The following is a 111,348-nucleotide window of genomic DNA, read 5'->3' on the forward strand; positions in this document are numbered from 1 at the left end:
CAAGTGAGAATGTGACTACAACAGATTAAGAGGAAATCCAAGAGAAATGCTGCTTTTCTTCACTCTGAGGCTTAATGATGATTTTAAAACCAGCTCTGAATGTGAAGATATTTGGTAAAAGTAACAGAAGAGCTGCACAATGTTTGAATCCCAATCGTCATCACAATATACTCTTTTTTTTTTTCCCCCCAATAATCGGAATCTCAAATTTTGGCAAGTTGTGATGAAAATTAAAAGCTTAAATCAGTTTGCTTCTGTGATTTTTCTAAAGCTGCCAATCAAAGAGGTATTACATCCCATTAGTGTCTTTTCAAAATATGTAACATACTGCGTTGTACCGGAAAATGTTGTATATGTTTCATTTCTGTTGCAGACTTACATTTCTATAGAGACGTGAAGCCAGGGGGTAAGTATTTGCTTCAATCAAATGTAAAACCAGCATCTTAAATTGAGATTTCTATTCATTTTCAGATGCTTTTAATACCAATGAGTGGTATTTACACATGCATTTAACACTGTGTGCAAATCAAGTTTGAAGAGTTGCTGATAAGAACTAACAGCATTGCAAACACCATTCAAAAACCTATTTTCAGAATCAACAACCAATGTTCTCTTTAGGGAACCAAAACAATACATTTTGGCCCATCCTGGTCATAATGGAGTGATGGAGAATATGCTGTGGCAGCTTTAAAGAGAAAAAACTGTTCAAAAATGTCTAAAAGCAAAGTTGTTACTTGCCCAGCAACAGAAGCTGGTCAAAAGCAATTGATAATATAAATCAACCGTGTCAAATAGTGCAATTCAATCTTCCTGGGCTGGGATAAGTGCTTTTAAAACAGAAAGTTTGTTTTGAGACGGGCACTGAGTTTCTTTCATCCTAGTGTTAAATGATGGTGCTGCTAGAACTCTCCATTCCAGTATTACCCCATTTCATTAGCTCCCAGACAATTGTGGGCTTGACATATTGAGAGGTCGAGCGAGGACTGCGCTTGGGGAAATAGATGTGAAGCTAATGCACTTTGCTAATGTATTATTTAGTAAGTGGCCTTGCTAATTGAGTTTTAATGTCAGTGGCCGCTCTGAGACACGCATTCGAGGGAGTAAAGTTTAGATCTTGATAGATTACAGCGGGGCACTTGTGGCAGCTCTAAAGGTCACGGCCAACGCAAAAGCAACCGCCACCACCACAACCTCGGCTGCGTTGGAGGAAGCCTGACCACGGCCGTCCTCACTTTGAAAGCGCGCTGAAAAAGCACCCAAAAGAGATGAAACCAAATGTGACATGAAAAAATATTTTCCACATGTTGAGCGCTACAGCAAGGCTTTTCTTTTATTTTCTTTTTTTTACAAGTGGGGCAGAGGAGTTCAAGATGGAGACGTGGTCAAGTGATGGGAGGCAGAGAAAGAGCGAAATGAAAAGTGATTTGTGGGAGCGTGAAATGCAAAAAGTTGAGAAACTATGACTGATATAGAACAAACAAACAAAGCAATCATGATCCCTCAGCAGAACAGAGAATGGAACTGAACTAAAATGTATTCATACTGAGAACAGTTCAAGGTTGGTATGCTGGAAACCTGAACAAACAAGGAGAAATTAGCATTTTAAACAGCAACACATTATCCACCGCAGCTTTGCGGAAGTCATTAGTTACACCCTTCCTTGCAATTAGTTTGCAACTTCAACCCACATATTGCATATGATAGGAAGACACGGAGGAAGACTCTAGTCTTTATGAGAATCACTCACCCACAGCATGAGATAAAACACAGCAATAACTTATTTCAAAAATCCCAACCGGCTAATTAACATTGTGAATTCAACCAGAAAGTCACTATTCCTTTGATGAGTTTAATTGTACTGATGTGTGAGCTCCAATTTAGCAACTCAAATTGAGAGCTGCTTTGGCTCCAATAAATTACAGTATTTTCTCACCTTAAAGACAGAACTTTTTTTTTTTTCTTTTCTTTTTGTCGGCTTAATAGGGTTTAGCTTTACCTGAGCTCGTTTGGTGATCTAACGCTCTTAAATGAGTTTTTCTCGCAAGGTTAATCATGAAGCTCTGAATTAAATTTGCCTCAGTGGTGATTGCTTGTTTAGAAAAACGTCTTCGGCTCTACAAAGAGGTAATGGGGTTCAGTCTGGTCATTTCATGAATGGACCGAACCCCATCTGAAACCTGTTTTTGCATTTAGGTTTCCAAATGATTTTGAAGAGTTGCTGAAAACCAACGCCCAGGAAGACGGGAGCCATCAATCCAGCAAGCAAAAGCTGAATTTCTCATCTCGCCACTTATGTGTTAAAACAGGACGTAGTCGAGCCGTCTCTGAAATAGCAGCAGGAGATGTGCTTTTTATGATTGCTAAAGTCCAATTAGTTTGTCCACCAAATACAAGACAGTTTGAGGCATTTACAGGAAGAGGGGCATCTGGGTAGGACCTGAGAAACAGCAGCTCTTGAACTGCAGATGAGAATGGTGCATGGCTGTCAGTTTGTTAAAAAACTACTAATGAATGCACATAAGCTAGCATTTTATAGTAGCATTTCCCAAGGTTTCTGTGGATCAGGTTAATGAAATGAGTGATTACATTTTTCAACCAACGCGCGACACAGCATTGTCCTTCACGATGGTGGGCAACATTAGATAGCAACCGATATTGAGCATTTCTAAATGGTGTCTGTTTAATATTTTCTCCAGCAAATTTATTTCTAACCTCAGTCACAAGAGGTGAATTTTATTTTATTTTTTTAAGCAGAAAAAGAGAAATAACAATAAACCCAGGAGGAGACGCCCGTGTTTAAGGCACTTTACGGTTGAATCTGTGTGTTGTCCTGAAAATGGGATGTGAAAGAAATTAACCATCTTTACATTGAACACTGTATTTAAAATATCTGTCAACCCTTTTTCTGTTACTACTCTGTCCAAAACAATATAGGTTTTGCAATTTTCTTATGATCCATCAAACTGCGTTTACGTCTTTGATGGATCATCATCAAAGACGATCGGCTCCACAGATCATCTCTACTAGACACCCAGGAGCCGCTGTGCTGACTTCCTCTCACACATCCTCTGTGACTGCTTCGTCTGGTAGCTCAGAGGTACAGAAACTTCAACCTCTTATGCCAAGCCAAGGTTGTCCAAGGCTTGACTTGCAGTAAGAAGTTTTTGTATCCAGGTCCACATGCTGCAAAGAGATCACATGTCACTCGAAACATGTTTAGGGGGTCCAACACAATGACCGAGCCTCTCTGCTGCAGCTTATCCAATTCCTCTTGTACCTTGTCACCTGCATTAATAATTTTAGGCAAATCTGTGATCAAAAACAACAAAAAGTGACCAGACACAACCCAATTGAAACCATGCTTATCTTCAATCTCCCAGTATAACACCAACTCCTCACAGGTTCAGGACTGTTCAAAGGGAATCATCGTCAATTTCTCATCATTATCCCCAAGTCTTCACCCATGAACAACCTGCGATTACCCTCATCATCCTTATGGACACCCTGACATTCATAAGTGAATCTATTGACAATTACAATTACGGAGAGTGATTGAGCTCATCCCTTAAGTTCCAGCACCTGCTCCTGAAACATGCAGGGTCCGTAAATGGAACAATTAAGATAATTGACTGTACAAGCCCCATTAATAAAGCCTGCTCTGCAGCTTGGAGCGGCGATTTGATTAATTCTCTAATGGAGAAGCCCGCGTCCCTCCATTGTTCTTCATTTGCCCTCTTTATTCCATCTGACGGTGATTTCCTGTGAGAAGGGTTTCGTTTTGGACAGCAATTACGGTGTTTGAATGGACAAAGACTGAACGGCAAACAGTCAGTGTCCAGGTGACAGACAATCAATATTCATGCAGTGACTAAGTGCAAGTTAAACGGGTGGCTTCTTAAACAGAACGCTACTGACATTTTCACATTCAGAAACAGGAATGAAATAAAAAGGAAGTAAAAAAGGATGGTGCAAAAATGTTGGTATTGCCAGGGATACAAAACAAAAATAATTTACATAAAAACAGGATGGATGGATGGATGGATGGATGGATGGATGGATGGATGGATGGATGGATGGATGGATGGATGGATGGATGGATGGATGGATGGATGGATGGATGGATGGATGGATGGATGGATGGATGGATGGATGGATGGATGGATGGATGGATGGATGGATGGATGGATGGATGGATTACAGACCTAGCTTTTTATAGACGTGTTGTGCAATGTAGCAAAGCTAAAATTGAACTGCTTGGACATAATAACAGTGATCACAAATTAAAAGTCTTACATATTATAAAAACAAATTTCTTATCAGGTTAAAGTCCTTTTTGTCTTCATATGTAATTGAATAATATTAGTGTTCAAATTTTAGTTGCCAAGATGCTGCAGTGCTTTGACCAGACATGTTCAAATAAGAATAAGTGTCATTTACATAATTTACATAAAAACAGGATGGATGGATGGATGGATGGATGTTTAGGGGGTCCAACACAATGCTCTACAGTCGACAGATTCATCAAACCAGGAACTTGAAATGACAGCGACATTTTAGGAGAGGCCAGATACTGGGAAAGTAGAGACTTTTCAGACAAACTTAAAAGGTGTAATCAGGAGTTACCATTATTCCCTAAAAGATCAAATCTGACCGCCTGCTCTGTGGAAAGCTAAATGGTATTTTGTTAGCACAGAACAATACAAGTGGTTTAAATGTAGTTTTTGTCTGTGAGCGCTGAATCTAGAGTTTGCACATATGAAGGGAGAACTTGTCAAGATGTTGGCTAAATGCAAACCAGAAAGTTTGAATTGCTTCTGCCTGAAAACCCGCGGTGTTGCACCACATTATTATCACAAATGTTAACACAAGCGCAAACTCCTCATCTTGTTTGCCTTATGTTACTGTGAATCCCCTGAAATATTTATAATGATTCACATTAGCAGCAAAGGCGTAGCAATAAAAACTGTTTATATCTGTGAGTTTCCTTCACTAGTTCTTTGCCATGCAGTAAAAAAAAGTGTTTCAATAAATAAGGTAGCTAACATATGCATCTATGGAGCTCCGTGTTAGTCCACTTTCACTGGTAGTGTATATATATTTTTTCCTTTCAGGGACTCTGCAGGTTTTAGAGGCTCCTTTGCTCCAGCACATATAATTAAATGGTGGGATTACGTCTTCAGAATGTCGTCGAGCTCTGCATGAGTCCGACAGTCGTTTGTTGATTCAACGGATGAGTGCTACCCCAGTAAATATTTAAAATATGCAGAACACCTGCTCTCAAGAATCGGACACTAATGACCTCCACCAACCTGTATGATTGCCACGGTCTACCCTTTCATGAGCAGGAAACATGGATACTTAACTAAGGCTTATGCTTTTGGGGGTTTCTCTCCATTTCACTTCACAGAAACGCCTGGCTTTCTGTCTTGCGGCCTGTCTAATTCATTTAAGAATTACGTGTGTTCTTCAGCTGCTTCCTAATAAAACAAGTGTGCACAGCTGCTCCTGGTTTGCATGAATCTGGCGATTTGCTTTAAGGGCCTCTTCATGGTATCTGTAATAGAAGACAAATACCCTCTGGGTCAACAAAACCAAGGTTCTGCTTTTCCATCCCTCCGAGGAAAAAAAATAAACATGAGTTGCTCTAGGTAATCATGGCTAAACCACGAAAGAATTTCAAATTATCCTGAATTTATTTTCCATTAGGTCTGTGTTGAAATCAAAAAGGCCAGTTTCGCTTGGACAGAAAAAGATATTACGTGAATGTTTTCAGGGAAGCTCGTCATATCTGGAAGGAAATAACTTCCCTGCCTTCAAGTGCGTGTACATTTACACTCCAACAATAAAAACCTGAAGACATTCAGCTATGCTGGAAGCAGAGACACAAGCTAACAGCTTCTCTTTTAGACACACTCCAAGAGTTTTGGAGCGATCACCAAAAGAATGTGTTTATTTGTCCCATGCAAATTTTAGGACAACAACATTTCCCCCCCTTTGTACGAAGGTGAAAAGGGCAACAAACTACTGGCTTACGGGACAAAAAAGTAGCTAAATATCATTAACAAGCCATCATTTACAAGATCACAAACAAACCCAGAAGAAAATATGCGCTAAGTAGTTTCCAGGCTTTTTTTATTCTTCCCCAACAGAAATGCCTCTCATGAGGTTTCAGGCAGCCTGCCAGCCAAATCTAATATGGATTTATATACAAAGAAAGTGCTCAGTTTAACATAATGAATATTTAATCATGCATGGACCCGGTAAAGCAATTTTGCTGAAATAATTGAAAGCAGACCATGACTGTAGGCTGGGGGAACAGCAACAGCTAAACTGTTGACCCAAAGGAGCCCAAAAATCTCATGCTAGATTACTGCTGGCACACACTCTGATAAATGAGGTTAGGAATCTGGGCTGGAATCAGTGGGTGTTAAATCTGGTGATTCTATCAGGGCACAAACACACACACACACACACACACACACACACACACACACACACACACACACACACACACACACACAGAAATGTCTGCCGAGACAAGGCATATGCTCTTGTTAGACAGCTCTATCCTTCAACGGTATCATCCTGTAAATAAGCACCAAGTCAAGTCTAAATCATTAGAACAACACAGCATCTGTAGCAAAGCTGTCAATGTATGCATCAAATTTGGTTAGCATGTACAAAACTATTTGGTCCAACACAAAACTTTCATTAAATAATCAAATAAAATCTACCAGTTCTCCAGAAACTCCTCTTTAAAACTGAAAAACAGAATGAAGAAAGATTCATATCATGGTTCTGCTTTACGTTTTGTACAAGTGCCATGTGAAATTGACCCTTTTCCTTCTTCTTATTACAGCACAGAATAAGAATATACAGAGAACAATGTTTGACAACATTGTGAAGCAGCAATTCACAGCAAAATACCAGAAAAGCTGCACTTCAATGAGAGAAGACGGCTCCAACTCTTATTTATAGAAGGAAGAGAGGCCGTAAGCGGATTTGAGGAAAAGTGTTCACTTATGCAAAATAAAACAGGTTATCTGGTCTATTTGGTGATTCCCCAGCACCCTTAATAAATCAGCTTAGGGTGCAGCCTAACGGCTTCATTCACCCTACAAATCTCTGCACTTCAATAACATGCACCAGCGAGCACAGATTAATTTAATAACTCCTTAATATTCTCCATGAAAAAGAACAGGAGACCAGCGACTCAGGAGCATTCGGGGAGGGCAGTGAAGGGGGCTATCTGTGGAGTAGGATATTGCTGCAGCAACAGATTGAATATTACGTAATGATGTCATTTATATTCGACTGGAAGTGTTTAGCTCCCCAGACTGGGGACTCAGACAGATCTAGAGATTTGTCTGTGATGGAGACCAGTAATGAGAGGAAGATTTGGTGGCTATAGTAGTTGTGGAAAAAGGGTAAAGGTGAACAGATTGTGTTAATTTGTAAATACTGTCAGTGAACGTGTAAATGAGTGTTTCATTTGAATAATGTGCAATTGATTCCTAACCCTAACCTAACCCTAACCCTAACACCTTTATATGAAGAAACTTATTCTATTGAGTCATTGTAAGCCACTCAGATGGCTTACAAATCTTTTTTTAATGATTTCTTTACATGTTTTGTGTTTCAAAAAGAACAAAAGGAAACTTTAGTAATATTGACATGACTTTCTGCAGGCAAGTGAAAGTCTGCATAAATGACTGAATGTAGTGCTTTGGTGCTCTCTAAACTTGTACAGGCAATTTACCATATAACAAGCTTTCTTAAATAGCAAACTAAAAGAACAAAGATTCATTAACTGCATTTATGTTTTAAAGTCTAAAAAGACTCGCTCACCAAAGGTTTAGCTTTAAAACGCATACAGGAAGGTCAAGTTAATATACTGAAGGTTGGTAAAAACTGCTTTGCGTTTTCAACTCATTTTCTGCCACAAATATTGAACCTTTATTTCCAGATAAACTATTTTGCGAATCCCCCTTAATTTCCTCAGCTATTAGCAACATCGGTTCAGTATTTCCACTTTGTTTTTACTTTTCTAAACATTACTATAGACGTATGAGCTCGAAGACGATTGATAATATTTGCATACTGATGCTTAACACACAATGATCAATGCCTATTTTCTTATTTTTCAATCAAACTAATAGATATGGTGCAATAAGTGAAACGTCCACACTGGAAACCAGTACAGTGAGCTCCAAGTGGCACACAGGGGCAGAGAAGCTTGGAAAGGAGAAACAGAGCTCTCAGTCAGTGACTATATATATATATATATATATATATATATATATATATATATATATATATATATATATATATATATATATATATATATATACTTATATATATATATATATATATATATATATATATATATATATATATATATATATATATATATACTATATATATATATATATATATATACATATATACATATATATATATATACATATATATATATAAGTATATATATATATATATATATATATATATATATATATATATATATATATATATATATATATATATATATATATATATACATATATATACACATATATATATATATATACATATATTTTTTTTTTTTTTTTTTTTTTTTTTTTTTTGCAAAGTAGCCAATGGCAAAGATCTTCCATCTGCTTCCTACTGGAGAGTGAATAGGAGGGTAGGGTGAATCCAAACAATTAGTGGAGTAGAGTGACACCTTGTGGCAGACGTTCACAAGTTCACACAGACTTTTAACAAAAGTTGTCATACTGGTAAATGGGGAGCTTCTCATTTAAATTGCATCAGTACAAGTGATAATGAAGACTTAAGGCACCAGAATGCCTTAAGTTGGCCTTTTGCCATTTTAGACATAATTTTGATGATATATTTCAGTTGATACACACAATAAATGTTTCAAAATATAAGCAAATATTTTATTATAGAATACATTTGTCATTTTACCAAATGTAAATTCACTCATGCCTTTCGATCAGAAAATGGGAGATACATTCAAACCCTAAACGTAAATAAGATGACTTATATGCAGCCTTCACAGTGGGATAATATTTTTATTTCCACAAAATATAGGTTTTACTTCACAAAAAAAAAAATCTGGTTAAATATTTAAATTAACTGAGGAGGGAACAATCCTTGCCTGGTCCCTTATTCATTCTCAAAGGAACATGGGAATCGACTGACAGTGACTAAAGATTTGTTTGCATATCAAGTGACTGTCGTTTGTGCAGGTAGATTAAACACTAAGGTCAATGTTGAACCTGCAAAAGCACTCGACAAAGAATGGCATTACAGTTGTTATTAATGTGTTTGTTTTAACTTGGCACACACTCTCTGCGAGGTGATGTGAGAGGCTTTTAGCAAGATCAACAGGCAAAGTGGGTAAACAGGCTTCCCAGTGGCCATCACCTGTGGAGGATGTTATAGCTTTACCCAGCACACAGAGCCTGCCTTTAGCTTTTAAACTGTGAAAACAAGACATTGTGGGGCCTTTCACAGGCCTCATAAAGCCTTATCTCACCACTGTTGCCTGCATGGTGTGCTTTCCAAGCATGAGCCCAAATGGATTTATTCTGTCTTCCCATAGTGATATAAAACCATTTGAACACACAAATCAACCGTAGTAACGTTCTCAGTGGTTACTGAAATGCGCCGGAACCATCACTGCGAATCCACACCTTCACCATGATAAAACAATCTGTACTGCTGGTTAAGTTGCAAATGGATTTTGACAATGACGGAGGTTGGACACATCGCTAACACCGAACTGAGTTTGATGACCAAATATGTAAAACTTTGATTTAAGGGACATGACCGTCACATCCTGTAGAGAAAAAAAAATACAAGACAGACAATAGTGGCATTTAAAAATGCACTCTATTATCGCTATGATTAATATTAGTCTGGCCCTGTGGCCCAGACTAATATTAATTTTTCAATAAATGAATGTCTAGATAATGCCTTCATTTGACCAATTACCAAACAGTTTGAGACCATCTGAGGAGACCTGCTGTAATTCATTCCATTATTAGTCTACTCTAGTTGGGTCATGTTTTATATTTGTAACTAAACTTTGACTAGTTTTCTCCAGGACCTGATGCTCCAAACTGTGTTCATTCTATTTTGGATCCTATGAATGTCTTTGTGTGCAAGCAACATGTGAATTTATTTACAAAGACTCTGTTAAACACATTTTTTAATTATTATTATTGCAGATGTCAAATTCATCTCTTTCTCAAACTCATAGAAAACCTATTACTAAGCCCAACAAGGGACTGGATCTGCAAATCAACTGCAGCTTATCTACTGGACAACAGTTGTTTTGTAACACTGAATGTGTTTTCCTGATGACTGAACTCAATATGCTGTAACTTTGAGACGTGTCTCTCCTCCAACACGCCTGAGCCAAATGAATGGCTCATCAGCACTGATTTACATGCTGATGAGGGGATTCAGCCTTTTGATTCAGGTGTGTCAAGAGAAGATTTCCATCTAAAAGTTGAAAGACAGTAGCGCTTAAAGCTGGACCCAATCAGCTTTAGATGGAGCCAATCTTATAGTCAACAATTATCTTTAAACTAAGACGGCCTCTTGTCCTGCATGGTTTAGATGTTCTCCTGCACACCTGGCTTAAATGAATGGGTGATTAACAGGCTTCTGCAGTGGTTGGAGATAAAGCTTCAAACCCTCATGGCTCTCTTAATCAATCGCTTATAACTAATTTCTACTTCAGATAGTGAATATAAAATGAAGCTATCAACTCGTATTGTCACTAGAAGAGATTTTATTGTGAGGCATCAGCCACGGCTAGAGAGTCGAGTGTTTATGAACTTAATGCTCTGGGATCCCAACAGTGTTTGGTTGGTGGAAAGCATCTTGTGTGGTTTGCTGACCTGCTGAATCGGTGAACGTTACCACGCTCAAACAGGGCAGTGTCTAATCTGCAGGTTTAATTTATTTTCATGAAAACATCAAGTCTGTGTAGACCACAGTTTATCACACTCAAAGCGTGAAAACAGAAATTTGACAAGTTTTAGCAGAAGTTCACCACTGATTTTTGTAACCGCTGTTTTGTGTTGGTCATGGATTTATGATCAAGTCAAGATGAAATGTGTTTTTGTCCTTTTGGTGACTAAACAGTGATTTGGACAGATAAACTGCGTACCAACTGTGCAGTCATCTGTCTGCTTGTTTTGACAAAGCAGACGTAGCGTTGGCTTTGAATTCTGTGAAATTCCCAAAGGAATATTGGAATGTGGTTCCATTACTAAAACCTGGAATACCTTCCCTTGGGTGAGTGAAGTTGGCCGACTTCGTGCTAAACAAAGGCAAAGCAGTTCTCACAAGTTATACAACTAAATATTAGATCAGTGGTTCAAGGAAAAGCTGAGCTATGGAAACATAAGCTGCTCTAACAACTTTACTCACCGGCAATGTATTTTTAAAAAGTATTTTGGACCTAAGTACGTAACTTTAACATAAAATGACCTAAAACGTATGCTAGCATGGTGCTGAAAGCACCAGGGCGGGTTTTTACCTCTATTTACGTTCTCCCTCATGCTACGTTTGACTGGATCTGGTAGTTTTTCTCGTCCGCCATATTTCTAAAAGTTGTGAAAGTATTCTGGAGCCAGTTTGAAGGAAATGCTTATTCCTTCAAAAGGACCATCATTTCAAGCAGTTCTTAAAATGCCAGAATCAAGACGTAACATGCTGAACAAATGTACACTTATTAATGGGGCTACACCTATAATTCGGACTCTTTCCTTCCAAATTTGTGCATCAATTTTTTTAGCAATCCCTCAAAAGAGAATAACGGTGTTAAAAAATAAACATTTGAAAAAGTGCGTTGTCATTTCATACCCTTGAGTATGTAAACTTGTAAGCTCTGCAGTGGAAATAAAATTACCCGAGCTGCAAACATGAAACGCTTTCTTCTCACAGCTGTGCACAAGATAGGTGACCAATGTGTTACAACCTACCAAAGCAAACACAGCGAGTCCACAATGTGTAAGAGGAGCTGTGTTTACAAAGCCATTAGCAAGTATTTGAGCCAGAGAAGCCATTTAGTGTTGCATGCTGGCATGGAGTATTTACCCTGACAATGCTTAAAGACTGACTGGTTACACAGGCAGGGGAGGAAACGTCAATATTTTGAGAAGGCCGAGGGCTGCCGGTAGCCGTTTCCCCACATTCAGACCACTTCCAACCGCTCTGCAAAGTGGACGGCCCACCAAACAGAATCCACGGCACCGCTGCGGCAAGAGAGGACAGAGCAGTTTGGGAAAATATACTTCAGTTCATTGTTTCACACAGAAAAACTCAGTGGCAGTGGAAAAGAATAGAACCCAACATACTGTAATAGAAAAATGATAAGAGTCCATACAAAACTAAACTAAATGATTGGAAGAAAAAAAATAATTGAGCAGTAGAAAGGCCTTTTGTTGTCAGTTTCCACATTAGACCTCATACTTTTCAGCTTCATTTGCTGTGCAGTGAAATGGCTGCGATTTCAGACTTCGGGACACGTAAATGACGGCCTATTTTACAGGCAGAAATGTAACACGCCAACTCAGTGACCCCATCAGCCAGGTTGTCCAGGCATTCAGTGAAATGATATCAGACACGGCAGGAGGAGGAAACGGCTGCCGGTTAATAGCCAGGCGGAAAATTCACTATTGCCTCAGCTCAGGCCTACAGTAACGCCAGGCTGAAGGTTTCACAGGTTACAAGAATTACAGCGAAGATCAGATGTGGAGCACGGTCATGTACTAAAGAAGTTTTGGGTTGGCAGGTATGTAGCACCATCTGCTGTTCAGAGGCTAACAAACGACTCAATCCAACATTATTCTGAGCAGTAGTAAGGCCATGTCCACACCTTCACCCCATCATGTGATTCCATTTGACCTTTCTTCCCCGCTGAGACAAAAACATGCACAAGCTGAATAAACAACTGTGCACTTGTCAGTAAGGCAAACTGTGCACTGAACCTGAAAGGGGCCCGCAGATCAAAAACATGGAAGGAAATGAGTTTGACCTCGACTTTGTCAGCTTCTCCCAGTGGAGAAACCAGTTAGTCCTTTCCAGGTTAATGATGTGAAAACTTCATGTTTTCTTTTATCACTTTTTCTAGGGTATGTTGTACTGATACACAGCTCTCAAAGAAAAGACAACTGAAATTGATGAGTTTCTTTGATTGTACTTTTTTTTTACAAGTATCTGTTTGGGAATAGACATTGTTCATATATTATATACTGACATGTCTCTGAAATCCCAAGCAAAACTTTTGTATTTACTTGCAGAAATAACAAAAAAGATGCAGCTCTTTCAGACCTCAAATAATGCAAAAAAATAAGATTCATTTAGTAACAATACTAAGGTTTTAACTAGGAAAGAGTTCAGATATCAATATTTGGTGGAATAACCAAATGGGGTTCAGTGCAGTGGTTTTCCAGAGCTGTATAATGAGCAGAACTAACATGGAATAACAGTCCATTCAGCCTCTACGCCTACATTTTGGGAGACTCATTACTACAGGAAAAATAATTTAAAAGTAGAACAATAGAAAACCAATAGACAATACAGATGCTGCTGATTCTGTGTAAATGAATCGACTAAAAGAGGCACAATGTAGCAGTGTGGACTCCAGTGAGCTCGTTCACTCTGAGGAGGAAAAACAAGTTTCAGACAGGTGAGCCTGATTTAAAGATTGAGGCAGTGGATTCTGCTCAAGCTGGAAGTGGGGAAGTCTTTAAATCTGAACGTGGTTTAGAATGAAAGACAAATGCAGAAAGCCATGAAAGAAAACAGGAAACTGCTGTAAGATGAGTCAAAGTGGCAACAAGTCCTCATCCTGAAACACTCATGGATGAGTTTAACATCTTGAAAAGAAGTCATGCTGTTTTCTTCTGAAAAATCAAGATTAGTGCCATTAAAAAAAAAAAAAAAAAAAACATTCATCTTTCACAATTTGAAAAAAAACTTTTAATTTTGATTCGTAGTTAATTTTGCAATATTTCCAATACATTTGCATGTACAGATATGACTGAGCTTTACTCAACTTTACTTTCAGACCTGAAACTATTCCAAACAACGTTAAAACAAATGCCAACCAAGCTCGGAACGGTTCCAGGTTCGAAAATAAAACAAAAATCACTCTTTGTGGACAAAATGGCAATTACAACATGGTGTCCAAATAAGTTTAATGCCGTCAAAAGTTGTTTAGAAAAGATAAAAAGGCTATTTACAGGGGGGTCAGCCGCACTGCGTGACAGCACAGCACTTTTATATCTGCAGGTCCACGTGCTGAAAATCCTAAAAATTATTTTTTTGCAGTCAGATGTGTGCACCAACACCTCGACATTTAATACATCAAAAGACGGCAAGAAAAAAAATAAGCAAAGACAAAAAAAAAAATACACACAAAAATAAAAACATTTCCACAGCACACATACTTTGGGTGGCAGCATGAAGCAGACAAAAGACACCAGGTACAATCAGTCAGCATGTTACTGGTCATTAACCACCTCTCAGTCTACTAGCAGAAGGGATTCCAGCATTCAAAGAGCAATATAAAAAGCACTTATTTGTAGGAAAAATCCAACAAACAAGACTTTATATATCATTAAGTAATGATTAAATTATAATTGCACCATAGTAAAGTTTAATATAATCAGGAATAGCAGAAATGTTCTGCAGCTGTCAGATGCAGTTTCCTCTTCACTGATTTGACAGGCAACAGTTTGAGTGTTTAGGGAAAAGAAAATCTCTGCAGCACCTTAAGGTCTTCTCCGTCTAGAAGAAGAACAACATTAATAAAACTGATTTTGACCTTAAATGATAAACCAGACATACAATCGACACATTGTTTTGCTTACTTTTGATTCCCATGGCTTGCACTGACGTTTGCCACTGGAGGCTTTAACAGAAAAAAAAAAAAAAACAGAGTTATTCTAACAATATGCAAAGAACAGCATTATGTACTAAATATGTACAAAAACAAAAGTCAGTAAGCTCAAACATTTATTTGAGCTTACCCTGTTTTCAATGTCATCTGTTTGAGTCGGTCCCTCTCTGGAGCCGGATCGCCTTTTGCGACTAAAGTTAAATAAAACACAAAGTGTCTCTATTAGTAACTTGGACAAAGCAAAACTCAACAGTTTCCAAATACTGTTCTATTCTGGAACAATTAGGTGGATGTTGAACATGTCTCCATGTCCCACATCATAAAGACATGTTAAACATAAATGCAGCCACTAAAACCGGCACAGCGTTTGGTCAAAGACTTTACCTCGGTGCTGTCGGGTCTTCTTGCTTTAGCGTCTCGATATCAGTGAACTCCACTGCTTGTCCTCCACCTCTGGTCTTAAAAACATTACCCTGTTTGTGTAAAATGGAAAAAAAAAAAAAAAAAAAGAATCAATATGAGTACCAGTCAGTCGGAAAAAGTAGTAAGACAGCCCGATTATTAATCAAATCAAGACTCCGATGAGGAAGGTTTCACCAGATGTGAATAGGTTGAATTGTCAAATCCATGCACAAAAATGTCAAGTTAAGCAAATCAAGTAGTTTTACCTTTATCAATTTGGTCTCGAGCTCCCCGTCAGAGGCAAGCTCTTGGTGTCTAAGCACATATTTGTGGCATTTAGACAGAGCTTTCTCGTTCGGGGTCGACACCTTGATCGCATTGGGTATGATTGGCTGCATTACAGTGTCTAGATCCAAATTAGAGGCCGGTTTGTGGTCTACCCATTTCTCCCCACCCGCAGAGTGTGAGCGCCTGTGCATTGGGTGAACCGGAGGAACCGTCTGGTGATCCCAAAGTGAGAAACAAAAATCAGTTATTTACATGTGGTCCATTTTAAAAAGGTGTGCAGTGGTCAGCAGGAAGCTCGATCATGAAAGGGGGTCAACTTCTTGTGAAAAGAACAGTATTGCTGGAAGTAGAATAAGGCGTCAGTAGATGGATTTTGTTGCATTTGGGTGAAAATCATTCCAATTGCATTTCCAGAAAAGACGAATCAGCAATACCTTCCTCTAATCACAGGACATTTCCCCAAGAGTGAGATTCAGCATGCAAAGATCAGTAAACTACAGGCTGGTTAGCATGCAAAGGAACAAGCCAAAATTATTTATTCCACGAGCAAATGACTCAGAATTTTGCATGCGTTGCAAGAGATTCATGATGTGGTGCAAAGCAATTTTTCAACAATTACTCTGTGCACTGAAGAGACAACTTTCGGAAAAGTGCGTGTCAGATTACAAATGGTGCGAAACTGAGCACATCATACTAAAAAAACCCACAAAAACCAGGGAGGGGTTTGAAGTGGCCTAGTCAAAGACTACCCTTAAATATTTTTCAAATGCTGTGGAATTATTTTAACCAGGCTTTTCAAATCTGAATGAATTAAATGATTCAGCAGTCACTGCCAACTCTTGCAAATGCTGTATTGGAGAGACAAGCTGCTCTGGACAGATTTAGTCCTTAACAAAATTTTAATTTAAAAACTACATTTCCTATATATCCAAGTTATTGTTTTAAAATATGTTTGATGATAAACAACAAGTGTGACAAAAAGGAAATAAATCGACTTTCCCAGGACTGTAACGGTCATGTTACTCAAAATTCAACCTCGACAAAATCTCTGGTTCGAAGTGTTGATGCTTTGCTTCTGGATGTGATCACTACACAGTCTGGTCTGAAAACATCACGCAAATGTTGCCGTTTATTTTAAAAACCCTGTAGTGTTATCTATTTGGACTAAACTTTTTACAGAAAATTCTGAGCGAAAGCAGACATGTCATTTTATTGATAGTATTATCAACCATCTTTGCCATCACTCAGGTGGGACTGAACAATCTCGAGCTGCACAACACTAGAAGTCATCCAATCCAACAGTCTAAATATATTATTTGCATGCAAAGTGTTAATTCATGATACCTGAAATGTAATATCCAAGACTGTATTTTTCAGCTTCCATCCAAAATCTTTACTTTTCCAAATTCCTTAACAGAGTTAAAGCTGAAGCTACAGAGGTTATCATCTACACTCCATTTTTGAATTATCCGTTTTACAAAAATGATAAGAATGTATGTTGTACACTTGCAAGGAGCTCTGGTGATGCTGCTATTGCTACTTACCAGAAAGATGTTTGTTTTATTAAATACACATTCTCAAGTCAAGAGTGCAACATTAAAAAGGAAACTACTCTGGGATGCAGCATGCGGGAACAGCAAAGTAGCTAGCAGTCGTAAAGGGAAAGACGACGCAAATAAAAGCTTCAAAGATCTACTTCTCTAAGAGCAGAAAGCAGGAATTGAAGTCTACTCCAATGTTTCTACTAAACAAGCACACTCCACGGTAGCTGCTTTACACCAAGACAAAGCCGACACTACAGGCTTGAAGCGAAGAGTTGAACACTTTTTCAGGACGGCTACTAACACACTAACCCTTGTTCCTGCCTCTTTGTTTAGCTCATAGACAGAAGCTACATGAGGGGCCTCAGTCTCTGGGGCCCAGCGCTGGCCTCTCCTGCGACCCACGCTGCTGGCGCCATGGCATGGGGTGGGAGTCCTGCTGCCAAACTGGGGCGTTCCCGGTTGTCTAGACTGGCTGCCTGAGTCTAAAGGGAACCTCTGCTCCCAATCTGAAATGCAGGAGGCAACCGAGGGAAAGGAGGACGAGGAGGAAGAGGAGGATGAGGAGGGACTGGAGGTGGGGACGGGGTCCTGAACTCCCCTAACATTGGCTCGGTTTTGGCTGAGAGGCGTTTGGCCTAAATCCTGCAAAGTCGGGGAATGAGGCAAGGTGTGGTGAGTGTTATGAATTAAAGGAAAGCAGAAATACACAATCGACAAAACAGAAACAGCTGGTGTGGACAGCAGCATATCCCAGTTAACTGGATCACAATAATTATTAGTGGCATGCAAAATCTCCACATTGTGTCACATTAATAGAGATTAGTGGAGTCCCACTGGTGGAACAGGCTGCCGTGTGAAGTAATGGACTCACAGAGAGAGGTGTAGGAGAAGCTGAGCGCTTCTGAGCAACGTTTCTATCCCTCTCTCTGGAGGGTCTCTCAGGCTTCCGCGGCGGCTCTGCGGGACCGCCGCTGGCGCCGCCGTTCTCCGTCACGATGGCTTTTAACTGCTTCAGCTTCTCGTCCTTCACCCACAACTTGTTCTGCAGCTCCAGCTGCTTGGCGTTCACTCGCCTCTCCTAAAAAGAAAAAAAAAAACATATCGGGACATGATTAATTATCATTTTCAAGAAGCACTTCATACCCGTCTAACCATTAAATCTTAGATTGGCGGTAAGTCAGAGTGAATCAATAACCGTAAGTTTCAATACTGATGAGGAAATCATACTCAAATCGCCCAACCTCGTAACTGGAGATGCGTCAATCAATAGCCTGAAACCCACACTTTCTACTGAACTGGATTTAATCAGCAATTAAGCTTATCAACATTAAGACATTTCACAGTTATCAGTCTAAAGGTCAGGGATCTGCTTTAATGCCTGCAAAAACATCCTTTTTTATTTCTTGCCATCTACTTATGTTGAGTATCTAATGGTCGCAAGTAAGGGAAAAGACAGATTGACTTTTTTATAATCATTGACTGAAAACGTAGTGGTACTGAAATAATTGGTGAAATGTCACTTTGAGAAAACTATTCTACCAGATTTCGACCGTTTTTAATACCGTGTAGTTTTTCTTAACCCGTTAAACAGAGTTTGCTCTTTTCTCTGAATGTCGACAAACAAAACGTCACAATTGTTGAAAACACCGCCGTTCTCACACAAGCTAGACCCTGTTTTACAGCGCCATCAACTTATGATAGCATTGCCATAGCAACAGCAATCTCACAATGAAAGTTTAGAAAGTTTAACCTTTAAAGTTTCCCCTCATTCTGTGGAAATAAATACCCTGTTCCAATGAAATTAATCTGCTTTCATTTAAGTAACTTTTTTGTTCTTTTTTTAAAGTGAACTAGTAACATCTAAATTTTTAAGCTTTTCAAAATGGAAAAAAAAAATGTTTTTATCTTTATACAGAAATACAAAAAAAAAAAAACCCAATTTCAATAGTTTGGCAGATATACTCATAAGTATATCCATGTTGTCCATGTGCGTCCATGTTGTTCTACTTACACACTCCCTCTCCCATTTGAGCTTGGTGTCGGTCACCATGCCCTGCATCCGCTGCTCCATGCGCCTCCTTTCTGCCAACTCCTTCTGCAGCCTCTGCTCTCTGCTCTCCAGCTCCTGCTGAAGGGAGCGTTTGTCCTGCTCGTACATCTCCGTCGTTTTCTGCAGGATGTCAATCTGCAGAGGAGAATCGGGAGTGAGGACAAAGTCGACCTCGCTTACAAATGTCAAATCACTTCAACAAAATGTAGAAAGCTGAAGACCTTGTATTCTAAAGTCTTGGATTTTTTTTCCAGTCGTTCAATCTCCGTCCTTTGGTTTGCAATGACTTTGTCTTTCTCCCCCAGTTTGCTTTGCTGATCATGCAGTACATTTTCCTTAGAACTGAACTGACTCTCAAACTGCTGAAACGTGGATTTCATACTATTTGCTGGGAAAAAAAAAGATTCATATAATTCATCTTGACATTTCCTGCTTAGATTTTTTGTGTAGTTATTTATGGCCAAAAACACTTTTATAACAATCAGTCGGTTCAGAATAAAAATCCTACCAGTCTGGTTGAACTGTTCGGCCATCTTCTGACGGATACGGTACCGTCTTTCCAGAACCTCCATCAGACGGGGCAACGTCTGATCATCAGACGGATCTGAGAGCTCGCAGGGAGGCAGTGGAGGGAGGCTTTCAATGAGCTGGTTCAGCTGAACTGGATCTTTACAGGACATGGCATTAAATCATGAGAAAGAGTTTTACTGTTTGTCTTATAAGGAGTAAGATGGTCTAAAACAACAACACGGTCCACATGATTTTAAGTAATAAGGCTTTAATCTGCAGAGAAGTACAAATTTGAGGTGTGGTTTACCTCCATTAACTGGACCTCCTCTTTCTTCCAGTCGGCGTGACAGCTCGTCTTTGAAAGCCTGGTTCCTCTGCCTGCGTCCCGGTGTCAGGCCACAGATCGGACGGTCCACCGGCCGAGCCACCTCCACTTCCTGGGTCATCTCAGCAAAGCGCATTACCAGCTGCAGCGCACACAGTGCAACAATTATGTGAAACTGAACTGCAAGGTTGCAAATGGAGGCCAAATTAAATCCAAAAATGTTTTAAAAATAGCAATATTAACTTGTGTATGCTACCTAGGCAACTAACATTTTGCCAAATACAGAAAAGACCCCAAAGTTAAGCAGGAGTTGTACAAAACGGAGACAGTTACCAAGGTTTCTTCATAATCCTCAGCTTTGGGATTAACACAGACAACCATCCTGACTTTTCCTTCTCCATCAAAGTAGTTTTTAAACAAATGTGTGACTTTAGAGTCTCGGTAGGGCACCATCTGAAGAAAACATGAAGGGTATGAGAGAGTGAATAAGAAAATTAAAGAAAGTTGAAACAATAAAGGTTGCAGAGCAAGGTCGCGAACCAGAAACAGAGAAGGAAATGGTTCAATGTTGAGATACAAACCCTATTAGTTCCCCACATCTGGTTTTCACGCAGGACCTCCATACATGTCCGCAGGGTCATCAAGGATTGGTTAATATTACCTGTAAATTATACGTAGGGAAAAAAAAACAAAAAACAACAACATCTCTGAATCTTTGAATTGTGAAAATGTTTGAGAAATGTAAAAAAAATTCATTTATTTATTTCAAACATTCAAAAGTAAAAGCAAGAAAAAAAAAAGGAAAATTAAAAACTTATGCCCAATTGACATGCAATTTTATATTGTCTGTTCAAAAAGGTGCAGGTAGAAGACAACATCTCATCAGGTCCAAACCCTTTCATACTAATCAACTTATAAACAATTAAATTTCCAAAACACCAGATAAACTTAAATCATTTCCACTTTACATGACATTTAAATCCCACATTCTCATCTTTATATGTACAATTACTTAAACATTTTTTATATCATCAACAGCACAACCCTCTCTGTCACAAAACATTTTTGTATATTGTGTGGAAGTTCTATTTTTACGATTGGAAACGAGCTGAATCAATTTAAACAGACCTGCTTCTCGAAGGCGACTTCCCTCTGCTCTGGTTCTGTTGGTGCGTTCGCTGCCCGCCAGGTCAACCAGGCACAGCTGGCTCACATTCACCTGGCTTTTGTCCTGTTTGAGCAGCAAAGACTGTATAAGTTCTACTTTTTACAGTTTAAGAAAAATAGAAGTTATCCTTTAGGATCTGACATCATCAAGTCTTAAATTAACGTCCTCACTTGTGTAAGAAATGCACATTACAGGTAAGTAACTGCTCTCCTGCTTAATAGTGTGTTCTTTTAATTGTAAAGCTTTTTCTCAATATACGTTTTTAAGTATAAGAAATTAAAATAGACAACGTTAGCAGCCAGTCACCTGCAGCACATGGTCCCCATCAGCATCTAGAGGTGCCTGGGCCAGCTTCACTGTGAACACACTGTGGGAGCGACTGGACTCTCGGTTGAGCTCAGTATTCGCTATCCGTCTCTTCTTTTGTCCTGAACAAATAAAAAACAGAAATACAGAGTTGCAATATGAATCATTAAAAAGTCTATTCACTTTGGCAAGAAGAATTTAAACATTAAAAAGAAACAGTGATGTTTTAAATGCTTCAATTTGCTACAAACTAGTCTATTTCTGAGGAAAGGAAAATGTATAAAATTACTGATGCAGAAAACCTTCACTGACCTTTCCAGAAGACTTCAAAAGCCTCTTCTGTGGATTTGACTTCAACTTCTGTGCAGCCGGCCACATACATATTATGATTCTGATCTTCACGCAGAATCTTTGACTGAGGTGGCCTGAAACGTTGTGGTAAATAAACGACAAAAAGAAAAACAATGTGTTATAATAATCCTCTGCTTTCATAAAACAAGCTGCAAAACTGAATACCAAACATTTTATGGGGTGTTAGAACAAAAGATCTATGGAGACAAATTCATTCACAGGGAACAAGCACGCCAGGTATGCACAGCAGCATCCAAGCCATTCAGAGGCATCTTCTGTGTCCTCATCAGTAATAATGAGGAGCAAAGATAACAAGACAACAGCCACAGACATCTCACAGAGCTAGTAGGGAGTCATCGCTGTTAAGATCAGGCAATGAGTTAAAGGGATGGAAACAGACTAACAACATATGCAACCAATCAGCTACAGCCAGGGTTCCTGTAAGAACAAATAGTAATGGGGGTTGGAAGGGAGCAACTAAAGAGCTAATCTGCATTACTGGCCCACATACACAAACTCTTTGTTCCGTACTGGTGTGTTTCCATCGAGCCACCTATCGAAAGCGGGGATGGGTCATTTGTCAAATTTAGATTTTATAGGTTTATTTAAAAAAAAAAACAACAATAACTCATCTGTAAAGAAGAAAAACATCAACTGAGTTTAAACACTCTTACTTTGGTCTGATTGGATCAAACGGAGCATCTTCAAGGAGGTCATAGATATAGTTGTTGTAGATCTCAATGTAGGACACGAATACGCTGTAGCAGCAGTCTTCGTCGACGCCCTCAAATTTACACGCTTGGTCTGGGTTGATCATATCCGCAAACTCCGGATCCGCCCGCTGCCTACACACGATTTATTCAAAAATAAAAAGAAAAGCTTAATAAGCCAGAAACTATAATGCCGAAAAATGAGGATAGTATTCCAGAACAAACTCAGATACCTGGAAGACGGCGTTTTGGGAACCGACAGCTGACTGTCTCTCTTCTGTCTCTCGAGCAGAGAGTCAACATAGCTCTGAACCTCGATTCCATTTTTCTCATCAGGTTTAAACACCTAAAGTGACACTTGCATGTCAATAAATCTGCCTCAAACGTTTTGAGAGATCAAACATATTAAACCATATTTATCTTACAAATCTTTTGGCCTGAAAAGACCCGATGCTGTTGAAGAGCATGTCTAGAGAACGAGGAAGGAGTCCACCTTCTCCAGGCGAGCCAGTCATAGTGTACGTTTTACCACTTCCTGTCACGCCGTATGTAAACAGCAAACCTGCCAACATAGTCACACATTTCATAAACAAGAATGTTGGCCAAGTCAAATCAAAACAAAAATCACATCTGCTGTTAACTTAATCTTGAGCAGGAGAAAATATAATTACCAAGCAGAAAACTATAAAAACTCTATTTTAGAATGCTTAAGAAATACACTCAACTCACTTTTTGGGCAATTGTAATCTACCTTTTTTATATATACTACAGCTGAATGACCGGATTTATAACAGAAGTGTTTTGTCCCTTATAGGAAAAATATTACTGGCTCAAATGTTGACAAAGAGCAAACATTTGACTTTATACATAACTGAATGACTGTTATCTGTTAAAAAATGCTACGAAGTCCCAGTTCACCTACCGTTTTTACAGTGAATGAGGTCCTCAATGAGTGGCTTGGCGACATCTTCAAACAGCTCAATTTGAGTTGTTTTAATACCAAACACCTTCTTAAAGCAGTACTGTGTCTATAGGAGAGACAAATTGAAAATCAAAGTAATCTAATAATCACTCAGAAAATAACCCCGTTACATTTGTTACAGTGGAGAGAGTTGCTGATGTTTGGTCATATAACTCATTAGCTGTGCACACTTTTTTTTCCCGTGTGTTTATTTAGCCCTGGGTGGTGTGGCACTAGAAAAGCATTCAGTCATAAAATTACTGAAATGTCAGAAAATAAACCTAATTTTATCACAATATTCTGTCCTATACCATTGACTTTAGCGCGTCTTTATATGTCATCTTTTTTTTTTTCCATTAATGTATAGAACTTGAAAAATCAGACAGCCCTTTCAAATGTGATATTGCACTCCTTGTCACAGTGACTGTAATTTCACGTCTATGTCAAATTAAGCCATTTTTGGTCAAATAATGACAAGTGTTAGATAATTTACTTCATACGTAACATACATACCTCCTTGTATTCGCCATTGCGGTTTGCCTTCAGTCCATCAGGAGCATGAAGCTGAATGGTGGAGCTGCTGATCATCTCAACACAGCATTCCTCATCTTCTCCACCAAGTGGACGTATGCGGCAATAAACCTGGAATAAATACATTTAAAAAAACAATATATACTATTTATATATATTCTATGTTACCTTAATGAAATTCGAAATATTCCAATATACATTACATATCACTATTTTTAAAACAATCAACTACTAAGGTAAAATGTAGAGAACAATTCCCAATGTCAAATATAAATCGCAATCATCTGAATGTGTAGCTAAAAGAATACATGTGTTTTCTGGTAGTTCAGCTCTTTTTGGAAAAATACACTATGTAAATATATGTTTATTTGTCACACACACTAATAACTATACATTGTATTTTTGAAGACGAATATATTTTATGATTATTAAGAATGCTTTATGCCACATAAACTGTTACAGTGTTGGTAAAATGCCATAAATCAGAATTTTGAATACATTAATGTCGATTTATTTGACTTTAGGTGCAACTCTTCTAAAGATGAAGATTTTGATACATGATCAGCAACTTAAGAAAAGCTGGAACAGAAAACCAGCAGCCAGTTGGTAAAGCGGCGCTTTGTTTCAACTCTGCTCCGTGTAATCACCCAGTTTTCAGCTGAACGTCACATACCCCCACTGGATCTTTCTCTATGTTGCTTGGCTTTTTGGGCCGTCGAGGAGTCCTCCATTTCCTGCGACAAAGTAACCCAGTTAACATCAAACAAAAGCTCCTGCAATCCATTGCATTCATGTGGACCATCGAACAGATACAGAAACACATTTCAGGGAGTCCTAAGAGAGATATATGACTGAATCACAGCTAACTTTTTGTCATTCTGACCGTAAGCGCGTGTGCAGCCTGCTATCGATAAACACAAATATGACGTTAAATTTACGCTCGCCAGCTGAGCATAGCTTACAATATCTTTGTTCAAAACAGTGTTAAACATCAGACTGTTAGAGAATGGGTCCTGGGCCCACAGAAGAAGGTTGGCAGTTTACCAACCGTAATTGTAGCTAACGACTTGTAGCTAATCCCTCATTTACCATAAGCAGGTAAGACATTTTCTGGGGGAAAAAAAATCCTAAACTTAAAATAAGCTCCAAATGTAATTCTAACTCTGGTCATAATTTATGAGAACATGTTCTATTCTTCAAAAAAGTATGTGTAATACTGACCCAGCTCGCTGCATTGTTTGTATGATGAAATTCCTCTCAGCTGCTGAGAAGCGCCTCTTGTTCACGATTTGAAATGTTCCCTCTTATGAAACGTTTTTCCGGTGGTCGTGGACGTCGACCAATCAGACGCAGAGCACAGGCGGAAGTCCCGCCCCCGCCTAAAAAAACCGTTTACAGTGCTTTTTGTTGAGTATCAGGTAGACTTGAGTGATTAAACGCGATGAAAAACAACTTTCACGGGCTTTTTTTTTCTTTTTGTCTATCAAAAAGCTACAAAATCTTTATGCGGAGCATAAAGTTTCAATAAGAATTTTTATTTACAAATGTACAATGTTGCTTAGTTATTTTTGCTTAATTTTCTCATAATTTACTACCAAGAAATCAAATTTACTTCCAATAAAATGTTTAATAAATAATTAAAATAAAGTAAAAAATAATCATTGCTTTGCAAATTGTTAATAATTTTTAATCACAATTGATTATTCTTTTCATTTTCCAATGAAAGCAGGTACAGCTGCAGTGATATGGAATAAGTCTTAAGTCTATATTTTCTCTCATGCAAAGATATATATCTTTCTATATTCTTTGACAATGTGGCACATTTTAGAAAACTAAATGCTGCCCTGTTGGTAAGGTTGGGCAAAGTATTATGAGAAGAGTGATCAAGCATTTTGGCACTTGGTTTCTGTGGGTTATCTTACAGGTATTAAACTATTGGTGACGGATGAATGGACAAGACAGCAATGCAAAAACAAAACAAAATTTACACTTGGTTTTATTTGGAAAAATTATAAATAGATTTGAACTTAAATACCTTCTTTTTACATATTTTACAAAACAAGGCAAAAAAAAAAAAAAGAACTATGTTAGCAGCGACTTGCAAGTAGACAGAAACATGAATCTTATGACAAAATCCCTGGTCAATATAACACCTTGAGTAATTTGTGAAGCCATCTCTATGTCGATCGTAACAAACCCTTCAAAAGTGCCCTCTAAAAGATCTGAGAGTTATGAACGTGAAAACTGAAAGTGACAATATCAGCCTGCAAATTCAAAATTAAAAAGTGAATTTTGAACTTGACATCATTTTTGTTCCCTGTGGTCTCTTCATTCACCACATGTATGACACTCAGAGAAGAGTAAAAAAAAAAAAAAGACGTACAAACATACAAAACACCAATGCATAATACAGCAAACCAGCTGCTCTGTAAAAGAATAAGTTTCATTAGAAACACCTACATTTATGAAAACGTTCATTGCATCTAAGAGTATTGTGAAACCCGTCCCCAGATTTTCAGCTCAGCTCTTGAATACTTTAACAGCAGCTATCACAGCTGAATGCTTGTATACTGTTTCTTTTCACGCACCTATAAAAACCCGGGTTAAGATATTTAGTAGCAGGAGCAGAGTCTGGGTGCCGCTTTCGTTTTATTTTTCCCCTGTTTGCTTTTCTGCCACGCCGGGCCAGAAAGGAGAGGTAGACTGAAGAGGCAGATGAGGATCAAATTCACCGCCACGCAAAGCAGTGCCGGACCCAGGGAGTTGGCAAACGAGACGGGCATGGAGTGAGCAGCGAGCCAGGCGCGCCGCGTCACCATGTCCCGCTCGACGGCCAGCATTTGGAAGTGGGTGCCCAGGATGCCGCACACGTGGAAGAGCTGGTGGCTGTGACCTGCAGGGGAAGCAGTCGAGTCACGCTTGAGTCAAAGCTTCTCACCTTCACCGCACAGCAAATGATTCACTGGCTGTCCAGCAGTGGTTGTGCATTAACGCTTCCTCACAATGTTTAACACAAAAACGTACGGGAAGAAAGAGAAAAATGTGTGAATGTTTCACAATCAAATCAAACTGGTACACTGACTCATTAACGTTTTCCCTTCTGAAGCTCCTGTATACCCAGGATTGTTTCATGCAGCTGTGATTAACACGTGTGCAGCATCCATCTTTATCCTTTGTCAGAAATATTGTAATTTACTTGATTTTTTTTTTTTATGTTAGTGCATTTTCTTGACAGTTATGAGTCCATTAAGTTTGTTCAAACTGTATTATCTTTGCTCAACCAATTGTTCATTTTTGAGACACTGTCACAATTATGAACGATTATAAACACGGGTCATCTAAACACTGCACAAGTATTTGTTTGAAACATACAAATATTGTATCAATGCTGGTGTCTTGCATGATTTGTACTTTATTTCTTTGTTTGGTCGGTTGTTCATTAAGCTTCAATCAACTTGCACAACAACAGATTTACCTGCGGTGACCTGACCTGAATGATGAGAGCCCGGAAACAACGACTGCGCCTCAGAGGAGGACTCTCACCTATGAAGTCGAAGCTGCCGGGAGCCAGGCGCTCAGGTAAGCGGGTGGCAAACAGGAAGCCAGTGAGGACAGCCAAGGCGATGTGTTTGCAGTGGAGGATGTTGGTGTCGTCGTCAGTGCAGCCGTCCCCCGTGCACAGAAACACCTGGGAACACGACGCAAACGTGACCTCAGCGAAAAACAGGAAACCGTCAAGCATGCTGAGCATGCGAACGTCTCTTGATGAGGCTTAAACTGAAGCACTGCTCAGATGTAAGTCATAAATACACGCCTGCCATTCGAGCCTCTGAATGAAAAGTCCAAAATAAAAGAAAGATTCCACCTCAAAAGAAGAGTGAGGAAGGTTTCCATCTATTTTGTAACAGACTACTAGTCTTATGTTGTGTAAACCTACCTGCATTTGTACATTTCTCGCCCTATTAAACACAAAATGTCTAAATCAAATCAAGCTTTGTTAGAGCATACAGTGTCCTACTGCACAAGGTGAGCCGAGTGCAAAGAGGCAGGTGTACAGTGTAAATAGGATCTAAGCAGTCGTACCCTGTAGAAGAGAGGAATGTTGTCAAACAGGTACGGGTAGCCGAAGGCAAGGATGCGAAAGAATTTGCTGAAACTGGGACTCCCAGGTAATCTGGAAAAAGGTAAAAATGTACATATTTTTAAATGACTGCACAGTAAAAACACACAGACTAACAATTCATCATGGTCAAATAGCCCTGATGAGGATCCATTTAGAGTCTGGTTGACATCTGTAATGTATAACAGACGGAAACCGGGTTACGCATTGCTTTTCTTACAGCAGGGTGATTGTTACTCAACACAGTCAGCTGCTCTTTGTTTGACTTAGCCATGTGAAACTACACGGATCAGATTAGGGCTGGTCCCTATAATCACTGCCAACCAACACCCATAGCACATTGCTCAATAGTTCCTCCAAATATGCAACAAGTGTCTGTCGTGGCTGGCGCATGACAAATCGCCAGAAGAGTCTAGAAGGCGGCTGCATTTTGGTTTTCCGACTCTTCTTGAGACACAGTGTGAAAATGTTGTGGAAGATGATAAAGGCAGAAAAAAAAAGTTTTTATTTTCCTGTTTGCAGTCTCTTTACCTTTTCACAAAGTCACAATTATATTGCAGGAACGGAAAGCCAAGCCTGAGTGAGAGAGAGATGAAATGAAAGGTTAGGAATTAGCTGACGATGACATAAAAGTGTCAGTAAGACGATCTTCACTTGGCTCAAGAACAAAACTCCACTCTACATACTTCTACTAGAAGTAGTACCGGAACGTTTCCTTGTCATACCTGGAGTAGCAGGCCAGGACGGTGCAGATGAGAGTGTTGGCCATGGCGATGGGGATGTACCACTGATGAAAGGAGCTGTTCACCCACTTGTCGGGGAAAGCGTAAAATGAATAAACGACGGCAGTCCCTGCAGCAACGCACATCAACCGCTCAAAGTTATTTAAAATCAGGAAAATAGATCTTTGTCAATGAAAAATAACACTCTAACAAAATAAATGCTTCCACATTGAGAGCAAATGCAAAATGTTCTGATATTTTGCAACCACATTGTGCAATTCAAAGCAAATATTGGTGTTAAGCACATTTCGAAAGGGTAGCTAGATTGTCTGAGGACACTGACACAAGCTACTAAACGTTCACGACTCTGGGTTAGAGAGGATGCGCTCACCCAGGCTGTAGAAGCTGAGCGCGCCGTAGTCGAAGAAGAAGCAGATGTGGCGCGCCCGCGGCGACATGGTGCTGAAGGTGTGGGCACAGCTGGACGCCAACGGATAAATGCAGCAGGAGAGGAGGAAGACCATCAGAGGCCAGGTGAAGGAGTCCTGCCATCCCTGCTGCATCAGCACCACCGTCACCAGTTTCCACAGAAAGTACCTGCCCAAAGAGAAGAAGAAGAAGAAAACTTTTTTTTTTATTTTCTGCCTGATAGAAAGAAAAAAGCTTTGGTAATAGCCAGAGTCAATTGCAGTGATTATCCACAACACAAAAGTAGCAAGAATGATTTTTCTGCAGAGGCTGAAGAGTGAAAAATGCCATAACTGCATCAACAGCTGAAAGAACCATTTTGTACGTATAAGAGTGTAAACTGAAAATTATTTTCACAATGTTGAGAATTAAAAAGTGTGTCCTTCAAAGTGTTCTGATCTGTATTGTTAAAAAAAAATCTTACCTTGGCACTGCTTAATGTAAATTTTCTCCTTATTGTCACTGTCTACGCCCCATGAGTGTATTTCTCTCAGAAATACACAGAAATGCTACTAAATTGCCCTCTAATTTAGATGAGAGCCAAGAGACACAAATATGTTAAATAACAATTTCAGGTTTTTGTTTATTTTTTGTAAGGCCTGTCAAAGCGATGTACAAACTTAACGGAGAAGAAGAAGATCTGAAATGAACCCCGAAACACAAGACTTCCCGAATAAAACCTTCAAGAGAAAAAAATACAACATCTCATACGATCAAACAACAGTGTCAGGAAAAGTCACATTTATTATTTTGCGTCAGAGGAGGAAACAAAGGGGCACATCAACACTTAGTGTCTCACATTTTGCATGTTGGACTCCAAATTCATTGAGTTCAGCAGAAACAGACTTCGTCCGTCCAGACTACAGCACCGACGTGGGGAAACTTTTCATTTAGTACTACAATATATTATTTGTTCACTTCTGTTTGCACAGGCGTTAAATAACACTTTTATAGCAGGTGAGTCATAAACGTTCACGAGAGCTGGTCATATTAGAAAGAAAACAGCACAATTATTCAACAATAAGTAGACGCCGCTCCTTCAGAAAACACAATCTCTGTATGCAATCATGAATTATTATCCCTCAAATAAACCCGTTTGTTTTTTTTCCCCCCAGGACCAGTCAGTTACCTAACAGCTAAGAGCGCTACACAAACAACCTGATCTGATCAGCTGTAGTGTGCGTTGTGTGTTGCCGTCAGTGTTTTCCTGTCACTGAGCAGTTAGCTAATTGTGGCAATACGCATGAAAGCCCAAAGCGCAGGCCTGCTCATTAGTGCCAGGCCTTTAGGTCCACCTGTCCCCCTTGACACAAGCACTCGTGTGTATTCCAAACAGACCCACACACACAGGTTTGATGAACGCACTCCCCCCTTGCCTATTGGACAGTGCAGCCAAAACAGCCGACGTCTCGTTTGGGAGGAAGTGAAGCGAGGCCATGAGGGGCACTGATCTCAGCAGCCACTTTAACATATTCACACAAACACACACACACACACTGGGTTTTTGGGGGTAAAACAAACATAGGATAGTTTTGCTAAACAGTTTCAAAATGAGGCGATTTCCCCTTTCAAAGATCTGATCAGATTTCCTATTAACTACTGAAGACATGCTTGTGATTCCACAGCGGAGGAATGTCGAGGTGAAATCCTCGTATTTCCCAGGATGAATGAAGGAAGACAAGGTGATGAAAACACACAACGCATGTGTCTGGTTAATTGAAATTAAAATTCCACCCGAATAGGGTCACTGACCCTTTACCTGCTCCCTGTCAGGTGTGGCTGAAAAACACATCACTGATGTAACACTGGTGGCGTTGTTTTGCCGTCTTGCCTCAGTGATGACATAAAATGCTTCCGTTCTGCTCACGCACATTTGTTGGGTTTCCATGTTTTCCGTTCTTCTGTTCAGAACCCAAGTGGCAAATCTGGCAAGATCTGGAGTCCGTTTGGAAATATTTGTCTAAGTTCGGTTTGCACTGGAAATACTCCTGCCCGTTATTTAAGCCATAAATATTTGCTGACTGCTCGTCCCGGCAAGAAGAACGTTTCTGTTCTTTCTCCCTTTTCGCTTCTTCTATGTTTCTGTTTGTGGGAATCATGAGTCTTGGGATTCAGGTCGCAATGGCCACATAACGTTTTTAAATGTAGTTGTAAAATCCACTTATGTAACAGTTCATTTACGGCTGGGCATGTTCAGGAATCTAAAGAATCTATGAGTGCTTACTGCCTGGTTCTGTCGCATTTCTTTCTCTCTCTCTCTTTTTAAGAAGATCTCTTTCTTCTTGGGTGGGAGGGCTTTTGTTGTTGGAACTACATTTCATGATGAAATGCTAGATTGGCTTTCGGCGACAACCGTTCTGTTGAAAAATGTGATTTGACGCACATCAGACGAACTGATGTTTTCTCAAGGAGACAATCTAAAGATTCTCTCCTCTCCCCGCGTCGTTGACAAGCCGTCATTGTTTGGCGCTATGGATAACTCCCATTATGTCTCTTCATCTTGTCAGATGAACCTAATCTACTCCATGCTTATGAAAAAAAAACTCAACAGGCAAATCAATTTAACAATGAATAACATGGTTGCTGGGATGGATGGGGACTTGAAAACAAAACCTGTCAGCACAGTCACTCTGTCTCAAGTCACGCAGGTGAAAGACTGGGAAAACTATATGCCTGTGGAAATCTAATCTAATCCCGGCCTTGTTTACCTGGATAGTAAACAAGATTTCACTAGAAGATGAAAATGGAATCGTGAGAATCTAACAATGTTCCTGTGGTTCAAGAAAAAAAGCTCATATTATGTAAGAAACATCTGGAAAAGTCTTTGTCCTGCAGGTTTTGCAGGATGTGTGTGACTCCCTTCTCGTGACGTGGGCACACGTTTCTTGGGTGTTTTGTATTGTTATGTAATAGCTTCACCTCTTCAATTCAGGTACGTGGTATCCGGTCAAATCGAGGTCACTGACACAAACATTTAGCAGAATAACAGAAGCTTAATCGAAGGGTGAAATCAGAGAAAGTTTCCCTGCTTTGAGGGGGAGCATGTTACCTTTTAGAAAGCTGAATGCAAATTCTGTCAGGTGCCTCGTTTTGTTTTTATTTTAGCACACATAGCACAAAAAAAAAACAAAAAAACAACCAAACTAAAATGCTTCAACCTTGTCAGCTTACCAGGTGGGTAGAAAGTGGGTCCAGATGTTGAGCGTCTCATTGGTCATCTGGAAGACGCTGAGGATGCAGTCAGTGGCGGAGCTCCTGGGGTGGCGGTACCCAGAAATGATGCTGTCCTCATGGTAAACCTCCAAACAGACAAAAATAAAACAGCAACAACATTGTTTTTGGCTTTCACTTTTAAGCAAAATCTGAGAAACTTGTTCCTTCACTTCTGTTGTGCGGGCAAAGCAAAATGGATTTCCATGTGAGACGGAGAAACTGTTACCCCAGGAAACGTTTAGTGTAGGAGGTACAAATGAGTCGGGAGGCAAAGATTTATTGGCAATAAAGTCGAGTCAAAGTGAAGACGTTCCTTCTGAACTGCTGGACGACAACATGAAAGTAAAGTTCGGAGCAAGTTAAGAACAGGAATCTTTAAAAAGTTATTCTTTAACACATAAATCTTCTTCACTCCCAATGAATGAAAGTTCTCCTCGTTCCTTCGCCACCCCTGCCTCTGACTCAGGTCAGTCAAAAGAGGTCAAATCAGTTCATCTTTCTTTTTTTTTTTTTGTCAATGTGCAGTAAAGACGGACTTACTTTGGGCACCTGATCGATGCTGAAGACTCGTGGAAATTTGATGAGATTGAGCATGACTGCGGGACGCCGGCGCCGTGAGAGGGGAGAGCTGAACTGAGGCCACGGGCGGGGCGTGCCTTTATTAAGGTGTGTGTTGTCATGCCGCCTGCAGGGTTCCTCCCCTTCCGACTGCTTCCTCTTCAAACCCGGCAGGAATATCCAGTGCAGTGAGCCGCTCCTCCTTCGTGTCTCTGCGGAGGCCGCGTACGCACAACAGGTGTACGCTCACAAACAAGTGTTTCCCCACAAGAAGAGGGACAAATATTCACCTGATTCTCATTGGCTTTTGCAGGAGGAGGGACGTTTTGAGGACCAGCTGCTAACATTTTATAACTATGACACAAATGCTAGCTCTTCTTCTAAATGCAAAATCTTGACCCTGCAAAACAATGGAGCTGACATCTTAAAATTTCACCCAGTGACAAAGAAACAATGCCACTGGAGTAAATAATTTCGCCCACTTTCTGCAAAAAAAGAAAAAAAAGCAAGAGAAAGAATCTGGATGTCACCTGAGTTTTGGGTGGGTTCAGACCAGGCAAGGCTGGCGAATGAAGGGTGTGAATCAGTCTGTCAGCACAGCAAACAGAGCTTTTCTGCGTGACGTCTGATCTCAGTGCAGGGATGGGCCAGAGGATCTTATCTTGTTCAAACTTCGCAGCGATGAAGACAAACAAGATGCCAGTATTAGGAAGTGAGACGCGCTGTTGTTTGCTCCAACTGGAAATAAATATGTTGCTGGTGACAGCAGCTCACCCCCAGTAATGGTCGCTCTGCCAGGCTCAGTTCAAACACGAGAGTGAGATAATGCTTCGTTTCAAAGCATTAAATCAAATAAAACTCACAGGATTCAGAAGCTTCTGTGTTTAATTACACTTAATCAAGGAAACTCTTAAATTTATAGTTTAAGAACAGTCCAATCCCTGAGTAATGCATTTTTTTTGTCTTAGAACCACCCTCAATGATCCATCCTGTGGAAAATCCCAGTGAACTGATGAGACGCTTCAGTGCAGCAACACAACGTTAAAGTAAAGACAGGCAGTCAACAGCCAATACTTGTGTGCGTGCGTGTGTGTGTGCGTGTGTGTGTGTGTGTGTGTGTGCGTGTGTGTGTGTGTGTGTGTGTGTCTCAGTGTGAGTGACTGAGAGCCGAGTTGCACTGGCACAGATTCAGTTTCTACTGCTGTGATCTGTGTTAATGAGTACTTCTTTCAAATTTACCCTTCAAACAATGTCAAGCACCAGAGCAATAACCTGGGAAAACACGATCGTCCGTTGAAAGAATGTTGCCGTCGAGGACCTGAGACTTTGTTTAGGTTTTCATTTTTATTTTCTAGACTAAACAAATGTATTAAGCGATCCTTATTTTCTTTATCTACTTCCAAACTCTTGTAATCTTTCAAAGACTTTCCAAAGGTTTGAACTGGATACTTCCTCTGAATTCGTTTAAACTACTATTCTTAGTTCCAGGTGTTGTTTTAGACCATGACAGCAAAATGTGCATAATTTGCTGAACACCTTAATCCTTACATTTATCAAAAAGAAAAATCTGTTACATTTGAAACCAGAAGTTTAGACACACCAAGTAAAAAGACTGGTAGGCTACATCTTTTTTTGTCATTGTCTGATTTGATGCTGCAGTATGTATCTTCTGTAAACAATATAATGTGTTTGTTTTTCTACATATTTGTTAAAAATATCACTATGTTGTGACAGCATTGTATAAGGCAAATAATCTGACAAAATCAAGCGACTCTGCCTCGTCCCTTTGGTCCTACTGCCATCTGCAGAAACACACTGAAACAACCAATCAGAGCCAGGAGGACGCGCTTAGCAATGGCTTGAAGACGTTGTGATTTTTAAATTTTTTCATAATGTTTCTAAACATTGTGAAAACTGAAACTCTGGAAAGCTGAGTGCGTAAAGTGGCACTTTCAACAATCTGACGGCTGAGTAACAAAAATAAAACAATGGCTAAAAACAATAAATATCTGATCAGTCTACTTAATCAATAATTCAGTAGTAAAAGGGGTTTATGAATTGAAAATGTTCATTTTGCCATTGATGTCTTTATTTTTTATTCAAATTTGCTAAATATAAACAGATTATGAGCAAGAACTTGTTTCTGAACTCACGTGTTAATTTAACAGTTTAGGTGAAAAAAAAAAAAAACGGTTATAAATGATAAATGGTTATTTTGTAGATTAAACATCATTCATTTCGATTAATCCCAGACCTTGGAATCGATTTGATTAAAAAAATTTGATCAAAACCCCAGAGTCCTCACTTATCCTCAGTATAAGTGAGGATACATAAGATGCTAAAAGTTCATTGTTGTTTTCCCGAGACGCTGAACTCTTGTTTTGTTTTGTTTTTTACATGCAGTATCCAGTCCTGCCACTAGATGTCAGTGTTCTCTCAGGGAAGCTTCCCAGTCAGCAGCTGCTGGCAGGTTCCTGCAGATCTCAGGAAACAGTTTCACATGTGTATCACTGGGTTTGACTGACAGACATTTAACTCTCCATATGTAGGCGATTTGTTTCTAATCTATGTTATTTGCAGTTTTCTCCCTCCTCTGTTCTGTGAACTCTCCTTTCGGTGAAAAAAATACAGTGCATTGAAAGAAAAATAATTGGCAAACAAAAAACTAACAACCCAAAAAATTTGCCAGGTAAGCTGTTTTGCGTTTTTAATGGTGTGTGCGTGTGTTTGTGTGTGTGTGTGTGTGTGTGTGTGTGTGTGTGTGTGTGTGTGTGTGTGTGTGTGTGTGTGTGTGGTGGGGCTTTTAAATGTTTGTGTAACATCAGCACAATGTAGAAGCGTTTCACATTAAGTATTTATTGAGGTGTTGCAGATGTTGTTTTCTGTGCAGAGGTTTTGTTTTGCTGCACAAATGACCACTTAGGATGCTGCAACACCCCCATGCATGCATTTTACATGTAGGTGTGTGTGTGTGTGTGTGTGTGTGTGTGTGTGTGTGTGTGTGTGTGTGTGTGTGTGTGTGTGTGTGTGTGTGTGTGTGCGTGTGTGTGTGCGTGTGGTGTGTGTGTGTGTGCCTTCCACACACAGACTTATGATTTTATGCAGAATCTTTCTGAGCAGAGTAGTTCGCTTTTCGAGGCAAGAAAACGCGCTGGAATGGTGTTGGAAGGAAAATCTTCACACTGTAGCAAAGCAAACGTATTAACATCTGAAAAAAGAGAATATGTTTACTTTCTAGCAAACACACATTCAAAATTTAGAAACGCTTAAAAAGGAACAGCAATTCATCTTTGATATTTATGAACTATTGATGAATTGAAATAATACAGAAAAGAAGTATGGAAAACAGAAGAGTATAATTGCAAAATGCATAAAAATAAAAGTATTTAACATAAATTGAATAGAAATCAGGTTCCCGATTAATCACAAGAGACTATGTGACAATGATGACACAGAAAATAATAAAAAACTCTTTTGCAAACCCTGAAATATGAGATGCTAGATGATGCCGTCTCTCATCCCAGTGACGACCCGCCGACTTGCATGTGTGTTTGTGGGGCCAGCCAGGCCGCCCTGCTGCAGCTGCTCAAAGCCTTTGTGGCTCCCTGGTGTTTTAGATGATGAGGTGTAGTTGGTGTCTTCAGATGAGGAGCAAGTGTGGTAGTCGCCCCCCTGATACATTATTAATAGTTGCTAGACTCCAGGCACTGCTGCTTTTTCCTCCTCTGAATTTCAGTCTTTCACGGCTCCTTCTTTTTCAACCCCTGCTCTCATTTGCAAACACCTCCGCCACAGACTTGCTTTGTCTCCCGTACCGCTCTGTTTTATGTTTTTCTTTTCTTCTTCTCCCTCCCCCCCATGTTTACTCGAACCCCTACTGCTGCTCAGTCTCCTCATTGTTTTCCTGCAGCACCATCATCATCATACCTGGTTTTGTGATTAGGGTGACTGGTGAAGACTTTCTCTCCTTCCCGTGCTGTAAAATGTGCCAGCTGCTGCTCATAAATGAACAAAAAAACCCTGCTGTGGAAAACTGGAACAATAAATCACTGACACCGTCTTTAATTTTAGTGCAGAGATTGTTTCGCCGTCTCTGGCGTTCATTCAGAGGGAAGAATGAGGCCCGCTTGAATGTGACAGGTGTGTCTGCTCAACAGCACAAAGGAAGACAGAATGAGCAGGAAGAAAAAAACCTTTAACGTTTGTACGATTGCTGTCCTGTTGGACCACTAATGTTCACCATTCCACCATTTTCATTGACAGCAAAATGACTCCTCTCCACGATGCTGCCACCACCGTCTTTCTGATAGTTATGACCAAAGAACTCAATCTTTATTTTCTATAGGAAGGACTTCAGCTTGTTCACTTGAGCAGCGCTTCTGTCTGATGGGGACTGAGAAACGTGGTGTAAATGTACCTTTAATACTGTTACACGGCTAATGTGACATTCATGCCTGTGAACTCATGACTGGCACTGATACATCCAGTACCACGTCTAAAAGCTGCATTAGCAAGTCAGGTTGTCTGTAAATGTCACAAAAACAAAAACATTTTAATCCCTTGCAGAAGGGCAAATCATTTTATTTTGTTTAATAAAAATATAGCAAAAATCACACAAAATATTTGAGAAAGCTCGACTATAGCAGCCCACATGTACTAGTCCATATTTTGAACACGGATGAGATTCTGATGCTCTGTCATAAAATAAAACATTAAACTTCTATCAGACCAGAGTCACTCTTTGGACTTTGTATTCGTGCAGATATTTTACTTCTAATAACTCGATTACTAGCACTATTTAATGGCAATATTCGGAATTGATAATTGAGTGAAATATGTTTTCACAGGTTTTCCTGTCACAGTTGTGAACTCTGTGACGTTCTCGATGAAGGAGGACGTTTAGTGAATATGGCTTTTAGTGATGCAGAAACTCCCTGAACTTCTATGGTCCTTTAAACCCACTCGTTAAGCTTCAGTTCGTTAGGGTCGATCAGTTCGGACTCGTTCCGTCTCCAATCCTCCGTGGCAAAAATGGTATTTTTCCTTATCACTTCTGCACTCCAGTGATGCGAAAAGTAATGTGATCCCCCAAAATAACATCCCCAATGACTGCTCTCAATTAATATTTTTGTATTTAATCCCGTTAATGCTTCCAGCCTAAAGTCCTGCTGGAAACTTTGATCTCCAAGGCTTTTTAAACAGTTTAGGTATGAATTAAAATCTTCATTTGAACGCAGACTTACTGAAATTTTCTGTTTTTATGCAACGATTTATTTGACAATAAGAAACATGTAGATATTCAAAAACTTATGATGCAGCCTAGTGACACATTTTACATGTTTACATGGATGAGTTGCTTAAGATTTACAGTGACCATCTTGGGCTTAAGGTTAAACGCTCCACACACAGTATGAGAGCGCCCTCAAGTGGTCAAATTATTGCTGAGCGGATGGAGAAGAGAAGTCCAACTCTCACCAGCAACATACAGGAACATACAAGTTATGGCTGACACGGTGAGGGAACCTTCAGTATGTTTTTCTTTTCTTCTTCTCCAGAGCGTCCAGAAGCATGACATTAGGTAGCGTTGTCAACATGTCACCAAATCTATGGCAGCCTGCGTCTGCATATGTTCATAAGCCATCAAAAGGTGAATGAGCACGAGGGTGACGGCGGTAAAAGAGAGTTTTAGACAATGGCGAGGGAACAAATATGATCATCAGAGTTCAGCAGCTTGATGCTTTCCACACCCTCTGACACTCAATGGGCTTCAACAACCTGCATTTTTTGGCAAGTTTGACATTTATAAGAAAGATAAAAGTGTTTATACACAAGACCGAGGTTGTACTGTCGCCTCGGTGCAGCTATCTGAAAGGCATCTGAGCGGAGTCAGAGGAAGCCGAGCTTATCAGGGATAATTACAGAACCCAGAGAGACGCCCGTTGTCAGGAAAGGCAGTTACATCATTAAGAAAATTCGAGGAATGTGGTGTGTGTGTGTGTGTGTGGGTGTGTGTGTGTGTGTGTGTGTGTGTGTGTGTGTGTGTGTGTGTGTGTGTGTGTGTGTGTGTGTGTGTGTGGGTGTGTGGGTGTGTGTGTGTGTGTGTGTGCGTGTGTGTGTGTGTGTGTGTGTGTGTGGCAAAAGAAATTATTGCTGGATGGTAATAATGCCAGAAGGTAATGGAAAAAACAAAAAACAAACCCAAGCTTGTGGCAGCAGATAGAGTCCTTCTCAGATGTCCATGCCCTTCACTGGATCAGAATAGCCTAATTAGGATAAATTATTTATCAGGATGTCTTTTCTCCTCAGCAGTTTTTGCAAAGAGAGCGTTCACTGCAAATAAAGCATCTGCCTGCCTCCCAGTCAGAGCTGCTCAGCGATGGGTGGGAACATTTGTCACCAAAACTAATTCTAAAGTGAATCAGTCTAAGCAGATTCATGAAGCAGCAGCTGCCAGTTGAAAGGTTAGAGAGATTTTCTGTGAGTTGTTCGTATCTGGGGAGTCTTCATCATGACTGACTGACTGACTGACTGAGGCTGGCAGATATTATAGCTCTTTGCCCGTAATGGCAGGAAATATTTTTGGAAGTGTCGTCGTAAGGATTTCAAAACAAAGGAGACTGGACCGATTGTCAACTTCACTTCACTTCAAATCAAGAGCTGAAAATTGTCTGGGACAAAGGCGATCCGAAACGAACAAAAACTGGATCTGGGGTGGAGAAATGACTTTCATGAAAGACACATTTTTGTAAAACGACGACAAAAAAGTGGTTACGCTTAAAAGTCAGGAAAGTCACCAATATAGCTAAACCGTCAAATCCGAAGAATAAAAGCCATAACTGAGAAAAATGCTGTCTAATTCATTTGGACAAAAATGAACATCAGCTAGCGTGAGAGTACCTAAACAAAAGCCGAAGGTCTGGCAGTTTTGTCCTGGAAATAAAAATACTGGTCATTTATTTAATCCATCTCTAGGGTTTAAGAGCAACATGCGTCTGCTTTGATGTGATTTCCTGAGCCAGAAACGTCAACAGAAAACAGAGACATATTCTGCAGACAAAATGAATGAGGATGTCAAATAAACCGATTTAAATCTCGAACAGGAGTTCAGAGTGCCAAATGAAATATCAGCTAATGCGTAAACTCTCAAGACCGCAGAGGAGATGAAGTCTCGAATCAAATATTTCCGAACAGAGTAAACCCAGCTGTGTGTGTGTGTGTGAGAGAGAGAGTGTGTGTGATGAGCAGGAAGTCTAAATATTTGAAGGAGCTGCGATTAAAGATCAGACAAAGTGACTCCATCAGAACAGAGACCTGAATGATAAAGCAAATGAAAACATAAGACATTAATCCAGTCAAAACTCTCATATTCAGTTTCCTTCAATGATGCAAATAGTGTGAGCTGACACAATGTGTATCGTACGGCTAAAGCAACATGTTTATATGCACTAACTACATTTAGAAAAAAAAACAATCCTCACTGTTTAACGTTAAATCATTAAACGTTTCCTGTTTTGTGTTGGTCGTGGAAGTATTTCTTTTTGCTAAATGTCAGATTAATGAAAGTAAAGATGGTTTTTGGGTATTTACTCTAAAGACTCAACTTTTTTTTTTTTTTTTTTTTTTACATTTCTTTTGCATTTGGTAGAATTGCATTTTGAACGGCGTGACTTCGGGGGGACAAACATTTCTGGGATCTTTCCACAAGTTATCTCACAAGCGTTTGGTGGAATTTGGTTCGTTTCACCTGACAGAACTGGTCAGCACTTTGCTCACGCACGTCTCTTTAGCTCAGACAACAAATGTCCTGTTGGACTGCGATCTGTGATGGCCTCTTAAACATTGACCTTTGGCTGCTTGATCACCCACCAGTGACCGAGCTTCAACTTCCTGGCGGATCTCTCGATGAGCTGCTCCAGCATTTCCACCTAATGTTCTTCATGATATAATCTGTGTTGTGGAGTGAGCCAGTCCCTCCTGGGTCATGAATCCTCAGAAAACCACGCTGCCATGTCACACTTCACTACTGAGATGGTGTTCTCAGGGTTGTAAGACTTCTTCTTTGGTCTTTATGGTCAAAGAGTTCATTTTTAAGTTCAATCAGAAAATAGGACATGTCCTAAAATTAAGCTCTTGGCTTCTTCCTCTCTGAGTGGACTTTCAGGCTTACCTGCTCCAGGCAGCATTTTCAGTGTATCGCTTTTACTTTATAGTGCTTTATGCAAAAACACGTTCATCTCAGCGGCGTAGGACTAGTCTCCTCTCTGAAGACATTCACGTGGTGTTCAAAATGAAAGCTAATCTTTCAGTCAGCTGGAAATTGCATGTTTGGATGAATCTGACTTGTGGAGACCCGACATTCTCTTCCTACCTAATTTCTGTTTTCCATGTGAGAGGAAGCAGCTGATTTAAGGTGTTGTCTTGAGATACAGTCACAGGTGTGTCTCTGATTAATCTATTTTCTGCTTACAAAGCTGACGCCTGCATCTGGACTTTATAAAATTGTTTAAATGCATGTTAATGTTATGCAGCCTCCCCCCGTAACTTACTAAACAAATCCTTTCATTCTGGCGTTAAGCAAATAGAAATCATTTCGTTAATCCTGCCTGTCTGATCTAAACTAAGAATAGCTCAGTCTGATTTATCAGTGAGAAAAAACTTGTACAGCGTATGTGAACTTCTGCTTTCAGCTTTAATGAAGTGGTGAAATACTCCATGCTTTTAATTCCCAGCAAAAATCCCAGGAATATCGATTTTATTTATCCATATTTTAGAGCAAATGAAGCTGAAATCTGTCTTAAAGTATTAGAAACAGTTTCTAAACTTGCTGCTGAACGAAGAACTGACACAAAAAACCTCAATAGTGACAACAGATGAGTTCCAGTCAGAGATACGGAGAAACACAGAAGTTTAAGAAAAATGATTTTATTAATAACTTTTTGTTTTGTTTTACACTTTTAGAAAGCAACATCTTAAAGCACAAAGATTTACTCTGTATATAAACACCTCTTACTTGGACTAAAAAAAATGGGAGCATTTGCACATTGTGCTTAGATTGCAAACTCTATACAACCACTCTGGGTCTGTGGTGGAGTCACCAGTCCCAGTAAACATCTTATTGCATAAATCACACTGACCTCAAAAGGCCGCTTTGTTGAAGAATTCTGTTAAATCAGAGATTCTACTGAAGTGAGAAGAAAACAAGCTCTCATACCCAATTTTACACAGTGAACAACAATAGCAGCTCAGTGAAGCTGTTGCACATGATCCTAAAACAAGAAAACTCAAGAGGAAATGCAACAAATCAGATGACGAAAACCTGCAGTTGTGCTTAACCGACAATCCTGGAAAAGAGGACGCTTGCAGCTCTCGGTTCGTTTCCCTCTCAATCAGCAGCAGACTAAACTAACCACGGGCTGCACAAATCTCCTTTTTCATATAAGCAAGCTTAACATGAGTTGGTCTTTTTTTATTATTATTCATTTTTCTTTTGCTATAATCTACCCATTCTACACCTAAAATCAAAAAGGCAGTGTTTCTCCATAAAGTGTCTGTGGAGACCTAACGCCAAATGCTCAATGGAAGTCAGTTTGCACAAATATATACAAATAAACTTACCCACTAAGTGGCTTTGGTATAAACAACATAGAAACTTGTATCAAAACACAAAACGTCCAGTTGTCAATGTTCCTTTTTCGAAGACGTACTTTTGCTCATGTGCTCAATTTGGTGAGGAGCAAAATAGAGAAAATATGATTCATATGCTTCTTGGTTTTTAAGGAAAGTAAATTGTGTAATAAAGACGAAACACAGAGCGAGTAAAAGGTTCCATTTCCAGGATAAACCCAACAGAATGAGATGTCTCAGCTTTAAAAGGATTAACTCAATCCAACACTGCTTCAAAATAAATCACAGGGTCCTTCGATTTTGTCCGCTTAGCGCGCATTAAAACTTGAAAGCTGACTGTGTGGGAATACGATCTGATCTCCGATTACACAATTTTTCTAAATGAAAATCCCCACCCGCTCCCCCAGAAAGGATGAATCACCCCGAATCTCCTGGTGTTAATCTATAAAGCGGATCGATCAGAGCTCCATTGATGCCGAGGAGGAGCTCCACTTTGTTTGGAGAGGGCGCTGACTCATCCGCAGCCAGCGAGTTGGAACCGCGCGCGGCCTCTCCACCCTATTAGCCGGGTGAGTTGTGAGCGTCCTCCGCGCGGCTCGGATTAAAAACGGTTCGGTTCACGCTCTCAGAGGAGGTGAGAGGGAGCAACAGGAGTCTGCAGGGACCGGCAGCGTCCGTGTTTTGAGAATTTACCTCCAGCCGCTGCTGGCATTGTCTGGATCTAAACGCTTTGAACCGACGTGACAGCTGCGGCGCCGCTGCCCACATGCGACACCACCCACACTCGTTTCTGGGAATAATCAGGGCTAGAGTGCGACAGAAGAAAGGCGTTTAAGATGGAAACGTTCACAAAGAAAATGAGCAAGAGTGGTTTAATTGTTTGACAGTTAAATTAGGAGTGATCTAGTGGATTATTTTGTTGTTGTGTAACACGGCAAACAAAAGCCTTGATAAGTGAGGCGACAACTATTTCCAGCTGCAGTCGTGTTGCCAACACGTCTTTAAGAAAGGTGAACATGTTGGCTTCAATCTGTTCTTTTCCTGAGTCACAAACTTAACGCTCCACGTTTGTAGGTTCCCCTAGTTATAAAAAACAAAACAACCTAAACTAAATCCATTCTTTATTGCAATACCAATACCAGAGGAAGAAAAATCTAACTCTTTTCATGTGCACTTTTGGCGTCCAATAAATGTGGAGGAAGCTGCTAATTTTTCCTTCTCCTGATTTGTGATTAGCTGCAATCACCTTGGCTCTCATGCCGGTTCAGAAAAGGTCTCACAGTCGACATGTTAACTTTCCCAGGTGAACCCAAAGAGAAACAGAGGTTTTGCTTTTGCCTGGCCTGGTTTGCTTTTTTAGTGTCCAGTTAAAAACAGAGCAAAGCAGCTAAGAGGAGTTTGTTGATAGCAGCAGTGTTCACAACCGTTAAAGATTAAAGCTTGATGGGTTTATCTCATCTGCTACCTCCATTACTTATCCTTCAGAGCTGACTTCAAACAGCTTATTAGACGTCTATTGAATATTTTTGGACGAATTAACAGATGAAAAAACTGAGAAAGAAGAAGAAAAACAGATATTCCTTCACTGTCGTTATTACATCTGCAAAATGTAACAAATTATCAATGAGAGAAATATAAACTGGAGAAATGTAAACTGTTAAACTATCTTTTGATAATATTAACTTCTCTTGGCAACATTTAAAACGCCCTCCGATTTTCACAGCTTACTTCAGTAAACCTCTGAAATCTGATTTAAAGTAGAAAACGTATAAGAGAAATCTTGATGCATTAAAGAAAGTCAAAAATGTTCCAATGTGTATTTTCTTTTTCTATGTAGTTTTTTTTTTGTTTGTTTTTTTTAAACAAAACACACACAATAGTTCTTCATGAATGCAAACACTCACACGCTGAAGCTCGGTCTGTGTTATTACAAACACTAGCTCCAGGGACACAAACTGAGCTACAGTCAACGTAGCAGAAAATGTCAAACCCGCAACATTGCCCACAAAGTTAAAGTATCGCAACTCGTCTTTCAGGCTATTAACCAGAAGAGACTCACTCACATACACACACGCACACACACACACGTCTCTATAAAATCTTCTGCTTTGCTCTTACAGCCTAAACATTGATTCTTTTCTAAACTCAGTGGTAAAATATGCTGAGTTTGACTAGTTGTGCTTGGCACGAATCCCTTTTAAGTAGTTCTTCCAGCGCTTCACCACATCCCTGAAGATGGGAGCGTTGTCTATGGATGCCAGCAGCTGCAGCTGGTTAATGTGCGTTGTATGATAGTCCCATCGGGCCAGGTTGGGCGCCGTGCCCAGCATGAAATGACGCAGGTCATAGATGCTCCCGGACCCCGTGTCGAAGAGGGGCAGCATGGCCTTGAGGGACTCCATGCCACGGCTGAACAGCTGCCCCGCCTCTCTGCCCAGGATCTCTCCGGCCGTGTCAGCAACGTCGTAAAGTCCCAGCAGAGAGTAGATGAAGCCGTTGAGCACAAACGAGCTGGGCGTGGTGGGGTACTCTTCATACCAGTCGTACTTGTTCATGAACACCGCTTTGACCCCGTGCTGCGCTGAAGGCACCTTGTACGGCCCCACCGCCTTCAGGGCAGCGTTGAGGTAAGCCTGGGTCTTGGTGAGGAGGTAGGCTCTCACCAGGGTGGACATAGCCTGGCCCTGAGCCATAGCCGAGTACCAGCCGGGCTCCAGCGGCCGGAAGCCCTCGCCGAGTTTTCGGGTGACCATGATGGGCCATCCCCCTCGCTCGTCCTGGTTGCGCACCAGCCAGTCGCTGGCGGCGAAGAAGGCGGCCATGTGGGCAGTGGTGGAGATGGTGATGTTGTCAACGAAGCCACGTCCGTGCAGGACTAGCCGCACAACCCGTCTGGGCATGATCTGGGCAGAAACGCAGACAAGATTAGAAAGAATTATCCATACATTTTAAACTTTAATTTTGTGGTTTGTAAAGAATGAAAAATATATTCAAAAACTTTTTTGGGGAAAAAAAAAAAGATTACTGGTACTGTAAAGAATAACCCCTTAAATAAAGTTTCCATAAGTTTTATCCACATGGATTTGGATTTGAACCAACCTTTGTGGCTTTGACGGCCTTCGTGTTCGACAACCCGACTCCCTTCCTGAGGTCGGTCAGCAGGTCTCTGGTCAACGTGCTCCAGGAGGATCGAGGCCCGATGCCGTAGGTGACGTCGCGCTCTTTGAAGGCAATGAGCTGCGTGTTGGTGACGTAGTGGATGGTGAAGGGAGGCCCCTTCTCTGTGGTTTCTAGGACCACCGACACGCTGCCGTTGGAGGAGAACTTTAAGTCCAAGCTGAGGATGAAGTCTTTTGAGTTGCCCAGCTGCAGGGATACGCCCTCTGAGGAGTCTGTGAGGGGGCGGTGGGAAGTAGAGGAGGGAAAACGTGAAAGATGAGTAGAATTAGCTGAGATTTTACAGCGGCGTACTTGATCAAAAGAAAGAAAGAAAAAAAAAAAAGAAAGGCTCCAACCTCACTTGACTTATATAAAATGGCTTCTGATAAATTCTGGATGACCTTTTCCAGCAGGTTGACTAGGAGCCTTTTTATCTGCATCTTTTAATGCACTCTCCTTTCTTGGTTTATTTATGTGAGCTTTCTTCTAGTGCAGAAAATACTTTCCCACTTTCAAATGCTCCAAAAAAAAAAAAATAAAATAAAATAAAAAATTGCAAGCTTTGAAATAATTCAAAACCTTTTTCCTCTTACCAGCAAGCGTCTTGTATTGTTATCAGTCGTGTGAAGTGCCCTGCTGTATGTGTGACAGATAAATGGAAGACATGCAGAGTGCTCACACACCCAGACAAACCTCTCATGGGATGCGCACTGCAGATGTGTCACTGCACACTGAGATTAATTAGGAGTATGTGAGGAAAAAGGGGCCTTGTAGCGACAAGAAGCAGATGAAAACATTGGGTAGAAAGTGATGCGGTGCTGCAACTTTTTTCATCTGCTTTCCCACATTTCTTCCCTGCAAAGCTCAGAGTTAGAAAGTTCAGCTTTTCACCCTTCTCCTCCAGCTCAGCACTGAGAGAGTTGCTTTAATGTCGGTTTAGTTCAGGCAGTTAAGTTGGTGCCAACTTCGCCTCGAGCCCCCAAAGCACCAACTTCTTCAAGAGTCAGCTCTCTCTGTCGGCCAGGCTCCCTTGGTCTTCAAGGAGAAAATGAAAAAAAGATTTTTTTTTTTCTAATCAGGGCTTTCCAGAGGATAAAAGATGAGGGGATATAAGTCAAGGAGAAAAAAAGGGTAATGCAATGATGGGTCGCACAAATGCTCCCAAAGCCAGCTGGAGAGAGTGAAAATGAGGCAACAAGGAGCAGACAATTGGGAATGAGAAGACAGAGAGATCTCACATGACAGGAGCTAGGAAAGCAGAAGCAGATGAGTCCGACTGAGACACAAAGACAGTCGATCAGGGAGAGAATGAGCAGAGAGACAGTCTGGCAGGGGCCTCTGGATAACTACGGCTCTTTAATGCACTCATAAATCCATTACTTAAGGCAAAGCAGAGGGTAAGTGGATTTGTACTCTGGCCCTGTGATTACTCTGCCATCAATAAAGGATGGGCAGGGAATACAGACGAGATTCCACCTCCACCGCTCGGCTCTGCGGCTGTTTAGCAATCAGCCGGGAAACAGAAATGACACGCTGCTGGAAATATATCAGCGCAAACCGAGCTCGGGCAAGAGAGATGAGCGCTTGAAAACATATGCACAGTTAGGACCTGCAGTGCACAACACGGCACAGGAACATGTGACAAATGACGGGGCGACAGCGAAACGCGCGTGTGATTATTCATTCACAATCTCTGCATGTTTTATCCACGCCAGATTTTTCACTGTCGTCAGAGAGCACATCCAAAAAGGATGGGTCTTTGTTGTCTGTTTTGTTTTTTACGTTTCAGTCTGCATGTGATTTAATCCATTATTTCCAAGGAGGTAATTCCGGTTTTCTACAGATAGCAGTCTTAAAACCCTTAGTCATTTAATTTTCTCTCATCTAGGAGTGCACCGATAGCAGTTTTCTAGCTGATAAATGGTCTTTAGTAGCCAAATTCTGCTTTTGGCAGAAACCGATTGGACCTGAAATGTCAGAAAAATATTGTGACAAAACTGCGAAGTTGGGAAAAGAGAGGCGATTATTATTTATTATACACATACAGACATGACCTGGTTGGCAGGTGACTCAGCGTTCTCACAGCAGAGCAAAAGGGGACGGCAGTTGATTTTCAGACCTTTGCAGAGGTAGATGAGATTGGTGGAAAAGATCGGTTTCTTATGGATGATTGCAGATCTCAAAACATTAAGAAAACTCAGGTGGCTGGTTTATTTGTCGCCCAAAGTTTTGTTGTACCCCCGAGTCATAAAGACTATGTTTAATAATACTACACATACATTTTAAATTGGTTGCAATTTGACTGTGACCTTTATAATACCTCTGCCGTTTGCCCTCTGATCACTGGTGGGAGGTACAGTGAATGATTGAGTGTAAGCTGCTATTTTTTTTTTTTTATATAATTAATAAAAAAAACTTGCTTTTTTTTTGGTGGAACTTAAAATAATCTTTGGTGATCTATAGTTATTGATGGACACCTGGTTCTAGACGATAAGCAGCTAAATGTGTGATCTCACCACATGAGGATGCAGAGAACGCGGTACGGTTGGGGATGGGAGCTTAAAAGCAGAAGTGCATAAAAACCACTGCACCACTACTTTCTACCAAAGTTCATTTCCAGACTGACAGGATGGATTATTTACAGCTGCAAGTGCAAACACAGCATGTCTACCTGGAAAGAAGAAACTGCTGTGTTCTTGACTCGTTCTGAGCGCTGCATCACTGAATCCAGCTGGGAGCAAACATCCCACTGTGCCTTCAGCAAACTGGGGGTTCTCTGTCACATAAATGTTTTGTCCTGGATTTGTGGAGCATATCTGAACTTAATTCCAAGCAATAATTGAAGTAATGGGGAACCCACCTCCCATCAGTGAGTGATAGTTACCATAAAAACTCCGGATCCAAGCAGTTGGAGAGACCCTGTTGACCATTTCTTGACCGATCCCCCTCAATTCAGCTAAAGAAGTCAGGCTCTTATCATTTTTTTGTCATGTCAAGTGAAAAAGAAAGGACTGTAGTAATCTAAATCAAACGGAGAGATTTTGTCAGTGGAGCTTTGGATTAAATCCCCTCATGTGTTCCTATTTAGGGCCAAGATCTGGGCCCAGTCACCAGAGATCTTTTTCCATTTTGGCAAATAAACACAAATCTTACTCCGTTTCTCCCCTTTATGGTCTTTATTTTTCCCACAGTGATGCAATGTTTATTGGTAGAGGCAGCTTAGACTATTCCTGTGCTGGATTCAGATTGCCTAATGATGCACAGGGGACTCGTCGCACGCATGTAACCCAGTATTACAGTTTTTGATGTCATCTTCACTGTAAACTGTTCACTCTCCTACAGCGCTGTCAGGAGCTGCGGAAAAGATACTGCCAACAGTTTCTACTGCTGTCGTCTCACATTCAAACATCCACCAAGTGAGGCAGAGGAGGAATGGCCTGTACTGAGAATCACAGGAACATAGAAAAACTTGGTGATGGTCATGCCTAATGGAGTCTTTTTTTTAATCCTGATAAGAACTGGAATATATTCTGAAGGAACATGCAAGAATATAATTGGCATTGGCTTCATGAGATCTGCAAAAGCATGATTAAATACAAGTTTTGCATGATATTTAGTGCTCCAACTGTAAATGGTGTGCAGAAGTAGATTGTTTTAATAACTGTATAGTTTTTGGGACTAATATAGAGTGGCAGGCCTTTTAACTATTACCAGAAACTGCTTCAAAGACCATTTATTGTCAAATTTATCACTGCAAATACACAACACAAACATCACACAAAATTAAGCTCCTACCCCATTTCATTCCCACAAATTAAAATATTTCTAAAATACAACACAAAAGGATTGGGAACTAATGCTTTGAAGGATGCAGCCCCTGAATCAGGACACCTAAAGTATCCATCTTTTCATTTCACAGTAAGCCCAAAACATCATGACTTACTCAAACGCAGACTTTAGTGTACCAATTTAAGACACTTGGCAAAGTACAGCAAGCATTTTAGAGAAAGAGTGACCCATATCCTGTTCTTAAGGCTGAGAAAAAAAAACTTATTTTCTAGACTAAGAAATTGAAAGCTAAATATTTAGGACACGGTAAATCCTAAGTGCTTCAAATGGAAGGCAGCTGAATCTCTTCAGCACTTTAACAAGAAAAATGTGCTTATGTTTCAGATCCTTACTGATTAAGAAATCATGTTCAGAAAAGGCTCTCTTGTTCATTTTATTACAATACTGAATGTTTAATGTATTGTTAAAAAGGCCAGAAAAAAAATCAAATATATACAATATAAATTTATATATAAAACCAGTCAATTTGAAAAATAAATGAGGTTGCCCATTATTATTCCTACATCAACCTTAAAGCTTTACTCATGTAAAATAGGGCAAAACCAACCAATCTCAAGCTCTAAAGCCGATGTCATAAGAACCTAATCTTTTTCCACCCATCCATTTTCTTACACCCTTGTCCCTAGGGAGAGACCAATTAACCAGGCAGTCATGTTTGTGGACTATGGGAGGACGCTGGAGGACCTGGAGGGAACCCATGCATGCACAGGGAGAACATGCAAACTTCATGCAGAATGGACTTTTGGGTCAGGAATCGAACCAGGACTTTCTTACTTCACGGCAACAAGTACGCCACTGTGCAGCCCTTGAACTTTTTATTATGCAAAAACTGTATTCAAGTTAGAACACACAACCGCTCTGATAAGCAGGTTCATTTTAATCATTTTTCTATGTGAGGCTGTATGGTCGAGGAATAAACCTGGGATGATTTCAGACTGTGGGGCTGAAGTGGTGTTGAGTGTGTGCAGCTATACACCACCGAATAACTGGGCCACATTAGCTAAAGCCGTTGGTTGATGAGCAGCACATTTAACCAATCACACTGTTACTCTAAAGACCTGGATGCTGCAGCTGTTTTCTGGGACTTTATTCGGCCTAGAGCAGATTTTCACACATTTCAGAAAGAGGTGAACAGTCAGGCAATATCTGCACAGCACCATGGACACCCAGGCAGAGTAGTCAGACATGTCACACACACACACACATATATATATATGTATATAAAGAATGGGTAAAAGCAGTTTTTCTTGAATACATCTTATCAGGATCGGATTCTGAAGCATCAAGAAACCATACTGGGACTGAGAAAATAAAGGTGCTCAATGGTAGAAAGCCTTCGTGAAGGAATGTGTGGATGGTAGATGGCAGGTTATTATCAGGGGACAGACAATTGATCCACTTGTCAGAGTCTTTGAGAGATTGTTCAACACCCGTGTCCTAGATACAGCGAGGAGGGAAGAAAAAAAGAAAAGAAAAAAAAAAACTCAAATTGGAAAGAGAGGGAGGTGGAAGGACAGAAAGAGAAACTGACAGCAGAGGAAGAAAACAAGAAAGTTTTGACGAGGGAGCAGAAAGGGGCATTAGAACGAATCAGGAAACTATGACGGCAATGTCGAGGAAGCGCAAGAGTGCAGAGGGATGGTAAGTGGGTGGAAATGAGTAAACAGCAGTGGAAGACTGACAGATTTCTGGGGTAGACAGAGAAGATTAATGACGAAAAGAGGAGAAGGAGAGGAAAAGGGGAGGGGAAGTGATGAAAGCATGATGATCTTGAGGAAAGAATGCCATGAGGACGACTTGACCCGAGAGAGAAGAGATGGGACAGGGGGTGCAGAGTGGTGAAATGAAAAGAAAAGTGGTGATGATGAGCAGCTGAAAACTGGAGAATAAGGAGGAGGGAATATAATAGAGACAGCAGCTCAACAGAGAAAGGGAGAGAAGGAGAGAATGTGTGTGTGTGTGTGTCCTGGAAATATCAGCATGAGATAAGAGGAGAATAAAGCCCGCTCACAGTCAGCTCTGGGTAAAAAGATTTCGACTTTCTCCCACTTCCAGAAATAACTCTGTCATCTGTCTCATGGCTTTGGTCCTGATACAGCTGTAAACCTAAGCTACATGCCGAATCTCAATGGTAAATACAAAGTCAAGTCCCATTTATTGATGGCAAACCCACCAAGAGACATTGCATGTCTTCTGTTTGACAGCATAATAACTGAATAGTCTGTGACTGGAGGCAAAATTTCTATTTAGATTTAAACCAAGAGAAGTTAAAAGAAGCTTGAAGGGATTTGCAAATTATGTTAGTCGAACTTTTAGCTTTTAGTCTAAAACGAACAATTAAGAGCACAAAATATTGATATTTCATAATATAATGTTACACTAAAATGGTGTTTCATGAGATGCTCAATAGCTACTGCTTTAAATGATTACCACTGACTAATCAAGATTAATGGATTTGTTTCTAATCTGTAGCATTTTGATAATTAAAATGTGAGGGAGTAAGGGTGTTTTTTTTTAGCTATTACCTATTATCAAAGTAACATGAGACAACCATTGGAAAAAAAAAGATTTCTAAAGTTTTTTTTTTCCAAGAACCTACATTTCTTTTTAAGAAAATATCTGTTACTAAAAAATATTGCGACAATTACTTCAAAAGTGTTCAGCTGAGGTTTTTTATGACGGCTGTGCCAACACAGCTTGGTCACTTCTGATGTGATTCTATTACCGCAGCTTTGAGTGTTGGCCGAAACCGATATTGACCCGATCTGATATCATACATACTTTTATTACTTATTTTGAAGTGTGTATTCTTAGAAAAGGCCTGATCAAGTGATAGTACTCAAAGAACAATAGTCAACAACAATAGACCTGAGAACAATAAAGCCATTTATTATCAACCAATGGATCTACATGGGGGACATACGCGCTGCTGAACAGAAATGCTGGGACGGACTAAATGCTGGAGTTTGATAGGGAAGATTTTAGATGCAGGCCAATGTAATCCGATACTTGTTCTTCGGCTGATATATGAAATCAATATTGGATCAGAATACTGCAAGTTTTTTTGATCAAGTTTGAAAGACAAAGAACCAATAACGAAAGTAACATTACCCAAATCCGCTTAACAATCCTGACATTAAGTGAAAATGTAAAATAACCTCTTTAAAGCAGCAGCAATACTTGGATTACCAACCTGGATTTGTAACTGTGATATTTTGGTGTAAACCTCAATCAGTCTGGTCCAAACTCCTAAAAGCCAAGCTTTTTTTCAGTTTTGAAGTTGCTCTGCATTTTTCCCAGCACAGCTTTGTAAATCAATGTTTGAACGTGAGAGAAGACTGCACACAACAAATGAAAGTAGACTCTGCCAGAGGCTTAGTGCCCAGTGTCCTCAGTTCCACATGAGCCCTGATATGAAGAAAAGCAGCCGAATTAAATTAGATTCCTCAGGGTTGAAACACACTGAAATGGCACCAAGGATGGCGCTACGCCCCAGTCAGTTTTATTACAAGAAATGAAACTTCGCTTCATCTGAAGACCTATTACTGCTGTACTTAAGGAGACACACGGTTATATACTTTTTAATATTCATTGGTCTGGAAGAATTCTTAAAGCTCAAGCAAGAGTAGTCAAAGGGTTTATTTATAACCACTGTCTGCATGAAAGAGGCATTTGGAGCACAAAACCTGGGCTTCATAACAAGAGATGTTGTTTGATGTGAAAAACACCCCAGTATTTTTAAAGACAAAGATGTCAACTGTTTGCCAAAAACTGTTGTGATACAACAGGAGTCAACAACTTAAATTTAGTTTTTTCTATCTACTTAACTGTTATAAACATTAACACAATGCTTTCTATAAGTGCTGAGGGTATATGGATTGGGTATTGGCATGGTATAGGTAGGTTTTCGATCTAGATGAAAATATTAGTGCAACACAGAGCTAAAAAAACATATAGAAAAATCTCAGACATGCATCTTTGGTTTCACATTCCCAGCTGAACCTTCTGAAAGCCCACACAGTCTGTCATTTTATCGGTTCAACTCGTACGATGTGCAAGACAAGAATGATCCGTAAAGGTTCATTCATGGTTTTGTTTGCTTAAGGGCTGAAACAATTCATTGAATTAATCAATTATCCAAATAATTGCCAATTTAGAAAACGATTCATCATTAACTGGCGTATACAGACTCAAAACAGGTAATTGACGATATAGAAGGCATTTAAGATAAAACACCTTTATCTATAAATAGGTTTTCAAGCCAAAACTCCCTAAGTGGCCTAGTTTTAGCTTCACTTGGTTCAGACTTATTGCATTTTACCAATGAAATATTTTATTTAAAAAGAAGTTTAATTTTACATTAATTTTCACCTTTGAATGTATTCCTAATATTGTACGAAAAATAAAAAAAAATCTGTAGAATGTCATTTTTTTAAACGATTAAGTGATTAATCATCAGATAATCAAAAGCTTAATTAATTACTAAAACAATAATCAGTTCCAGTCCTTGTTTACTGTGGAACAACAATCTTAGTGAGCTATAGATTAAGCAAATTTGCTTAACTATTTAAATTTGTATATTGCTAAAATTTTGTGATGATCATACAGATTCATACCTTTCAACAATGTTAAATGTCAAATGCAGCATTGTTTTCATAAGATGGCAGAAATTTACTCATCTCCCCCTGGAGTCTTATTTCCAGCCACTTATATTCATATATTCATGTTCACACTGAACAATGTTAACCAGAGGTATTCCTCTCTGTCCCATCAGGTGGAAATTTCCCACTGATTAAGCAAACAAAGCATGATTAAAGATCCAACGCTGAGCCTACTGATTATTAAATCATTCAAGTTTCTAGGAATGTCATTATGCAGCATGTCTTCTGTCAACCACAACAGGCAGAATCCTCCCACTGTGGCTGTGACTCACTGCAGAGCATCATGCTGTCCTGAGGGTGCAGTCGCATATCGAGCCGGCTGAAGCCACAGTTAAGAGATAAGCAGCTTGCCCCGAGGCCATCTGGACGGATAGGAGGGGAGACGTACCTGCAGCGCTGAACGAACGCACAGAGGTAGATCTGGTCTTGTCATGGACACGACTCAGGCTGCAACCTTTCGGCACACTCCAGGACGCGGTGCTGACCCTGCTGTCCTTCTCCTCGGCTGTGTCGTAGACCTCGACGTGGGGAGCGCGCTCAGTCAGGTTCTTGCTGTAATGGCTCAAACCGTACTGGGCGATCTGGATGGCATAGAAGTAACCCTGAGGGCCCCATTGGGTGGAGAGAGGCACGCCTGAGCGGAAGAGAAAAAGCTAGATTCCAAATATTTCTCAATTTAGATTCAACTTACACAAACAGAGAGAGAAAAAAAAAGAAAAGAAATCTACCCCAATACTATATCGTCAAATTTTGACAACAAAAAGGTCACGTTAAATAGCAAGACAGAAAAAAAAAAGCAATGAAATAACACCAGTGAGAGCAAACTAGCAAAAAATGCTGGGAAATTTTAGCTAATCTGCTGCATTTCACTGCAGGCTGTCCCCAGCAGACAGAAATAGCTCAGGCAGGAGAATTACTGATGAACAGATAGCTCACTTTGAGACCTTGTGACAAGCTGGATGCATGTGCCACAGAAGCCCATCCATTTAAGAAGAGGGTCATAAACTTCAATTTGGGATGGAAATGTTTCACCCCCTTCATGACAAACAGACATTGGTGTTCCTCCTTCAGTTTCCTTTGTGGCACATTTTGAAAGAAACCACATTTCACAAGCATCTCACAATGTTCATGTTTTCATAAAAAAAGAAAAAAAATCACTTCTGGTTTTCAGGTTAATGGTGACAAAAGCTCTTAAACCAATCAAATTAAACTTGGGAACATTCTGTTTAGATGATGCTCGTGCAGATTACAAAAAAACACAAAACCATGACAACAAGCTGCAAATTATATCCAGTTTACAGTAAAAACAGATCATTTTATGGACTATAGGGCGAAACATTAGTGTGAGAGGTTGTGCAGAATCAATTCCAAACTCCAGACCGTCAGCAGCATTTAATAGTAGCAGCAGATGATTACACACCATTTTCTGCTACTCTCTGCGATGTTTTTGTTGCACAACTCCATTTACATTTCCTCCAATCCAAATCACCAATTATGTGCAAGAGAAGGATTTTTTCCCCTCACAATGACACAGACATTTCTATCAGTCTGTTATGTGAGCTGTACCTCATCAGATCAGGTTTTTTTCTTTTTTTTGCAGCACTCAGTTGTCATTCCTAGCTGCTAACTCATCTGTATTTATTATATTATGAGAAAAATTATATAATTATAATTTACCTGAATGCCACATCTATACGTTTTCATTTGTGATCTTGGTTACATGGAGTTAATAGATTTTGAGCTTTCGCTTAGACGCACAAATGCACATCAGGGACCGATGGAACGCAGCTATAGTGAGATTATCTCAAACCTGACTATTTATTTGTGTGATTGATGTTGACAGGAAAGAGCATCAGCACATATGCATGCAGATTCACATCGCACTTAGTTCCATCCCCATGGCAGACTTTCCTCTCTGTCTGTCTTGGCATCTCCCTCAACAACTTAAGTCAAATGGCTGTCAAATCCTAACACAGCAGCATGAAGCTGCACTGAAGAGAAGTAATCTGTGTGAAATTGACTGTTAAAAATGAGCACATATTTTTTGCGACTTTCCTGAAAATCTGAGTACTATTTTTCAGGATACTAATCCAGACATTTTGCAGGTGCGTCTCGATGACTTTGAAAAAATTGTCCAAAAAAAATCTACTTATTTAAGAAAAAAAACAAAAAACAAACAAACAAAAAACAAAACAACGTGATGCACACCAGTTATGCAAAAATGCAGTTTCTCAAAAAATTAAAACACGACAGAGAACAATGAAGCATAAGTAGTCCGTCAGCACCTATATGAGGCATTATGATGAGGACTGCTGACTCAACAGTAGTCCAGAAAATGGCCATCAAATGCTGTATTCAAACACAGTAATAGAAAGTTGAATGGACAAAAAAAGTGTGGAACAAAATGGTGTTCAAGTAGCAGGGATCTTATCTGAGCAATGAATAAAAGCTTAAAGGTTTTTCTCTGTAATCCATATAAAAAATAAATGCTTTTCGTTTTCACATAAAGAGTCTAAAGAAGCCCAGAATCCACTTCTTGTGACATGTGCAGTTTCAGCAGTCTGTGATTATTTGAGGAACCAGGTCAACTAAGCACCACAGCAGAGGCATAGCCCAATTACCTCCATAGCACATCACACTGATGCAATAACTAATGCGAAAGAAGCTCAGATCAAGAATTAAGTGCAATTCTTGTGCAGTCAGTGGCCATACTTTCAGTGACATTTCTAAAGTGACAATCCTTTATTGGGTCTTAAAATGTCACTTTGTCAAGAAAGCGATTGTATCCAAATGACACTTTTGTTATGAGAGATGGTTACCAGGTGAATTTTCTTCATATACACATGCCTTCGTTTTCATGGTTCATCAGTAAACAAGCTATACAGCGTTTCAAAGAGTGATGACAATATAAAATTCTAAAACATTTTTTCTTACACTTACATTTATGTGATATGATTTTTTTTCTAATTGGATGCTTAAGCTTGAAATAACTGTACCATCTGGGAGAATATCCAGTGCCAGATGCTGACTGGTCATTACAACAATTAACATGTCTGGCTGAGGGTCTTGTTAAATAACTTTTCAGTAGGCTGTGATGCACACTGGGAGGAAAATACCCCCATGACCTTCATTAAACCCTGTGGTACCTCTGTGACAAGTTAATTAATAGACTGCTGCTTCCACTTCTGAAATTAAACCAAGTTAAGAAGAAGTGTGTATGTTTGCACATGTGAATGTTGAATAGCAAAGTGGCCTTGGGCAATATTGATAGATCTTTTAAAATGGTCGTATAGAAATGTAAATGTGCCTTATCTATTCCAAATGGTAGAAGTAGAAAACAAGAATCAATGTTGAGCCCGGAGGTTTACTTTAATTATTTTATGACTCATTTCCACAATGTACACACATGTTCACAGCAAGTGCTCTTATTGCAGCACAGGAAGGGTTGTGTAAATTGTCCCTGTGCATCAGACATAAATGTAATATAAATTGTGATGTGCGAGATCTACAGACTAAATTATTGAAGTTCATGTGTTTGTACTTTTTACTGAAAAAGTACAAACACATGACCCAAATATAAGATTTAATGCTATTATATTTAAAGCTAAAACCTTACTTACAGCTGCAGTATGTAACTTTTATAAAAATATTATTTTACATATTTGCTGAAACTGTCACTATGTCGTGACAGTATGGTATGAGACAGATAATCTGTGGGAAAATTTTTTAAATAAATAAAGCTCTTCTGTTTTCTCTTGCTGCTCCCAATATAGCCAGGAGGAGTGTCCTAACGCTGCCAATCATGCCCGCGTGTAAACCTTTGTTGTTGAGTTAGGCACTAAACTGCATTATCTTTGAGCTTCATGAGGTAACTTCCATCTAGCAAAAATATCTGCAGAAGCTAGCTAGTACATCCATATAAGCCAATATGCTGGGAAATATGTTAAAAAAATATAGATGTATGAAGTGAACATTGAAATCGTTTATATGATCAGATTGAACTGATTGTTTTTTCCTGAATCAACTCCACGTATTTATTTTGTAATGTCCAACTCGTATAGCCATTTAATTCAATGCAAATTCAATGCACTTTTAAAGGGGTATACCCCTTTAAACAAAGGGGTATGCATAAATAAAGATTAGTAAGTGCTGCTATGGAACCGCATAAATAGCTAAATAATATTTGGTAATACTTTGTGCTAAGCTAACAGCATCTTACATGGTATCAAAGTCTTGACTTGTACCTTCTCTTATGTAGCAACTAGTATCTTATATCCTGTTTCAAGATTCAAATTTTCCTACTTCTAATTCTATACTAACATTGAAAAGTTTATAATGGTATGGATGAAACAAATATCAATCTATAGATCGATAATCCACATAATTGAATCATGTAAATTACAAAAAAATTATATAAACGTCTAAGAAACTAGTTTAACTACTTCTTTACTTTCTGGCTGTTCATCATACACTGTTGGTCAGAGGTCAACACGCTGTCCTAGTTTTTTAACCAGTGTTTGTGTCCATAAAGGACATATTTATAAGCATGTTTATAACCTTGATGTGGTTATAAAAAACATGTTGGCAGGACATGGTGTAATATGGCCTAATTGAAGTCTACCATTGTTTAATTTTATCCCCGTTTGCAAAACCTTATAAAAAGGTTCTTACTTTTTCATATGGCTTCAGTGTTAACTGTGTTCTTTAATTAGCCAAAGTGAAACCAAGCAAAATGAATAATGCTTCTCAGCAAAATTAAAACCCATTTGTTAATGTTGCTTTTCTTTTACAAACGCTGAAAATACCTCGGTATATCGCAAAGGTCTGAAATTTACACACAGACACACAAACACACAAAAACAAAACAAACAGAAAAAAACAATGCAAACATTAAGTCACAAAATTGTAAGATATTCAAGACTATGGTGCAATGGTATGCCTTATTGGTAGCTGTAGCCATTTTGTGATAAGAGAAAAATAATGAATATCTATTCTGCAATTTCAGCTAAGTGTACCGAGCCACTTCTTCATGCAAGCAAGAAGCAGAACTATATTGATGACCGTGTGGTTTCAACTAATAGCCTTTTAAAATGAGCTATTGATCCTTCCTGGCAATTATTTTAAAAGGAACCAAAAAAAGAAAAAGAAAAAAAAAAAAACCCACACAACTGATAAGAAACAGAGTGGACTCTTAGACTTATATACCCAGGTGTCTGTCAGAAGATAAACCATGACATAGTCTCGATAAGAAAAGCAAACATTTTTAATGGAATTTAAAACGTTTCCATTTGGTAGTTACTTAAATTTGTGGGTCACTTTTTCAGTAAGAACAGACTCTTGATATTAACATAGAAACCAGACATTTCCTGTGGAAAACAGGGCAACTATTTGACCTTTACAAGTATTCAAAAGGACAGACACAAATTTAGGGTAGTTTAAGGTCTTTCACAAACTTTAAAAATGTTGCTGTGGACCATGTAATTAAAATCTCCTTACCCTCAACTCCACTGATGCATTTAACACGATCGCGGACCTCCACATTGTAACCCTCAAAGGACATGAATACTCCTTCGGGGTGGTAGGGCTCACGCTGGGCGTAGACCTTGGAGTAGCTGTGCTGGAACTCGAAGCGATCATAGCCATCATATTGCACCACTTTACCGTACACTTCAAAGTATTTTTCCACCCAACTGAAGGGCAGGTAGATCTCCCCTCCCTCTTGCCTGCCTTTGATAGTGGACTCATCGTTGATGAGGCAGTCAATTTCTTCATATTTGATCCCACCAACAACGCCAACAACAGGTGGAGGCTCGGGGGGCTGTGGAGGTTGCTGCTGGCTGCTGCTGATCTTTGCACTTGGAACCACAAAGGCGGCCCGGGGAAGGAAACGGATGGAGATGTCACTGGAGCAGCGGTTCCATAGCAGCACCGTTATGAGTGTGAAGAGGGCGCATATAACTATGAGCGTCTTGTAGTTCACCCGTGCAGCCAGGCAGCGCATGGTCACAACCTGCCCCCATAAAACAAACACAAGTAAAGGGTCAAAAGCAAGCACAAATGATAGTGTTCACTTTGCACTGGGCTAAATAAACTTTCTTGTGACCTACTTTGAAAAATCAGAAGGTCATCTGTTTGATAAAAGACAGCCTTCTGTTTTACCTCATTGCAAAAAGATGGACGAAACATAAATTTTGCAACTGTCAAATTAGCTAATTTGAAGTTATTTACATCTCAACATCAATATAAAAGCTCAAAGTAGGTATAACATTCATACCAATAGATGTATCCAACATCTGACTGGTGCTGTATACATAATTACAGTATAGAGGAGTTGGTTAAAATGGCAGCTATGTATGTGACACATTGTTGATGAGGCAGTTAATTTCTTCACATTTCCTAAAAATGTCTTGGTTTTCATCCAGATGTTTCTTGCCTAATGTAAAATGACTCTTCTTTTTAAAATCAGTGGAACTCATAAATAGGATTATTCTCCAGTCTCTTCTTACTGGATCACGAACACTGACCTCAAAGTCTTTTTGGTTTATGAGATGTTTTCATCTTCCAATTGGTGGGTTACCGGTTTGATTCCCAGCTGCATTAAATCAAGTTGATTTTTGTTTGATTTTAGAATTAGTTTGATCTGAAAAAAAGTTGCAAAAGCAGAAGAAATAATAGCAATTACTTTTTAATGGCACTTTGAACTGCTGTGGTATTTTGTAAAAGTGTTTGGGGAAAATCTGCCATACATGTGTGTCAGGAACACACAAGGACTCAATTAGACCACACGTACCGCGAGTAAAATTGTGCATTCTGTGGTTCTGACGGTCCTTTGTCGCAAACAAGAACTTCTGGTTTGTGCTTTGATTTCCAGCATCTGAAAGCCTCTTATTAACTTTGACAAAAGCACTAAGGAAGCTGACATCTGTGACAGCTTTTCATGCATATCTTTGTGTTTCAATCACTGCTGTTCCTGACAGTGAGTAACAATTTACAAAGACTAATGTACATTTTAAAGTCGAGTTTTCTACATTCCTGCTTTCCTTCAGCTGGAGCTACAAAAGATCAAACCATGATGAGAGGGGTGTAATGAGGAGGGGGTCTCAAGATTTGTCAACCAGAACATTTCAATCTCGTTAATTGGGATTTCCAGCTCAAAACATGGAGTATTTCTTTATCGGTCAGCTAGCAAACCATAAGAGCTTCAAAAGTATGCATAATAAATATAGAAAACTATCCACACATTGTAATGCAGAATGCTGTATTTGAAACCATTTTTAGCAGTTATAGCAATTGAAAACAAAGTGTTAGTTTAGAGGAGTTGATCTGAATATTTCCTGAATCTAACTAATTACATCCAATTCAAAATGTAATGTATAATTTACAGCAAGTAGGGACAACACTACCCTTAAACTAAAAAAACTGCTCCCCTTAGAGAGTTTACTTTTATGGTTAAGACTATAATGCAAATTTCCAGAATCTGGACTCGGATGCTAAGTGATGGTTTTGTTTGTTATTTTAATGTTGCTGCCATTAAACTTTAGGACACCAAGTCTCTGACCTGGTCAGTCAATATTCTGTCTGCAGATCAAACTGAGTCTAAACCCTATTACCCTTTCTAAAAAGGTTTACACCATCACTCATGTTTTACATTGACATTTCTGAAACAATTCTTGAAATTTTTTTATTATTTTTAAATAAGCCTGCTTTATGTCACCACCACCGTGTTATCATTTACGTTCCACATTGGTCATCCATTCCCAAATAAATACACTATGCGATTAGAAATTGTGATTAATCAGTGTGTTAATATTTGGTATTGAAAGAGCTCTAATTGCAGCACACAAAGCAGACATGTTCCGAGCCCTATTGTGAGTCAGGATTCATGTTTCTCTTTGACATTTTCACCAAGCAAACAAGAAATCAATGCACAACCTTTAGCTTCCTCCTCCACACTAATTACAGCTTACTGCCCACAGAATTTACTGTTGAAGTGATGACCGAGGAGGGAGAGGGTGAAATCATTACTATCCAAGTTCATTCCACTGCCTCATCTTAAATGGGACACTGCTGAAAGTGGGTGTGATTAATGTACAATAATTCTGGCAATAGTAATCTACTTTTACAATGCAAAGTCAAATCACTGTGCAAGAGGTACCTGGAACAATGTTAATTTATGGAGTGGCTCCAATCAACAAGGGAGGTGTACACAGTGCTTTGAATAGCAAACACTGTCAGAATATAAATTCAACAAAGCATAATGCACAAGTCATATCAAATTATAATTGCACCTTCTGCAGCCCTGAACAAACACTTCTCATCCTGATCAATTACTGAAACATATATTGTTGACATATGGGGACGATACAGCTCAGTGTAGTAATGAAAAGCAAAACCGATTGGAGCTCCAACACTAGCAGAAAAATGCAAGTTAAGAAAATAAATAAATACACAGACTGCACACTGAAAGATAAGTAGGACTGGTCTTGACAAGCAACTTTCTATAAATGATAGTCTCTTTTTATAGCCCTCTGCTGCTGGTGTTGAGCTCACACTCCCAGTTTGAAATACACAGGGTTAGGTACAGAAGCATAAAAAGTATCCCATCGCCTTTCTCTTTGTGGCCACAAATCAAAAACAATGTCCTGTTTCAGAGATGCAAATTAGATGTTTTCTTTTGTAAATGGAAAAAGTAAGGGGAAAGAGACAGCTCAACTTAAAACTCCTGCTAATGCTATGCATTATTAAAATAACAAAAATAAAATACATATTCCAATTTCACCTTAGAAACCACATCTTCAAATTCTTCCAAAATGCATTAAATTTCAAAATCAATATTGCTCTTTTTAGATAACACAATGAGGTATAAAACTCTGTAGTTGCATTGAACAAAGAGTCCAGCAACTCACCAGCCACCTGGCCGATCAGGCTGAAGAAACTGTTGAACATTTGTCAGTAAGTTGTTGGTGTCTAGAGCTCAGAGACAAATTCAAGGTGAGGACAGCAACTACAGGACTATGAAGAAAAACCTAAAGTCAGAGATCCCAGAGGTTCTTTTTGGAAAGATTAAATGAAAGAGAAACTTGACTGAGTAGATGGATGAGCCTGTGCCGGGCCACCAACAGATAAAAGGAGCAAATCGAGCTAGAGATGTGTGGGTTGAGGTGCTGGTGTGAGCCGGTGTTGTCAAGAGATCAGCCAGACCTTTTTAAAGCAGATGATGAGCAGGAAACTATTTCCTTGACCTGTTTCTAAAAGCAAGCGCGATAAAGGTGCATTGTAAATTTTAAAAGGTCTAATATGTCTGGGAAGTTCTTTCTTTGCACTGTGGTAAACAGTCTTTACAACAACACCGCAAGAGAAGGACATTTAGAGGGCGCTTCATTTGAATATGTTATGGATTCAGAACATTTAGTCTGACCAACATCACAGACCGACAGCATCTAAATTGCTGGTTATTATGCTCAGGCAGCTTTCAAGGGTTAAATTGTTATTTTACTGTCAGAATGACTTTTTGTTTGTACCATTTGGAATCTGATTAAAGAAGTGATTTTTAATAGTCAAAAATGTTTGTTTTTCAGCCAGAGAAAAAATTTCCTCAGAGCCTCACCATTAATGTTCTGTCCACAGAAGGCCGTGATATTTTGCAAAGCATATTGTTTCAGTCCATTTGTACCTTCAGTCCACACAAAAAGAGTAAACCTTGTTTTAAAAAAATATGAGCTGCAATTGTTTTGGGAGAGCTGTTAGCCTTCAGCTGCTGTGCGTATTTGTATCTTCCCTTAAATTGGGGTGTAGTCGATAGAGGAAAGGATTGTTTGCATTTCAATATTGTTTTGTGGCTAGTTGATTCCAAGTGTCATGAATTTCGGTTTTGCATATTAAAAGAAGATTTTTTTCTAGGGTAGATGTTCAGAGATAGCTGGTTCAAAAGTACTGAATGTCCTAGAGAGAGTTGTACACATGTCAGAGGAAAAAAAATTATTGCAATTAATATAGCCAGTGAAATATTTAATATCACAATTGCATGATTTACTAATGCCGTAAACTTGACTGAGTTTACGGCAATTGGAAGTTTCTCCTTGCAATTAAATTTTCCATCAAATAAAACAGAGAATGTGTCCAAGACATACCACATTAGAGGATTAGACATTTGCAGTGATGCAATGAAAGATAGAGATGAGATGGTTTTACTGGACCAATCTGTGCTTCCGCTATTGAAACAAAATCATTTTATTATTTGGAAGGTAAAATCCATTTGTATTTGGGATAATTGACCAAAACATGACTGGCACACTAAATGGTGTCATCTCTGAGAACATTACCGGCCTCAATAATTTGGCACCTTACCCCACATATTCATCCGTGACTCAAACTGATCAGTCTCGATCTGAATAATGTTAAAAAAATAAATAAAGCTATCTCCAGTATTGCTGTTACTTAATCCATGCCTAAAGAAAAAATATTTACCAAATAACTTAAGAAGAGTACTATCATTTACTTTTACATCATACATGAAATGAAATGTTACTTGATTACTATCCTTTACATTCCATTTGCACAAATTGAGTCATTTGTAAATCATATTTGCTGCTAAGCAAAGTTAATTTCAAAGCAAACAGCATTTCTGCAGCTTCTTACATAGAGTGCTGCATTGTCCCTGAAGCATTTTGACCCAGATTTATGTGATTCTTTTGGGAGGATGTTCTCGTCCGAAAAACAAGAGCCTTGGCGGTTTCCTGAAAGGCTCAGAATGATTTGTGTTTGTCTTCAAAACTAGAAAATAAATGACTGTCCTTGATCTGCAGAAAGGACAGCAGTGGTGCATTATTGTCATTTTGGGGAGGAAGTCAGAGATCCCATAGAATACAGATTAAACAAATTCAGCCGTTTACAGAACATCCTGTACCAAGGGCAAAATAATTTCTAATAAATACACTACCACAATCTTACTAATCTTTACTTATTTGTTTTAGCTTGTAGGGCATGTCAACTCTAATGAACAATCAGAAAAAGTTTAGAAAGTTTTATCACTGACATTTGTTTTTTAGGTTTAGAAAGTTTGAAAATGAAGGTTTGTTGGTATAATTGAGATCTTTGTGCAATCCAGCAATTATTAGACAAGCTCAGCTGGTTTTATCCCTCTGATGATAATGTGAGATGAAATTTATACATTTAAAAAAAACTGCACAAAGCTGGCCAGAAGATGAGAGGCAATCCTTTTGGAGGATAACCTCCCTCACCCCTCTACCAGTGCTGGATGGGATTAACACAAAAAAACATCCCACTCAAAAATCAAAGCAGCTTTTCAGATTATATTGTCCCATCAGGAACAATTGGAAAGAAGTACAGAAAATTCACTTTACTCAGGACCTGCACTTAATGTCAGCATAGGGAAAATTTACCTCAGTTCAAGTTGATCAATTCAGAAGACTACATTGCCAAGTTCTAGGTTGTTAGTAAAGCAAACACCACTCAAGAACACGCTTATGTGGTTATTTTCACTTCAAGTTACTTTATGACAAAAAATAAAGAAAAGTTTACATAGGATAGCATTGCCATAACCCTTGATTACATTTTTGTCTTGTTGACAGAAGATCTGTCTGATATGTCCAGAGGGTTTTTTGAACAAAGAAAGCAACAGGATTACAGTGTAATGATTCTGCTGACCACTCAGTTAACCCCGTCGGCCTGATGTGTGGCCCTCCATTTAGTGCTGCTCTGTTCAATCCTCAAAGCTCCCTGCAGGGGACAAATGCGTTTTCTGAGCCCCTTTGTCAACATTAACAATATTATTTGATCTAAATCCAGTTGATGAAAATTAATGCCACATATTTTCAAGAAATGCATGTTTTCAGACAGGAATAAAAAAAAGTTAATGACACTTTTCCTCTTAACCAACTGATGGTATTAATGTCTTATGTCAAGAGCTCTCCACATTTAGTAATTACACTACTTACTGATTAAGCTTCAATAAGCTTTATGTTTAAGAATAAAATTTGAGGGAGCTTCACGAGGAGTGGACTGAGGATGCAGTATATAATGATAATAAATGTAGCATATTTTGAAAAAAAATAGCCCATTGTGTTATGGAAAGACTGTCCACCCACTTGATACAAGAGAAAATGTTTGTTTTTAAGGAAATGGCTATCACTTAATCGTTAGTCGACCAATGAGAACAATCAACTTTATTAATAGATAACTTGCATCCCTGAACCAGTTTTTGGTACCTTTTACTGTCCATGGTGTCCCTGTTCTCGACTGGCCAGCAAACTTCCCTAACCTGATACAACAGACTCAATACTCCAGATGATCTGAAGGCTGATCTCAAACCCAAACGGGCCTTCCACCATCCCCCAGCAGAACCACACTCTGATCGCCTCCATGACACACCACACTGTTACAAGAATTCATGCAAAAGGAGCTACCAGTATTGAGTGCATGTAAGGAAACATGCTTTTCAGAAGCATGACAATTCTGTTCTATTTATACTTTTCTTACTGATGTTACATAAAAATCAAATTTTATGAAACTGAGTTGAGAGCTCTAAGCCCAAATCCCCAAATGACAAGGAATAAAGTTTTCAATGTTGTCACACTGTGTGTGCGTGTGTGTGTGTGTGTAATGAATCATTATGATCTGAATTTTATAAACAAATATGGAGTCATTTTGTTTGTTTTTGAGAGGAACTTGTATATGCTTTATAGCTTAAAAGGTGTAACAAAAATAATATCCTACCCCTCTGCAATGGCTTATGAAAAGAATGTGAGGCCTTGGATGTTTCATTGTTTGGGAATGAACCCCCCGACTCAAAATAAACAAAAATTATTTTTCAGTCTGGCAAGAATACCTAACTTTGCTAAAGTTAACGCTGACAAGTTCACACTGCAGCAGAAACAGGAAACACCTTTGCCTTTAGATCTTTGCTGTTATCTCAGAACATCAGGCACGTTAAAATGATTGTGAACAGATGTTTGCTGCTGTGATTATAGAAAGGATCTCTTAATACCCTGATGCAGCACACCTTTAATATTAACGGGCCCCTATATGGAGATGGTCATCCAGCAAAGATTAGGTTATCTGAACAAGACTAAGTAAAGTTGCCATACAACAACCACAGATTGCTTATACAAAATAGGGAACCTGTAAGTCTTAAAAAATGTAGTAAATAGCTAGTATATATATCAAATTAGTTACTGATTTATTACTTTAAACACCAAATACTGTAGCAGTAATCTAGTAAATTTTGTTTAGGCAGCTGGGACATAATGGAGATCTGACTAAATAAAATCTATAATTTAGCAAGGAGCTCTGACTGTGTAATGAACAAGATGCCAGAGAACCCTCTTCACTTAAATACAGCAAAGGCAGCAGCAGCTCAGCTAAACAAACCCAAATCTTAAAATCCATTTACACTGCATTTAAAATACATTAATGCTATGCAAAGTGAATTATGAACAGTGCCGGCTCCTTATCTAATCTTGAGTCAAAATGTCTTTTCCAACAAACCTCTTTAGACCATGTTAAATAGACTAATCCTTGAAACTATACAAAGTACATTTTCTTCCATACTCTGGGCAAACAAACTTTATGGAGGCTTTGCTATAAACTCTGGTTACATACTATAATCCACAGCACACTAGCTGGCAGGCCCTGAAATTAGACATTTAGGTGAAGGCAGCTGATGGAGATGGATGAGGATAGGATGGAGAAACTCCAGGGTGAAATGAGCTGTGAAACCACAGACTTGTAACTACGATCTCAATGATTGGCACGCTATGGGTTAATGAGAATGTACTGAAGCACTTTCTGCTGCGTGCTGGTTTGGGCGCTAGTGTCATTTATCTTAGATGCACATTTTATCATTTGTAAAGGAGTGTGGGTTGGAGACAATGCAGGTGTGTTGTTAGAGGCATCGACTGCCAAAGTGAAATGTGAAGAAGGCAATGATCTTAAAGATGCGTGCCATGAGTTTTTTTTTTTTCTTTTTTCCCCCCTAAATTCATGTGCAGTCAGCATTAAATTGTCAAGTGCTTGTGAAGTACTCTTGGGCTGGAATTGGAACAGATGAAAGTTTAGGGGTTTTGTCTCTTTAGCAAATTTTCCAGGCATTTCAGTGCGCTCCTCCACTGGAGAAGTAAGGCACCAATCTGTGACAGCCAGTAAGTAATCAGCTTATTCTGCAGCTGAGAGGCATTTCAGCTCATTTAAAGATTGCGTGTGTGAATAAGTAGGTATTATGCGTTTCTGTTTAGTTTTACAGTCTGATTAGAACACCGAGAGTCCTTAAGGGTGTATCCAAGGCAGCTTGTAACTTTATCACAAAACTACATCAAAAATTCTGTTTCCTTTTTTTCACTTTATCGTGACAGAATAACATGAGACAGATAATCCTCTGTCTCTTTCCTGAGGTCCTCCCGGGTCCATACACTACTCAGTCAGAAACAACCAATCAGAGCAAGGACTGGAGGGTCTTAGCGCCATCAATGAGGCTCATGTACACGCTACCTCTGTGTTAATGGCAGAAAAACAACTTACATTACAGGAAAATTGGCTTATTGTCTTTCATCAGTGGCTATGGTAACTAGTATCCACAGCAGGCTGCTGGTTACCATAGCATCCTGATGTGATGCTAAAAGGAGCTGTAGTGTAGCAGAGAGCAAAGGGAAGAGCGTGAGTAGTGCACACATCAGGATGATTGACAGCACTAAGGCCCTCCTCCTATCTCTGAGTGATTGCCGCTGATTGATCTGTGCATTTTTGCAGATGGGACTAGGAGCACAAAGGCAAAGGAGCTTGATTCTGTTTCAGATTATCAGTCGCATACTGTCCCAACACAATGACAATGTTAAATACATAAGAAAACATTTTTGATAAAAGTTGCCTACAGCAGCTTGAAGAACAATTTTTGATTTATTTTTTACTGCCTGGTTTATCCAGTTTCTATCCTTCAATATGAACATTTCTAATAATCTCTGGGTATTTGTTTCAATTTGGTTCTGTTCTGGAATTCCCCTGCTGAGAGACAATCTATCTATTCTGCTCTGGCAACAGGAAATTAAGTATTCGATTCGAGCTGAAGTTGTTTTTCTGTCATTTACACATATTCTACTACTTAATCTGTAGCAAACTTAATACCTAGCTGTCTGTTGTTTTATTCTGCGAGATATGTATGGCTCTTGTCCGGAGAATAAAACATGTTAGCTGCTATGTCATCAAAAAAGGTGCAGTTACAGCGACATAAGATTTCACGGGCATTGCTTTTCTGTACGGCACATGTCAAAGCTGTTTTACCTTCTTGTGATTCTGCTGCTTTATTCTGGGCTCTCTATTATGTGTGTGAGTCTGCAATTTGATAAAAAAAATAAAATAAAAAAAGTAACTCAAAGAGACTGCTCCTTTTTTTTCCTTTTTTTTTTTTCAAAAGAGCTGCAGGCTATGTGTTGATTTAGTGAGAGAGACAAGCAAGCATATTAAATGGTTAATTATAAAAACAGCAATAGTACCTCTATTGTTTGCCAAGACTCAAAAGACAAGTATAAAACTGGAGGCAGAAGAAACAATTGCAACGTGTCACTCAGAATTTATAATGAGCTTACATCTTCAGTATGTTTTGCTAAGAGATGGAAAAACTACAGGTGAAAATCATAATAAGTTGGAATATTTAGGGTCTAATATTTGGATAGTAAGCAAAACATTTTGTTACCTTAAAAGATTCCTGTGTCTGACAGACTCAAAGCTAATTACCTACATTAGTGGCTGTTCAATGATCAGAGGTGGTTAGAGTATTCAAAACTTTTACTCAAGCATCAAGTAAACGTACTCACGTAAAAAATGTAACTGAGTAAATGTAACTAGTTACTAACCAGCCCTGCCATTAGCAGTTACCGGTACCACAGGTGAATAAAAAGAAATGAATACCAAAAAAATAAAAAAAATAAATAAAAAATTGTTCAGTGCTTTAGAAGCATTGAATCCTAGCAAAACTTTACCAAGAATAAAAATTTTAAAAAATTAAAAAAACAACTTTAAATTGTTTTTATTCTAAATTACTTAAAGGGAAGATTGCAAAATTAGAAGGACCTTTAAGAAATAGTCACACAGACACAAATCTGAATCGTAAACAACAATCATGCTTTGTTCAGAAGCAGCCGGTAAGTGAGTAAACTGCTTTGAGCTTAATTCGTGAGTGTGTTTTACTGAAGAGGATTAGGCAAGGCATTACCACAAAGCTTATAGCTGAAGTCTGCAGGGGGATTAAGACAGCCATGACTCAAACGAAGGGGTTATAAAAGAAAAATCACAGGATTGTTTGAGAGGGAGGTCAAGCAAAGTGCTTGTCCTACCAGCACAAAGCGAGCCTGGAAAATGTTGAGAAAGCAGGGATGTAAATGCTCTCTAAAGTAGAGGCAAGATTTAGTGCTCACAGATATATTTACTGTCAATAGGAGCCTCGGCTTGAACTGTCGAAACAAACAAGACCAAATGACACAGACTGTGAGAATGACTGTTCTCATGAGTCCACTTACGAGATCAAAACTGATCAAAAAAACTTTTGTATTGTCAAAAATGTTGTGACTCAATGACCAACATAGACCATAAGTCTGCATTTCTACAAGGTCACATATTGTAAAAAATGGCTAAAATGGAGGGCCATTTGGAGAAATCAGCTTTTATGACCTTGAAGTAGTCCATTTTGAGTGTGTTTGGTTGTTTTAGGTGAATTTTTCTTTACACTAAACTACATTGCTTCTTTTTACTGTCTGTGTCCTCTCTGCATATATCCTCCAATACAGGAAATAAACAAGTTAAACAATAAACAAAGTCAAAAATCAGAACTAGCAGAGGGAAAATTTGTAGTTTAATTTCAGCTGCAAACGATAACCATTTTATTGTTCATTTTATCAAATAGAAACCTCTCATTCTGTAAAATGAGATGTTTTACCATGTCAAATGGTCAGAGCTAAAACAGAGGGATAAAACAAAACAGTATGGAAAACTTAACAGCTATATTGAAGATATACAGACCAACCTTAAACAGTCCTTCAGAAATCATCAGTGGTGGGAAATTATGTTTGACTGCATAAAAGGTAGGACGTGTTTCGGGCTTCTCCAGTGAGACAATTATCTGTGTATAAAAGGTAATGAACCCATGTGAAAGACTAGGTCACTTTCATAGTTCACATGCAGTTAGAGGATGCTAGAGATAATTTGGCTAATGAAGTCAAGAGGATATTTGCATGCCGAGGAGTAGATAAGGTGTGTTGCAAAACAGTCAATGTCAGATCAAGGTCGTAGTCAAGAGGCTTGCTTCAAAGACGTCTAACAAATAAGATTCTCTCTGTGTACTTTTTTGAGCTTGACGGCAACAGAGACCCTGATTTGTGACAAAGACAACTGAATGGTGACTGACCTCCTCAGATCTTTCACAAAGAAATAAACAGCTGGGTCGACATCCCGTCCACCTTCACCACAGTCTGCACTCCGCTCGATCTTCTGCTGCCTGCAGCTGCTTCAGCACCTACACATGACGGGAGGAAATATAAACTCCATTATTATGAGTTGAAAAGTGGACAGCGTTCAAATGTGAATCATAGATGATAAGCAAGGGTGTCTGTATATATATATAAAGAAAATCCTTTATCAGCTATAATATATCACATTTCCCACCAGCAAGGAAGGCAAAAGCACTGCTGGGCTAAAGATTTAAGGAATTCTTCCAAATCTATTGGAACCATGTTTTCTTTGGCACAGAAATGACAAAAATGTCTCAGCTGTTGTTGAGGTTGTATTTTTTTTCCACATTTAATACAACAGAAAAAATTTTATGAAAGAAAATGTTTCCGTCCAAATAATATGTCTAATAATTCATGACCAATTACAACGTAACAATATTTTTACTGTATCAATTAGGTATAAGCCGTTATGCAATATTCTGTTGCTTTCCTTTATATTAAAACAGTAGACAAGGTAAAAGTTGAAGGTGTTTATAGGTTTTAGAAAAGTATATATCTTGAATTCAGTGATTACATTAATCGGAAAACAAACATTTCTAAAGGGCTGAAAAAGACCTGAACCATGCAAAAGTTAAAGTGGTACACTCAGATTGAGAGAAATAGATCTAGAAAGGTTTGCAGTAATTGCACCTCAAATTGAAATCATTTGAGTAAGCTGCGAAAAACATGACCTTGATCATTTTTGACAATTTTTTTCCCCCACAAGTATTTTCCACGAAAAGTAAACAAGAAACCTTAGCTATTAGCATAGGGTCACATTTTTTTGTTCAACTGCAAGGTCTACTGTATTCAGACGATAACAGATTTTATTAACAATTTACTATCACACATAGAGTCGAACGAAAATGGTGTTTAGTCAGTGGTTTGGCCCTAGATTACAGTTATAATTGCTTATGTGGCCATTTGTGAAAATTAATTGCCCGACCCTGTCAGAGAGCGTCATGATTTAGGCTGGCTGTATGTACGTAAAAGAAATCAATATAGATTCTTTTGGACCATTGATCTAAAGCAGCTTTACAATTCAGTTAATAAACAAATGTAATTATCAGCTGTAATACTGGACTTTTGGATTTGGACACTGATGCACTATAAATTAATAACCCAACGCAAATGCACATTTCTAATTTCTGCCATGATTAATTTATAGGCTTTTCAATAGCAGAGTCATTAATGTACAGCCAATCCATCAGTGTGTATGTGGAGAGTGTGACATGGATGGTTTCCTCTGCAATTTATGTAACCGAGTCGTTTCCATCCCCAGTGGAAACATGTTATTAAATTAAAGACGGTGCTAAATTGCTAGATCAAAGAAAGCATATTGATCATTTCATAAAATGTGGTCATTTGCAAAGCACTTTAATTAGATGTTGGAGCAAAGAAACCAGCTGGACACCCTTCTGTCACTGCATGGTCCATTGCAATTTTCGACAATATTTGAAGAGGAAAACAGATCTGAAGCCTTTTTAAATCCAACATCTTGTGTATTTTTCCCCATGTAGTTATTGTGCCAAGATGAAACACACTCCATAGCTGTATTAATTACACAAGCAGGTAAAACACAAAAACAAAACAGACTTTCCTGTGGAAAAAGTCTTTTTAAAATATGTAGGAATGATAAAAGCGGATGCTGGATTTTGGGTGGAAACTTGTGCATACTACGCAGTACAGAGAATAATCTGAAATTAAAAACAGTTGATTTTTTTCAACAAAACATAAGTCTGAAGAGATAAAAACAATAGTAGTCTATGTGAAGGCTGAAAAGAGAGCATCACCATCCAGCATGAGTATACAGGAACTAGAAATGTCAGCAGCAATGTTAATCAATAATCCCTGGCTACCGTGTAACAGCACTAATGCTCTCTGAGGCAGGTGTACTGCAGGAAGAAGGTAAATTTGTAAAGAAAAAGTAAATGTCTGCCAAGTGCGGTTCTCTCTTCCTGAGGCTTATCCTGCAACTCTTCTGGTGTCATTTCAAGGCATGAGCATGTGCCATTTGAACGCAGGGGGAGACGCAGGACCTCCTGCTGAGATTGTTAAGCATTAAACTTTCTTTTGCGTTCTTGGGGATTTTTTTGTGCACTACTTTGCTTCTTCCCTACATCACTTTTGGGAGAAGTCGTGTTCAGTCACATCAAAACCGAGCCAGGCATAATGCGATGAAAAGAACACACTAAGCGCTACAAAATATTCTGCAATGTTTTAATATAAAATTTGTTTTCTCTTCTCTTTAAATCATCTCCCCTTGCAGACTTAACAGATTGCAAATTTTATGTCCCTAAAGCAGTCAGATTGTCATGCTTCTGATGATGTGGTCTAATTTGTGGCTTCATTTACTTGCTGCAAGGTACGCAGGAATGTGCAACATCTGTTTTTATTGAGCTTAGGTTTGCTTATGCTATGATGACCCTAATCCCGCCGAGAAAACAACAAAAAAAGTGACCATCAAAACATCTAGTGATGACAGAAAAGCCAGGGTTTAAATAGGACAGTAGAACTGATTCTCTCAATTCAAGTTCATACTTTGTTCTCTTTAGAGAAGCTAATTATCAGACTGAAACACATGGAGAGCGATAACTAGCACATGGCATCAGTGCCAGAAAACTAAAGACAGCGGACGAAACCCACAACCTTCCTAAACTCATCAAGATTCAAGGACGAGAGTCGGCGTCACACGGTGAAGGTCACTTGTGTAATAACTGAGTGAAATGATTAATACACTTACAATGACATGATGTGCACAGTGATCAAGAGCTCCAGTGATGGATTACAAAGTGCGGCAACCAATTTCCTGTAAATAATACGGAATTGGGAAAGACCTTTTAAAACAACTTGACAAATGAAGTTAACATATCAATACCCTTTCTTCCCTTCTATGTATTTCATCTTTCAGACAATGCTGTAAACATAGAAAGTATCACAGACCCAATTAAGAGAAAGATACACATCATAGAACTAGCACAGCACAGAAGATGCTTTCCTCACTATGCCGAAGACGGTGTAAGAATAATTTTAAACTCAATGTTAAGAGGTGATTTCCATGGCATTTTTCAAGGAATAAGTTTTTAAAATCATCTTTCAAAGTGTCATCAAAGGAAATGAAGGTCAAACAGCTTAGCCTCTCTTCAAGGTTACATTAGCATATCAATTAGCACTGGGCTGATACACATTACTGCCTTTACATACTGTCCAATTCTACTGACCTGTCTGAAGGAAGAGGTTGACGCCTCACGCATGAGTCATCGAGACCAACTTTATGGCTCTCTCCAGTGAAAACGTTTTAAACATTAGCCTCAGGATGCGTCTTCCAACAGTTTGACTGGGACAGATATTCTCTCATTAATTATTATAGTTGCTCCACATCTGCTGCCCCCAGACACATGCAGCCATCTATAACAACTAGTAGTCAGGGTAAGAAAATGAGGGCCGAAGACCCATCTGTTGGCCATTCATAATGCATTCATTTTCCCTTAGGAGTGAGTGGCTGGCAAAACATTTAATGATCGCACCACTGATACCACGACGGAGCCAGCCATCAGCGGCCATCTGATGCCCGCAGAATTATCAGAGCTCAGAGCGTGCCGAGCATAGAGCGAAATTAGCAGAGATCCAAGATGTGGAGCCGGAGCGACCTGATTAAGTGGAAATCTCTTCTCCAAACTAAAGTTAAACTAGCTAAACTGGTAAAGACATGTTTTTTTTTATGTCACTGAAGTTAATAACAAATATTAAAAATGTATTTCAACATTTTATGGTTTCATAAAGCTTCAATGTCATTTACACACAACAGTAAACATATTCAAAATTTTAAACTGGGAGATGTCTCTCTTTCCCAAGTTTCTTGAGATTCAGGGTGTTTTCAGACCTGATAGTCTGGTAAACTCTGTTCGATTGGGGACCAAAACTACAATATTTGTTATATTTTTAAATGGTGTGGCTCGCTTTCACACTGCACTGTGTCAAACAATCCAAACTAATTGAAAACCAAGAACTACTGAAGGAAACAACACAAAAATGACCAAAGACGACATGAGCGCAACTTCCTTCTTCTCAAAATGTACACAAAACAGTGGCATCAGACTCCTTTGAAGGATTTCTCTTTGTCTTTGTTGAAAAACCATGAGCCATTTTTGCCCTCTAGTGTTAGACTCATGTGTTTCTTTTGGTTCTATTGACACAGAAAGCCCTGGGCTATACTCCCCGTCCTGGTTTGGAGTCATCTCTGGTCCACTTGCATCCACATAGGAATTCAAACTTTGCCAGAGTTCACTTCAACCAACCGAGACCAAGGCTTTTAGTTTGCTGTTTTGGTTCGCATCAAAGTTCGATTGTACATTCACACTTCCCCAAACGAACCAGTCTTTATACACAAAGTTTTTGTATATAAAATTTTAATCAAATTTAGTTTGACTAAAATAGAGCCTAATAGAGTTAAATCAAATCAAACTAATAAAACAAGAATTTTATTAAAAGTGAACTAAACAGGCGAGTGTGAATGCACAGTCAGTGCAAAGTTTGTCTGAATTGCTTTGAGGAGTCAATTCATCTTCCACTGTTGGTCCATTATGCTCCATCAAGTCCAAATCTACTGAAGCTGTCCATGAGTAAACTTTAGAGAACTTCATGCTGCCTCATCAGACAAGCTTTAACGAGATGCTGCTTTCATTTTCCAGCAAAACTTGGCATTGGTCCATACAGCCTAAAGGAACCTATAACCGCGCTAAAGAACTTGATTGTCCAACAAATTTCCATCACCCCCATAAAGAATCGATGGACTATTGTCAAGAGGAATACGAAAGACACCGGAGTCAGCAATGCAGATGAGCTCGGGGTCATTATTTAAGTAACCCCGGCTTCCCAAACACCCCGACAAAACAACAAGCAGATCGCCTCTATGCAGCATTTCATGCAAAAGGACCCATGAACAGGTAGGAAGTGTATATATTGTACATAGCAATATGCTAATTAATACTTAACTTTAAAAGGCCCATTTGTATGCACATTTTTATTTATTTATTTATTGGTTCTTCTGTTCTCCAGTTTTTTGAGAAATTGAATTTTCCGTTTTTCAAAAAAATGGAAATTACTGGAATAAATTTGGCTTTCATGTTAAATTCACTTGTATGTCTTTTAAGTATTTTAGGTTATCCTATGTTATATTAATGACATATTTCCTTTCACAATTGTCAGCAAAATGGGGGGAAAAAATTACATTCTTTAGCTTGAAAGCAAACTGAAGAAATGTTCAGTAGTGAACGTCTTAATATTTAGGACTCAGGCTTCATGTATACCACAATGTAAAAACTACAAACTTGATATCCCAAACCAATTTGTTGTCCTTGGGATATCCTCCCACAGCACCATTCCCATGCAACCTCCTCCAGCTCTCGAAACATTAGGGCAATTTTCACAGTGGATTAAGCAAAACAAAGAGTGTTTCAGTGGGTATGGGTCACATGCTGTGAGAAACAGTGTGGCTGTCACAAGCATTTAGGAATATAGATAGTAAATCTGATGGTATTTAGAGGGCCGTTGCTTGCATCCAGGGGTACGATTGCTGCCTCTTAGGGGCGGGTCTGATGCTACATTTGGTTCATACTAAACTTGTTTTTAAAAAACAGTGTTTACAACCTCTCAGACCAAGCTTGCTGACTGAGGAACAAGTCACAAGACCAAGCATGCGCTGTAGCAGCAGGTGGAGTTGGTATATGACAAGAACTGAAAAAAACAAGAAACTTGGAAGCCAAAATGTTCTAGGGAAGATATGTTTTAGACCAAGAACCGCCACATACAAGCTGCATGAGAAAACTAAGTTCAAGGTAAATAAGAAGGAAAGATTTGGAAGCTGAGCAAATACCCATGGTGCCTGTCAACACTCTGTGGTACTTTCTGTGCTGAACTCTTTCAAGCTTGTAGGCAGAAGCTGGCACTTACAATCATGCTATAAGTCACCGAATGAGAAAATAGGTTAAGACTAACTACATTTAGCAACAGAAATAAATTAGTAAAAAGCCTAGGGCTCATTAAGCCTCATTAAGCTTGTAAGACGTTTCAAACTGCAGCTACATAGGCACAAATGATAAAGTTGTGTGTGTTTATGGAGTTGTTTAAAAATAGGGCAGACTACAATTTGGTCGTTTTTACAACTTTTGATTTTTCATTTGAAATTCATGTCACTCATGGGTCACCTCCGGCAGGCAATAAAACGTCACTGAACTGATTGTCAAATAGTGGAACAATGTCTTACTGAACAAATGTTTAGTTTAGAAAACAGATAATAATTTTGTGCACACAATGTTCATTTAAAAAAGTTATTTGGGTATTTATTCACCATTTTTTTAGCAGATATATTATTTTCCACTACTTTTGTGAAGCCAAGACTTCTGCAAGTTCGTTTCAAACACATTGTAAACATTGTAAATATAAGTGCTTAAAAAGGGTCAATGCAAATACCACAGAGGATTTTATGTGCTGCTAAAGCTGAAGCTTCATATTTTGACAAAACTGATTGTGATTTACCCTACAATCCACATTTTTTCTTACTCCACCTTGAAACAATGTGCCTGTATTTTTTGCCGAGATCTGATGTCTCAGATATACACAATAAATAAGCACCTAATGCAGCCATTAAGGTCAGTTGAGCTCCATCCAGCTGGCCAAATGTATCATCTATATGTAAATTGTGAACAAAAGATAGCTGCATCATAGGATCCTCATAACAATTGTGTACAAGAAGTCATTTGTGATTTCAATATTACATACACTGATATTAAAATGTAAATTGAATTCAATATATTGCTCAACTCTAATCATAACAATTGCGTGTATGCAAACGTGCAAACTATGCCAGGCAAAGACTGGATTAAAATACTGTATTTGCTTCTTTGATTAATGTTTGCATTTAATAACTCTTACAACCCTTGCATTTAATTACATGCTGAACTGGCTCAAGAGTCAACACAATGGTTGTCATTCTAATTACTAAATTAATAATGTGGAATTAAAGCAAAGCTAATAAATATGTTTAAAAAGACACACAACTAACTGTGAAATTTTAATTTGACAAATTTTCACTAGAAATATTAAACAATATCCAATAAAAATATAAATAACATAAGCAACTTCCCACTTGCTTTTGTGTCTGAGAGCAGCTCTGAACTTGTTAGCAGCACAGACACTGCGGCATGAGCTCCACAAAAAAAAAAAAAAAAAAGAAGAAGAAGAGGGCTGTGCCCCAGCTGTCTTTCACATGGAGACAAGACTTGCATCTTCAGAACCTTGTTAGTTCTGTAAAAAGGCCACAGACTGCTAAGGAATATTAAGCAGCTGAATCTGTTGAAAATAAAAAGGATTTTGGAAGAGAGTGGGAAGGCTCTGAAAGGCTTTGATGGTACATATCGCTCAATCTACAGCAGATATGATGGAATGAAAAAATAAAGGCAGCTGAACAAAGAAGCTCTGGGGACAGACGAGAGGTAAGGGGTTATTCTTCTCCCCTCTGTTCTGCATATGCATTTATCATTATCTGTCAATCAGAAAGGCTTCGTCCTGAAATGTCATAAATTCGGACTGAAAAGCAATCCAGCCGGCCAGAAATAGAAACAACTAGTGAGAAGTAGAGCATCGCAGTGTTTAGGGGCTGTTTTTTTCCCTCCCCAACTCGGACACGCTCACTACTAGATATTTGCAATGTAAAAACATTTGAAAAAAAAAAAAAAAAAAAAAAAAACCCCTGAAAACTATTAATAAGAGTCCAAACCTACATCGCTTCCCATAACTCATCAGAGGGTTGTTAAAGGAGGAAGCCTGAGATTTGAACTGTGGTTTAACGTTGTAATGTAAAGATGCAAAAGTTTTGAAAACAACCTGATCTGTACTTCCTTCCCCGACCTGGAAACAGAAATGAGGAAGCAGGTCGACTAAATAGGCAGGTAATTTTCCCTGGATGTTACATTTCCACTGAAAAGCTTTGAATTTTTTCTGCTTTGATTTTGTACACAACAGCAGAAGATGAGTCCTCATTGTTTCATAGCTCAACCACTTGAGCTGCACATGCACCACAACTGTCTGTACTCACACTAGCAAAAGGCAGCTTTGGAAAACAAGCTTAAAATTATCTAACATTGAACTAAAAAAATTCATAGTAGCAATGAAACATAAAAAAGTATCCTGAAAGTATCCACTTATTCATATTACAAATTTCAAATAGCACAGAATTTTTGTATTGCATTTTTCTTAAAAAATAAATAAATAAATAAATAAATAAATCAAGTGTGAAAGAACACAACTACTTTATTTTATTGCTTGATCAGAGTCATATTAGTCGGTCTTATAAAATGATCCTAAGTACAGAATGCTAAACAAATCTGAATAAGTGATTGCCATGTAGCTCACATTCAAATCCCACAGTCACCGCATCAAAAAAAAAAAAAAACAAGAATTAATTTGAGGAGTATGCACAGCTGTGTTAGCGGAGCCAACGAGTCAGAGCCTGAAAAGCCTTTTTGTTTAAAAGAAATGGAGGAAATAAGCACGTTTTGATATCGGCTTTTGTTGTGTTTTAGTTTCTTCGTGCATCTCTTACATAAACAAGCTGACTTATTAACGGCACTCTTGTTGAGACCGCTAAATTTAGCCTTATTTTGCATGTCCTACTCCAATCACACTTCAGCTCGACAACCCTGCCCCCACTTCTACAACACCTGCTGTTTTCCAAAAGGGTCACTTCAGTCTTCAGGGAAGAAAAAAGAAAAAACACCCACAATTTTTGAGAAAGTTAAGGTTAGAAGAAGAAGGAGGCCACAGTGAGATTTCATGTAAAGCACTCTGACACACCCAGCTAAAGAATTCAGGAGAAATGTCAAGAGTCTGTAGGCCATTTGGTAACAAGGCTGAACATGTGAGGCCAAGGAGAAGAGAGCTGTTGAGAGGAAGAGCCCTGAAGTGATTTTTGCCTCTTTCAAAACTGACCTTGTCTCTACTTTATTCTGCAACTTTTCCTGGCCTCTTCAAGTAAATTATATCTCCCACCACGGCATCGCTGTACTGCCAATCTGTGGACATCTCTCCTGAATGTAATTGCCGTTTGTCTTTCTGCAGATTGCGAGCTATCTCCATTTCCTTCACTTTGCCTCACATGAAAGGCGAAAATAAAGCAGCATGTCATTGCTGCTTTATTTTTGCAGCAATGACATGCTTTGGCAACAAACACATCGTACTATGGATTGGTTCTGAATTCCTCGTCTGAAATATGTAGTCTTCCTGCTTTGTAGATTTGTAAAAAGCCGCTGCCAGTTTGACGAACTTCAGAAGCCTTTCGATTTGTAGCCGAGTTTGTAACCCAGAGTGTCCATGTGGCTTGGCTTTCACACCTCTGTCACTGTCCAAATGTCCACTGGAACCATTTCAGGAGGAGGGTGTCTGAGGAAATCAGTGTGTGTGTGTATCTATCAATGCCAGGATTAGCTGCATTTTATCTGATCACTGCAGAACATGGCTATGATTACATTTAGATTAGAGCCAAACTGGTAACAGTCTTAATGGCGAGTACATCACAATCAGTATAGATCTAAAAAGCTTGAACATAAGTTCTTTTATTAAATCATTTTGTTCTCTGATGCATAAAGACACAAACCCAACTTCAATGACGATATCCAGTTGGCTGCATCACAATAATAGTCTATTCAACAATGATAGAGCAGCTGTTACGGACATGTTAAGGAATGTGGTTACATTACAAGCCACTCACCATTACACTTTTAACTGCATTGCACAATTCAGTGGGGAACTAGAGCTCAGCTAAATACTGTTTTTTGTTTTACAGTACTGCAAATTATAATTGTATATCATATACATGTATAAGAAGCTGCTGAAATTTTTTTTTATTGTTTTTGCTTCTCAAGGATCTTAAAGAGCTCTTGTAGTTTTTTATGTAGAAACTTAGCAAACCAAGTCCTTTATTATTGCTTGAAGACAGAATTGCAACTTGAAATGCCTCTCATTCAAAAAATGAAAAGTATCAAGGACTAGACAACAAACAAACTCAGTAACACCTTGGTAGACGTTTCAATTGAGCAACAGTGTTTCTAGGTTTGAGCCACTTATTCTAATTCATTATTCCAAGTAGGGCTGTTGTAAACGAAAATTTTAAAAAACATTGGTAAATCTAACAACAGCAGTGTTACTATCAGACACCAACATCAGTCCAATTTTTTTCACATTTGAGCTTTTCTGTAGTTTAGAAAATTAACCTGCCACAATAATAGCTCACTTTCTAAGTTAACCTGAAAAAAATTATTGAAGAATCTGAAGTTATATTCAATTTCATAATAAAAAGGCAGGCTCACAAATACGCTCATAAAAAATGTCTGTAGTCCAGCTTTTTGTTTCTGTATTCATCTTCAGTGAGTTAAATAGATGTTGCCCAGACATTTATAGCTTTTGTGTTCATGTTAGCGACTCATCTACCAGTTACGTGCCGCCACGATGAGCTCATCCACCCATTTGTTGAGACCGGGATGATATGCTAAAGCTACACTTACGTTAGTTATCTAAAACTCAGACTTTTTTTTTTTTTTAAACCAACAAAACATAAAGTTTTGAATGAATCCACAAACTCAAAAGCTCTCAATTCAAAAGTTGAGAATTGCTTAGTCGCGTTAAAACTAAAAAAATACAACATTTCAAGTTGTCACCAGAAAGCATTAATTCACAGTTTCCTTGTGCCATGGTTCTGCAGTCCACATGATCAGCATGCTCTGCAAGAGAAAATCTAGAGTAGCCAAAAAGAAAGGTTGTTGTAGAAAGACAATTTACAGCTCAAGCAAAAAGGCCAGTAGGTTTTAATATCCTTCCTTTCATACAGCAGCAGTGTTGACTGCTAAGTAGCATGAGTGCAATGTCTTACTGCAAATGCCTTTCTAATTTTCTGGAAATAATATATTGAGTGAGATAATGAGTGAGAAGACATAAGCTGACCAGTAAGCCAGGGCTGAAATCCTCTTTGGCCTGCCAGCTCGAGCTGAAGCTCATTAGCAGAGAGGTTGCTGAAATTACAAAAAAAGAAAAAAAACGTACTTCTCATTTGTTTGTAGAATAAGAATAGAAAGACGGAAAGGTTTGCTCATAGCAACAGGGTTTATAGCCTCGAACTGCTTGGTAAGAACTAGCACCCGTCTGTTGATTCAGTGAAATGGAGCTCACTGAATCGAAAGTCGTACTGATGCTCGAGTCAAAGGAAGAAGACATATGCATCTTTGAAGGGTGAAATCCAAGAAGAAGAAAAAATTATTATATATTTGTTGGAGAATGTCTTCTTGGAGCAAAACAAGTTTGCAAGTTTGCAACTAGACAAGGCCAAGTTTTTTTTCCTGACTAAGTTGTCATATATGTGAAGTTTGCTTTAACACGCAAAGAGCAAGTCTAGTGAAACTTCCAGGATGGAAGGTCATTATGACAAATCACTGAAAACCAAGCAAACAAAAAAAAAAAAAATCAATGCAAAATCATCAATAAATATCAAAATATTTAAAGATATTTATAAATTACATTACTATGTTTTCAGAGGTGCAATCAGGCACTATTAAATATAGTTGATTTACTAAAGCAAATGGAGGGCTTGTGACTTATTGAACGGACGAGTGGATATTTTGGTCACTTAACTGTTTCTGAAATGTTTATTTATTCTTTAATGGCTAATGAGGAACAAGTTAGATGGGAATGTTATTTTTTTTTAAATCAAGTTTCATAATATATTTGCCTAATTGTTGTGTCAACAAACACTGTTCAAAGGAAACACAAATTTTATGTTTTCTATTAAATATTTAAGAAAACTATAGCTAAAAATAAAATAAAAAAGACACAACTTGACTAATAACTGAGCCCACAATGTTTACTAAAGCAAAAACAGCAATGCTGGTCAGGTACAAACATGATTTAAATCATCCTTAGTTTAATTACTTACGAGACTCAAAATGCCTTTAAAGTGTTTTGACCCTTTATAGTAGCACAAGTGTAATTTGGCATCATAAAGAAGCCAGAATAACCTACAGTACTTTGTCAGCAACAATTAACAATTACAGTACGACAATTAGTTGCTGACAGAAGGAGGAGATTACAGATAAATCTGCAGATGGTAGTTTTTTAATTTGGTTGCTGTTGTTTTTTTGTGGTAGCCATTTATTTACCAAGTGACTATTCCTGTGGCACAAAGAAAGATGCGCAATCAACTATCTGTAGACTATTTAAGAAAAAAGAAAAGCTGATGAAGCAAGTGAATTAGTTGCAGATAATACCACTGGGACATCTTCCCAGCTTAGTTGTGAAACTGAAAAAAAATTAATAAAATAAATCTTTTGAGCCTAGTACGTCCAGCAAATCCAATAAGACTTAACAGGACTCTTGAGCCAAGGTCGCACCTCATGCCCTAAAATAAAGAAAACTTCATTTGCAAGCCTAATCAAGTGTGAATGTCATAGGGGCACTGCAATTGAGGGTCATAGAAGGATCATTTTGTTCAGGGAAGAGGGATGAGACGTCTTGAGACTGCCGGTTCTGCAATATTGAGCGGTGCTGGGCTGTAATGACGGCTATTAAAACAATTATCTAAGAAAGCCTTCGTTCACACTGGGTGGTAATAGCGGATGGCGGTTATGAGTGTGAATATGAAATAGTAGCCGAGGGAACGCTACACAACTTTATTGCACCAAGCGATTCAATTATCAAATTGGCTGAAAATGAACTTCTATATAAACACAGACGTTCTTGTAAGGTTAAATATTTACATCAGCGTTTTTGTTCTTGCCTTAAAAATAGCAACATAAGACACTTGGGTTTCTTTTTGAGAAGCTCTGCATAAGACTTCTTCCCAGCTTCCGACATAAAATATTCAGCTGGCATTAATGTTTGAAGATGTTTACTTCACTATTTCTCGTGCTGGCTGACAAACGCCAATGGTTTCATATAGTGAAACTGGATCGTGACCAATCAAATATAAAATAACACGCTCAAACTGACTGCAACCTCATAAACAAGCAGAATTCCTTTCCAGGCCCATTAGTAGAGTCTTTTACAGAAAATCCTGCAGCTTGACTGGAGCATCTGAATTGAAAGTTGCCATATCACACCACCAGTCCGAGAACAAGTCCTGTATTATACAAAGAAAACAGGTGGGAGACTCCCACTTATTAAAACTGCATGGCTGATTGTGTTTCAGCGAGCAACAAATTACATAATCTAACCGATGCAAGAAGCTTCTACATCAGAAGATGTATCCTGTTGTGGAGAAGATGGTAATATATTTCAGAAAGGTCACATTATTCGCACATGCCTCAAGCAAAGAAAACATCTATGAAATTGCAGAAAGAAAATTAGGTCAACAACTGTCCAAAGTATTATTAAAAACTGGATGGGGAGCTATGATGTTCATAGAAAAAATGTGGTTGGGAGAATAGTCTTGGATGATCATGAGATCGGCATCCACTTAAACATTTCGAGAAATCAAAACAACTCACAGTTATGTTCAGTGGTAAAAAAATTAATAAATAAAAGCATTTTCACATGCAGAGTGCACAGGGAACTCATGGGGTTTGAGCTATGTAGCCTGAAGCAAACCACAGATCAGTGAAGATAATCAGAGGAATAGGCGTTAGTCTGTTAGCAAGCATAAAGTTTGAACTGTCTAGCAGTAGTAGAAGGTCCGATGATTTCAGATTCATCACCCTGCCCAAGAATGATGTGCACATCAGGGTTAGAACTGGGAGAGATGAGGTCACGAACCTTCATGTATACAGCCTCCTGTACAACACCGCGGGGGCAGTGCTATGATCAGAAGTTGCCATGTCAAAGTTCAGCAAGATTATATGCCCAAAGAAGGAGGTTATTCCATTAATGGAGGTTTTTTTCTTACCTGATAGCATGGCTATATTCCAAGATGACAATGCCAAGGCTCAAATGTTTTGCAAAAGTAGAGTGTGAGACATCGCTTACACATAGGAGTATCTTTTACAAAACATTTCTGTCATAAAACTGTAAAAACAAATGACTTCTGGGCTCCCTTTGCCTATAGCAGTAAGTCACAAGTGATTATAGTGTTGTCCTGCACAACTGTTAGTTTTCAAACAAGTCAGTAGTCTGGGACAGCAGGAGCAGTCGTGATCTTTGACGTCAACATCATGGATATATCTGGCTGTTGGCTGGTAGCACAAATCAGTTATTATCACTGCATCATTTCGTCTTGCAGAAGTCAGCTCAGGCAGGCCTTTGACGATTTTGCTTGGAAACTCCGGTGCATAACAAAAGTAGCCTGGCATCAAACCACTTTTGCTGTTTTGATTTGTTCATTCTGTCTTCATTCATGGAAACATCAGATACGCATCTTAATCCACTCCCTTTTTTGAAATATTGAGTGGCCACCAAAGAGTCCAGACCCCACTGTGAACCTTGGAGATGTGCTAGACAGGAAACTGCACAGTGACCATCTCTATAAGACCTTTGCTAATGGTAGAAAATGTTGCAATATCTCCAAAGTTGCCAATAATGCCACAGTAAATGTGTGGTTTAAAGCTAAAGACGGTCCAATGGAAAAAAATAAAAGAGTATGTGTATATTTGGCCTGTTCGTTGGACTCTTCTCCACCCACATTGAATTTATTGCTTTAGTGTCTGAGGTTTGATGAAAGAAAAGAGCCAAGAAAAAGTGGTTTAATGGTAACCAATGTTAATACGAATAACCAGTAATAAAATCACAATCACATTTTTCTGGTCTTTTGTGACACTAATGTACACACAACTATTGTTGTTTTATAGGACCTAGCGCCAATTAAAACGCGACAATACTTCAGGTTTGAATTCCAGTTTTAATTGCTTAAATGTTCATATTTATTTCAAACGCCACGGCTCATAATGTTTTTACTCCCATTTTTTGACTGCATGTCAAAAAAAAGACATGCAGTCCAAAAAAATTTTTTACGCAATCACCTTGGTGAAAGAAACTGATCATTTGCAAACTAAATAATGCCATTTGCTTGTAAATTCAGTATAAAAAGCAGTGGCACTCCATTATTTCATACTGCCAGTCACAGAGCACAGCAGAAAAATCAAGAGTAATTTACATATTTTTCATAGCACTGCAGGAACATGCACCATTATACACTTTTATAGAAAAGTCCACATCCAACGAGCATAAATAGATGTCTCTCTCTGTGGACCCGAAGCAAATATGGAGACATAGTTTACTTAATTCTTTAGAGTCCTCACACCCTCGCACCATCATTGTTCTCTTCCCAAAGGGTGTTCCTAAACACCACAAACAGCAAATTAGGAAAATACAAGAGAATAGTATGTTCTCAAAATCCTTGATGAGAAAAAGACAGATTTCTTAAATATAGTCAGTTTTAATAGGACATTTTGGTGTAATGTAACACCAGCTCCTGGATGTTAAGCAGTCATCTTATAGTTAACAGCACTGCCAGCCTAATCTCTTCCTTAAGTACATTTATGTCTTCCATATATATGCTGTCCATGTTCCCAACCCTATTTTACTGAGGTTTTAACAGTTGAGTAAGCAAAACCCAGAGTAACAACAGAAGCCATTTTGAAACTATGGCCAAGATGAAAGACACAAAAATCTCAAAGTAAAATTAAAATCCACAAGAAAAACAACTTAGAAGTTAAACGTGAGCTGTTTTTGACATTAGTTATGCTGCAAGCTGATTATTAAAAAACATAGAAGAAAGTCCTGTCCTTAAAAACAATAAAATCATTTAAGTATTCCTTTCAGTGAAAATGCTCTTAACACAAACTTAAAATGAAAGTCACATCTTGATGCACAGCTATTAAAGTAACACAGGTTGACAAATTCAGGTTAAATTCTGAAAGACAATAATCCTACAAAACTTTACTGAATCAGATGTGTGGCTAGTCCAGGATTCATGTTGGTTTAGGACAAAAGAAAGTCAAGAGTGCTCCAAACATAATCGTGAGCCAGCCAAGCAGAACAACTCCCTGTAGAGTTTTTCAAATTCTTCAAAATCCAGTTGGGATCCACCAGCTCCTGATCTTTATCTACATATGTAATCCAAAATGTGTATAAAGATGTATTTTTCACAAATACTTGTTTCTCTGAAAACCGAAGAGCAAATTGGATAATGATTCAGTACCGTTTCTTGTGTCTGCATGCCTGAGAGCAACTGAGGCCACTTCCTTTGTTGTAAATGGTGGTTGGTATTTAATAGTGGAGAGGGGTTTAGTGGAGAGCGCCTGGGGGAGGGATGTGGCTCCAAAGTATGCAAACATAAGCCGTTTGTGTGCTTGCTTTTGAAGCAGGCTGTGTTAGCTGTACTGTGGGGGTCAGAGGACAAGAGCAACATTAGTATCCCACAGAAATGAACTCTCACCACCTCAACTCCAAAAAAAAAAGTACTGAACTGAAACAAAGACTAAAAGATGACAAATATACAATGAAGATTTGTCCAAATACATCAATAAAATAAATACTCAAACGGCTATTATTTCTATAATGGGAGTGGTTGGAAGATATTTCTTCCCATCGTTGTCTTCCCTGGGCTCTCAATTTCTAGTTTGCCAAGCCAGAAGGATGCTGCTGCTTCAACCTCAAGATTGTTTTGAACTGCATCATGACTTGATGTAATTGGACTGAAGGTGATTAAGTTAAATGTGATTCCAACTGTATTAGATTAAATTTTAATTGGAATATATTGGATGAGATATCTATGTTCAACTCTGCAGCATGCTTATGATTCTTCAAACTGCATTAGCGTTAGAAAAATCAAGTTTATCGAGTTTAAGAAAAATAAGCAGGTCTTATATTTATCTCAATTAGAGTTGGATTTTTAGATCAGAAGTTTAAAGTCTATGCAAAGACAAAAATAAAAAATAAAAAAAAAGTAAGGAACTCCATCTACTAAACTTGTAGGATTACCAAAGTGCTGGTGCCGATTGCCGTTCATTAGCCGAGATCCAACTCATGTATTCCTATATGATTGAGAAAGAACTAGAACATTTAGCAATAGTGTAATAAATGTACTTTGTTGATGGTTCTTACAAGAAAGTTTTTTTTTTATAAAACTTACAAAAATAAACTGATCAACGAGCTAACAGCCAAACATCAAGCTGTAATGACTAACTGAACTGATATCACCGAAAAAGGGTTGATTCACAGTTTCAAAACCACTCGGGTCCATCTGCTTTCAATCTCCAGAGGAACCCTTACAAAAAAATAAAATAACAGAAAGCCTTACTGATGTCTGAAATGTGGCTCTTATCCCACTCACAAATCCTCATCATTAATCCCAAACTCCTTTTTTTGTAGTTTCCAAAGTTGAATTCTGAACCGATTTAGATACAACAGTAAAAACTTTTAATGTTACCAAGTGATGCAAAACTCAATGGAAAGTAACATGATTAGTACTTAAAAAAGGTGAACCCATACTCAGACAAACAGAACCTTCTGAATGGATTCTAAGGGTCTTTCTTCGGGCTTTGTTAACCCGAGCTTCCAGGGAAGGAGTCATCGCGAGACAAGCCTTTGTCTGATTGGCTGATCAGCCAAGCCTTTAAACTGTTTTTAAACTGCATTGTTTTATTTTGTTTTTCATCTCCCTGTAGTTGTTCAGAACTTTGAAAGCGCTTTACAAAGTTAATGCTAAGCGTAGCAGTAGTGGTAGTAATACTAGTGTTATCACAATATAGGCATTTCGTGTCAATCAACATTGATGATTGTTGATATTGATAATTATCGATTTATATTTTTGTTTAAATCTCTGAAGTACTGAAGCTGGTATGATGCTTTTCATTCAGTTTCCCTCCATATTTTTTAAAATATTTTTTTTTTATTATTATTATTTTTAAGCAGTTATGAGGCACAGTGGAGAAACCTAAAATGGCTGCTGCACAATTTACTCGCCAGGTTGTTGCTAGTTAACCAAAGAGCGAGTGAGTCAGTTGTTGATGTCACCAAACTTGCTTAGCAAGCCAAGAGATGTTGAGCAGCTAGATCCTTTCCCCTGCCTTCACCTCCCAGAATGCCGTGCAGTTCTGAACCCCAGTTCAGTGAATAGTCTATATATTGAATATTCTATCACATGTATTACCTATTGATATGGATCACATGTCTAATACAATACATATTGTTATTGACTAATTATCCAGTGCTGCTATCTAGTACTCTAGACATAATACGATTTATTGACTGAGGCTTTCACTTTACTATTTTTTAAGTTAATCCTACCATTGAATAAGGGACAACGTTCAACAAAACATTTTAATAAGCCAATTATAAAGTTGCTACTAACTGAAGACTTATTTTAGCTTTCAGGTCTTCTGCATGTGCAAATTATAGCAGAGTCTTATAGTGTTCTTTAGGCCTGTTGTGAGCATTTTCAAGCATACAATAACAAGAAAGCTTTTAGATTCTTCACATTTTAGCTATTCTGCAACAGCAAGAACATTTTGAAAAGACCACACAAAAAAGCTGGTCTAGCAGATCAGCAGCAAAGGTCAAATCTGAGTTTCTATAGCTGAGAAAGCACTTGAAAAACGCCTAATTGAAAAAAAGGCTAAATCAGAAACTGCTGTTAATAGTTTAGAGATGCATCCAATGTATCAGAACCACAATTGAAAAATATAAAAGTAAATAAATATATATTGTTTTTGGGCTGAGAACTTCAAGCCTCAAGCTACAAGCATGTGCAGGCTGGAATAAAGCTGCAGTGACTCAGTAGTCGAGCAAAGAGAAAAAAACTGCTTCAGCAACTTCGAAATGGTCCCCAAATTTGCGATATGACTATACTTGCTGAGATGCACACAAAAGGGAACACATTTTCTTTTAAAGGCAACTGAGCTATACAAACTGAACACCTAACAAAGACAGATGTACTCACAGAAAGAGAGAAATGCAGTGCAGAGAAGTAAAGCAGCAATCTGATTGTCTCTTGGCTCACATTTTATCCACTAATGGCACATAAGAGCAGAAAAATGAGAGGAATTCAGCACAAAACATTGTTACCACCCAGACAGTTTTCTCCAGCAAGCTCCTCAATGTTTCAAGAGAGAGCTTCGGCTACAAGGACACTTGACTGTCCATGTGGAGTGCCACAATGTGTTGATTAAAGGCACTCAGAAGTGCCTGAAAAACCTTTAGGAATGACACGCATCAACAGAAAATCACAGTACAACAAGATTGAAACTTTGCAGAAAATGCTAATATTCATTGGAAAGGATGTAAAAAAAAAATGTTGATTTAGAATCAACTTCACAAAGAGGCTTAGAAATAGTAAAAATGTGGAAGGTATTCAATTAAACGTGGATCATTTCTGAGAGTGAATGAATCTAAAACTTGTTTATTTTTTATATTTCAAATAAAAAACCTCAAGTGTATGACAAAACATACAAAAAAGAAGGTTGAAGCAAAAGGAAAGGCAAAAATTAAGCTTTTAGAATTTGTCTTTGATGCCCACGTCCAGGAGGAGGGTAACATAGAGCTGCATGGGGTTTTGATTCAAACACAAATAAAAAGAAAAAGAAAATCACACACTTTTTTTCCCCAAAACAGCAGATTTCCGTTCTATATCTAAGAAAGGTTAGATTACTTTTTCCAGGAACTTGTATGGATTTCAAAGCTTCAAACAATCATCTTCTCCTCGCAACCAGAACGCAATCTGGTCCAAGCGGTTCACCTACACACTCTCAGTTTGCGGTGCGACATACTGCATCCTGCCTTCTATAAGGATTTCTCATTAACTCACTGACTAATTAGCAGGATGCCAGCTTCTGTCAGCGTTACTGCAATCTGCCACTGCTCAGAAATAGCACAAATACACACTGCGGATTGAGGTTTTGGTTTTTTGCTGAACAAATCTCAGGACGCCGCTACAAAACATGAAAACTTTCTGTTTCTAATAACTGTAACTAGTCAACAACTATTTGTTTACTTACAACATTGTCTGCTTTCACGGACGGATCCACAAGGAGTTTGTAAATTGTTACTGTCAGCGTAATAAACGCAGAATCAAAAGATTTTTGGAATTTAAATAGAGTAAATATATATTTAAAGGACTCCTAACTATTGTCCAATAGTTAGGAGTTGTCCTTAAATAGTCATATATTAAATAGTCAAACAGTCATATATTCCTCTTGAAGTTCAGGGTTACACAATTTTTAATTCATTTGATCGCAACATTGTAACCAGAAAGTTAGAGTGAACTAAATATTGCATCTAAGCAGTCCTTAGTGATTGCAATATTAATCCAATGTTGCAAAAACTATTCAAAGTCCAAAAACTGGTTTCATAAAGTAAATAAATCCAGCATAACCAGTGGCAGTGAGTTGATTTCTTTCAAGCTAAATAGTTGAAAAAAATTATTTACACTGACAATTTAAAATGTATTTTACACAGTTTCTAGCCAATGGCTGTTGTTACATTTTATCTGAGGTTTTTGAGAATTTTAATGTCTCTCAATTTGGAAAGGTGCTTTTAAAGAAAGGTAACAATAATACAGTTCAATTTTTGAAGCTGAAATAAAAATAACCACAACCAGTAATCCTTTTGAAAAATTAAAATATCAAACTTCCAGCAAAAACAACTGTCATTAAATTATATTCTACAGAATTAGTTGTCTCAGGTTGTTTCCCAATGGAGTCCAAATTTCTAAATATGACATTTCTGCACTGCAAAATAAAACAAAAGATTAACCCTAAAATATTGTTACTCTAAGAAAAGCTGCAAAGTGAACAGCCAGCTCTTGTCGTTTTCTGGCTCGATGCAAATGTGAAAAAAGCTGACCAACTTTGACGCAAGCAAGTCATTACGGCTAGATAAATGTGTGCGAGTGTCCTTGAAATAACCAAGCTAGCGGTGTGCTACCAATAAGCAGTGGTGAGTGGCTCCCGGCAGTGGTCTGCAGCAGGATAAATGAACCCGACAAAGTGTCAAGTTTGATCTGCTGTGGCTGCACCTCCAAACTCACAGAGCTTTAAGGATCTGCTGATAATAGCTTGATTCCTGATCATGATGCTGCAAGGCCCGTCCGAGGTCCAGCAGCACCTGAGTCGGTGCAGGACAAACAGCACTTTTGGGCACGCTTTAGCCAACCAATGCCTCAACTGTGCGCATGATGGTTGCATATAAAGAAAAAAAAATTAAAGCTTAAACAAGGAGGAAAATCTGAAAATGAAGCGGCTATTTTCAGCTTCTTTCTCCTCTTCGTTCCCGATTACTGCTGGGTAATTGTGCTGATTAAACTATTAAACTGATGAATTTTGCCCTCATTTTTTCAAGGTTTTCTTAAAATTCTCACATTTATTTTGAAATAGTGGCCTTTTGTGTGTTACGAGAGCCTAATTTGTGATTGCATTTGTGATTGCATGAAATATGTGAAGCACTTGTTGAGAATATGATTAAAAAAAAAACCTTCACCATTTATATCGTTTAATATTTCTAAGAATTTTGTGACCATTGACAATGTGATACCGGCTGCTGCTATAGAAATGTGACTTTTACATCACATAATCAAACTATCTCTAATTAAAACACACTGAACAACTTTTCAAACCGCATTTTATCACAAGTTTAGTTGATTAATTAAAGGTACTTTCACCAGAGTCTAACTATAAAATGATGATATTAGTCTGTAAAGAACTAGAAACTTTTACTGATCTGGCAAAGCAGATCTGCTTATGTTGTCTGGAACTGCTGCCAAAGTTATTCTTTGCTCTTCCATCATTTTTATTTACCTCCTTTTTCTTAAATTTCATAAAACAGACTTTCATTTGACAAAAGCATGTTTTTATTTTCCTTCACTTTTGAAATTTTAAATGTAGTTTTCCTTTTGGCTAAACAATCTGAGACAGAGTGTGTGGCAAGTCTTGAATAATAAAAGTTATCATCTGTCAAAAAAAAAAGCACACCATAAAGAAAATCACGTTAAAAAATTATTATTTTTTTCCCCAAAACATCATCTTTAAAATTTATATCTGTAGTAGCTAGTCCCAGTTTCCAGCAGTCAGTGGGAAAGAGATGCCAATCCATCTTAGGGCAGCATAAAAAAAAGCAGGACAATGAACTATAAATGCACACAATCTCACAAAAGTGTAATTTATGGACACCAATCAACCTAATGTGCATATTTTTGGGCTGTAAGCAAAGACAGGAGTGTCTGCAAAGAATGTACTCAAATGGCTTATGAAGTAGATATTCTGATCCAAACTGAACTGCAAGTGAACCTGGACCCACCCTACAGCCTGTTTTCATGGCACCGTCAGCAGAGGTTCAACTGGCAGCCATGCGGGAGAGACCTGAGCCCAGCACAGCATGCGGCTGCACCACTAGGCATTAATAATTACTGCCTTCACTGCAAACTTTTTAGCTTACGAAACGGACGAAAAATTCTAAACAAGCTTCGCTCATATGCAACTATTTTGGATCGCAAGGCAAACAAATTAATAACATAATTATCTGAAAGTATTTTTGAAACTCAGAGGGAAATAAAACAACATCGGTCTAAGACCTCGCCAGATGTCTTAATGCTGAACAAAACTCCAGCAGATGGGAGTTTTGTTTTAGGAGCATTTTAAGTTGTATTTGAAGAGATCTTGTTTTACAAAAGGGATTGTTACCTTCATTTGAAACAGATGCCATTCTTTTAATACTACAGGAAATATTAGAACTGGAAAGTTGTTTTTTTCTCTCAAAAATATTGAAACTGTTCACTTTAAAAATAATTTTTGGAGGTGTTCACTTTGGAATTTTTTATTATTTTTTTAAATAGACCTAAATAGTTTGATTTTTATGACGCATAAGCATCACCTCAGTCTCTGGGTATCTGTGACATTAATGTATATTGATTGACTTCTAGCTATTTAACTTGTCTTACCTTAAAGACAACTTGATTGCTTAAGATGTAAAAAAAAAATGGTATGAAATATTTTCTATGTAAGTTATAAGTTTTCATAAGAAAAATTAATTTCAACCTTTGATATATTTTTTTTCAAAAGCTTCATTACTTTTGAAAAATTGGATCAGTTTATGCTCACAAACAATTGTACCCATGAAGTGTAATTCCTTGCCGGTAAAGTTTAAGCGACTTGAATAAAAGTCAGTATTTTTCCAGACTTTTGACCTCATCCACAAATTGCAGACCTTTGATCATGAGGCTGGAGAAAACAAATGCACGGAAAAGTCATGAGAACCGTCGTCAGAGCTCAGAATCAAAACAATACCAGTAAGTTTTCAGAGAAATAGCATCTCTTCGGTAAAGCTTGATTTGAAACTTGTTGTAGAGAACATGAGCGGGCGAGAAATGAACTAAACTAAAACATCAAGTAAAAAAATCTATTTGTGAGATCCTAATAGCTGCACAGATTTAAACCAGCGCGTTGTGGGTGGGGGGGTATTTCAGGAGGTGGACAGAGGACTAAGACACCGACCAAAGTAGCTATAATCTGTTTCAGTGGTTTCTAGGCGCATAAACTCAACACCGAGCTTCATGTTGACCGCGGGTCGTTAGCTAAACCAGGGGTAAAAGTTAAGCTGCCACCTCATCACCGCCTGTCCAACACAACAACACTGGGAAACTGATATCACTGTGCGGAGCTGCCAGGCGACCCAGCCAGCTAGCTAGAGCCGTGGCAGCCAGGCTACTTTAATCTAAGCAGATGTGTCGTTAGCATACAAGCTAACGGGGATATTTCATCCCGGAGACAGAGTCGCCAGAGAGCTGGGAAGTTCCTGCATCCCCGCTCAGGTCCTCCGAAAACCACGCTGAGTGATTTAGGACTCGGAGTTTGAGGGGAAACTGCTCGACGCAGCGTAACTACAAAGGTGTGAGAAACGACGAAGCGGAGGGAAAGCAGGAGACAAGTTAAATGATGATTTGATGATGTTAAACTGCATGCGCGAGAGAGAGTGTCTGGAGGAGAGGAGAGAGGGAGCCAACAAGGCATAACGGCAGCAATCTTACCTGCGGGATTAACCTCGCTGGTACAGACCTGGAGTTTCTTCACAGATGCCCCTGGGGGCTGGTTCAGTTAGTCGGTCAATTTAAAGCAGTCCCGCTAAGCCTCGGGGTGAATCACGGTGAACCAAACACACAGCCCGACCGCTCTTCTTCGCAGCCACAACAGCGACTGAAAACAGTTGAAGGGCTGCTTCTGACTGGGAAGAATGTTCAGTATCGCGATATGGGACGAGAACTTGGGAGAATTCTATCGACCAATTAAAATCGACGGCTGGCAGTATGGCAAACCATCATATCACACAATAGTTCCACGGTCTCTTCAACGCAAATGTGTCAATTTTGGCCCCTATTGTAAGATATCAGACACACAGAGTGACACCTTTCATACTATCAGTCCAACTGTAAAGCACTGTTAATAGGAAAAGTTGCTTTTTCCCCCTCCCTAATGTGTTGACCTTTCAGCCCCAGTTAGCCAGATTTGATTTGGTGACAGCATACTTCTCTTGTAACCCAATGAATCTTATGTTTTTGATATTACACATTACACACTTACATCAGTTTCAGCTATTGTTATTTTAATTAAGACTGGGAAGGTCAGCCATCTGTCAAGTGACAGCTACAAAAACCAAACAAAAAAAATCTGTTTTCCAGAGAACCTATTTGAGTTCTACAGAAAAGCAGACTAGCAGGAGAAACTCCACAGATGAACATGGCGAAAATCCAAATTTGGGATTTGGACCTAGGATTCCCTTACCGTTGGTCAGCCATTGCTCTGCTCTGCTGCCTCACCAGAAGAAAAAAAAATCAGTTTATTATAAAGTGGTTAATATTTATTAATAATTTGACAAAAATGAAATCATTACACAAAACAGGTGAAATTAAAAGTTTATAGCAGTTGTCAATTTATGAAAAAAACAAAACAACACAGACAGATGAAACTGCTCGTAAATGACAATAAATAAGTTACATTTGTCCAAAATTGTATTATTTCATTGGAATTAAAATCAATGTAAGAAAGTTGCAAAGCACGTCCCATATCAAATCTTGTCAACAATGGCAAAAAAACAAACAACAAAAAAAATTGGTATCTGAACCTGTCAGACAGAAAATGCATCTTCAGACTTCTTTTTTCCCAGTTTAGTCAATAAATCCATCAATTTTAAATATCCTCACATCAGCTGCTATGTGTTGAAATATCAAAAACTAATACATTTCCCAACCAATCTCAAAAAGCAACACACATTAAAAAACTGCCTCCAACTGGAAAATATATATATGTGTGTGTGTGTGTGTGTGTGTGTGTGTGTGTGTGTGTGTGTGTGTGTGTGTGTGTGTGTGTGTGTGTGTGTGTGTGTGTGTGTGTGTGTGTGTGTGTGAAGTGGAAACGGTCCTTGAACTGCAAAAACAAAATGTAATCCAATGAAACAATGCATCAGACAACTGTAGCTCTGAGGCAGAGGTTATTATAGGCCAGGAAACACAGCTGAATCAAGTAGCTGAATTACCTCCTCAGCAAGTCAAGCTCTCCAGAGCGCAGCGAATGACCTTTGACGCAGGTGTGTTGAAGCAGAGACACACCCAAAAGTTACAGGACACTGGCCCTCGAGGACTGGAGTTGAAGACCCCTGTTACGGACCCATAATGCTGAAAGTTGTAACTCCCACTTACAAAGGGACTCGTAACAATATCCACAATGAAACTGTTTTCAGGATTTTTTTCCCTCTCGGCAGCCGTTTCAAGTGGCATTTTGAAGCTGCCACTGATGTAAAAGCAACAGCATAAAAACAGCAGATTATTTCTGACGTCTCACGCTTTCCGTGCAGGGCAGACGTATGGCATCGATTCTGTCTGGACACAAAACAAATTCTTTGCTGGGCGGATACATTTTCCCTGTCTGCGTTTCCTGTTTAGTCTTTTCCTAAATTAAACTTTAGACTCTTGTGGACATTATTTGTTATCAGCTGAGTTGTACTCTGTTCTATGTCAAAACGGCAAAAACAGAAGCACAGCACTGCGTGGTTATATCAGAGCAATGCAGTATTTTACACTGCAGTGAAAGAACACCAGTGAAATGTTCAAGAGTGTTACTTTCGCCCATCCATCGTCTGCACCCACTCATATTTGACCTGTCCAAATGTAGACATACTAGTGGAAATTATTATGCAAAAATACTTTTAAAAAAATAGCTATTTTAATTTCAACTATGTGTAAATCTCCATTTCTGATTAGAAATTGTATAAATTTAGCAGCTAAATTACAGCGGAATAACATTTACTCCAAATCATGTTTGTTTGTTTTTTTTTTTTTTTATTTATTTTTTCCCAAACCTATTAAGTAGTTGAGTTTTAACAGCTACATTTTAACTTAGTTTTGTTCCTCTGGTTTGGCATTTCTGTTAAACAAGAACTGGTTTGGGATGATGTCATAAAATGTGACTGAAATGTGAAAGTTTGACTTTGGTATTAGCACCTCAACTAATTAAATCTTAATTTTTAGCTACCGCGAAACACATTTCTTATGATACTGCCTAAGTTTTTCCATAAGTCGACATACTGGTTACCGTTCATATCAACATGGCTTTGTTACCAAAAATCTTGCTAATTATGTTCAGATTAGCAACTGTTAAAAATTGTACAAATCAATATGCTTAATTAAAATGTTAGTAATTATGAGGAGTAATATCTAATGTCTGCCAGCAGTCGTTTTTAAAGCGATTCATGCAATTATTTTGTTTACTGCACACACTTCAGCAACATACCTGAACCACTCAGGAGCCCATTAACCAAACAATTTGCCTTCAATACACTTTTCTAGAGACGCTTTTCCGCTACATATACAGAAGCTCCTTTGGCATAATAAGGCACGAACAAACCTATTGCATAAAAATCTGAATTTGATCATATGGGAACTCGACTGAGGTAAAGAGGTTTAAAGCTATTGGCCCATTAGCAGCTCTGCCCCCTCCCCCAATTTCAAATATCAGTCACATTATGATACGTTGCATGTGTTTGTGGTCTCCAGAAGATGACTCATCTCACTTTTGCATTCGCCGCCTCAAACCTTTCGCTTTTTCGATGAACTTAATCTATTCAGTGGGCCGGACATAAATTTCCTCCTGCCTTTATTCTCTGCATATAAAATACTTTTTCATCTAGAGCCATAATGGCATTGATTTTTTTATTTTTTATTTTTTATGTTATTGACTGAATTTTGAAGAGATTGCCAGGATCACAGTAGGCGTTTGTTTCCCCCCTCATATCCGTGCTTTTACCTTTGAACCGAGATGAAAGGTGAGCCTCTCGCCTCAGGATTTTTACATTACATTTCATACATTACTGAAGTTTTGAGAAAGGTTTTAGTTGATCGTTGCAGCTTTTCAGAACCCCTCACCCTCCCCGTTTACCCTCAGGGGGTTAGAAGGTTGATCTCATCATGATCTTTCCCTTCCTTCACCGCTCTCCCTTTTGTGATTCTGCTGCTTCTGCTGCTCGTCCTCGGAGGGCAGAGCCAGCTTTCTGCTGCTCTGCCGCGCACTGCAGCTTATCAGCTCATTGAGTCAAAAGAGGATCAGCATGGGCTGCACTTCTTTGCCAGATTGTCTGGTCTTGTCCGCAGTAATTAAGCTCAAGCCCCTCCTGAGCTCCATGATATTTGCTTTTCCAGGTTATGGTTTCTCTGAGTCTCAGAATCCCAGATCGTCTCTCGTGTCTGTGCTCCTTCAGAAACTCTCTGGTCTTGCAGAAGTCCATGAAACCAATGTTCCTTCCTGGAGTCGCCTCTTCAGACACCGAATCCACATGTAAGTTAAACATTGTCTACACCTAAAGCCCCATTTTTCATTATTCATTCATTTGATTTCTGCTTTCGACTTCACTGAGTGCAACCGAGTCAAATTCAAATAAAAGCCGTATGGTAAGACAACACTGAGGAAAAAGCATTTGAAATGCCAAAAGGGCTTCACAAACAAATTCTTAGACTAGAGCCACTTCAGAATTAAAAGCAAGTTTTAAACCAGACTAAAACATTTAATTGATGATGACAATTCAAAGATCAAAGATTGTTGAAACTTTTTTGTTCATTTTTTGTTCTTTTTTCAATGCATCTTTAAAATAGCAGCTTGTGTCTTAATGACTTAGAGCCCATATATCACACTGTTGAAATAACTCAAGCAGATGAAACTAATGGTTTGCATAATGAGGTGTTGCTGGATTTGTTTGAGCTGGAAGATTCTTCGAGCTGCAGTTTCAACGATTTAATTAGTTTTATTTTTCCACCACAAGTTTGTCATCATTAATCTGTGAAAGGGCCACACAGGCTCAGAGTGATTTTTATCTCTTTAATAATCATGTAAGAACTGACTACAGTGGATCATTTTCACCAAATTGGGCAAAACATGCAGACCAATTAAAAAACGGAGAAGAGCATCACTCTCTGCATTTTGGAAAATAAATCAGAAAATGAGATTTTTAGGCTGTGCCACAAACCGTTGAGTTGCAGGAGAAAGACATTTTTATGATATTTTAGTTTTAATGTGAACTTAATGTCCACGAGCTAAGATGGAGACGTAATTAGAATAACGTGACATATATGTATCGGACAGAAATGTTTGTTTAAAGTATTGTCTATCAACTTCATTTCTGAAGCAAATGTTTAACTTAAATTGTAAATGTTACAGGCGACCATGCTGCCAGTAAGTTACTGTAAATTCTACAGTGTCTTTTTTAACGCTGCACATTTAATCTATACTAGAGGCAAAAGTAGAAAATCGTGAGACAGAATCAACAAAACTCGCTGAAACGGAAGATATATTTATTGAACTTATAGCCTTAAGGTTCTTCTGCACACTGTGAATCACTATGCTGCTGATGAAGCAGTCTGATAAAAAAAAACAAAAAACTGTGCTTGGTGTATGACCTCTCTGGAGGTGTTTTATGTGACTTTAATACTCTGAGTCTTTAATAGCTTCATATTATGAAAAGTGAAGCTTTGAACGGCGGCCCTTCTTCTAATACCAACGATTGTTTCTGGGCAACAGCTGCAGGAGAGAAGGGATTAGCTGACTTACCCCCCGTCTCAAGAATCTGACAGCAAAACCAAGAACAGACTGGATGTCTGCTGTTGTTAGCCACAGAGAACCAGTCTGAATGCTACCGACAGTCATTTCAGCAGCACAGAAGTAAACATATTTTTAAAAACAGGTGGCAAGTGACAGGGTTTGTTTTTCCGATGCTATCAAAAAAAAAAAAAAAAAAAATGGAGGCATCTTTAATGTGATGTGTGCGGGCGAGACATACCTGTTTCCCATGTAGCCAAAGGGCTGTCTCGGGGTATCTCTGGGCTTTTGTAAACCGTGCCAACTCCAAACCGACTGACTGACTGAGATAAGGTCCTCAAACCTGCGCCGTTTATTTGATCGGTGCTTATTTGTATTCCAAAAGTGTTTTTCATTTTAACTTCTGGAGAAGCAGGGGTAGATGTGCCACTTTAATGTGTTGCTCTGTGCATCTGATTTTAACCCCAGGCACGAGAAAGGGGAAATAAACAGACTGACAGCTCTGTGCAGACAGAGATTGAAGAAGAAGAGGAGCTGATAGAGGAATTCAAAATAAACTTCGTAGTTATACAGCTGTGTCTCCCCAGCAATTTGGTTTTAACCCAAGGGTGTTGCCACTACACATTTAGGATCAGACACAAGTGAAGTAAATTCATTAGCTGGAAATGGTGCGGCTGCAGAAAACAACAGAGAGACAATCTGAATACTAACAACTTCAATTAAGATATTGTACTTCTCATCTGTGTCAGCAGGAAAATAACAATAACAATAATTCTCGCACAAGACACCACAGGACGTCTTTGCTGTTCCCCTTCAATTCATTTACATAAAGGTCCTGGAGTTCAGTGTGTTTTACTGGGATGTTTGGTGAAAACAGTGCATTAATGTGGAGTAGAAGGAACATAATTACTTGCTATGTCATGTTTTTGCAAATAAGGATGTGAGAAGTCTGGTGCTTATTAGTATTTAGCCCTCAAATTTAGCTTGAAGAACTTCCTTTTGCTTCAATTAAAGCCCCTACTTTTTTATATTCAAAACATTTATTTTGCTCTAAATTTGCTCAAATGTTTTTCTCTGCATATGTCTGCTATTTGCTCGACTTGGATTACAGCAAGCAATAAACAGAAGCTTTTGTCCTTTACTATTGACTGTGGCTTTTTTCTTGCTGTACCTCCACATAGGGTACAGGAACTGACTGATGGTGGTTCTGTCAGTAAATCTCTGCAGACTGAGCTACCATGGGCCGATTGGCTCCTCCTCTGTATAATCCTCACGTTTCCCCCACTTGCAAGTTTAGGTGGATGACCAGGTCAGATCTATGGTTGACATACCATCCGTTGCCAGCAGACTTAACACAGCTCTGTGAATTGTGCAAAACATACAAAATCAAACTGAGAGCGCATCACGCCCAGTACGCACTGAGCGATTTCAAAAACAAACATAAAGATCTTTAACATGCCAGACCATACAAGCACGGTGCTATTAAATTCTGAGTCATGCCATGTTGTTGTCATAAAGTGCGGTGAGAGGCAGTGAGGAACGCCCATAATGACATGAATAAATGGTGATTTTAATGGTGATGAAATCCAAGTTCCAGGCGGCACAGATGAGCAGACCCAAAAATCCTCAGAGCTGGGAGCAACTGGTCGAGCTAACTCAAACCACAGACCTGACGGGAAGGGAAGACGCGACAAAACAAGGACCCGACAAGGAACGAGGAACACAGGTGGGATTAAACACACACAGAGACAATCAGGAACAGCAAGGAACAGCTGCACTCAGTCAATTGGTGGACGGGACAAAACAGAGACTCCACAGAACACAGAGGCCTAAATAAACACACAGAAAACCCAAATCACTAGAGTTGTTTTAAGTAAAATTTAACTGCTGCTGTGTGACTCGTTGTTGCGGCAGAATTGCATCATGGCCATCAGAGATATCAACTCAACAATACGGCGAAGAGAGAGGGGGGGAGAGGGGGGGGGTTGAGGCAGTCAGACTGCGAGAGATTTCTGATGGCACTTGATTTATGTTGCACGGCTTTGAGTGTGAAATCAGTTCTGACTGAGATCGAAGACCGACGATTCAAGTTCAGATTGAGAAGTTTTTCAAAATTTAGATCATACATTTCTCATGGCCTTTGGTGCATTCGTCATGTGAAACAACAGGAAACAACAACAACCAGCCAGAATGTACGGTGACCTTTAACCCCTTAACTGGTGGCGAAAAAGGCAGAGTATTCAAACAACCTAGATTTGAGCCATGGATGGGATACCGCCAGGTAAGGGGTTAAAAATGGAGATTGTAACACATATTGTAACTTTTGCAGCCAGACTTCAATCACAATTAGGAAATTTACAACTGGCACAGAGAAACAGCAAAGTTTGGAGTCACTGACTGTCGGTCATCCTCAAAGATATAAGAGCTACTGCTTTGCTTTCACAAAACACAAATAATTAAAATGATTTCGCAGGAGACAAAAAAGTTAATTGCTGATATTGAAATTAAAATGATTCGTTAATCCTACGAATAAGCAACGAGTTACAAAGTGAGCCTAAAATCAACCCATTGAGCATTTATTTATCTCTTCCACCTTTGGTTCTCTGTGCAGATTTTGAGCCCTCTGGTCTCACTCATGACAAGTTTTCTTTTCAAAAATGAATCCAGTATGTGGAGCTCCTGCTGCACATTTTGCCTCAAATGCGCCTCAGTCACAAGTCGTTCACGTGGCTCTTCAATCCGGAGGGGATGAAATTACATTCTTTTAAATGATGAAAAACATATTTAACACGGTTATTCCATGACTTTCTGCAAACGAGTTGCATTGTGGAGGCAATCCACACAACGGTGAAAATAAGACCGTGGAGAAGCAATGTGACTCTTCGTCCAAATCTCCAGTATAAAGCTGCAGCACTTTGTACTGTAAGCGCTCCTCAAATTCCCTGAGTCACTGTCGATTAGGATTCCACGTGAAGGTGAGTCTGTCTGACTTTTGATTGATCTTAGTGTCCAGACGGAGAGCGCCAGAAGCAATGCGTCTTTTGTTTCCCCCCTTTTGTGTGCCGTCCCAGGGTCAAAGAAGGATTTATGTTGTCTAGTGTGAAGGCAGTTGACAGAGCAGCCAAAATTGACTTCCTATTTAACCAAAAACAAAAGCATCACAAGGACAAAAGAGTCACTGACCATCATAGTAGGTACACTTTGCTACTTCTGGGTTTTCAGAACTGCTTTGAGTCTTTGTGGATTAAAATCAAATTCTTTTGAGCTCTTTGTCCATATTGCATGATTCGTTGCCGATTTGTCATCTACACGTCCGTGATTTTCTATTCCATCATATCTCAAAGATGTTCAGTGGGATTGAGATCTAGCCGGAACAGGGACAATGTACAGAGAAAATGCCCTTACACGGTTGTCAAATAGTGATGAGAAACATTTAACGTACAAAAACAGCTGAAGAAAGTTTCTTGTCACGTATCAGAAGACGTCCAAAACAAGGTTTAATTTGGACATCTTCCAATTGCAGAACGAGGTTCAGGCTGACATTTAGCAGAAATTGCAATGGTGGACAACAGAAGATTACAGCAAAGGCTCTTTCCCTGTCAAACCTTCTCTTCTTCGACATTTGGACAATCTGAATGCTACCATAAACAAGAACAGCTTCTTCCAAGAATCCTGCAACAATTTGCAACATTCCAGCTACTTCTAGATTTCCTCTATGCAGATTACATGAATATCACAGATTATGGATCAAATACAAAGACTAGGGACAGTAGAGCTTGAGGCTAAGATCAGAGAGTTGAACGGTCATCCAGTTTCTGGATGACTGGTTTGTGCGTCACTGATTGACACGAACAAAAAAAACCCCAGCATAATTTAACAAAACTAAATCAGCTGTTTAAGATAAAAATGTTGCCTCTTCTATGTCAAGAACATTATTGCACAGATCTAAGTGAGAGCAGAAGTCAGTTGATTTTTTGTAATAGAATTGTAATCTAGCGTTTTTCTCTGCCGTTTTATTGAAACGCAGCAGTGAGAAAGATGAAGGAAATCTTTTTGAAACAAGAACATCTAAAGGAACATTTCCAGTTTTGTCTCTTTGTATTCAGCATGTGTCCTCTGCCACTCTGAGGTTTGATAAAAAGAGCAATGATTATCTGAATTTAAAACTCACTATAATTAGGTCTGCATAAGACACAAATGTAAAATGTGACTGGGCGGGAAACCATCAGTCATCCTCATTACTACGGCAACAACTCACTTAGGAGCAACGCTCGGATTCTCACTAAAACCAGGAAGATAGAGACATAACACCAGTTTTAAAGTCCCTCCACTGGCTCCCTGTAGCTCAAAGAATAGACTTTAAAATACTGTTGTTAGTTTACAAATCACTGAACGGTTTAGCACCACATTACATCAAAGATCTGCTGTTGTTGTATCAACCTTCCAGACTCCTCAGGTCTTCTGGTTCTGGTCTGCTCTGCATCCCCAGAACCAGAACCAAGAGAGGAGAAACAGCTTTCAGCATCTATGCACCAAAACTTTGGAACAAACTTCCAGAAAACTGTAAAACAGCAGAAACCCTGACTTACTTTAAATCTCAACTAAAAACACACTTGTTCAGAATTGCTTTTGAAATGTAATATGTAACAATGTATTGTCTATTATCTGTTGCATTCATGACTTTGTGTTTTTGTGTTTATGATGTAAAGCACTTTGAAATGCCTTGCGGCTGAAATGTGCTATACAAATAAAATTTGATTGATTTGATTGATTGAACGCGATTCAGCCGTTTCACAAGCCACGACACGCAAAGTAAATACCAGCCAATGGTCAAAACACTTGCAACAATTCACTTGTGTTATTTATCACCCTCCACCCAACACTTTCGCAGCAATTACCATAAAGCAGCTCATTTTTTAAGAGCTTATAGAAGTGCTGAAGCTGGCAGCGCCTCCCCGAAAGCCAAACGAAAGCTCAGCTCTTTCACTCGCAATCCATCACCGAGCTAAAGCGCACTCTGACAAATCTGAGCCCTGAGCATTTCTCAGAGGGCGCATTCGCTGTATCGTCCACATTTTCACCTGTCATGATCTGGTTTTTATGATCCAGTCAGGAGCCGGAGAGGACAACTTGTTTTTAAATGTGCAGAGATTCTTTTTTTGCTGTCTCGCTGCAGGAGCGAACGTGAAGGCGCTTTGTTTGCAGACAGACACTGGAGGCTGCTGCTTCAGGTGGATCTGAAAGGCTGATCTCTTCAGAGTCAGTGCACAGAGACAAAAGAGCAGGAGTCAAACCAAAGGGGGACTGGAGACAGAGCTCCACGTAGGGCCTCCAAAAAAACGACAGGTTCAAACTCTTCGGACAGCTCTACTGACTGAGACAGTCGCCAGATGACTTTTGCTTTGGCTGATTCTGCCTTGCAGAGCAGCTCAAGTCCAGGTGAGCTTGCTTGTAGTGCCTGTGAACAGACATCCCAGGTCCTTATTTGAAAAAAAATATTCAACAAAAACAATTGACGTCAATATATTATTTCACTGGATTTTAATCTGTAACACACATGCTGATGAAGGCTCAGGTTATATGACTGGTATCACTAGGATTTATTTTTACAGAAGACCTTCCCTCTACTGCTTGTCTCATCTGCGAAACTGACTGGTGTTTGTGATTTCACACCACTGTCAGGGTGTTCCCCACAAATCGGTGCCTTTTTCTTTTGAGGCGTTTTAATGACTTGGGAACATTTATTTGTCCGTCGCCTGCCTCTCACCACCTGCTCTCCCGCTTTCACCTCACTCAATGGTCCGATTAATCTCAATTCTAATTATAAGGGCAGTTTTCTATTAGCGACGCGCAATGTCTTCTTCCCAAAACAGCAGATCTTTTAATTCTCTTTCTGACATCTTCCTGCAGGATACCAGTTCTTGCCACCAGAGAGGGAAGCAGAGGATGTGAGAGCAAGACACGAGGAGACGGGAGATGAGCTAATAGGCATTTAGTGAAATGAGACATGCTTGCTTGTGAGCTGTCATTTTTAACCAATGTCAATTAAACATGCTGCGTTAATGCTGCAGAACTCCTTCGACGTTTCCATCTCGGAGGATCTCGCTGGATTTTTACATTTCTCTCGCATTAACACGCGTCCGCTGGTTGAGAAAGCAATTTGCAACCTAGGATTAATGTCCCGTCCCCAGCATTGAGACAATGAAGATGAGGAAAGACACTTTGGCGAATCCTCCCCTGTCCTAATTCCTTCCCATCTGAGATGGAACGAAGACATACTTCATGACGTTCGGATGCAATTCGCCACAAACATTAGAACGGAAGAGAGATGAGATGAGGAAGCACGAAACTAACTTCCCAAGTCTTATGTTTTTATTATTGTAACTATTTTTTTTTTAAATTTCAGCGGTCATTCTTCACTCATGAGCTTTCGGCCGCTGCGCTGGTCCTTGCACAAAACACATTGCAATTGCTCATAGCAGGGGGACAGTGGCAGCTTTTGCATGAATGGATTCAATCCTGCTCATTATGCCAAAAAACAAAAACAAAAAAAACATTAGGCAAGTTAACAGAAACACTAAGGAGAAAAATGTACTGATGTCCGTTGAGTCAGAAAAAATGGGTCAGTCTAAATGTTTCAACCGAGATCAAGTGTGGGCGTTAAAGGACAATAACACTTCCATTCAAAGGCAGTTGGACAAAACTAGTTCTGAGAGTGTGCAAAAGAAAAATGTGTTTCAAAACATGTTAATCTCTGCTCATGATACATAAACTGACTTGCGAATGCCTCGGTGGCCCTATGCGAAAGAACGACTGAAGCAAAAACAAACCTGTGAGAATCGAGGTGCACCAGCCGACACAGCTGCAACTGGACTATTCGTTCATTTTATTCTTCGTTTATCTCCTGTTGGGATGTGCAGGGAGATCAGGAGTTCAGGAGATCAGCTACGTGTCCGTAGTAGCAACACATATCGAAGTGGCATCAAACTGATTTTTTTTCATGGTGAACAGATTGGATCTGGGTCCTTCAGACTGCAAAGAAAAAGTCGGATATAGATCGCACATGGATGAAAAGAAATCAGATTTGAGCGGCTTTTGTGAACGTCACCTGACTGCTAACACGTTTTGCTCCTGAGCCGCGGCGCCCTGGGCAGAACGCCACATCGCGCACAGCAACAAACAGCAGGCCATGACATCCACTGTGTTTCTTGTTTTCCCCGTATTCTGAATAACCATGCTGCTGCACTTTAACAAGAAAGTTTTCAGATTAATTTACAAAGAATGCACACAGGATCTCTGTGGGGAAAACTCATCTTTCTGTTGCCGGGAAGAAACAGATTGCGGCGTTTTGGTAATGAGTGCCTTGCGACTGCTCACCGCACACGCGTGTTGTGGAGACTGAGCAGCTGGGGGTGGGGGTGCCAGGAGGAAGAACTCATGCAGGTACTGAGCAAACGAAGGAGAGACGCTTCAGAACCGGTGAGGTTTTGATTTACTCAGCTGATGTGGAAATGTTCTGTTTGCACAGCAGACTCTTGACTGTGAAGGGTTGTGAGGGCCTCGAGCTAAGCCAGTTTTATCAACGTTCACTTTCGAAGATAAAACCTTGTTTAACTAGGCGGGAAAAAAAAAACATTTGGAAGAGAAACGCAGAGAATAATGAGCACAGCTTGGAGCAGGTTTATGAAGCTGGAGCCACTTATTGTGGCACAAAGGGAAAAATGTACATTTGGTCAGGTTTTAAAAAGCTCCCCCTAAGAAGGAGAAGTGGTGAAAAGCTCTTAAAACAAACTTAGGTGGATTTTTACAGCTCTTCCCTTTGTTCTAACAGAAAATCGGCCCCAATTAAAAACCTCACTTTTAAGACCAAAAGCGTGAAGCTTCTGTTTGAAAGGATTAATTGGTTCCCTTGCGAAACAAAAGAGCCAAAGTAAAAGCTTGGTGAGTGAGATACGTGTTTATAAGTCTTCCCAGAGATTGTTTTAATGCTGTCACTGCGATATGTGAACGTCGCCCGCTCCTACAGACAAAGTGAGAGCAAAATCAGAGCACAATTCACAGTAATAACTTGGCATTAAGCAAAATAAAACACTGAGAATTACTCTCAAAGATGTGTTAGGTGTGTTTTAGCACAACATCAGAGTGATATCTAACGCAATTAGAAAACTAATTAAGAGTAATATAGTCACATTGAGCGGTGATCATTTGTGCACTGTCTTTACCCATGAGCCATGTTTTTAACCCTCTGATGCGAGGGCGGGTCCTTTCTTGACCCGGTGAGGTCATCTTTTTGCAATATCTTTGTCATGAAACACTTTCATCACTTCATATTCAACGTATTTCTCGAAGAACATGCTACTGATATTATGCAATTCAAATTTTTAATTGACCTTTTATACATTTTAAGAAATATCGTGTTTTATATTCATTTCCTATGGAATTTAATGGGAATCTTTGTTTCTTACCAACTGTGACTCTCAGTGTCACCACTGAGTAATAATATTTTACACAGCAAAAACTTTTACATACAAGTATTATCTTTTTTTTTTTTTGGCTCACAAATGCGCAATATATTCTTATATAAACAGTTAGCATCTTAAGTGTTAAAATTGACAACAGTACACAATGGGCGAGATGATCTGGAATTATATTTAGGAAAATCTGCTCTCTTGGCAACTCTCGTCCAGCATCCTTTGGACAAAAAGGAAGCATGCCGCCATGTTTGATGAAAACAGAACACGGAGAGCCGAGGATCAGGCCCGAATCCTGCGGCTGAAAGACGTGGGCACCTTGCAGTCACTGAGTCAACCCAAAAAAGTCCTCCGATCACCAAAGCGGTCCAGAATCAAATATTATGTCTTCTGGAGAGCGGAGTGGATGTTTGGCTGTATTTGTCTGAACAAGGCAGCTAGTCCACATGGGAATGACTGAGACACAGCACAACAGATGTGTTGTGTTGGCTCATCAAAACGAAATGGCTAAAAAGGAGAAGAAAAAAGTCAAAAGGGTTTCTGTATTTTCTACAGAGCAGGCTCTGCGATTAGCTTAGCTTTGCTCCTGCTGGTTTATTTAAACTCTGGAAGAGTAAAGAATATTTCCAAAACTGTTTTAGTAGTTCATGGCAACACTATTTATGAATCTTTAAACGACTGCTATGCAATTGTTCAAAGTATTGTACTTTGATCTTATCATTTCAAAATGTCTATAACTGTTTAAAGAGTTATTTTTTTGTCTTAGATATAAACCACTCTCCAAATAGACTGGCTTCTAAAGTCCCACCGTTTCCCTGCAAGGTCTCACAGAGACACAATTTTGTCTCTGTGGTTCTCAAAAGTGTCCTTCTAACCTGCAAAATCGCAATTCATATACTTTAAAGGCACATTCAAGAAAGCTTTCTTCTGGCTTGATGAGATCAGTGTGAGATCATCAGGGGCAAAATTAGAACATGAAACAAACAATGAAGGAACTGTTTGCTTAATCAACGTAGACAAAATGGAAGTACAACATTCCAGATTACGCAATTTAAGGCCCTCTGATCCGAAAGCAGAAGAAAACCCAACCATCCTCTCCAAAAGGCCTTTCTGGGCTTGGGTTACGTTTAAAGGAGGCGGTACGGCGGCAGAAGGATTTCATTTTTCATGCGGTTTGTTTTAAAAATGCACATCAGAGGGGAAGAAAGCTTTGTAGAAAGCTGTGAGCAAAGGAGGAAGCGGATGAAGAGCCGGGGAGCGTGCACGCCAACATCTGACTGCTTCGGCTGGTGCAGAATGGAGAGGCCTCATTAAAATTTAATTGCGGCACGATGTTGAGTGCAATGCCATCATCAAGATGCATGTGACCTTCTTTGTTTTTTTTTTGTTTTTTTTTTCCTGTTCATGTCATTCACCCCCTCTTGGCTTGTGATAAAATGTGTGTCTGGGAGACGAGGGGGTGTGGGGGGGGTGGGTGGGACTACATCACTTCTTTCAACAACAAAAATGTAAAACACTTCAAGTTCAGACAGATGTAAACACACATATACATGTGCAGGCAGCAGTGACATAAATTTCAGTCAAAGAGAGTGGCGACCATTCTCTCCGGCGAAGGTTTCTGCCACAAGGACGAGTCTCACTAGCAGCCTCTTTAGCATGCACACTGGACGTGTTTGTCATCCTCTTGTTCTCGATGGGTGTTGCATTACAAGGTACTGTCTCCAAACTGCCAGCATCAATTAACATCAATAATGGATGCCTGCCGACTCTGCCGGACCCGAGCGCTCATTTTGCTCCTGCTTTCACTGTTCTCACACACGGGGGGGAGATTTAATTTTGCAGCAGGTACAAGATGCCGACTGTCTTATGAAAGACAGCTCTGACCCGAGATGTTCCC

At 39.0% G+C, this 111,348-nt stretch overlaps 3 protein-coding genes across 8 annotated transcripts; all 3 read right to left on the minus strand.

Annotated features, from left to right (window-relative positions):
- Nucleotides 1-13,983: 13,983 nt before the first annotated feature.
- Nucleotides 13,984-25,362, minus strand: LOC129369430 (kinesin-like protein KIF23). Of its 5 annotated transcripts, XM_055044817.1 has the most exons (23): nucleotides 25,294-25,362; nucleotides 24,746-24,806; nucleotides 24,055-24,183; nucleotides 23,503-23,608; nucleotides 23,006-23,142; nucleotides 22,814-22,926; nucleotides 22,545-22,715; nucleotides 21,832-21,944; nucleotides 21,520-21,641; nucleotides 21,174-21,276; nucleotides 20,627-20,706; nucleotides 20,379-20,498; nucleotides 20,028-20,187; nucleotides 19,719-19,877; nucleotides 19,432-19,598; nucleotides 19,172-19,345; nucleotides 18,032-18,238; nucleotides 17,470-17,802; nucleotides 15,595-15,828; nucleotides 15,311-15,399; nucleotides 15,057-15,117; nucleotides 14,898-14,938; nucleotides 13,984-14,814 (listed from the first exon to the last, which is right to left on the minus strand). In XM_055044817.1, exons 1-23 carry the CDS (start codon nucleotides 25,305-25,307, stop codon nucleotides 14,799-14,801), a joined length of 2,910 nt encoding a protein of 969 aa, XP_054900792.1. In that variant the 5' UTR covers nucleotides 25,308-25,362; the 3' UTR covers nucleotides 13,984-14,798. The 5 variants fall into 5 exon arrangements, with proteins under 5 accessions (XP_054900792.1, XP_054900795.1, XP_054900794.1 ...); XM_055044820.1 differs by lacking the exon at nucleotides 17,470-17,802; XM_055044819.1 differs by lacking the exon at nucleotides 15,595-15,828.
- A 689-nt stretch (nucleotides 25,363-26,051) lies between these two features.
- On the minus strand, nucleotides 26,052-33,221 carry LOC129369431 (membrane progestin receptor gamma-B-like). Its single transcript, XM_055044822.1, has 8 exons — nucleotides 33,136-33,221; nucleotides 32,554-32,681; nucleotides 29,306-29,511; nucleotides 28,918-29,044; nucleotides 28,724-28,768; nucleotides 28,156-28,246; nucleotides 27,616-27,760; nucleotides 26,052-26,965 (listed from the first exon to the last, which is right to left on the minus strand). The coding sequence occupies exons 1-8, from the start codon at nucleotides 33,187-33,189 to the stop codon at nucleotides 26,685-26,687; spliced, it is 1,077 nt and encodes a 358-aa protein (XP_054900797.1). The 5' UTR covers nucleotides 33,190-33,221; the 3' UTR covers nucleotides 26,052-26,684.
- Nucleotides 33,222-42,497: 9,276 nt separating this feature from the next.
- On the minus strand, nucleotides 42,498-96,111 carry glceb (glucuronic acid epimerase b). Of its 2 annotated transcripts, XM_055044823.1 has the most exons (6): nucleotides 95,931-96,111; nucleotides 71,857-71,964; nucleotides 59,943-60,456; nucleotides 54,835-55,080; nucleotides 45,877-46,169; nucleotides 42,498-45,680 (listed from the first exon to the last, which is right to left on the minus strand). In XM_055044823.1, exons 3-6 carry the CDS (start codon nucleotides 60,445-60,447, stop codon nucleotides 44,949-44,951), a joined length of 1,776 nt encoding a protein of 591 aa, XP_054900798.1. In that variant the 5' UTR covers nucleotides 60,448-60,456; nucleotides 71,857-71,964; nucleotides 95,931-96,111; the 3' UTR covers nucleotides 42,498-44,948. The 2 variants fall into 2 exon arrangements, with proteins under 2 accessions (XP_054900798.1, XP_054900800.1); XM_055044825.1 differs by lacking the exons at nucleotides 59,943-60,456; nucleotides 71,857-71,964; nucleotides 95,931-96,111 and adding an exon at nucleotides 55,383-59,933.
- Nucleotides 96,112-111,348: the final 15,237 nt, after the last annotated feature.

The sequence above is a fragment of the Poeciliopsis prolifica genome, unplaced genomic scaffold (genome assembly GCF_027474105.1).
Source record: "Poeciliopsis prolifica strain line A6 unplaced genomic scaffold, Auburn_PproV2 SCAFFOLD021, whole genome shotgun sequence".
In the NCBI taxonomy this organism is placed as follows: domain Eukaryota; kingdom Metazoa; phylum Chordata; class Actinopteri; order Cyprinodontiformes; family Poeciliidae; genus Poeciliopsis; species Poeciliopsis prolifica.

What these genes read in the sequence shown, in the direction of transcription:
- LOC129369431 (XM_055044822.1), bottom strand. Translation starts at nt 33,189, where the DNA reads ATGCTCAATCTCATCAAATTTCCACGAGTCTTCAGCATCGATCAGGTG. An exon ending in GCTCAGCTTCTACAGCCTGG is followed by an intron (nt 29,045 to 29,305) that starts GTGAGCGCATCC and finishes GCGTTGCTGCAG; the next exon opens with GGACTGCCGTCGTTTATTCA. An exon ending in CGGCAGCTTCGACTTCATAG is followed by an intron (nt 26,966 to 27,615) that starts GTGAGAGTCCTC and finishes CTTCCCCTGCAG; the next exon opens with GTCACAGCCACCAGCTCTTC.
- glceb (XM_055044823.1), bottom strand. Translation starts at nt 60,447, where the DNA reads ATGCGCTGCCTGGCTGCACGGGTGAACTACAAGACGCTCATAGTTATA. An exon ending in ATGCATCAGTGGAGTTGAGG is followed by an intron (nt 55,081 to 59,942) that starts GTAAGGAGATTT and finishes TCTTCCGCTCAG; the next exon opens with GCGTGCCTCTCTCCACCCAA. An exon ending in GCGTTCGTTCAGCGCTGCAG is followed by an intron (nt 46,170 to 54,834) that starts GTACGTCTCCCC and finishes GCCCCCTCACAG; the next exon opens with ACTCCTCAGAGGGCGTATCC.
- LOC129369430 (XM_055044817.1), bottom strand. An exon ending in CTTTTCAGGCCAAAAGATTT is followed by an intron (nt 22,927 to 23,005) that starts GTAAGATAAATA and finishes GTGTCACTTTAG; the next exon opens with GTGTTTAAACCTGATGAGAA. An exon ending in TTTGATCCAATCAGACCAAA is followed by an intron (nt 21,945 to 22,544) that starts GTAAGAGTGTTT and finishes ACAACGTTTCAG; the next exon opens with GCCACCTCAGTCAAAGATTC.